Source organism: Saccostrea cucullata, unplaced genomic scaffold (assembly GCF_032062105.1).
Source record: "Saccostrea cucullata isolate Sc308-1 unplaced genomic scaffold, CSIRO_AGI_Scuc_v1 ctg3825, whole genome shotgun sequence".
Taxonomy (NCBI): Eukaryota; Metazoa; Mollusca; class Bivalvia; order Ostreida; family Ostreidae; genus Saccostrea; species Saccostrea cuccullata.
In genome coordinates this window covers 1-144,179 of record NW_026919419.1, presented here as the reverse complement: position 1 = coordinate 144,179, position 144,179 = coordinate 1, and the positions used below count along the sequence as shown (strand labels likewise).

Genomic DNA, 144,179 nt, shown 5'->3' with positions numbered 1-144,179 from the left:
GTGCTAAAGCCTGTCTTATCTTTGTAGACCAGGACTGCCCCCCTACAGCCTCAATATACATCTCTGTATCTACATTATCCCAATAAATCACATATGGCTGTTTTAATATGACTTTGATCCCCTTAACAATAGATAAAGCTTCCTTGTATCGAAGTGTCTTGTAATAATACATGGCTATGTACAGCATGTCAGTAATACAACCAAACTTGGCTGCTAATTTCAGCATGTGACAGGAGATTTTGTCAGCTATGTACATCAATTTGTTTTTATGAGTGTAAGTTTTCATGTGTAATATAAAAGCAGTGTACTGAAGGACAGAAGCTGTAAGTCTCTGTAGCAATAGGACTTGATACTGTGTCAGGAGGGGTGAACCTATTATCTGTTCTATTTTATGTAGATATCTCATACAGCCTTGCATGTACAATTTGTTTAATGTGTTATGACTTAATATTTCATTGTATAGGTATATATCAAACTCAGCCTCAGAAATCAGAGTCTGTTGATCTGTACAGATGGAGAGTCTAGGTTTATGAAGGACATTTATAATATAAGGCCTAATGGAGGGACTGTATAGCAGTAATGCTAAACCCATCTCATACAACTCATACAGTCTTATAAATAGTTGATGTTGTTTGATGCCATGGATTTTGCTCAAAAACATGTTATTATCTGGAATGAAAAAGTTAGGACAGACCCCCTCAAACACCCATTTGAGGATGAGTTTAAAACAGACCCAGAAACCCCCCAGGAGATTTTGTGGACACCAGTGAGGGATTGTATTTTGTTGTATCACCCAGAAAACTGCAGTCTTCATGTAATAGGAGCACAGTAATTTATCATCATCACTAAGTCCATTGTTTATTATTTCTGTTAAAAACAGTTTAAGTAAGCCGTAGGTTAAAAATTGACAGTGGTTCATTGCATACACAAGTTTTTGTTCTGCCAGAGAGAAAGAAACTCTCCATTCAAGGTCTTCATGTCTTCCTAGCTTACAAAAAGCTGCCATAATTTTAATTGAAACCCGACAAGCTTTTATAAAGGCAGAATAGATAAAATACTTGTATGAAAACAAAAGAAGAACAAAATCTCTCCTCGACCTACTTTAGGCCTAAAGATGACCTCATTGACCCCTGCCTATGAGAAGATAATACCCCTTCTGAACAAAGATACTGGGTTCTCTTCATTCACTCTTTGGTAATTTTTTAAATAGGGATATATCTGCAGCAGTTTATTTATCTACTGTCCATTTGTCCAATCTGTAGTATGTTATCCTTTCAAAACACTTCCTGTTGACCATGGGTCTTTTGTTTTGTGTGGGTGCCAGAGTCTACGACATTTATAACTGACATTCTAAACAGTAGATTTTCTCCCAATAGAAATTAAGAACATTTCATAAAATACCGTATAAGTAGAAATTTTAGCGAGGGTTTAATTTTGGCATTATTAGCGAGGGTGCTGAGATCGCTTAAATTTGATATCGCTAAAATTAATTGCGTTTTATTTGTAATAGGTTCTTTAATGAACATTTTAAAATCGCTAAATTTACATCTCGCAAAAAATAAAATACCAGTTTTTAAGGACAAATCGCTAAATTTGTGTTCCGCTAAAATTTCCACTTAAACGGTATATGGATTTTTTTCAATAAATGAAAAAAAAAACCAAAATGTTTACCAAAAGTATAGCAATTCAACAAAGATGAGAGAATACCCCCAAATAAGAGGTGCTTTTAAAACAATGATACCTGTATGGCAGCTAATATTGAGGATTGAAATTTCTCAGTTTCGCCTCTAAGGTCAAGGTCAAAATATCAAACATGTTGATTTTTAAAGAAAGACCTTGGCATAAGGACTACACCTGTGAAATATGAAACTTCCAGGGGTTCACTGTTCAGAAGTTATGGCCAATGTTAAAGTTTTTAAAAATTGAGTTAAACTTCAAGGTCAGTGTTTAAAGGTCAAATTTGTTGGTAACTGTATTCAAACATACTGACAAAAGGAATACACTTGCGAAACATGAAAGCCTAGTGCTAACTGTTCAAAAGTTAGGACTAAGAATTAAGTTTAACATTTTTTTGTATTAGTGGGTAAAATTCCAAGGTCAAGGTTAAGAGATCAAATTTGAGAAAACGGAACAAGTTCTTGTCAGAGTGATTTCACTTGTGAGATATAGTCAAAACCACTCAAAAATTATGGGCAAAGTTATGATTTTTGCCATCAAATAGGCAGGCAGACAGGGCAAAAACTATATAGCCCTAAATCTTGAAGGGGGGGGGGGCATAAAACCCCCAAAACAATAATATAATTAAATCGATGTACACTTCCGCAAAATGCTTTACAATTTGGAGTGTTTGGTTCGAATGCAATGATTTTATTTATTTATTTTAGGTAAGGGAATTCAATGGATTTAAGTATATCATGGAAGAAGCCATCACAGGTGACTTTGCCCTTATCAAGGCACACAAGGCAGATAAAGTGGGAAACCTCACATTTAGGTCAGTAGACCAAGGCACTCAAGGCTCCAAAGTAGGAAACCTCACCTTAGGTCAGTAGATCAAGGCACACAAGACAGACAAAGTAGGAAACCTCACTTTTAGGTCAGTAGATCAAGGCACACAAGACAGACAAAGTAGGAAACCTCACTTTTAGGTCAATAGGTCAAGGCACACAAGGCAGACAAAGTGGGAAACCTCACTTTAAGGTCAGTAAGTCAAGGCATTCAAGGCAATGAAGTTGGAAACCTCACCTTAAAGTCAGTAAGTCATGACACTCAAGGCAGACAAAGTAAGAAACCTCACATTTAGGCTAGTAGATCAAGGCACATAAGACAGACAAAGTAAGAAACCTCACCTTTAGGCTAGTAGATCAAGGCACACAAGGCAGACAAAGTAGGAAACTTCACCTTTAGGTCAGTAGATCAAGGCACTTAAGGCAATGAAGTAGGAAACCTCAGCTTTTAATCAGTAAGTCATGGCACTCAAGGCAACAAATACGGAAACCTCACCTTCAGGTCAGTAGATCAAGGCACTCAAGACAGACAAAGTAGGAAACCTAACCGTAGGTCAGTAGGTCAAGGCACTCAAGACAGACAAAGAAGGAAACCTCACCTTTAGGTCAGTATATCAAGGCACACAAGACAGACAAAGAAGGAAACCTAACCTTTAGGTCAGTAGATTAAGGCACACAAGACAGACAAAGTGGGAAACCTCACATTAAGGTCAGTAAGTCAAGGCATTCAAGGCAATGAAGTTGGAAACCTCACCTTAAAGTCAGTAAGTCATGACACTCAAGGCAGACAAAGTAAGAAACCTCACATTTAGGCTAGTAGATCAAGGCACATAAGACAGACAAAGTAAGAAACCTCACCTTTAGGCTAGTAGATCAAGGCACACAAGGCAGACAAAGTGAAAAACCTCACATTCAGGTCAGTAGATCAAGGCACACCAAGACAGACAAAGTAGGAAACTTCACCTTTAGGTCAGTAGATCAAGGCACTTAAGGCAATGAAGTAGGAAACCTCAGCTTTTAATCAGTAAGTCATGGCACTCAAGACAACAAAGTAGGAAACCTCACCTTCAGGTCAGTAGATCAAGACACACAAGGCAGACAAAGTAGGAAACCTAACCGTAAGTCAGTAGGTGAAGGCACTCAAGGCAGACAAAGTGTGAAACCTCACCTTTAGGTCAGTATATCAAGGCACACAAGACAGACAAAGTAAGAAACCTCACCTTTAGGTTAGTAGATCAAGGCACACAAGGCAGACAAAGTGAAAAACCTCACATTTAGGTCAGTAGATCAAGACACACAAGGCAGACAAAGTAGGAAACCTAACCGTAAGTCAGTAGGTGAAGGCACTCAAGGCAGACAAAGTGTGAAACCTCACCTTTAGGTCAGTATATCAAGGCACACAAGACAGATAAAGAAGGAAACCTAACCGTAGGTCTGTAGGTCAAGGCACACAAGGCAGATAATGTGGGAAACCTCACCTTTAGGTAAGAAGATCAAGGCACATAAGACAGACAAAGTAAGAAACCTCACATTTAGGCTAGTAGATCAAGGCACACAAGGCAGACAAAGTGAAAAACCTCACATTCAGGTCAGTAGATCAAGGCACACCAAGACAGACAAAAAAGGAAACCTCACCTTTAGGTCAGTAGATCAAGGTACTCAAGGCAATGAAGTAGGAAACCTTACCTTTAAATCAGTAAGTCATGGCACTCAAGGCAACAAATACGGAAACCTCACCTTTAGGTCAGTACATCAAGGCACTCAATGCAACAAAGTAGGAAACCTCACCTTTAGGTCAGTACATCAAGGCACTCAATGCAACAAAGTAGGAAACCTCACCTTAGGTCAGTAGATCAAGGCACACAAGGCAGACAAAGAAGGAAACCTAACCGTAAGTCAGTAGGTCAAGGCACACATGGCAGATAAAGTGTGAAACCTCACCTTTATGTCAGTAGATCAAGGTACATAAGACAGACAAAATAGGAAACCTCAACTTCAGATTAGTAGATCAAGGCACATAAGACAGACAAAGTGGGAAACCTCACCTTAAGATTAGTAGATCAAGGCACATAAGACAGACAAAGTGGGAAACCTCACCTTAAGGTAAGAAGATCAAGGCACACAATGCTGACAAAGTGGGAAACATCATCTTTAAGTCAGTAGATCATGGCACACAAGGCAGACAAAGTGGGAAAACTGACTTTTAAGATACTGAGGAAAGGATGACTCAAAGATCTATAAAATAAAAAGGTGGTGTTGCACTCCACCTTAAGTAGATCAAGCCACACAATCACGACAAGGTGGGAATCTTCACTTTTAGGTTAATAGATATAGAGAGAAAACTCCAGTACCTTAAATATTTAGGTCAAGACACTAGACATCAAATCAAGATGCACATAAAGCACCTTTGCATTAAAGATATTACAAGACACTAGATAATTTAAAGTGATATAAATGAACCCTTTTTTGTTGAAATTCTTGTTTTATAAGGCTAAGAAAAGTATTTGAATAAACTATTTTCTGTTTGTAGAAAGACAGCTCGTAACTTTAACCCCCCGATGTGTAAGGCCGGGCGAATCACGATAGCTGAAGTAGAGGAGATCGTGGAAGTTGGAGAAATTCCACCAGAGGACGTCCACGTTCCACATGTATACGTACAGAGAGTCATCAAAGGACCCAGCTACCAAAAGAGGATAGAGGTAAAAATAAACAGTAAAAGAGGATAGAGGTAAAAATAAACAGTAAAATAGGATAGAGGTAAAAATAAACAGTAAAAGAGGATAGAGGTAAAAATAAACAGTAAAAGAGGATAGAGGTAAAAATAAACAGTAAAAGAGGATAGAGGTAAAAATACACAGTAAAAAAGGATAGAGGTAAAAATAAACAGTAAAAGAGGATAGAGGTAAAAATAAACAGTAAAAGAGGATAGAGGTAAAAATAAACAGTAAAAGAGGATAGAGGTAAAAATAAACAGCTAAAAAGAGGATAGAGGTAAAAATAAACAGTAAAAGAGGATAGAGGTAAAAATAAACAGTAGAAGAGGATAGAGATATAAATAAACAGCTAAAAAGTGGATACAGGTAAAATTAAACAGAAAAGGGGGGAAGAGGTCAACATATATCATAAAGGAAAGTTTAATGTAGAAATCCTCTGTCTCTTAATGAATTTTGTTATACCTTTAGAAATTTGTTCCTATACAATTCTATACGAAAAAAAGTCTAACATTTTTAATGTTTTGCTGAGCGGGCATAAAAAAATCGATGTTGGACCGCTGAGTGAGATGTTGGACCGCTCGGAGAGATGTTGGACCGCTTACGTCACAGAATGGGTGGAGCTTAATCTCATTTTCATTCGCTTGTGTTAAACATGGAAAGATTTGATGTTACATCACGGAATAAAGTACAAAATGCATGTAAATAAAAAAAAAAATAAATTAAAATAATATGAAAGGTATAACAAAACATTTATTGACTGAGTTCTCGGGCAAAATGCGTTTTAATTGTCGGACAGTGGAACCAAACTGTCTGCCTTCGGCCAGTTTGGTTCTTGGGTCCGACAAAACGCATGTTACCCTCGAACTCAGTCAATAAATGTATAATCTTCCATACAGAGACTGACAACACGGACAGAAGGTAAAGAGGAACCAGAGACAAATGACAAGGCCGCGGAAATGAGAAACAGAATCATAAAGCGGGCAGCTCTGGAGTTCCATGATGGAATATATGGTAGACAAGTGTTGTTTTTATTTCTTGTGAAATATTTTCAACCACGCAGTACAGTTAAGGTGTGCAATGGAAATATCGACTTATATTTTATATTTAAAAATGTATTCGTAATCAGGATAGCGATCATTTTTAGTACATTATTTATATTGGATAATAACCTTAACTGTGCTGTGCAAATTAAATGCTGTTTATAATTCTGGTCAAATAATTTTCAGCCAATTTGAAAGTTTCTTATTTCTAAGATTTTTTCAGCCAATCTACATGACTTTTTGTTTATATTTCTGGTCAAATAATTTCAGTCAATCTGAAAATTACTGATATTCCTGGTAAAATAAATTCAACCAATCTGAATGTTGCTTGTTTCTGGTCATATAGTTTCAGCCAATCTATATGTTTTTATCTTTGCTCAATATTTTCAGCCAATCTGGGTATTGGAATGCCAATGTTGGCCAGTAATTATATCCCACCAGGAATGACTGTCCATCTACAGAGTGAAAACGGAATCATGGGATTGGTTAGTTTCCCAATTATCTTGATTATTAAAAAATGAATTGCTTTATATGTGCTACTTTATACTGAGATAACTGTGATTTGAGAGAGGTTTTATCCCATTACTCTCACTGTAACATTATAACATTAATATTCTGAAGGAAAAATAACCGTTATATTGTACCCTTACAGGGTCCTTACCCATTACCAAATGAGGTTGACCCAGATCTGATCAACGCGGGCAAACAGACCGTCACCAACATCCAAGGCAGCTCTTTCTTCTCCAGTGATGATTCCTTCGCTATGATTCGAGGGTTTGTTTATTGCTCAAATTAAACTGATATAGCAAATCATAAGCTTTTTAAACCCCTACATTTTATTAAAGAAAACACAGCTCAAACAAACGAATTTTACCTTAAACTTCATTATGCCAGTAAAGGAGCTGACGCGGTTAATATAAGTTATATTTTTAATCTGATAAGGTTCCAGTCTTGTATTCCATCATATTTCAAGTTAAAGGCTACATCCCTGTATTTTGTACAAAAATACATTGACTATTGCCTCCAATCATTTTAATTAAAAAAAGACTTTACAGGGTATGGATATCACATTTGAAACATAATTCATTTTTACAGTTGACATATTAACTAAACATTCTAGGGGCATTACACATTTCTCCATTAATTGTACGAGTGATTGTTTTTACAGAGGTCACATAAACTTGACCATACTAGGGGCATTACAAGTTTCTTGTTTAATTGTATGACTGATATTGTTTTTACAGAGGACATATTAACTTGACCATACTAGGGGCATTACAAGTTTCTCGTTATGGAGATTTGGCCAACTGGATGATTCCGGTAAGCTAAAGAGTGTATGTCAGGAAAATCAGTTTAACTTTGATTATAATTTATAAATAAAAACTTAAGGTACTCTTTGTGAAGAAAATTTTTTTGGTTTCATGTTTCAATTCTGATGGGGAATTTGTGTGTTTATAATTCATTTAATGAACAGATGTTTTGTTTGACTGATCTGTGCTCCATAATTATTTAAGGGTCGATTGGTCAAGGGAATGGGTGGAGCTATGGATCTGGTATCCAGTCACAAAACTAAGGTTATTGTTACCATGGAGCACCAGGACAAGGTTGTATAATATTCTGACTTAGGTTTACTCATTTAAAACCTTATCAGTAAGTTTATAGTTTGATTTATGGTTCAGTATAAGTTTAATGAGTTTATATATTTCAGAAAGGAAACAGTAAGATAGTCAATAGCTGTGATCTGCCGCTGACGGGTAAAAACTGTGTGGATATGATCATCACAGACAAGGTAGGACTAACACTGATGCAGTCAATCTTTATCAGTAAACGGAGCTACTGTGGTAAAAAGTGAGAGATCTTCATCATTAAAATTGTGTGTTTGATTATAATCCTTTATATTTCAGTGTGTGTTTGACGTTGACTCAGAAAAGGGACTAATTTTAACGGAGATCGCAAAAAATGAAGATGTCGCCAGCATTGTTGGTGCCACCAACTGTGAATTTGTGGTACGTGCAAATTAGTTACTCCTTATAATAATAAGCTTTTAGTAATTAAACAGTTCTTGGTATCCATTGATAATTTTCTTGGTTGTAATTGACTGTTTTAACAAAAACGTTTATATGTGCTTCCACTGCCTAGTGTTTTAATAACGCAGGTGTTGAAGTGATAATTGTTATATAAAACAACGGTCATGCCACTCATGGCCTATATGACAACTTAGACTGAAGTTAAATATAGCAATGACGCGGCAATAGAATCCCTAACAATTTGTAACTCAAATCACATATATTAAATTTAAAAACATAAAAATAAGTTATAGAAATAAGAATAAATCAGAAAACATCAAAAAGATTATAGCTGTTGACTTATTTATAGGTATTAATTAAATACATCTATGTCTTAAGCGACATTCTGTTCGTTGATGATATAAGCGACGGTAGTTCAAAATGGTGAAACATGCAATGGAAATAAAATATAAACAAAGATCGTTTTTCATCAGAATTTGATTTTAGAAAGCATGGAAACGGTTTTCTTTCTTTCAATACTTAAGGTATATGTATATTTCTACAACAGGTAGGACTTACGCATATAACTCTCTAAAATTCGATTAACTTTGATGTAATTGGTTACAAAAGGGTAATCAATTGAAATGGATCAGGAAAATGGTCCTCGGCACTGAGAAAGTGACCTGAAAAAAAGGGGGATGAATTTTGTTCCGATGTATTGAGCGCATCCCTACTTTTGAACATTTTTCTGACGAAAAAGAGCGTGCCCAATACTCGGGATTTTACGGGGGTAAGTTATTGAACTAAAAAAAAAATATTGAATGAAGCAAATATGCATAATTTTTATTATTATACCTCATTATAAATATTCTACACAACGCGTTATCTGATTGGTTCTAGATTATCATGTGAGCGGTCATAAAACTACATATTTCCCGGTCATCGCACACTTTTTATCATATTCTACCTCTTTGGAACACCGAGTGTATTTTCCCGCAATATAGTTCTAGTTCGTTGAATGAAAACTCCCGAGAGAAATAGACGTCACAATAGCCTGGTTTACGTCACAAAATTGATGATAATGTGTTGACCTTAGGTTTTTATTGTAACTTTACGTAAAAAATGAATGAATTTGAGAGCAGTGCTGAATGTGAACGTTTATGTTTATTTCAAAGGTTTTGATATATGATATATGATTTTTCTTGGCTGAATAAGTCTTCATATTTCCCTCACTATCATGCAATAAATAATAACAGATATTGCCTTTACGTAGTGTTTTAGGATTCATTTATGAATAAATGATTGATGTGTATACAATTTGCAAAATTAATTGACAAACTGTTCTATGTGTGGAGGTTATTAAATTAAAAAAAATATTTAATGTATATACAATTTGTAAACTTTGCCATATTTGAAATAATGTTGTGATATCCATTTGAGAATCCTCTGTGGAAATACATCTGAGACTGAGATGGATTATTTCTATATCCAGATCCATGTCTTGTGTTGAGCAGTATCATAATTTATAATTCTTTTTAATATGAATCTTATTTCAGGTTGCTCCGGATGTTAAAGTAATGGGACAGATTCAGACATAGATAATGGGGAGACAACTCACTGCTGGTCTTGTCATTGTGTTTGTCTGACGTCTGTGTGATATGTGTAGACTTATAAACAGAGTGGCATGATAAGAGCTATAGACTTAAACACTGGTGTAGAGGTCAAAACACTCAACTCTGTGATCTGAGCCTCATGTTATAATTGTGAGACAAATATCTGTATGTTTCGTTTTGTATTGTAGGGATAAACCTTGCTCATCTACTATATTTTGTTTTGTGTAAGTGATTTTACTCACAGTCTCCTAAAGTCCTGCATCATAAATTAAAATGTTAAAAGTTTTCTGTACTCTTCAGAAACAAATATCTGCTTGAATGGCTTCAATACATTGTTTCATTACTCATTTCTCTGTTTGATTAAGGATGTACAATATGTATGACCTAAATTATATAGTTATAATTATTTCAAAATTAAATTGTAATTGATTTTTTATTCCATGATATATTTGCTTTTTCTGATAGAGTCTTGACAATTTACTTTTTTCCCTCCCAAAAATAAATTGTCCTGGGTCATTGTACTAGTATTAAACATTTTGATATATGAGGTAGGGGAAATTAAAATTTTCTTTATTATATATTTTGGTTTGAGATGTGTACAAATAACACATGTACAATTGAAGATTTATATCTGAGGGCATTTTTAAATAATATAATGTTTTTTATTCATGATTTATGTATGAATTCTGAGATATTTGATTTGTTTCAGAATAAAAGTGATATTTCTGTACAGTTTTTGTGTTTGGTTGTAACACATAGGTTTATAAATTGAATTGGCGGTAGGGGACGTTCAAAGTAGGAATCAACAGCTACAGGAGGCAAAGAAACATCAGTGTGCCGCAAGGAAGGAAAAAATCATCTGATTCTCCATCTTAACTACTATCATTGTAATTGTTGTTATAATCATTGTTATAATGATTACCGATAGTGATTCAGATCGAGGGATAAAATTAGAGAGTGTAGGATATATGGAATTTACAGTGACCACTGAACTACACATACATGTACATTTATGATATCATAAAGAATCATTTAACGTCCATTATACATGTACATGCAATTAAAATATTGGATTTTCAGATAATAAAATGCTTTATGAAAATTTTTATGAAATAAATTTTATTTTCAAACATTTCTTACAAATAAAAACTCTAAGGGCAAAAGACCTTCTTAAAGAATGTTAACAGCGAGATGACAAGATAGGAATGTCGGGAATTTTACCATTTACATCAGTGAACATGTAAACAATAATTGTGTAGTTGTTTATAAGGTCCTTGTAGTAGCCACTACAATACTGTACAGTATAATTGTCAATATAGAGTACTACACAGTTGTTCAATGATACAGTATTAAACAGTTATACAATAATATAGTATTACACAGTTATTACATTATATACTACTATACAGCTGCACAATTATACAGTACTATTCAATTTATACAATTACTGTATAAAGTACCACACAAATATAAAATTATACATTGAGGTAGGACCTAATAGATAGGTCAAATTTTTCAGGTTTATGGATATTGGTGATTACCATACATAATTATGTTGGTTGCAATGTTTTTGTTTAAAGTTTGTTACCTCGCATTAGTCTGAGTGCCTCCTCTGTTAATCTGAAGGTTCAAAATGTTACAAGTGATATTGGCAGTGCATAACAACTTTCTGTTTACGTCATTGTGACTGAAAAAATTTTATTCAACTAATGTGCATGATCAATAACTAAAATCTCTTACATGAAATAAGATTTATTTTTGTTCAAAAATGCACTTTGAATGATGAAATTTGAGCTATTATTATCAGAAAGATTTAAAAAACTAAAACTTAAGATGAAAAACCCATTTGTAACTCAAGTTTTTAACAAACTCTGGTGAATTTGTTGAAGGAAAAAGAAATATATGTTGCTGGTGTTTTGGTAACAATTTATGAAAAAAGTTTGAGGAGTTTGTGAATCAGATGAGTAAATTATCTACAGTAACCCTGGAACACTTCATTTTCTTGAATTCTTAATTACTGAGACTGAATATTTAATAAATGTGGTTATTGCTCTAAGATCCTGGTCATGATCTAAACAAATCAAATATAATTACTATCTGGCAATATGCGATATGCCCAGTTATTGTTTTGCTGTCCCTGAAAAAAGATTTTTTCCTACATTTTTCTAGGTAAAAATTATATTGTCGATTGTGGCCCCAACATACCCCCAGGGGCCATAATTTGAAAAAAACTTTAATCTACAATACCTTAGGATGCCTACATATAAATATGATAATTTCTGGCTTTGCTGTACTCCAGAAGAAGATTTTTAAAGTTTTGTCTTGGTATTCCTTTTTAAAACTTTGATCGTCCCCTGTGAACCCGCCCTGGCCCCTGGGTTCATGATTTGAACAAATCTAAATCTACACTTCCTGAGAATGCTTCCATATAAATATAATTTGAATACAAAGTTGAATCTACACTATCTGAGGATGTTTCCCTATAAATTCCATCTCTCCTGTCACAGTGGTTCTTGAGAAGGAGATGATTAAAAGTCATATTTTAAAGCCCAGATTTGTATACAGAGAACAGATCTCCATAACACCAAAGTCACATTAAACGATGATGTTACATGAATAATAATGATAACCTTTATTTATCCAGGATAACACAATTAGCATCAAGCTAGTTTTCATTGTGGTCCTGCATTAAAATATATTTACAAGCACATAAGGATATACAAAATTAACATTTTAATATAAACGCAAGATATAAAAGTACAACAGATACATATATAAACATGAAGAAACATATCTTTTAAGAAGGTACACTCAAACATTGGAATAAAATACATTTAAGTATTGAGTCTGTCAAAATACTCAGTGAGAAACACAGATTTAAAAACATCCACTAACCTAGAATTTCGAATATTTTGTGACAGTATGTTCCATAAAAATGCAGATAAATATATAAATGAACGTTTGTAATTTTCTGTTTTGGCTCGTGGTAAATACAACATGTTTGATATAAAATCAACACAACATTTCATGTTTGTGGATCAGAATTTGTTTCTTTACATGGGGACACAATTTCATGGAAATAAAGATGGGATAAATACATCTAAAAATCTGCTAAAGAACAGCATGGCTAATGTGACTCGGTGACTCGGGTGAGCATTAACGTCCATGGACCACTTACAGGGGTATTTTAAAATAAAAAATCATTCAGAGACTGTGAAGTGAGAAATACATTTTCTATCAGCCAATCTTTCATAAATATTTGGCATTTATTTTACTGATTAAAAAATCTTATGGAAAGGAAACCTCATTGCTCCATTCTCATAAGTGTAGCTGTTTGTATATTGTTGAATGGCTCTTGTCTGAGAGATTGTTGGTATGAGTATAGAGCAGCCTGGAGGTTCCCTGTCACCTGTTGACAGATCCCCAGAATCTGCCACGATATGTCTCTGAGATAAGAAGGTATAAGCTGATCCTGATCATAGTGAACTAGGGTCTGTAGATCATCTAGAGCTGTTTGTACTCTCATTGTGTCCACATGTCTGTAGCATAAGATCTCTAGCATGTAAAACAGTATAAAGGGTGGAAAATCTAATGCAGACTCCTCATTCTGAAGAGCAGACTGTTGTTCTGGTATCAATTCACTGATATAATGTATTTTATTTTGAAGTTTGATTTCCCATGCTACAGCCTGTCTCATCTTAGTAGACCAGGACTGTCCCCCTAAAACCTCAGTATAAGATAAGATAAGATAAGATAAGATAAGATAAGATAAGATAAGATAAGATTTATTAATACCAATTTGGGGCCCATCAGGGCATACAAGTAATAAGGAAAAAAAAAACATACAAGCAGAAATTCAAAATTGATAGCAGTAACTAACAAAAGATAAATGATGTTACAGCAGTTGGGGATTACAACATACATAATCAATATACTGTAATTAAAAGTTTGTTTAAAGTATTTCTATATATTACTCTTTTGTATTTATTTGTTTCTTTGTTTAACATTGCATAATTTGCTATTTCTTATTTTAAAGATATTGATTAAAAAATTACCCAGCTTGATAAGCAACATGTCATCTTCATTAGACATAATCCATAAAAATTTTTCTTTATTTGTTAAAGTATAGAAATTTTTATTACTTTTAGCAATAATATTAAAAAAGTCATCTCTATCATGCTTATATAATGGACATTCAATCAGTGAGTGTATCTCATCTTCCACACAGTTCATGTCGCACATTCTACAAATTCTTTCATTTCTTGCAAGGGTGGTTTGCTCTCCAGCAGAGTTTAGTTTTTTTTCGTACCTTCCACTTTCTATTCTGAGGTTATGTGAACTCACTCTAAATTTGCATATAATTTTTCTTTGTTCAAAATTTTTTAATAATAAATACTTTTCAATTTCAAAATTTCTTTTTATATAGAAATATGTTGTAAGTTTACCCGATAGACAACCATCATCTCTTTGTTTAAACCAATATTGAAGGAAATCTTCTCTAATAATTTTTTTCAGATGTTTCTTTAAAGTTATTAGTTTCATTGATTTACATCTTGACAAATCTATGCCCATTCTGTTACAGAAATATGTTACATTTGAAAACCAACTATTTACATTACAACTGTCCAAGATAATGCTTTCTTTGTATGCACTGTATAACAAAGAGTTTTCAGGCATGTTTTCCAGTCTGTGCCAGTAAGATATAATTGCTATAATAATAGAATAAAATATTGGTTGTCTACCCAGTTCAGAGAGAACTGCAATATTGGTACTTCTTTTCCCAGACCCTATGATAAATTTGCAAAATTTCATATGAAGATTTTCAATCTCCCAATCTTTAAATATATCAAATAAACATTTTTCTTTTCTTTGCATTGATGATGACAATACACCCCATATTTCGGATCCATAGGTAGCTATTGGCTTGATCATGTGATCAAATAGATGAAGTAAAGTTTTAATGGGTGGATCTGTTGATTTTATATCTTTGTATATTTTAAATGATGACTTTAAAGCTTTGTTATATAAATTACACCTTGCTTCTTTGAAAGAACCAGAATTTGAGAGTATTATACCTAGGTATTTATACGTTTTTACACATTCTATATTAATACCATTAATTGAAAATGTTTCTTTTAATAAATGCCCACTTCTGTTGAAAATAATTACTTTTGTTTTGTTAACATTGATTTCCAAACACCATTCTTTACAATATTTGTATAACATATCAAGTTTTTGTTGCAGGGCTAGCTGGTTGTCAGATAATAATACTAAATCGTCTGCATATAATAAAGCTCCTATTTGCTTTTTGAAAAGTGAGACTGAGTTAACAACATCTTCATTTAGTAAATTTGCGAGATCATTTAAGAATATTTTGAATATATTCGGGCTTAAGACATCACCTTGTCTTACTCCTAGTTCAGGTGAGAAAGGTTGGGTTAATTTATTATCAATTTTAATCGAGATATAACTGTATTTGTACATACTGCATATTATTTTGTAGAATAGTCCATTTATATTCAATTGAAGAAGTTTAAGTTTTATGCCTTCGTGTATTATTGTATCAAATGCTTTATGGAAGTCAACGAAGCAAGCATACAAACGTTTATTACCTTTGTTGGTGTATTTGTCGATCAGACATTTCATTACAAATAAATGATCCGAAGTTCTAGCTTTTTTTGAAAATCCTATTTGGCTTTCGTGAATGATGTTATTTTCCGATAAAAAATTATCTAATCTATTGTTAAGTATTATATTGAAAAGTTTGCCAATACTGTTGGTAATGGTTATGCCTCTATAATTTTGGGGTAATCGGGGATTTTCTGATTTAAAAATAGGTGTTATATAACCTTCTACCCATTTTCTGGGATAAATTCCGGAAGTGAAGACATTGTTAAACAATTTTAGAATACAAGGATTCATGTAAATTTGTGCTACTCTCAACATTTCGTTGGTAATATTATCCAGGCCAGGGCTTTTATCAGATTTTATACTAGACAAAGATTTTTGTAATTCCTTTAAAGAGATTTTAAAGTCTAGTTTACTAAACGATATAAAGTTTGGTCCATTTTCAAGTTCCTTAATTTTATTTTGAATAATTTGTAGTCTCTCTGAATGCTTATTAGGCAGTTTAAACAGGGTACTAAAGTAGTTATGCCACATATCTGGTTCAATACATTTCTCAGTTTTTTCCTTATTCCCCTCTTTGGCTTCTCTGATTGATGCGACTAAATTCCAGTATTCTTTAGGATTATTTTCCTTTAGTTGATCTAACTTGTCGAAAATATTTTGAACAAACTGTCGTTTTTTGTATTTATTTAATTTAGCATACACTTTTTTAGCTTTAAAATAAGACCCTCGTATGAAAGGGTTGTTAGGAAATTTAGATATTAAGATAGCCTTTTCACTAAGTTGTTTCTTCATTTTCCAAAGATCTGAATCAAACCATTTTTTGTTAACTTGTTTATTTTTATGAACCTTCTTATTTAGTGATAATTTTGCTACTTTTTCAAAAATGTTATGGATATCATTTGTAGCTTCATTAATTTCCTTTTCATTCATTTGTATATCTTTATTTAAAAAGGTTTGTATGTCTTGTTGGATAATAGGGTGTGTAAAAAAGTTCTGGTAGTGGCTTATTAGTGAACTGTTCCATTTGTAACGAATAGGCATTTCTTGAAGATTATTGTTATTTATCTCCCTTGTAAAAGATGATAGTATTTTTAGTGAAATTTTACAATGACAATCAGAGAATGGTAAAAAATCATATACATGAAAGTACATAATATCGTCAAGTAATTTCTCTGTTACAATAAAGTAATCGACAACACTTGAACCTGCATAGTTATGGCAAGTAAATTTTCCATATGAATCACCAAAAATTCTACCGTTAACTATTCTACCGTTAACTATTATAACTGTTAACTAAGTATACATTTCTTTATCTATATTATACCTATACATCAAATATGGCTGTGCTAACTTGACCTTGATCATCTCTATAATAGATAAAGCTTCCATGTATCTAAGTGTCTTGTAATAATACATGGCTATGTATATCATGTCAGTTATACAACCAAATTTGGCTGCTATTTTCAGCATGCGACAGGAGATTTTGTCAGCTCTATACCTCAGCTTGTTTTTATGTGTGTATGTTTTCATGTATAATATAAATGCAGTTTTCTGAAGGACAGAAGCTGTATGTTTCTGTAGCACTATGATTTGATACTGTGTCAGGAGGAGTGAACCTATCATCTGTTCTATTGTATAAAGATGTATCACACATCTTTGTAGGTCTAATTCGTTTAATGTGTCATATCTTCTTACTTCAAGAAATAGGTTTACATCAAACTCAGCCTCAGAACTCAGAGTAAGATCATCTGTACAGATGGAGAGTCTTGGGCTATGGAGGACATTAATAATATAAGACCTAATGGAGGGACTGTGTAGCAGGAATGCTAAACCCTTCTCATACAACCCATACAGTCTCATAAATATTTGATGTTTGACACCGTGAATTTTACTCAGAAACATGTTGTTATCAGGAATGAAAAAGTTAGGACAGACCCCCTCATACACCCATTTGAGGATGAGTTTGAAACAGACCCAGAAACACACCAAGAGATTTTGTGGACACCAGTGAGATATTGTATTTTGTTGAATCACCCAGAAAACTGTTGTCTTCATGTGATAGGAACACAGTAATTTATCATATTCATTCAGTCCATTGTTAATTATTTCCGCTAAGAACAATTTAAGCAAGCCATAAGTTAAGAATTGACAGTGGTTCATTGAATTCACTAGTTTTTGTTCAGCCAGAGAAGAAGAAATTCTCCATTCATGATCTTCATGATTTCCTAGCTTATGTCCAATTGCTACAAAGTGACATCCATTTTTTACTATATCATCAACAATATGAGGTTGGGGCCATGAGTGACATCTGTCTATCCATGAAGAGGCAGTTGGAGGCCAAAAGTCACAAACAAAACAGTAGGCATAATCATATTCTAGTGTTAAATATGTTCCACTGGCACAGGGTCCATGTTGAGTTGTCTTACTTATTGATGCAGAACATATTTTGATCTTTCTATATATAGAACTAGATATATAAAGTTTGTTATTCATTCTAACACATGCTCTCTGAATGTCTCTGTCCATGCTTGGTGACAGTAAATATAACAAAGTGAATCCTGGTGGACTATCCGAAAAGTCACAGAGGATCAGTGTTTGTCTGTGTGTGTTGTAAAACTGAGACTGAGATAATTTCCAGATCACACGGTGATTATTTGGCCAGATCATGTAGTCTTCATCTGATCCTTTCAGTCTGAATCCTTCTCTTTGACTTCCACTCACCATTACACTGGATTCTTCACTTGTCACTTGATTTTGCACCATAAACTTGATGTCCATCATATCTCTCCTCATGGCCACCTGTTGTGATGTCCCCACTTTACGACACAGTCCGACAAACACTGACTCTGATATGCGTTCTATGGCTGTCTTACTGGTAAAATGTAAAAGGATAATATATATATATATATATATATATATATATATATATATATATATATATATATATATATATATATATATATATATATATATATATAGCATATATGTCACTTTAGTAAACCAATATACAATGCAATCATAAAAAAAACCATTACTTTGTAATCTGAAAATTTTGTAAGCTTAAACATGCATTTGAAAAGCACCTGGATCATCAAGTATTACAGCAATGCATAACAATTCAAATATATTATTTTTTTTTACATTTGCTGCTATTCCAATATTTTATTATTTTATTTTAAGAAAGCTTTAAACACTTATGAAACATTCCTTTTTGACATTATAAAAGTATTTCATAAACAGATGCACATATCAAGCATATCTAGATTATTTTCAACATAGCTATAGGGTAACTGCCTTATTTTTTCAGGAAAAAATGTTCACAGACAATGAACTAAATCAAAAATGAAAATAGCCATTGTTTACTTACATTTGGATAATTAATGGAATAATGTTTTCTTATGCAAGTTTTTTGTAAAATACAATTTTACTAGATAATATATTTAATTTGATGTTTGAGGCAGTTTATAGCAAGAATGATTAAATCTTTTTATGTTGTCATAATATGATGACACAAAACAAAATGCTTTGTGACGTATGTTTCATAAACTCAAGGACAACAAAATTAAATGTGTTAACATCAAAGTACATGTAAATCCATGATATGTTTTATTTTATACCTGCACTACACTAAAAACTCTCATCTCCAGAATAATACAAATTAATGTGAAACATATAGCCATGTTGATGATTGAAATACCGGGTATATCTTCATTGTAATTGTAATTAGTTAAATCACAATGCCTAGGTCTATGATTGGATTAAAATTAAATCAAACTTAATTTTACAGGGAAAAAAATTTATCACAATAAGAGATCTTAATTTGCTAGGAAGAGTGTTGTGGCCCATAAGCCTTTATCTAATTTTAAAAAATGCTTCACATGTATCAATCGTTCATTGATTAATTAATTTTTCAAAAACTTTAAAGAGACCGATTAAGATAATGTAAGCATTTTTTATACATAATTATATTTTTTCATTTAAAAACTTACATTTGTGAACTTCTACTGGTGTCCATGTTGAAAGGTAAGAACTGAAAAGTTCCATGCGCTATATATAGTAAAGAAAAATCCATCTACTTTCATTTTGATATATATATGACCCTGTTGTGTCATTCAAGATATAAATCATGGCATTGCAATTATGAGTGCCAAGTTTAAAGAAAAAATCAATTTATAAAAGAATTGTTTGAAATACATGTAATAATTTGGTTGTGGTCTAGAACAAACTCTCAAAATGTTCATTTTAATCTCTCATGCTTTGAATTACACACAATAGGTAAATTAATATATGAATTGAAAACAAAAGAAATGTTTAAGTATAGTATTTACATTTTACGGCTTTTAAACTTTACAGGATTATTCCTTGTGGCAAGACCTTTCTTTGGATACCAACACTTTTATCCTATTGGCCTTGACTTTTGAGTTTGACTTACTTTTGAAAAACTTAAATTTATGCCATAGAATTTGAACAGTTTGTGCTATGGCTTTTTGATTTTGCATGTGTATTTCTTTTGACAAGGTCTTTTCTTGTATACCGTTAATTAACTCTTTGACCTTGAAGTTTTGACCAATTCTTAGAAAACATTAACCTTTCTCTTTTCTTTCTTTGTTTCAATTTCTGTAGAGAGCAATATCCATAAATCCAAGGCTTCCGGTCTCATCAAAGGTAAATATGTATGATTAAAAATGTGCAAATGTCGTTGAAAATTATATCTGTTAATTGTCAAGGTTTGGGGGACATCAACAAACGTAGAGACGTGTTTCATTATTTAAGAAATATGAACTATAATATATACTGTCTTCAAGACACACATTTCACACCAGAGGCAGAAAATGATATTAGGAACCTATGGGGCTATGAATGTTACTTTAGTTTAGTTCATACTCCTCTAACTCCAGAGGCATAGCAATCTTATTTAAAACAATTTTGATTTTTCTGTTTCTGTTTCTAAGCAGAAGGGTAATAGTGACGGTAATTACCTTTTATTAGAATTTACCACAGATGAAAAAAAGTTACTACTGTTTTGTGTTTATGGGCCAAACAATGATAACCCAGCTTTCTATTCTAAACTTCAAGAATATATTGAGGATTTTCAATCTGAGAACATTATAATATGCGGTGATTTTAATCTAGTTTTGAAACCTGAATTAGATTGTTTTAATTATAAAAACGTGAATAACCCAAATGCAAGACAAAAGATTATTGAACTCATTGAAGATAATAACTATGTAGATGTATATAGAGAATTTCATCCGGATACCTTAAGATATACTTGGAGGAAGAAATCTCCATTGAAACAAAGTAGATTAGATTTCTTTCTTATATCAGGAAACTTATTATCCAGTGTCAGAGCAAGCTCCATAGAACCTAGTTATAGGTCTGACCATTCAATGATTAGTCTGAATTTAATTTTTGATGACTTCAAGAAAGGCAAAGGGTTATGGAAGTTCAACAATTCCCTTTTGTATGACGATGAGTTTTTAAAAACAATAAAAACTGTTATAGAAAATGTTAAAAAAAAAAACAATATGCAGCGCCTATTTACAATTTTGAAAATTTTAATCTAATTGACGAAAAAAAAAATACTTTTACAATAAATGATCAATTATTTTTGGAGACTCTCCTTATGGAAATTAGGGGTAAATGTATTTCTTACTAATCCTTTAAAAAAAATCTAGAATAAGAAAAGAAGAATCTTGAGAGATGTGAACCAACTGCATTAGATGTAGATGCACTTGATATTAAAAAGAAAGAATTAGAAAATATAAGAAAACAAAAAATGGCTAGTGTTTATATTCTATCTAGTGCAAGATGGGTTGAAGAAGGTGAAAAACCAACACAATATTTTTGCAGTTTAGAATCCAGAAATTTCCTCAATAAAATTATCCCAAGAGTAGAATTGGATAATGGAGACATTATTTATAATCAGTTTGATATTTTGAAAGAGACAAAACACTTTTATCAAAAGTTATATCGAAATATCGATGACTGTATACAAAATGTCAATTTGAAGGAGGAAGTTAAATTGACATTGTTAAACTCTCTAAATCTATAGAGGGTCATATCACATTAGAAGAAGCAGGGGAAACATTGTATAAAATGAAGTCTAATAAATCACCACGCTCAGATGGGTTCACATCAGAATTTTAAAAAATGTTTTGGAAACTTTTAGGTACTTTTGTGGTAAGGTCAATTAATTATGGTTATTTAATTAATAATACATTATAACACAACGGCATGGTATCATTACAAGTCTACCAAAGGGAGACAAACCAAAACAGTTTCTAAAAATCTGGAGACCAATCTCTTTATTGAATACAGTATATAAAATATAAAAGAATTAAAAAACATTTAGACAAAATAATTCATTCTGATCAAACAGGTTTTATAAAAGGTAGAAATATATCAGAAAATATTCGAACCATTTATGATATTATGCAATATACAGAAGAGGAAAATATCCCAGGGCTGCTTCTTCTAATTGACTTTGAGAAGGCTTTCGATTCAATATCCTGGTCATTCATCCAAAAGTCACTTCAATTTCTTAAATTTGGTAACTCTATTCAGAAGTGAGTAAAATTATTTTACACAAATATTACAGCAGCAGTTAATCAAGGTGGTCATATTTCTGAAACATTCTTCCTACACCGTGGGTGTCGCAAAGGTGATCCACTATCCCCCTATCTATTTTTGATTTGTGCTGAAATATTAGCAATTTTAATTAGGAATAATAAAAATATAAAAGGAATCGAGGTATTAGATAAAGAATATAAGATAACTATGTTAGCAGACGATACGTCTCTTATATTGGATGGTAGTGCACAGTGTCTACAATTAAGTTTAAAAACTTTGAAGTATTTTGCTAAAATATCAGGACTTCACATCAATTACAGTAAAACACAAGTCATATGGATAGGAAGTATGAAACATAGCAATCACATTTTGGAGGTAGGTGTAGATTTAGAATGGGGAAAAAGCGCTTTAATACTACTTGGTATTGATTTTGATGTTGATTTACAGAAAATTGGTGATTTAAACTTTAAACAAAAGTTTGAAAAAATAAAAAAAAACTATGTTAAACTGGAATCGCAGAAATCTCACCCCACTAGGGCGTTTAACAGTGTTCAAAACCCTTCTTCTACCACAATTAAACCACATTTTTGCTTCACTTCCAAATCCTTCTAAAGCTCAGTTAAAGGAATTAGAAAACACTTTTTTTACCTTTGTTATGGGAAAAAATATTTACAGAGTGAAAAAATTAATATACATAAAAATTACAAAGATAGTGGTATAAAAATGGTTAGCATCAAGGAATTTATTATGTCTTTAAAACTAATGTGGGTGAAGAAACTTTTGATGCAAAAGAGCAGTATACATTCACTTTTAGACTTAGAGATAAAAAAATTAACATTATATGGTACAGAATATGTAAAAGGAAAACTGAAATTTATTAAAAATTTGATTTGGAAAGATGTGTTGGAATCTGGAGCATATCATATCATGGGCAGAAAAATTTGATGAGGCCTGGAAGTATTGGAAGAATTTATTTAATTGATATCTCTCTCTTTCTCCCTCCCTTCCTCCCCCCCCCTCTCTCTCTTTTTTTCTCTCTCTCTCTCTCTCTCTATCTCATTTTGCTTTTTGTAAAACCATAAAAAAACAATAAAAAAAAAACTTGATCATTTGTTTTGAATGGTTGGTTCTTGAGCTTTCATATTTACCAGCTATATACACTGATACATGTCCTTTTTTGTATAACAATATTTTTATCTCTTGACCTTGGAGTTTGACTTGCACTTGAGAAACTTCATACTTCTCCATGAACTACCTTACGGGGCATCAGTATTTCACAAACACATCTTTAACTCAAAAGATCTAAAATGCCAAGGATTCAAATTGCTGGAAATTCTTTTTAATAGGGATATCTGCAGACGTTTATTTAGATCCTGTCCTTTTGTCTATATAACTGTTCATTTGTCTCATCTGTTTGTAATCCTTTCAAAACATTGCCCGTTGTCCATGGGCCTCTTGTTTTGTATGGGAGCCAGAGTCTACAATATTTATGACTGACATTCGAAAAGGATGATTCTCTCGCAATAAAATGTTTTGAACATTTCATAAAATATATTGTTGATTTTAATAAATGAGATAAAGCATGCTCATGTTTACCAAAAGATAAACACCAAAATTAAGAAAATACCCACCCACCCACCCCCCAAAAAACCCCAATATTTAATATTATAAAATAATGTACACATCCTCTCCTCATCCTAATTTTAGAATGCTTGGAGTGTTTGGTTTGAGTACAATGATTTTATTTCTTTATTTCAGGTAAGGGAATTCAATGGATTTAAGTACATCATGGAGGAAGCCATCACTAGTGACTTTGCCCTGATCAAGGCACACAAGGTCAACAAAGTAGAAAATCTCACCTTTAGGTCAGTAGATCAAGGCACACAAGGTTAGTAGATCAAGGCACACAATCAAGGTACACAAAGTAGACAAAGTGGAAATCCTTACTTTTAGGTTAATAGATATAGAAAGAAAACTCCAGTATCTTAAATATTTAGGTCAAGACACTAAATAGTAATTCAAGATACACAAAAAGCAACTTCTCATTAAAGGTATGGCAAGGCACTAGATAATTTAAAGTGATATAAATGAGCCTTTTTTGTTGAAAGTTCTTGTTTTATAAGGCTGAGGAATGCATTTGAGTAAACTGTTTTCTGTTTGTAGAAAGAAAGCTCGTAACTTTAACCCCCCGATGTGTAAGGCCGGGCGTATCACGAAAGCAGAAGTAGAGGAGATTGTGGAAGTCGGAGAAATTCCACCAGAGGACGTCCACGTTCCACATGTGTACGTACAGAGATTCATCAAAGGACCCAGCTACGAAAAGAGGATAGAAGTAAAAATAAACAGTAAAAGAGGATAGAAATATAAATAAACAGTTGAATAGTAAATAGAGGTAAAAATATATAATACAGGAAAGTTTATTGTAGAAATCCTCTGTCCTTTAACTGTTTTATCTTCCTTACAGAGACTGACAACAAGGACAGAGGGTAAAGAAGAACCAGAGACAAATGACAAGGCCGCGGAAATGAGAAACAGAATCATAAAGAGGGCAGCTCTGGAGTTCCATGATGGAATATATGGTAGAAAAGTGTTGTTTTAAATTATTGTCAAATAGTTTCAACCAATGTAAATGCTGTTTATATTTCTGATCAAATAATTTCAACCAATCTGAAAGTTATTGATATTCCTGGTAAAATAAATCAACCAATCTGAATGTTGTTTGTTTCTTGTCATATAATTTCAGCCAATCTGGGAATTGGAATGCCAATGTTGGCCAGTAATTATATCCCACCAGGAATGACTGTCCATCTACAGAGTGAAAACGGAATCATGGGATTGGTTAGTTTCCCAATTATCTTGGTTATAAAAGAATGAATTGCTTTATATGTGCTACTTTATACTGAGATAACTGTGATTTGAGATAGGTTTTATCCCATTACTCTCACTGTAACATTATAACATTAATATTCTGAAGGAAAAATAATTTTTTATTGTAACCTTACAGGGTCCGTACCCATTACCCAGTGAGGTTGACCCAGATCTGATCAACGCGGGCAAACAGACTGTCACCAATATCCCAGGGAGCTCTTTCTTTTCCAGTGACGATTCCTTCGCTATGATTCGAGGGTTTGTTTATTACTCAAATTAAATTGATATAGCAAATCATAAGCTTTTTAAATCCCTACATTTTACTGAAGAAAACACAGCTCAGACAATCGAATTTTTCCTTAAACTTCATTAATTTATGCCAATAAAGGAGCTGACACGGTTAATATAAGTGATATACTTAATCACCAAAGGGTCCAGTCTTGTATTCCATCATATTTCAAGTTAAAGACTATACATCCCTGTATTTTGTACAAAAATACATTGACTATTGCCTCCAAACATTTTAATTACAAAAAGACTTTACAGGGCATGGATATCATATTTGAAACATAATTCATTTTTACAGTTGACATATTAACTAAACATTCCAGGGGCATTACAAGTTTCTTGTTTAATTGTATGACTGATATTGTTTTTACAGAGGACATATTAACTTGACCATACTAGGGGCATTACAAGTTTCTCGTTATGGAGATTTGGCCAACTGGATGATTCCGGTAAGCTAAAGAGTTTACGTCAGGAAATTAAGTTTAACTTTGATCATAATTTATAAATAAAAACTTAAGGTACTCTGTGTGAAGAAAATTTTTTTGGTTTCATGTTTCAATTCTGATGGATAATATGTGTGTGTCTAACTTATTTAATGAACAGATTTCTTGTTTTACCGATCTGTGCTCCATAATTATTTCAGGGTCGATTGGTCAAGGGAATGGGTGGAGCTATGGACTTAGTGTCCAGTCACAAAACTAAGGTTATTGTTACCATGGAACACCAGGACAAGGTTGTATAATATTCTGACTTAGGTTTACACATTTAAAACCTTATAAATAAGTTTGTAGTTTGATTTATGGTTCAATATAAGTTTAATGAGTGTTGATATATTTCAGAAAGGAAACAGTAAGATAGTGAACAGCTGTGATCTGCCCCTGACGGGTAAAAACTGTGTGGATATGATCATCACGGACAAGGTAGAACGAACACTGATGTAGTCAATCTTAGTCAGTAAATGGAGCTAATGTGGTAAAAAGTGAGAGATCTTCATCATTCAAATTATGTGTTTGATTATAATCCTTTATATTTCAGTGTGTGTTTGACGTGGACTCAGAGAAGGGACTTATTTTAACGGAGATCGCAGAAAACGAAGATGTCGCCAGCATTGTTGGTGCCACCAGCTGTGAATTTGTGGTATGTGCAAATTAGCTACTCCTGATAATAACTGAGTTTACAGTAACATGTATGTGAATTTCCTTAAAAGAAATTCAAATTATTTAAAAAATTAAACGTTAAACTATTCCATGTGTGCAAGTTATTGAATTAAAAAAAAATATTGAATGAAGCAAATATACATAATTTTTATTATTATACCTCATTATAAATATTATACACAACGCGTTATCTGATTGGTTCTAGATTATCACGTGAGCGGTCATAAAACTTCATATTTCCCGGTCATCGGCACACTTTTCATCATATTCCACCTCTTTGGAACACCTAGTGTATTTTCCCGCAATATAGTTCTAGTTTGTTGAACGAAAACTCCCGAGAGTAATAGACGTCACAATAGCCTGGTTTACGTCAAAAAATTGATGATGATATGTTGACCTAAGGTTTTTATTGTAACTTTACGTAAAAAATGAATGAATTTGAGAGCAGTGCTGAATGTGAATGTTTATGTTTATTTCAAAGGTTTTGATATATGATATATGATTTTTCTTGGCTGAATAAGTCTTCATATTTCCCTCACTATCATGCAATAAATAATAACAGATATTGCCTTCACGTAGTGTTTTATGATTCATTTATGAATAAATGATTGATGTGTATACAATTTGCAAATTTAATTGACAAACTATTCTATGTGTGTAGGTCATGAAATTAAAAAAAAATATTTAATGTATATACAATTTGTTAACTTTGCCTGATCTGAAATAATCTTGTAATAACCATTTAAGAATTCTCTGTAGGACTGCACCAGAGACTGAGATGGATTATTTTTATATCCAGATACATGTCTTGGTTGAGCAGTTCTAAACAATTCTTTTTAACATTTATCTTATTTCAGGTTGCCCCAGATGTTAAAGTAATGGGACAGATTCAAACATAGATAATGGGGAGACAACTCACTGCTGGTCTTGTCAATGTGTTTGTCTGACTTCTTTGTGATGTGTGTAGACTTATAAACAGAGTGTCATAATGAGAGCTATAGACCCAAGCATTGGTGTAGAGGTCAAAACACTCAACTCTGTGATCTGAGCCTCATGTTATAATTATTTATATGACAAACATCTGTATTTTTCCTTATGTATTGTAGGAATAAACCTTGCAGATCTAATACATGTATATTTTGTTTTGTATAAGTGATTTTACTCACAGTCTCCTAAAGCCCTGCATCATAAATGATTTTTTTAAGCTTTCTGTGCTCTTCAGAAACAAATATCTGCTTGAACAGCTTCAAAACATTGTTTCATTTTTTATATCTCTGTTTAATAAATGATGCACAATGTGTATGACATACAAACATAAATAGAGGACATTCAATGTTTTGTAGTTGAATATGGAATTTATTTCACGAGTGGGACAGGATTTTTGATATTTTCACGAGTGCGAAGCACGAGTGAAAATATTAAAAAATCCTGTCTCACGAGTGAAATAAATTCCATATTCAACTATAAAACATTGAATTTTCTGTTTATTACATTTTTTAACAAAATCTTTGATTTTCCCTTTGCCTCTGTCTTTTTGTAATACAGTCATAGGCTCATGACGTCATAGTTGAGCAGTTGAAACGTCATAGCTATGTTAGGTAAAAACACTGTAAACATGGATTTAGCAACATATTTTGGCAATTTTGACAGTTTTATTTGCTGTCAGGACAGTTTATTTATTTCTATCTAGTTTATATTAGGCCAAGAAAGATTTTTATTACAACAATCTTCGTTATGGGAAGGGAAATCGAGAGTTTTCCCGCACTTCTGATATTCGTCACACTGTGACAGGATATCATTTTGATATCCTTTCACACTGTGACAGGATATCATTTTTATTCAATGAATAAATTACAGTATTTCACGGGTAAAAATGTAATAATCTGTCGCAATTAAATAAAAGTAAAGGTCAATTTGAACACTTTTTACAACTTTTTCTCCCACAAATTAGATTGTAATTGATTTTTTATTCCATGATATATTTCTTTTTTCTGATAGAGTCTTGACATTTTACCTTTTATTTTTTCCTCCCAAAAATAAATTGTCCTTGGTCTTTATACTTGTATTAAACATTTTGACACCTTTTTACATGAAGGTTTGAAATGTGTACAAATAATACATGTACAATGAATATTTATATCTGAGGGCATTTTTAATCATATAATGTTTTTTCATTGATGATGTATGTAAACATTCTGATATATGTTTCATTTCAGAATAAAAGTGATATTTCTGTACTATTTTCTGTTTTTGTTTGTAACACATAAAAAATAGAACTAGCAGTGGATGACGTACAGAGTGGGAATCAACAGTTAGAGGACGCAAAGAAACATCAGTGTGTCAGGAGGAAGAAAAAAAAATCATCTGTTTCTCCGTCTTGATTACTGTCATTGTAATTGTCGTTATAATCATTGTTGTGTCTTTGACCAATAGTGATTCAGAGTAATAGAGTTAAAGTAGGATTGTGTAGGATAGAGGGAATTAACAGTGACCACTGAACTACACATACATGTATATTTATGATATCATTAAGAATCGTTTAGCATCCATTATACATGTACATGCATTTAAAATATTGGATTTTCAGATGATAAAATGCTACTTGAAAATTTTTATGAAATAAATTTTATTTCCAAAAAAATCATTACAAATAAAATCCCTGATGACAAGGATCTGTGAAAAAATGTGTACAGCAAGATGACAAGATAGGAATGTCGGGATTTTTACCAATTTACATCAGTGTACATGGAAACAATAACTGTGTAGTTGTTGATGATGTCCTTGTAGTAGCCACTAAATACTTCACAGTTTAATTGTCAATATGAAGTACTACACAGTTGTACAATGATTCATTATTAAACAGTTTAAGATAATAATATTGTACTACATAGTTATTAGATTTCATACTACTACACAGTTATACAATTATACAGTACTATACAGTTTATACAATTACTGTATAAAGTACCACACAGCTATAAAATTATGCAGTAATTACTAAAAACTTTAACAATTAAAAAGGATACATAGAAATATGATGCAATTTTGTATCAATAAGCAAGGGTCATTCTTCCAGAATTGTGAATTTCAAGCCCCAGCTTGGACAAGGATACCATATGATAGGGGAAAGGCAGGAGGGGTGGCTCTAATGATTAAAATTGAAAATGAATTATTGCTTTGAAATCTGCTCCTTGGTATTAATCAAACATTTATGATGAGTAAGGATGCCTTTTCCAAAATTATGAAATGTATGGATCCAGGGTCAAGGGTTTCGTGGGGTTTGGTGTTATATACATGCGTATAAATTCATATTTTTGATAAAGACAATTTGTTAGTTTCTAAGATGTACTTATGATTTAGGTATTGTTTAAATATTATAATTGATGTACTGGGAATTTGTAATTGAAAATTGTTTTATTTGATCTTCAGAAAGAGCACTGCTGCACGTGTTTGTAATTTCTCAAACTTGACATCTCTCTCTCCATCCCACGGTATCGATGCTATTAGCTCATAATTGTTATCAGGTTTATGGTCAGATCTTAGACTGGTGTTTCTTTGAATTTGTTATGCTTACTCAAATTGTTTCCTGTGTTATAAATTAATGTAATTGAGCTTTCCCCAAACTTTTCTACTGTCTTTTAACTTGTTTCATTGGTTCATTTATGAAATGTGGGAGGAGTTGTCAAAGATGAGACGTGCCTGAGTTTGTTTGTAATTCACTCTCACTTTAGGAATTTTTGTGTAAAAATGTGAATTTTGATTTTGTACTTTTGGACTTGAATAAATTCTAAACTTTAACCAGGAATTATCATTTCAAAACAATATAATTATTACATGGTGGAGAATCTAAAATTTCATTAGTGACTTTGGATTAAACTTTGGATCTATTGTATTCACCTTTTCTTTTTATTCGGACTACATAAACTGACAAAAATGTATAGACCAGAAAATTATGTGTCTCCAGCACCAACAGATTTGAACATGGATGATTGGGAGGAAACACCAATCTTTCGGCCACGTCTGAATCAAACCTATGGGAGATGTAACACACAAATTCCCCTGCCAATTTCGGACAAAGTTTTTATACGCAAGTTTTCGGGATTTGCCAGTGAGAATGGCCAAAACTTTCTATCTGAATTTGAATCCTTTTGTATTTTTCAAAACCTGAGGGATGACAGCCGAAGGATTGCTGCCTTTCATCTACACCTAAAAGGCCCTGCCCTAATTTGGTTTAACTCTTTGGATGATACGTCAAAGGGCACATGGACATCTGTGAGACACGCTTTCGTATGTCAGTACGCCAAAACTGATATGCTGGATCCAAATATGGTTGCAGAGAGTGCTATATTTGAGAGTCTTTCTCTCAGTCCCACACAGCCCATTGAGGACTTTCATAGCAAAATTCTAGAAAAAGGGACTAAACTACAAAAACCAGAGAGAGACCTTATAACCAAATTTGTCAATGAACTACCACAACTGTTAGCGTTCTTTGTACGGACCGCATCCGTCACAAATTTTACGGATGCTTTACAACAAGCCAAACTTGGTGAGGCGTATGGATACAGGACGAGCCCCCCTAACACTGTAGCTGCAGTCCGTATCGAGGAGAAGCCTAGCCGTGGTCGAGATGAACAACTCTTCCAGATGATGAAGTCCATTACTGACAGGCTGGACAGTCGCGACCGTCCAAGAGGGATGCAGAATTACAATCAAGACCGCGCGAATGTCCGTACGTGCCACAGTTGTTCTGGTGAAGGACACATTCAACGAGTGTGCAATTGGAACGGTAATGGTGGAAAGAAGCCCAATGCGAAATGTCAATTATGCCACCAACAAGGACATATCGCGACCGACTGTCAACAGCACAAGTCTGCATTGCCCAAGAATCGCGCCCCTGATGCAAAAAACGGACAACGCCCGGGATAAATGCGGCATCTGTCTTGGGCTCCGAAAATCAAACGAGAAATGGTGCCGGGAAATGTGACATTTTTCAGCAAGGAAAACTTATATATTTGCCAGTATATCTGGGTTCCGTCTCGGTCTCTGCATTGCTGGATTCGGGTAGTACAGTCAATATAATTTCTTCAAAATTCTATCAGAGTTTAGGCTCGAAAACAAAAAGTGATCTCATGCCTTCTAAAAATCCTGAAGTGCAATTTGCAAATGGTCAACATGTTAAAATTTTAGGTACTGCTAGAATCCAGATGCAGTTGTCCGACAGGGAATCCCATGTGTTTATTCCAGTATTTGTGATTCAGGAATTGTCTCACCCAATTATTCTTGGCACCCAGTTTTTAATGTCATTAGGAGTTGTGTTAGATTTTCGATCAATGTCTGTATGTATGGATTTTAATTCACAAATTAAGGTAAGGAATGCATCTTATGTTACTTTACCTCCACATTCAAGTATGATTGTCAAAGCAAAGGTGCCGAATCATGTTCATATTGGTTTAACAGGTGTATGTTTACCAAATGATGTTATGATGGATAGAGGTTTGATTGTAGCTAAATCAATTGCTTCTGTAGACATAGGGCATACGGTGCCAGTCAAAATGTTGAATGTTTCAGACAAACATGTAAATATTGGTAGAAACAATGTCATTGCTTATTTTGAGCCATTGCATGATCATGTTATCTCAACAATGAATGATAATGATGATTTACGTATGTGTGCAAATGTTTCTGTAAATAGTAGTGGTAGGGAAAATGATGTAGGTGGCGAGTCGTTGGAAAATTTCATGACAAATTTCACCCTTAATACTGAATTAGACACTCACGAGATGACAGCATTGCAAAATGCACTATGGGCCAACAAAGACTGTTTTGTTACGAGTGACAATCCCGATATTGGTGTCACTAAGGTTGTGCAACATACCATTCATCTAAAGCCAGGCGCAATTTCAAAACACCACAAACCATACAGACTTCCGCCTGAAAAACGGGAAGTGTTGCGGCATCAGTTAGATGAACTGTTACGTCAAGGCATTATTGTACCTGTGGACGAGAAGGAAGACCTGCCTATTACGAGTCCTATTGTGTTGATTTCTAAGCGAAATAAACCCGCCGAAAAACCGGACAACATTACAAAGGAGTACAGCATGACCTCGTACCGTTTTTGTTGTGATTTCCGATATCTTAATTCACAGAGTCAAGATTTCAGATACAACATTCCGAACTTACAAGAACTTACGGAATCCTTTTCTGAGCGAACTCCGCACTACATCAGCAGTATAGATTTGAGTTCAGGATTTTTTCAAATGTGTATATCCCCTGAATCGACAAAATACACTGCATTTAATACTTGTTTCGGAACATACAAATTCAAGCGCTTGCCCATGGGTTTGAAAACCAGCCCAAACTCCTTTCAAATGTTGATGGACAAAGTTTTTAGCGGCATGACATTCCGTTCAGTTTTGTGTTACATTGATGATGCAATAGTTGCTTCGTCTACATTCGATGAACATATCAAAGATCTTGAAGAAGTTTTTGCTCGCCTTAGAAATGCAGGACTTAAGATCAACCCCAAAAAGTGTGCATTTGCTCAATCTTCATGCACATTTCTGGGGCATGTGATATCCAAACATGGAATAAGTCCCCCATCTGATAAACTACAAGCTATTGAAACGTTACCAGCACCAAAGAATGCTAATGAATTGCGACGTGAACCTTTTTTAACTGGTTTCGGAAGTTTATACCAAATTATTCCGCAGTGGCTAACCCCCTGAATAAACTCCTCAAATCCAACGCAAGATACATTTGGACAGACGAACAAGAATCAGCGTTTCAGGAATTAAAACGTCTTTTACTACAGAGCCCCGTGCTGGCTTTTCCGCGCTTTGACCTTGAATTTAGACTTGCAGTAGACACGTCTAGCAAAGGAATTGGATACATGTTATACCAAAAACACCCTGATGGAACCCCTCGTGTGGTAAGATTTGGGTCTAAAGGTCTAACAAAGTGGCAGAGTTCATATGGACCAACTAAATTAGAACTACTTGGAATGGTTACCGCTATTCTTGACTGTTCGACATATTTAAGTGGGAAACGTTTTACTGTGGAGTGTGACCATCAGGCCTTAAAACCGCTGTTTCAAAAACAACTTCGGGGAGCTATCTATGAACGATGGTTAGCTCTTTTACAACGTTATGATTTCTCAATAGAATATAAACCTGCAGCTCAGATGGTAGTTCCTGATTCAAAATTATCGAGAAATCCTGAATTTCCAACAATTTTGGATGCAAGCCCGGACGAGGACGATCCATTTTTCCCCTATGTAAATGACCCACCAACATCAATCACTTTACCAAATGGACAGTCCCTGAAAACGCTATTAGCGCAAGATCACATGCGTTGCAATTTTGTGAATATTGAAAATGTTTATGACGCTGATACTGAGGACAACATCGATATACCTCGCTATAATGCAAAAATGCCTCTTCTTGCCAATGACACACGTGACTTGCCTAAATTCTCTCGCACGCAAATTGACAAAACAAATTTGGATGAGGAACGGTCTAGACAGACAAACACTCAGCCAACAGAAACCAGTGATTCAATTACTACCCACTGTGAGAAATTTAGTGTTAATGAGCAAAACAAATCTGATAAACACCCTGACCAACATTCTCCTCCTCAAGAGGTCACTTCGGGCCACGCTAGTTGTAGTGAATCAGAATTAGACATACCAGTACAGCCACGTCCAGACATAATTAAAGAAATTGGCGTGACCCACGATTACATCACTCAATCACAAAGAAATGATGCCTCTCTATTGCCACTTATCTTGTATCTCACAAGTGACCAATTACCATCATCACAAAAGGCAGCCCGTGAAATAATGCTGAAGCATACCGACTTTGCAATATTTGATGGCATTCTATATCATTCAAAGATAATAAAATCCAAGAGATCGAAGACTTTGAATCCATACCAGATGGTATTATCGCAGGATCTCGTATTAAAAGTGCTAGAGGTTTACCACGATTCACCAATGGGCGGACATGGAGGAATTCAAGACACATTGGATAAAATCAAAGAAAACTTTTACTGTCCGAAACTAGCAACACTTGTTTATGATTATGTAAAATCTTGTGATTTCTGTCAAAAACGAAAGATGACGCAAACTACAACAAAGTCAAAGATCACCGCATATCAAATGCCTTCATCACCCTTTGAAGTCTGGGAGATTGATTTATATGGACGTTTACCGCCAACACCGGACGGTGATAGTTACATTTTCACAGCTGTTGATATGTTTTCAAAATATTTGTTTGCAATCCCTATTAAAAACAAAGATGCTTTAACAGTATCTAATGCGCTTTTTCAATTATTTACATTATTTGGTGTGTGTAATACCCTTATTAGTGACCAGGGCAGTGAATTTGTGGCAGAAGTTACCAGAGAACTGTGTAAAAGTCTTCACATCACGCAGGAATTCACGCCTAGTTTTGTACATCATTGTCTCGGAGCATGTGAACGGACACATTCTACCTTAGCCGAGAAATTGACGCCATATATTTCAAACGACAGGAAATCCTGGAAGAAATTCCTACCGGCCGTCGTCTTTGCGATGAACACGTCTGTAAATACAACTTTAGGATTTTCACCATATGAGATTTTATATGGCCAACGACCTAAATTTCCTCTTACAAACGTTATACTGAACTTTGAAACTTTACACAAAGGTATACAATCATATATGAAGGAACACGCTGAAAAATTCGTCGTTATTCGGAGCATTGATGGATTTCACAAAATTAAACGGGTATTAGGAAAACGACATTCCAAATATTTAGTACAAATTGTGGGTGAACCAGCCGAAAATGCAATTTGGGTTCCATTGTCGGCTTTAAATGCTAAAGCCAAACGTGCTATCGACACGCGACCGCCACCTAACTTATGACGTCTTTATACAATGTATTAAAATGATTATGAACACTTGAAAAAAAAAAAAATGTAAAAACAGAAAATCATTGAAAAAAAATGCATGTTACATTTGTGTATACTGTTGATATATTTTATTTTTTTGTTTGCATAATATGTTTGTTTGATACTTTTGATCTGTATTAATTTACAGTGTGTCATATGTATGTTTATGTAATTACGGATGTTTTATTCCACAAGTATTACAGCTTATACATATTGTTGAAAACGGTAGAAATTGAGAAGGTAGGAATTACTAGTATGCGATATTTGTGGCATACAGCGTGTGATATGAAAATTTTGTATTGGTTTGATATTGAAATTGCTTTTCTAACCAAGGATGTTTTATTCCGACAGGGTTATACCTTATGCAATTCTATATAGTAGTAGTATGCAGTATTTGTGACATACATCGTAAAAATTTTGTGTTGGTTTGATATATTAGTTGCTTTTGCTAACCAAGGATGTTTTATTCCAACAGGGTTATACCTTATGCAATTCTGTAATTGAATATTGTATTATCTTTATTTGAAAGTGGTATGATTTATTCTAACCGAGGATGTGTTATTCCATACAGGTTATACTTTGAACAACCATATTCGAGAATTTGTTGTTTACATTTTTTTACTATGCATTGCAGCGCAAGTTATGAGTTCTTATGATGCACTCTGATTTGAATATTATGTTCGTATAAATGTGCGAGTGTTTGATGGTACCAATGAATGGTGAATACATGCTTCAAAAACATTTTATTCACTTCTGATTTCATTACTAGGATGTATTTTTCTTCTTGTACATGTATTATATTTTCTTCATTATCATTTTGTATAGCATTTCTTTTGTGTGCGTATTTTATAATTGTCTTTATTGTTTAATGTTTAAAATTGTATGCCAATTTTTTTTTAGGGGGCGGATGTTATATACATGCGTATAAATTCATATTTTTAATAAAGACAATTTGTTAGTTTCTAAGATGTACTTATGATTTAGGTATTGTTTAAAGATTATAATTGATGTACTGGGAATTTGTAATTGAAAATTAATTGTTTTATTTGATCTTCAGAAAGAGCACTGCTGCACGTGTTTGTAATTTCTCAAACTTGACATCTCTCTCTCCATCCCACGGTATCGATGCTATTAGCTCATAATTGTTATCAGGTTTATGGTCAGATCTTAGACTGGTGTTTCTTTGAATTTGTTATGCTTACTCAAATTGTTTCCTGTGTTATAAATTAATGTAATTGAGCTTTCCCCAAACTTTTCTACTGTCTTTTAACTTGTTTCATTGGTTCATTTATGAAATGTGGGAGGAGTTGTCAAAGATGAGACGTGCCTGAGTTTGTTTGTAATTCACTCTCACTTTAGGAATTTTTGTGTAAAAATGTGAATTTTGATTTTGTACTTTTGGACTTGAATAAATTCTAAACTTTAACCAGGAATTATCATTTCAAAACAATATAATTATTACATTGGGGCACTATACTAATTATTACTGATTAGTCGTAATGCATTTTTTTGTTCTCCTTTCCTGCCTATTGGTATCAAGTTAGCAAACTAAGTATACTAAATGTGATTTATGCCCTCCTTTGAAGAGAGGAAAGCATACTTCTTTAATTTGCTGCTGTCTATCAGTATGCCTGTTTGCCCTTACAGGTACTGTATCCACTATGTGGTGGATTGTGAGAGTTTGATTCCATCTTAGTTTAGTTGCCTTTGCAGGTTTATGGATATTGGTGATTACCATATGTGTTTTGGTATTAATTTTTTTTTGTTTAAAGTTTGTTACCTGGCATTAGGATGAGTGTCCCCTTGATTAATCTGAAGGCTCAAAATGTTACAAGTGATATTGGCTTTCTACGCATGTCAATCGACTGAGAAATTTTTATTCAGCTAATGTGCACGATCAATAACTAAAATCTGTTACATGAAATCAGATTGATTTTTGTTTTTAAAAAAATGCACTTTGAATGATGAAATTTGAATCATTATTATCTGAATGATTGAAAAAGACTTTCTTTACTAAAACGAAAGATGAAAAAAAAAACGTTTGCAACAATTATTTTGAACAAACTCTGATTAATTTTGTCGGAGGAAAAAGAGATACTAGTATATGTTGCTGGTGTTTTGGTGACAATTTATGAAAAAAGTTTGATGATTTTATGAATCAGATGAGTAAATCATCTAAAGTAACCCCAGGTCACTTCATTTTCATCATTTCTTTATTAGTGAAACAGAATATTTACAAATTATTGTTCTTGCTCTAAATCATCTTTAGAAATATAAATATATGTACATGTATATCCAAGAATGAAATTTTCACAAGCAGGTCAGTTGTCTTCAGTTATTACATGAAAATAAAGTTCTCGTGAATAAATAGTGATTTACAGTATATAGTTTATGGAATAAGTTTAGATATCGGGCAACAAATTAATTTCCTATAAGCAGAACATGGCTTATGAGATAGAAATTACACCTTAGTTTGGTTCACATGTGATTCCCTGACTTATGTAAAATTAGTGAAAGAAAGGTATAGAAGGCATAGAGTGAGGATTTACAAGGTCACAGACATCTGACCTTTACTGTCCTGTTCTAGCTATTTGAACACTTCTGTTTTTATTAGCTCACCTACGCTTAAAACTCACATTTTGTCCGTAGCTCATCTGTCTGTAAACTTTTTACAGATCTACTGGGCCAATTTTAACTACACTTCCACAAAGCATCCTTAGTGAAAATTATTAGCTTATTTCCTAAAGCAAATTCTCTATAAAGTTAATTTTGAAATTCATTTAATAAAAAAATCAAAGACTCATTTATTTCCAAGTTATATTCATGAGGATTAAAGTTGGACATAATTTTGAGTGATATTTTAAAACCCAGATTTGTATGCAGAGAAAAGACCTCCATAACATCAAAGCCACATTATACGATGATGTTACACCGGGGCTATCCTCATGTTTTGTGGATCAAAATTGGTTTCTATACATGGGGACATAATTTCATGGGAATAAAGATGGGTTAAATACCCCTAAAAATTAGCTGAAGAACAGCAGGCATATGTGACTGGGGTTAGCATTACTGCCAATGGACCACTTATTCTAAAATAAAGAATCATTCAGAGACTTTGAAATGAGAAATACAAGGATCTAATTTCTATCAGCTAATCTTTCATAAATGTATGGCATTGTGACAACGCACTTTGAAAAAATTTTTCAAAGTGCGTTAAAATTTGGACAAAATCAACGCACTTTGAAAAATTTTTCAAAGTGCGTTAATTTTGGGACCAACTCAACGCACTTTGAAAAAATTTTTCAAAGTGCGTTAAGAGCCTACATCAATATATTTTACAATGGAGACACTTAACGCACTTTGAAAAAAAATCATATTTTAGTCATGGAAAGATTTAATTTGTTATTTATGTTTTAAAAAACTAAGTCTAACCCTAACCTAAAAAATGAATTGATTTTACTCCCGTCAAAAAGAGAAGACAGGTATAAGATCTCTATGTCCAAATCTTTATCTTTCCAATACATAAGTGTCGGTAACAAACGGGGAAGGGGAGCAATAAACCTAAAAAGGGTACGCTGCATTTTCAATGCTTATACGATTTATATATATTTCCAAAATAAGTGAGGGGGTTAGCCCCTCCCATGACCCTTTGCCCAGTCTCGATGTCTATAATTATGTATTTACATGTACCTAACTGGTATGACGTTGAAAACCTTCAATAATAAATAATTAAATTAAAACAGAAATTTTTAAGTACAGTAAAACGTATGAGAGAGAAAGAATTTTCATAGTTTTGAACAATCAAATTGGCCCCTTTTTATTATGATAAATGCTGAGTTGCTTGAAGCTGTCCTCTTTTTGTGCCCCCTATACACCTTTACATCTACTTATTAAAGATTAGAATTTAAACAAAAAAGGAGAAGAAACGAATTAATGAACTTAAACAATCGTCACTCTTTAAAGACCCTTTAATTTTCCTTTTTATTTTATCAAAACCTTAAATATTAAAAACGTCAATGTCTCAGGTCCTACAGTGACTTTATCATAAAAAAGTTATTAAACCAGGATCTGTTATTTATCAAACCGATTATTTGAAGTAATATTGATCAATTTTTACATTTTTTTTCAAAGTGCGTTCATATGGTCGATATTAACGCACTTTGAAAAAAAAAATTATTTTTTTCAAAGTGCGTTAGCTTGGTCCCAAATTTTAACACACTTTGAAAAATTTTTTCAAAGTGCGTAATTTTTCAAAGTGCGTTGTAACATGGCATTTATTTTACTAATAAAGTAATCTTACGGAAAGAAATCTCATTGCTCCATTTTCCTAAGTGTAGCTGTTTGTATGTTGTATTATGGTATTTGTCTGAGAGATTGTTGGTATGAGTATAGAGCTGCCTGGAGGTTCCCTGTCACCTGTTGACAGATCCCCAGATATGCCACGATATGTTTCTGAGACGTGAATCTATAAGCTGTCCCTGACCATAATGAACTATGGTCTGTAGGACATCTAGAGCTGTTTGTGCTCTCATTGTGTCTACGTGTCTGTAGCACAAGATCTCTACCATGTATAACAGTATTAAGGGTGGAATGTAAAATACAGGCCAGTCATTCTGTAGAGCAGACTGTTGTTCTGGTATCAGTTCACTGATGTAATGGATATCATTGTAAAGTGTGATATCCCATGCTACAGCTTGTCTCATCTTTGTAGACCAGGACTGTCCTCCTACAGCCTTAGTATACATCTCTGTATCTACATTATACCCAAGCACCACATATGGCTGTACTAACTTGACCTTGATCATCTCTATAATAGATAAAGCTTCCATGTATCTAACTGTCTTGCAATTATACATGGCTATGTACAGCATGTCAGTAATACAACCAAACTTGGCTGCTAATTTCATCATGTGACAGGAGATTTTGTCAGCTCTATACCTCAGTTTGTTTTTATGTATGTAAGTTTCCATGTATAATATAAAAGCAGTTCGCTGAAGGACATTAGCTGTAAATTTCTGAAGCTTTATGACTTGATACTGTGTCAGGAGGGGTGAACCTATCATCTGTTCTATTGAATGTAGATATGTCATATTGCTTTGTATGTTCAATTCGTTTAATGTTTCATGGTTGCGAATTTCAGGAAAAAGGTTTTCATGAAGAAGGATATGGAAATAACGAACAGTATTCAATCTCAACGTCCATTAAACAAATATACAAAATAAGAGCAGAGCAAACACGGACCTCCGAAACATCAGAGGTGGGATCAGGTGCCATGGAGGAGTGAGCATCCCCTGCCGACCGGTCACACCCGCCGTGTGCTCGTTGTCATAATAAGGATATAATGGAAAAAATCCGTGGTCAATTCAGTGTATAAATAATGGACTAACAATTGGTATGAAAAACGTCAGTCATCATTTCATTCAATGATAAATTGTATTTGCTGACAATGTCATTGTATCGACCATAGAATTTACAAAATGATGACTTTAAACGAGACTGTTGATATTCTTGTTTCATCAACTTGCTTGTCAATAATTTACTTTGTTTAAGAAATTGTTCATACGTAGAGCATGCTGTTGTGTATCGAATCAACTGAGATATAAATACTCCGTATGAAGGTGATGAAGGTATATTGCTGCATAAGTAAGGGAAGTTGACGATAGAAAAGTTAAAGTCATCACGTTTATCATATAGCTTGGTTGTTAGATTACCATTAGTGTCTTTTTCAAGTAAAATATCCAAGTATGAAGCAGAAGTGTCGGACTCTGTGGTATCTTTTATCTCAAGCTCACCAGGATATATCGTGTCGACGTAGGAATGGAAATTATCATTATTAATTGACAATACGTCGTCGATATATCTAAATGTCGAGTTGAAGGCCACAGCAAGTGTTTTCTTCTTTTCACGTAAAAGATTTTGCATAAATTCTGCTTCATATGAATATAAAAACAAGTCTGCTAATAACGGAGCGCAATTTGTACCCATGGGAATTCCAATACATTGTTGGAATACATGGTCTCCAAAAACCACATAGATATTGTCAATCAGAAACTCAAGCATCTTCTTGATGTCAACTTCAGAGTACTTATGCAATCAGAATCTGTTTTAACAAAATAATTTTTCAAATGACCAATGACGAGGTAAGTAAACTTACGAGTTCCATTTTTGTTAAAGAAGCAGCTGTCAATGATATCAAAAAGCCTGGATTTTAATTTGTCGTGGGGAATTGTTGTGTATAAAGTTGAAAAGTCGTAAGTTTTAATGCTGTTGATTTTTGTAAAGTCTTGTGACTTCAAATTGTCTAAAAGTTCTTTAGAATTTTTAAGTATCCACATCTGATTTACACCACTTCTTGAATATATAGTTGTACAGTACTCTTGAAGTTTTTCCTTCACTAATGTCAGTATTTTAGTGAGAAGTAACGAAAGAGGCTTGGTTGAACATTTACTGGAACCTGCAATGTTAACAATTTTAATTTCCTTTCCTATGAGATACGATATATCCTAGTGAGCTTCAGATAATTGACAGCACAGAGTCCGACACTTCTGCTTCATACTTGGATATTTTACTTGAAAAAGACACTAATGGTAATCTAACAACCAAGCTATATGATAAACGTGATGACTTCAACTTTTCTATCGTCAACTTCCCTTACTTATGCAGCAATATACCTTCATCACCTGCATACGGAGTATTTATATCTCAGTTGATTCGATATGCAAGAGCATGCTCTACATATGAACAATTTCTTAAACGAGGTAAATTATTGACAAGCAAGTTGATGGAACAAAAATATCAACAGTCTCGTTTAAAGTCATCATTTCGTAAATTCTATGGTCGATACAATGACCTTGTCAGTAAATACAATTTATCATTGAATGAAATGCTGACTGGCGTTTTTCATACCAATTGTGAGTCCATTATTTATACACTGAATTGACCACGGATTTTTTCCGTTATATCCTGATTATGACAACGAGCACACGGCCGGTGTGACCGGTCGGCAGGGGATGCTCACTCCTCCATGGCACCTGATCCCACCTCTGATGTCTCGGAGGTCCGTGTTTGCTCTGCTCTTATTTTGTATATTTGTTTAATGGACGTTGATATTGAATACTGTTCGTTATTTCCATATCCTTCATCAAACTTAGTTTTCCAGGGAAAAATGTCACAATAGGAGGTCGTAATTTGCTAGGAAGACTGTTGTCAACTTGTGGCCCGTAACCTTTATTTCGTTTTAAAAATTGCTTCACAGGTATCAATCGTTCAGAGGTTTTCATTAATTTTTCAAAAACTTAAATTTTGATTTAATAAGATAATGAAGGCATTTTAATACATAATTATATTTCTTCATGAAACCTTACATTTGCGAACTTCTACTGGTGTCAAAGTTGAAAGGTAAGAAATGAAAAGTTTCAGGTGCTATATATATTTAGTAAAGAAAAATCCGCTAACTTTCATTTTGATATAAATGACCTTTATAAGTTATTCAAGATATAAATCATACCATTGCGTTTATGAGTGCCAAGTTTTAAGACAAAAAAAATCAACTAATAAAAGAAAGTATGAAATGCATGTAATAGTTTGCTTGTGGTCTAGAACAAACAGTCAACATTTTCTTATTTAAAACTCTGAAGCTTTGAATAAGGCATAATTGGCTAATAAATTGATGAATTGAAAAAGAAAGAAATGTTGACCCAGTGAGTGAAGTATCCAAGGTTTATGGTCTGACGAAGCAGAAGTGTCGGACTCTGTGGTATCTTTTATCTCAAGCTCACCAGGATATATCGTGTCGACGTAGGAATGGAAATTATCATTATTAATTGACAATACGTCGTCGATATATCTAAATGTCGAGTTGAAGGCCACAGCAAGTGTTTTCTTCTTTTCACGTAAAAGATTTTGCATAAATTCTGCTTCATATGAATATAAAAACAAGTCTGCTAATAACGGAGCGCAATTTGTACCCATGGGAATTCCAATACATTGTTGGAATACATGGTCTCCAAAAACCACATAGATATTGTCAATCAGAAACTCAAGCATCTTCTTGATGTCAACTTCAGAGTACTTATGCAATCAGAATCTGTTTTAACAAAATAATTTTTCAAATGACCAATGACGAGGTAAGTAAACTTACGAGTTCCATTTTTGTTAAAGAAGCAGCTGTCAATGATATCAAAAAGCCTGGATTTTAATTTGTCGTGGGGAATTGTTGTGTATAAAGTTGAAAAGTCGTAAGTTTTAATGCTGTTGATTTTTGTAAAGTCTTGTGACTTCAAATTGTCTAAAAGTTCTTTAGAATTTTTAAGTATCCACATCTGATTTACACCACTTCTTGAATATATAGTTGTACAGTACTCTTGAAGTTTTTCCTTCACTAATGTCAGTATTTTAGTGAGAAGTAACGAAAGAGGCTTGGTTGAACATTTACTGGAACCTGCAATGTTAACAATTTTAATTTCCTTTCCTATGAGATACGATATATCCTAGTGAGCTTCAGATAATTGACAGCACAGAGTCCGACACTTCTGCTTCATACTTGGATATTTTACTTGAAAAAGACACTAATGGTAATCTAACAACCAAGCTATATGATAAACGTGATGACTTTAACTTTTCTATCGTCAACTTCCCTTACTTATGCAGCAATATACCTTCATCACCTTCATACGGAGTATTTATATCTCAGTTGATTCGATATGCAAGAGCATGCTCTACATATGAACAATTTCTTAAACGAGGTAAATTATTGACAAGCAAGTTGATGGAACAAGAATATCAACAGTCTCGTTTAAAGTCATCATTTCGTAAATTCTATGGTCGATACAATGACCTTGTCAGCAAATACAATTTATCATTGAATGAAATGCTGACTGGCGTTTTTCATACCAATTGTGAGTCCATTATTTATACACTGAATTGACCACGGATTTTTTCCGTTATATCCTGATTATGACAACGAGCACACGGCCGGTGTAACCGGTCGGCAGGGGATGCTCACTCCTCCATGGCACCTGATCCCACCTCTGATGTCTCGGAGGTCCGTGTTTGCTCTGCTCTTATTTTGTATATTTGTTTAATGGACGTTGATATTGAATACTGTTCGTTATTTCCATATCCTTCATCAAACTTAGTTTTCCAGGGAAAAATGTCACAATAGGAGGTCGTAATTTGCTAGGAAGACTGTTGTCAACTTGTGGCCCGTAACCTTTATTTCGTTTTAAAAATTGCTTCACAGGTATCAATCGTTCAGAGGTTTTCATTAATTTTTCAAAAACTTAAATTTTGATTTAATAAGATAATGAAGGCATTTTAATACATAATTATATTTCTTCATGAAACCTTACATTTGCGAACTTCTACTGGTGTCAAAGTTGAAAGGTAAGAAATGAAAAGTTTCAGGTGCTATATATATTTAGTAAAGAAAAATCCGCTAACTTTCATTTTGATATAAATGACCTTTATAAGTTATTCAAGATATAAATCATACCATTGCGTTTATGAGTGCCAAGTTTTAAGACAAAAAAAAATCAACTAATAAAAGAAAGTATGAAATGCATGTAATAGTTTGCTTGTGGTCTAGAACAAACAGTCAACATTTTCTTATTTAAAACTCTGAAGCTTTGAATAAGGCATAATTGGCTAATAAATTGATGAATTGAAAAAGAAAGAAATGTTGACCCAGTGAGTGAAGTATCCAAGGTTTATGGTCTGACGAAGCAGAAGTGTCGGACTCTGTGGTATCTTTTATCTCAAGCTCACCAGGATATATCGTGTCGACGTAGGAATGGAAATTATCATTATTAATTGACAATACGTCGTCGATATATCTAAATGTCGAGTTGAAGGCCACAGCAAGTGTTTTCTTCTTTTCACGTAAAAGATTTTGCATAAATTCTGCTTCATATGAATATAAAAACAAGTCTGCTAATAACGGAGCGCAATTTGTACCCATGGGAATTCCAATACATTGTTGGAATACATGGTCTCCAAAAACCACATAGATATTGTCAATCAGAAACTCAAGCATCTTCTTGATGTCAACTTCAGAGTACTTATGTGTGCAATCAGAATCTGTTTTAACAAAATAATTTTTCAAATGACCAATGACGAGGTAAGTAAACTTACGAGTTCCATTTTTGTTAAAGAAGCAGCTGTCAATGATATCAAAAAGCCTGGATTTTAATTTGTCGTGGGGAATTGTTGTGTATAAAGTTGAAAAGTCGTAAGTTTTAATGCTGTTGATTTTTGTAAAGTCTTGTGACTTCAAATTGTCTAAAAGTTCTTTAGAATTTTTAAGTATCCACATCTGATTTACACCACTTCTTGAATATATAGTTGTACAGTACTCTTGAAGTTTTTCCTTCACTAATGTCAGTATTTTAGTGAGAAGTAACGAAAGAGGCTTGGTTGAACATTTACTGGAACCTGCAATGTTAACAATTTTAATTTCCTTTCCTATGAGATACGATATATCCTAGTGAGCTTCAGATAATTGACAGCACAGAGTCCGACACTTCTGCTTCATACTTGGATATTTTACTTGAAAAAGACACTAATGGTAATCTAACAACCAAGCTATATGATAAACGTGATGACTTTAACTTTTCTATCGTCAACTTCCCTTACTTATGCAGCAATATACCTTCATCACCTGCATACGGAGTATTTATATCTCAGTTGATTCGATATGCAAGAGCATGCTCTACATATGAACAATTTCTTAAACGAGGTAAATTATTGACAAGCAAGTTGATGGAACAAGAATATCAACAGTCTCGTTTAAAGTCATCATTTCGTAAATTCTATGGTCGATACAATGACCTTGTCAGCAAATACAATTTATCATTGAATGAAATGCTGACTGGCGTTTTTCATACCAATTGTGTGTCCATTATTTATACACTGAATTGACCACGGATTTTTTCCGTTATATCCTGATTATGACAACGAGCACACGGCCGGTGTGACCGGTCGGCAGGGGATGCTCACTCCTCCATGGCACCTGATCCCACCTCTGATGTCTCGGAGGTCCGTGTTTGCTCTGCTCTTATTTTGTATATTTGTTTAATGGACGTTGATATTGAATACTGTTCGTTATTTCCATATCCTTCATCAAACTTAGTTTTCCAGGGAAAAATGTCACAATAGGAGGTCGTAATTTGCTAGGAAGACTGTTGTCAACTTGTGGCCCGTAACCTTTATTTCGTTTTAAAAATTGCTTCACAGGTATCAATCGTTCAGAGGTTTTCATTAATTTTTCAAAAACTTAAATTTTGATTTAATAAGATAATGAAGGCATTTTAATACATAATTATATTTCTTCATGAAACCTTACATTTGCGAACTTCTACTGGTGTCAATGTTGAAAGGTAAGAAATGAAAAGTTTCAGGTGCTATATATATTTAGTAAAGAAAAATCCGCTAACTTTCATTTTGATATAAATGACCTTTATAAGTTATTCAAGATATAAATCATACCATTGCATTTATGAGTGCCAAGTTTTAAGACAAAAAAAATCAACTAATAAAAGAAAGTATGAAATGCATGTAATAGTTTGCTTGTGGTCTAGAACAAACAGTCAACATTTTCTTATTTAAAACTCTGAAGCTTTGAATAAGGCATAATTGGCTAATAAATTGATGAATTGAAAAAGAAAGAAATGTTTACCCAGTGAGTGAAGTATCCAAGGTTTATGGTCGTAGATTTAGAATGTTTATTTGGTAAAGGAATTTATTCAATGATGGATTTTCATATTTCACATGTGAAACCTAAATTATTTAGGTTAAATATTTTTTACCTTTACCTCAGAATTTTACCCACTTGTTAAAAACTTTAACCTTAGTAATAACTTATGTACAGTTAGTACTAGGACTTTTAAATTTTACAAGTATATTTCTTGTGACAAGACCTTCCTTGGGATACCAACAGTTTTGACCTATTGATCTTGACTTTTGAGTTTGACTTACTTTTAAAATACTTTAATCCTTGCTATAACATTTGAACAGTTTGTGCTAGGACTTGGACTTTTATATTTTGCATGCGTATTTCTTATGACAAGCTCTTCTATTGCATATCATTAATTAACTCTTTGACCTTGGAGTTTGACCAACTCTTAGAAAACATTAACCTCACCCAGAAGTTTTAAATGGTTAATTTTTGTGCTTTCGTATTTACCAGAAGATTCTCTAGTCATAAAATATATTGTTTATTTCAATATATGAGATAAAACATGATTATGCTAACCAAAAGCTTAATATCAAAAAAGGTAAGAAAATACAACCACCAAAACTCAAATGATATTATCATTAAAACAATGTATGCCTCCTCATCGTACTTAAGAATACTTGAGGTTGGTTTGATTATAATAATTTATTCGTTTATTTCAGGTAAGGGTATTCAATGGATTTAAGTACATCATGGAGAAAGCCATCATAGGTGACTTTGCCCTGATTAAGGCACACAAGGCCGACAAAGTAGGAAACCTCACCCTTAGGTAATACATCAAGGCACACAAGACAGAAAAAGTAGGACACCTCACCTTTAGGTTAGTAGATCAAGGCACACAGGGCTAACAAAGTAGGAAAACTCACTTTAGGTCAGTAGATCAAGGTACAAAAGGCAGAAAAAGTGGGAAACCTCATCTTTAGGTCAGTAGATCAAGGTACAAAAGGCAGAAAAAGTGGGAAACCTCACCTTTAGGTCAGTAGCTCAAGGCACACAAGGCAGATTAAGTAAGAAACCTCACCCTTTAGGTTAGTAGATCAAGGTACACAAGGCTTACAAAGTGGAAAACCTTTAGGTAAGTAGATGAAGGTACACAGGACTGAAAAAGTCGGAAACCTGAGGTCAGTAGATCAAGGCACATAAGGCTGACAAAGTAGGAAATCTCACTTTAGGTCAGTAGATCAAGGTACACAAGGCTGTCAAAGTAGGAATCCTCACCTTCTGGTTAGTAAATCAAGGCACACAAGGCTGTCAAAGTAGGAAACCTCACCTTCTGGTTAGTAAATGAAGGCACATAAGACAGAAAAAGTGGGAACCCTCACCTTTAGGTCAGTAGATCAAGGCACACAAGGCCAAAAAATTAGGAAACTTCAGCTTTAGGTTAGTAGAAATACTAATAGAATGGAACCCGTAAAATTACTTACCTCGTCATTGGTCATTTGTAAAATTATTTTGTTAAAACAGATTCTGATTGCACACATAAGTACATGTACTCTGAATTAGACATCAAGAAAATGCTTGAGTTTCTGATTGACAATATCTATGTGGTTTTTGGAGACCATGTATTCCAACAATGTATTGGAATTCCCATGGGTACAAATTACGCTCCGTTATTAGCAGACTTATTTTTATAGTCATATGAAGCAGAATTTTATGCGAAATCTTATGCGTGAAAAGAAGAAAACACTTGCTGTGGCCTTCAACATTTAGATTGTCAATTAATAATTTTAATTTCCTTTCCTACGAGATACGATAAATCCTGGTGAGCTTGAGATAAATGACATCATAGAGTCCGACACTTCTGCTTCATAATTGGATATTTTACTTGAAAAAGACACTAATGGTAATCTAACAACAAAGCTCTATGATAAACGTGATGACTTTAATTTTTCTATCGTGAACTTTCCTTACTTATGCAGCAATATACCTTCATCACCTGTATACAGAGTATATATATATATATATATATATATATATATATATATATATATATATATATATATATATATATATATATATATATATATATATATATATATATATATATATATATATATCAGTTGATTCGATGCGCAAGAGCATGCTCTACGTATGAATAATTTCTAAAACGAGGTAAATTATTGACAATCAAGTTGACGAAACAAGAATATCAGCAGTCTCGTTTAAAGTCATCATTTCGTAAGTTCTATGGTTGATACAATGACCTTGTCAGCAAATACAGTTTATCACTGAGTCAAATGCTGACGTTTTTCATACCAATTGTTGGTCCATTATTTATACACTGAATTGACGATTTTTTCCGTTATTTCCTGATCATGACAAGGAGCACACGGCGGGTGTGACCGGTCGGCAGGGGATACTCACTCCTCCTTGACACCTGATCCAACCTCTGATGTTTGGGGGGTCCGTGTTTGCTCTGCACTTATTTTGTATTGTTTTATGGACTTTGATATTGAACATTGTTTGTTATCTCCATATCCTTCATACAAAGAAAACGCATCTTAAACACGTTTAATATACAAGTCAAGACCTTAGACAGTATGACAATATACACAAAAGTTAACTCCAACTTAAAGATTACACTTGAAAGTATATACATGTAGTGTGATATAAATGATCCTTTGGTGAAGGTTCTTGTTTTGTAAAACAGAGCATTGTGTAAAGTAAGCTATTTTTGTTTGTAGAAAGACAGCTAGTAACTTTAACCCCCGATGTGTAAGGCTGGACGGATCACGATATCGGAAGTGGAGGAGATCGTGGAAGTCGGAGAAATTCCACCAGAGGACGTCCACGTTCCACATGTGTATGTACAGAGAGTCATCAAAGGACCCAGCTACGAAAAGAGGATAGAGGTAAAAGTAAACAGTAAAAAGTGGGCAGAGGTCAAAATATATAAAATAGGAAAGTTTAATGTAGAAATTCTCTGTCTTTTACCTGAAATATCTTACAGAGGTTGACGACACAGACAGAAGGTAAAGAGGAACCAGAGACAAATGACAAGGCCGCGGAAATGAGAAACAGAATCATAAAGCAGGCAGCTCTGGAATTCCATGATGGCATATATGGTAGACAAGTGTTATTTTTATTTCTTGTCAAATACTTTCAACCAATGTAAATGCTGTTTATATTTCTAATCAAATAATTTCAATCAATCTGAAAATTATTGATATTCCTGGTTAAATAAATTCAACCAATCTGAATGTTGCTAATTTCTAGTCAAACATTTTCAGCCAATCTACATGGTTATATTTCTGGTCAATATTTTCAGCCAATCTGGGTTTTGGAATGCCAATGTTGGCCAGCAATTTTATCCCGCCAGGAATGACTGTCCATCTACAGAGTGAAAATGGAAGCATGGAATTGGTTCGTTTCCTCATTAACTTTTTTATGAAAGAATAAATAGCTTTATATGTAATAATTCAGGCTGAGATAATGTGATTTGAGTTTCATTTTATTTCCCATTTCTCTTACCATAACAATATTTTTTCTGAAGGAGAAAAAACTTTTTGTTATAACATTACAGGGTCCATACCCATTACCCAATGAGGTTGACCCAGATCTGATCAACGCAGGCAAACAGACCGTCACTAACATCCCCGGGAGCTCTTTCTTCTCCAGTGACGATTCCTTCGCTATGATTCGAGGGTTTGTTTATTACTCAAATCAAATTGATACAAGAAAACATTGATGTAACCATCAATTGTCGCACGGGAAATATATGAAGTAAACAATGAAAATGAGTCTTGGTCAACAAACCACTTCGATATGTGTAAAAAGGCATGCGTCTAATTGATGTAGACGATAGTCGAAAATTTTTTAAAAACTTGTAGTCGGATAAAAATCAATCAAAAACGATACCATTTTAAACTTGATCAAACTATTCCTCAAGTAAATGTTGACTGCATAAAATATAAATTGAAGTTAGACACACGAATCATTTATATTCAAAAATGTACATTGTATTAATTTTCAATTTTAGAATATAAATCACGAACTGTGCAGATCACGTTTTTATCCGAGAAGTAAAATTCGATGTTCTAAAAAAAAAAAGGGACCTGTCGTTATGTATAGTAAATGATAAGGAACTTTATATTTTAAATATGAAAAACATATATATTTTTACAGATTCACTTTATGGAAGTAAATATATTATGTATCTCGTAATTTAAAAACGGAAAGAACATTCTGATTAACAATCTTTTCAATGTTTTAGAAGACCTTTAATTCTACATAACTACTCCCACCCCAATCCCCATATACCAACAATTAAACTTATATGTATAGAGCAGCCCGGTCCTCCGGGCTGCAATAACAAATCGTAAACTTCTTAAACCCCCACATTAAATGCAGCTAAAACAATCCATTTTTTCCTTAATTTTAGTATGCTACCAAAGGAATTGACGCAGTGAATATAAATAATATTTTTAACCATAAAAGGGTCCAGTCTTATTTTAAATACTTCATCATATTTAAAGTTCAAGACTAGACATTGTAATTCCTACTAAAATACATCAACTATTGCTTCCAAACTTTTTAATTAGAAGAAAAGTTTTCAGGGCATGGATATGAAATATCTTAAATATAATCCATTTTTACAGAATACATATTTAATAATAGACCGTACAAGGGGCGTTACACATTGCAATTTAATTGTATGACTTGTTTTTACAGAGGACACATAAACTTGACCATACTAGGGGCATTGCAAGTTTCTCGTTATGGAGATCTGACCAATTGGATGATTCCGGAAAGGTAAAGGGTGTATATCAATAAATTAAGTTTAACTTTGATCATAATTTATAAAGAAAAACTTAGGTACTCTGTGTAAAGAAAATTTTTTGGTTTCATGTTTCAATTCTGATGGGTAATTTGTGTGTTTCTTACTTATTTAATGAACAGATTTCTTGTTTTACCAATCTGTGCTCCATAATTATTTCAGGGTCGGTTGGTCAAGGGAATGGGTGGAGCTATGGATCTGGTGTCCAGTCACAAAACTAAAGTTATTGTTACCATGGAACACTAGGACAAGGTTGTATAATATTCTGACTAATGTTTGCTCATTTAAAACCTTATCAATAAGTTTATAGCTTGATTATGGTTCAGTTTAAGTTTATTAAATTTTGATATATTTCAGAAAGGAAACAGTAAGATAGTCAACAGCTGTGATCTACCCCTGACGGGTAAAAACTGTGTGGATATGACCATCACTGACAAGGTAGGACAATCACTGATGTAGTCAATCTTAATCAGTAAACGGAGCTACTGTGGTAAAAAGTGAGAGATCTTCATCATTCAAGTTGTGTGTTTGATTATAATCCTTTATATTTCAGTGTGTGTTTGACGTGGACTCAGAAAAGGGATTAATTTTAACGGAGATCGCAGAAAACGAAGATGTCGCCAGCATTGTTGGTGCCACCAACTGTGAATTTGTGGTAGGTGCAAATTAACTACTCCTGATAATAATTGAGTTTACAGTTACATGTTTGTGAATTTCCTTAAAAAAATTCAAATTATTTAAAAAATTAAACATTAAACTATTCCATGTGTGTAGGTAATTAAATTTAAAGAAAAATATTGAATGAATCAAATATACATAGTTTTAATAACAGATATTGCCTTTAAGTAGTGTTTATAATTCATTTATGAATAAATGATTGATGTGTATACAATTTGCAAAATTAATTAACTATTCTATGTTTGGAGGTAATTAAATTGAAAGAAAAAAGAATATTTAATGTATATACAATTTGTATACTTTGCCATATTTGAAATAATCTTGTGATATCCATTTTAGAATTCTCTGTAGGACTGCACCACAGACTGAAATGAATTATTTCTATATCCATATCCATGTCAGGTCTAGAGCAGTACCATATAGTTCTTTTTAAAATCAATCTTATTTCAGGTTGCTCCAGATGTTAAAGTAATGGGACAGATTCAGATAGACAATGGGGAGACAACTCACTGCTGATCTTGTCAATGTGTCTGACTTCTATGTGATATGTAGACTTATAAACAGATCTAGAGTGGCATGATGAGAACTATAGACTCAAGAACTGGTGTAGAGGTCAGAGGTCAAAACACTCATCTCTTTGTGATCTGAGCCTCATGTTATAATTGTGAGACAAACATCTGTATGTTTTGTTATGTATTATATGGATAAACCTTGCTCTCATATACTTGGCAAAAGTGATATTTCACAGAAAACGATATTTTGTTCTGTATAAGTGATTTAACTTAGTCTCCTGTAGTTCTGCATAATAAATTAAAATTTTCTGAGTTTTCTGTGCTCTTCACAAACAAATATCTGCTTGAATGGCTTCAAATATTGTTTCATTAGTCATTTCTCTGTTTAATTAAAGATGTACAATGTGTAGGACCTACAAACATAATCTGTCCCAATAAAATAAAATTAAATTTAAGGTCATTTTGAACACTTTTTTACAAGTTTCTTCCCCATAAATTATATAGCTTAAAAATTATTACAGAATATTATATAACTTTGTGAAATCCGGTAATCTGATTGGTCAATACGAAGTACTTATTTTTTAATAACGACCGCTGAAAGCGAATAATGACTCGCACGAGCTGCCTCGTTTTCACTTTCGCTTTAGACAAACATGGAAGTTCGCAAGTTCTAGGTGAGGAAGATTTAAAACATATAGTTAAGAACTCTGAGACTGATAATACATAACAATTACTAGGATATTTGTGAATATTTTTCGGGAATAATTAGCACATATCATTTCATGATTGAGTTCGACCTTTCCACTCAGCCAGCAGAGTTTTGACGCTGTTTACGCGATTACGGAGACTAAAGAAAATATAGACAAGCATGCCATGTAAGATTGTATAATTATGTTCTTAGAAGACATAGGTATTTCTATTTTGTATGTGCATTTCGTCTCCAAGTGTAAACGAGAGCGATTCTCAATCTGGGGGAGGGGTTATTCTGTGTTATTCGGAGATAGATATCTTGCGTCATTATTATCATATGGGAAATTTATTGCCGAAACAATTTCCTCTGAGTAATATTCAATGAATTCTGAAACATTTACATTCAAGTTATTTATGGTTAATACTATCTCTGTAAATAATTGGATGATATACATTGCTGCACTAATAAATTTCGGAAAATATTATTTATATAATATAATAAATATGGACTCAATGCACGGTCAATATGCATTTATAATGACCCAGGATGACAGATATTGACCTCAGATACATGAAGTATATCGACCTCGGGCTAGCGCCCTCGGTCGATATACTACATGTATCTTCGGTCAATATCTGTCATCCTGGGTCATTATAAATGCATATTGACCTACATTGAGTCCATATTTGTATAATAAGATTGTTATTGATTTTTTATTCCATGATATATTTCCTTTTTTCTGATAGAGTTTTGGCAATGTACTTTTTTTTTTACTTCAAACAATAAATCGTTATTGGTCTTTATACTAGTATTAAACATTTTGATACACGAGGTAGGGGAAATTAAAATTTTCTTCATATGTTTTGGTTTGAGATATGTACAAATAACAAATGCACAATTTAATATTTATATCTGAGGGCATTTTTCAATCATATAATGTTTTTATTGATGATGTATGTATGAATTCTGAGATATCTGAATTGTTTCAGAATAAAAGTGATATTTCTGTACAGTTTTTGTTTTTGCTTGTAACATATAGGTTTATAAATTAAACAAGCGATATACGACGTACAGAGTGGGAATCAACAGTTAGAAGAGGCAAAGAAACTTCAGTGTGCCATGAGGAAGAAAAACATCATCTGTTTCTCCGTTTTAATTACTGTCATTGTAATTGTCGTTATAATCATTTGACGATGACCAATACTGATTCAGAGTCATAAAGTTAGAGAGTGTTGGATAGCTGGAATTTACAGTGAGCACTGAACTTCACATACATGTATATTAATGATATCATAAGGAATCATTTAACGCCCATTATACATGTGCACGCATTACAAATATTGGATTTTCAGATGATAAAATGATACATTAAAATCTTCATGAAATAAATTTTATTTCCAAAAACTTTGTTACAAATAATGAAAGGCAAAATTCAGGTGTAAAGAATGTTTACAGCTAAATGACAAGATATGCATGTCGGAGATTTACATCTGTTTACATCATAACAATAACTGTGTAGTTGTTTATAATGTCATTGTAGTAATAGAGTACAGTATAATTGTCAATATAGAGTGCAACACAGGTGTACAATAATACAGTACTAAACAGTTATTAAGGATTAAGTACTACAAAGTTAAATAATTAAGGTCTTTCGTTTCCAACGGAAGACCTTCTACTGATTCTGATGATTAAGATTATTCTTATTATTCTTTTTTTTTTCTTTTCCTAGACGCCAACTTTGAGGCCTCATATTTCACTCATCTCTGAATGGATTTTGCTCAAATTTTTATAGTTTGTAGACGTTACTAAACCCTATCAGACTACTATCTAAAATTTCAAAAAGTCACTTCCGGTTTTGAGTTATTTCCCTTTAAACGAAAATTTATAGGCTTTCGTTTCCAGACAAAGGCTCAAAGACGGCTAAAGCTGGAGCAGAAATTCTACTGATTTTAGATAATAGAAGGATTGAAGTTGTGCATAGCGGTTTTTGTTTTTCAATTTCTCTATTCAAAATGGCGCTATATAGGGGTCAAAAATTAGAACGCCTAAAAGAGTGAAAATTTACATATATTTTGCTTTTTATCTTCTAAACTAAAAATATTTTGTTAAAACATATAGAACAAAATTTGTGCAGAATTTCAAGATCTTTCAAATGATATCTCAAAAAAGGGCTGACCCCTAGATTAAGGGATCTAGAGGGGCCAAAAGTTTTTTCCAGATATCTCAAAAAGTATTGAGAATTTGTAATACATCCGAGAAGCAAAGTTGTTCAAAATGTCAAGCTTAATCTATTGAAGTCGTCAAAATTCGTCCGGTGACGTCACTTCCGGTCTAACAGGAAGTAGTCAGAAAATGCATATTTTTGCCGTTCTTGACAAGTTTTGGGGTAACAAATATCACTGGAAGCATTAAACTTAATTTTCCGTCCGTCGACATCACATCCGGTCAAACCGGAAGTAGCCAAAAATATCTTATTTTTTTAAGATTTTGATGCAAAATTGAAATTATAAAGTGACTTGAGACGACTAATCTCATTGCTTTCTTTTGTTGACGTCACTTCCGGTCAAAACAGGACGGAAGACCTACTCGTTGCTTTGCAACGAGCTTTGCTCTAGTTATTTATAATCTAATTTTACTTGTAACACGTCATTTGATTGGATAAAAGATTTTATCCATTTTGTATAACAAAACTTGCCTACATCACAATGAATTACGTCAAAAAAAGGATATTAATCTGCTTGCCATTATTATTAAAATTTTATCAATGTGAAGCCTCATTCTGGGGGAAAATGCCTCATTGTCTGCACTGAAATTAAATTATAAGGAATGAAGCTTATTTCGCGGTTTATAGAAAAGCGTAAACTGTCCCAAATTATGTTATATCGTATATTATTAGTTGAAATTAGCTTCATTCCTTAAATATAGTACTACCAGGTATATAGTTACTTAATTTTACAATACGACACAATTATACAATTTCTGTATACAGTACCATACAGTTATAAAACTATACATCTACAAGAATTTATACAATTATAAAGTACACATAGATATATGATACAATTTTTCTAACAGTTCTGTTGATTTTGTTTTTATTTGTCTTAATTGGTTCTATCTACTTGTGCCATTCTATCAGTACAGGAAAACACTCTTATAATGAAATTAAGACCAGGAACCAACAGTTTTGTTTCATTATAAATGTAATTCGTTATGTATGTTAATGTTCAATAGAATTATTTTAAAGTGAATGGGGAGTGAAAACACTAAAGGTATTAAATAATTGTAATTGTGATTGCTATAAGCATGTTTCACTGTGTAACTTGTCTCTACACATAACAGCATTATCATAACTCGAAACAAGATGTAATAACATAGGTACAATGTGTTAATTCTTTAAGAGTAAAAAAATGTTTCTTTAGATCTGACTGTTGTACATAAACTTAATAACTTAATAATAAGCTTTAAATAAGCATTAAGTTCTTTATTAGAATTGGTAAATTTTTTTACCCCAGGGTCATGGGTTTTAGTGTGAGGGCAGGGTTATTTTATACCCGATAGATTTCTTTGAAAATCTTCTCTGCCCTGGGTTTTAAACAATCTTCATGTAAAGTTAAATTTTCCTTCTTTGTTCCTGTGGATTAAGCAGATGAACTATACCTATATTAAGTTATAACGAGAAGGGTCCTTCCAGAATTGTGAATTTCAAGCCCCTGGTTCAAGGGTACTTTCTAGAGGGGGAAAGGGGCTTTTATACTTATATTAAAACAATAAAATGCTTTCTTTGTTTGTTATTACTGGAATTGACGGAAGCAGCTGTTGCAGAAGAAATACATAACCTGCGTTATTATGTAAATTTTTTTCGGCAATAGCTGCGTAAGTGGGTTATGTAAATTTTTTTTTGCAATAGCTGCGATCGTTAATTCCAGTAATAACAAACAAAGAAAGACATTTTATTGTTTATATTTATATCTGTTTAAATAATCATTTTAAGTATGATTAAAAGATTAATTATTGTATTAATGATGCGAACGTCTTTATACGTTTCATTGATGGAACAGCCACAGATCAAGAAATCTGTACAGGCGACATGCCTAATGTAGTTCATGCAGTGATTAAAGCAAAGGAGTAAATATTAAGTGGATGTAAATATACTGAATATGAATTAATGCTTTGAAATCTCTTCCTTGGCTTAATCAAAAAATTATGATGAGCAAGGGTGACTATTCTAAAGTTGTGATTGTGGGCCCAGAATCAGGTGTTCTTATGGGGGGAGGGGCACTACTGAGTTTTGCCATAATACTGAAACATGTAAGTTTAAATGCATTTTTTGTTCCCCTACTCTGCGTATTAGTATTTAATAACCACACGTAGCATGTTAAGTGTATAGTTAAGATGAGCAATGGTGCTTTTTCAAAAATAGTGAATGTCTTGCTCTCAATTTAAAATAAGAACAAAATTCACTTGTTGGAAAGTTTTTGTATGATGCTCAGGTGACATAGAAGGCCCATAGGCCTCTTATTTGTCAATTGTTACCATCTTACCTTTGTATCCTTATACACGAGTATATGCTGCATATGCTAATTCTTACAGTTACTGTATAATTTTGTGGTGGTTTGTGAGAGTTTGTTACCAGCTTAGTTTTGTTTTTGTTGCCTTGGCAGGTTTATGGATTTTGTTCTTTACCATACATGTGTTGGTTTTAACGTTTTAAGTTTATTACCTTGCACCAATCTGAGTGCCCCCTCTGTTAATATGAAGGCCCAAGATGTTACAAGTGATATTGGCAGTGAATAACAGCTTTCTGTGCATGTCAATTGATTGAGAAAGTTTTATTAAAATCTTGCGTGGCGCAGTGGTTAGAGCACTCTGGTTAGAACGTCTGCTCTAGAGTCGCGAAGTAATGTATTTACCATTCTAGTTTCTCCTGTGAGCGCTGTGGCCCCTGGGTCTCATGTTAGATTAAAGAATTCATCAGAGACTTTGAAATCACAAATTTTTGTGGGGGTTTAATTTTTGTTGTTTCGAGGTATGAAAAGACCCACGAATTCAAGTCCACCACGAAATAAAAATGTTTCATACATATGTACTCATTAATTCTTGATCCACGAAATCAAATCCCCACGAACCAAGAGATATTCCTAAAACCACAAAAATTTGACACCACAAATATATGTGATTTTACAGTATTAAATAAGAAATACAGGGATATAAAACCCAGCTATCAGGTAATCTTTTATAAATCTGGCATTTTTTGCTAATAAAGTAATCTTATTGAAGATACTCTCCCTGCGCCATTCTTATTTCTGTGGCTGTGTGTATTTTGTGGTATGGCTCTTGACTAAGGGATTGTTGGTATGAGTATAGAGCAGCCTGGAGGTTTCCTGTTACCTGTTGACAGATCCCCAGAATCTGCCATGATATGTCTCTGCAGTGTAAACATATAAGCTGTCCCTGATCATAGTGAACTAAGGTCTGTAGATCATCAAGAACTGTTTGTACTCTTCTTGTGTCTACATGTCTGTAACACAAGATTTCTAGCATGTATAACAATACCAGGGGTGGGACATATGCTATACGGCATTTATTCTGTAGAGCAGACTGTTGTTCTGGTATCAATTCATTGATGTAATGAATTGTATTGTTAAGTCTGATATTCCGTGCTACAGACTCTCTCATCCTTGTAGACCAGGACAGTCTCTCTACAATGTCAGTATACCTCTCTGTTTCTACATAATTGTTATACATCACACATGGCTGTGCTAACTTGACCTTGATCATCTCTATAATAGATAAAGCTTTCATGTATCTAAGTGTTTTGTAATAATACATGGCTGTGTACATCATGTCAGTAATACAACCAAACTTGGCAGCTAATTTTAGCATGTGACAGGAGATTTTGTCAGCTGTATACCTTGGTTTGTTTTTATGCGTGTTAAGTTGTAATATAAAAGCAGTGTACTGAAGGACAGAAGTTGTAAGACTCTGAAGTATTAAGTTTTGATACTGTGTCAGGAGGGGTAAACCTATCAAATTTTCGATTGTTTGTTGATATCTCATACAGCTTTGTATGTTTGATTTCTGTGATGCGTCATAGCTGTGTATTTCATGAGAAAGGATTATATCAAACTCAGCCTCAGAAATCAGAGTATGTTCATCTGTACAGATGGAGAGTTTGGGGTTATGGAGGACATTTATAATACAATATCTAACGGAGGGACTGTGTAGCAGGAATCCCAAACCTTTCTCATACAACCCATACAGTCTAATAAATAATTGGTGTTGTTTGTCACCATGAATTTTACTCAGAAACATGTTGTTTTCTGGAATGAAAAAGTTAGGACAGACCCCCTTATACACCCATTTCAACAGCAGTTTAAAACAGACCCAGAAACATTCCAGAACATTTTGTGGATACCAATGAGGTATTGTATTTTGTTGAATCACCCAGAAAACTGCTGTCTTCAGGTGATAGGAACACAGTAATTTATCATCATCACCTACTCCATTGTTAATTATTTCTGTTAAGATCAATTTGAGTAAGCCATAAGTTAAGAATTGACAGTGGTTCATTGCATACACTAGTATCTGTTCTGCCAGAGAGAAAGAAATTCTCCATTCGTGGTCTTCATGTCTTCCCAGCTTATGTCCGATTGGTACAAAGTGACATCCATTTTTTACTATTTCATCAACAACATGAGGCTGGGGCCACGAGTGACATCTGTCTATCCATGAGGAGGCAGATGAAGGCCAAAAGTCACTAACAAAACAGTGGGCAGAATCGTATTGTTTTGTTCCAATTGTTCCACTGGCACAGGGCCCATGTTGACTTGGGTTTAGTGATGATAGAGAAAACATGATCTGTCTGTATTTAGAACTAGATATATAATGTCTGTTATTCATTCTAACACAAGCTTTATGGAAATCACTATACATGCTTGGTGACAGTAAATATAACAGAGTAAATCCTGGTGGGCTTTCAGAACAGTCACAGAGTATCAGTGTTTGTCTATGTGTGTTGTAATATTGAGACTGAAATAATTCCCAGATCACACGATGATCGTTCAGCCAGAGCATCATGTCTACATCTGAACCTTTCAGTTTGAATCCTTCTTTCTGACTTCCACTCAACATTATACTGTACACATCTAATGTATTGACTTGATTTCTCGTCTTATCAAAAATATCCACCAAATCTCTTCTCATGGCCACCAGTTGTGAAGTCCCCACTTTAAGACACAGTCCCACAAACACTGACTCTGATATGTGTTGTATGACTGTTTTACTGATAAAAATTAAAAGGATGACTAATGTACTTTTAAATATAATATTTTCAACATCATAAGAAACACTTGTCTTTCTTCCAAAAAAAAATCAATTTATGCCTGCAAATTTTAAGAATGTTTTCAAATATCAACATCTTTTCTACTCTAAATTTTCTGGATTATATTTTAATTTTTTTTTCATAAATACACAATAAACACATTCCATAAGCATGTGTAAAGTATTAAGGATAAAGTTAAAATTTTTGAATGTGATAAGATTTCTATTCTATTTTCGTATGAAATGAAATACAACATATTAGTCAATAATTTATAACAAAGAAAACTAGGGAAAATAAAAAAAACCTCATCTCCAAAAAAGCATAACAAAGTCATAGCATAATCATGTTGATGCTTAATTATATGGGATAAAAATAAAACCAAAATTTTTCAGGGGAAAATATTACCACAACAGCAGCTCCAAATTTGGAATTATCTTTTAAAAATTTCACATGTTTAAATTGTTTGAAGGTTATATTAATCTATCGAAATCTTAAAAGAAACTGATTGAAATAATGTAAGCATTTTTATATGTCATACATTTCGTCAATAAAACTTACATTAAAGAATTTTGTGAGCCTCTGATGGAGTCCATGTTGAAAAGTAAGATCTGAAAACTTCCAGGTGCTATATATAATACAGAAAAACCCATCTACTTTCGTTTTCATTTATAATACCTTTATAGAACAGAAGGTGTTCTCTGAATAGATTTTTTTAAATCACTGAAAATAAATACATGTAGTACATTTGCCAAAACCTGAACATTTAAACTGAGATAAGAAAATACAAAAAATAAAATTCTTTGTGAAGCAATGACACCCCTATATGGCATCTGGCATCAACCCTGAATTGGAGTACGGAATGTTCTATCAACTTGATATACTCCAGTATACAGTGGACCTTCAGATATCCGGACCCCAGATATCCGGATGTTTCAGTATCTGGACGACTTTTCATTTGTAAATGTAATTTTTTCTTGTTTAACTGATGATTCAGGTATCCGGATGATTCACATATGCGGATAAATTGACTGGGTACCAAAACGTCCGGATAAATGAGGCTCCACTGTACATAGGATCACAGTGACCAGTCAACAAGGGATGCTTACTCCTCCTAAGCACCTGACCTCACTTCTTCCAGGGGTCCATTTGTTATGCTCTCTTCACATGTTTGCTTTGTTTATAGGTTTTTGAAATTGATTATTGTTTATTATCTTAACCCTTTTTATCAAATTACTAGTAAGCAGAAAACGGCTAGTTTCATTTCATTTCATATTATTCAGGTAAAAATATCACATAATGACAAGATTCACATTTATGACATTACAAATTGGCCTACATGTACTTACAGAAAAAAACACATTATCTCAGCACTCTTTGTGCATAAAAATAGCATTGTCATCTGCATATAGAATTAATTTACTGTCATCAACAATACTGACAGCTAAATCGTTGACATATATTAAAATTAAAAGAGATCCTTGAGGAACTCCAAAATTTATAGAATTAAAATCTGATGAAGAATTGTTGACATGAACATGTTGTTGTCTACAAGACAGATAAAATTAAAACACACAGTGGATAAAACTCCTACAACTTCTAATTTATCACATACATTTGCATGGTCGACAGTGTCAAAAGCTTTTTGTAAATCCAACATAATCATACCTTTAAAAGCCCTTTGGATATATTACTTTTGATAAAATCTAACATATGTATTAAACAATTATCTGTTGAAAATTTGTTTCTAAAACCTGATTGGTATGAATACAACAAGTGATTATCGTTTTAAACATCTAAAACTTAACATGGACACATTTTTGAAAAATCTTTGAAACTTCACATAGTATACTAACTGGCCTATAATTTCCAACTTCAAGGGGAATTTCCTTTCTTGAATAGAGGTTTGGCTCTTGCCATTTTAAAATCTTCTGGTACAGTACCAGTTTATGAAACAGAAATTATGCCCTAATCAACTGGTACACATTTTGAGTCTTATTTATCTAACAGTAGTGCATGATGAAAGGTATAGAAGGCTGCCCATACTTATGGTTGACAAGATATTGTTAGTCATAGACTCCTGACATTGATAACCTGTTTTGATTATTTGACCGACTCTGTTCTTAATAACAATATTTCTTGTCTCATTCATTCTCCTTCGCAGTTATGATAAGGCTGTCCAAAGGCTTAATTAAATTGCCTTAAAATATACATTTCATTTTAAGCTAGATTTTAATTTCAATATGTGATCCTTGTTTGATATTGCTGTCAACTTGAGATAATAGTTTAATCAGGTATTATAATAAAGAATTTCTGTGATGTCATATGACTGTGTTGATCACGTGACGGACATTTATGATATTCTTAAATGTTGCACAAAAATCGCTTCGGCACAAGTTCAAAACAAAATTATTGTGCAAAGTTTGTTACATAGATTAATTCATCGTGATCTCTGGTACATAAAAAGTGCTGGGAACAGGTTTAATTTTTACTTCTTAAGAAATTGTTTTACGAAAAATTCAACTTACCAACATAAGAAGGGTTTTTCCACTCCTTATCGCAATTCATACTAAAATGGATAAACTACATACGATCCCCCAGCAAAATTCGGCTAAGGGACATAATTCTCTATTAGATTCACGCAGAATATCTTCAATTTATCTTTGTCTTTCACTTGTGCCAGTCAAATATAAACACTATTAAAAATTCTAACTCTTTCTACGGACTGCAAGGGGAACGTTTCGCATATAATTTTTCGCTATTGTTTGAATATGTGCATATTGGATAAGCGAAAGGAAAAGGTTATCTATATTTAAATGTTCAACACCATAACAATACATGGAGCATAAAACAATCCCAGCACTTTAATTAAACAACACAGCCCCCCAAAATATACATGCCATGTGTAAAAAATATGACACTTTTCCCGTTATGTAAGCTCAAGTATGCAGTGACTTGACGTCATATTCTATTATGATGTTTATCTAGGTGGTTCACAGAAGTAACTTCAGTTTGAACAGTTTGATATTTTACGGACAGCCTTATCCTGGCCACGTTACTTTTTCATCATCTAAAATTTTACTTAAATTATCTGCCCTGCTGACTGATGCAAAAGGTGAAATTAGTGAAAAATTATTCGCTCTTTTCTAAACAGACTCTTCTTATTACTAAGTAATTCTTGAAAGTGACATTGACATTCATTCATAAAAATAATAAATTCATTCATTTACGAATTATAGGCAGTAGAATTGCAGTTGAACATAAATATTGGTCAAATTTTAAAGCCAAGATTAGTTTACAGGGAAAAAATCAAAATATCTCCATAATACACTAAAACCACATTAAACAATGATATTAAAGCAACTCCATATGAGACAACCCATTTTCATTGGAATAACGATGGGATTAATGCTTCTACAAATCTGCTTAAAAACAGCAGGGCCAAGGTGACTCGGGTGAGCACTGATACCAATAGACCTCTTATTTTATATTAAAGAATCATTCAGAGAAGAATATGGAGATAACGAACAGTATTCAATCTCAAAGTCCATAAAGCAATACAAAATAGGAGCAGGGCAAACACGGACCTCCGAAACACCGAACGTGGGATCAGGTGCTATGGAAGAGTGAGCAACCCCTGCTGACCGGTCACATTCGCCGTGTGCTCCTTGTCATGATCATAACTGAAATAACGGAAAAAATCCGTCGTCAATTTAGTGTATAAATAATAGACTAATAATTAGTATAAAAACATCAGTCAGTATTTGACTCAATGATAAATTGTATTTGCTGACAAGGTAATTGTATCGATCATAAAACTTTCGAAATGATAACTTTAAACGAGAAGAGATAAAGGAATGTTAGCCCTAACAGATAATCTTTTTAGCTCACCTGAACTGAAGGCCAATTTCAACCATATTGGCCACAAAGAATCACTGATTCAAGTTTGTTTCAATGAAGGGCAATGTCCTCTTCCAAGGGGAGATAATTATGAATTAGCGAAAAATTAATGGCATCTTTCAAAAAACTTCATCCCAAGAACAACTTGGTAAGAAAAGATGAAACTCATGCACCCACAGGTAGTGCAGATTCAAATTTGTTCAAACCATCATCCACGGGGGTAGGGCGGGGCCATTATGGCTGATCAAAGTTTGACATATTGGAATATAGAGGGAAAATCTTGAAAAATCTCAAAAACTTCAAAGCCATGATTCGTGAAATTTGTATGGAAGTTTCTTCAGATAGTGTAGATCAAGTTTTTTTCAAAACATGACTTCCAGTGTAGGGTGGGGCCACAATGGATTGATTGATTAATTGATTGTATGTTGTTTTAAGTCCCTCTTGAGAATTTTTCACTCATATGGAGACGTCACCGTATGCCGGTGAAGGGCTTCAAATTTAGACCTATACTCGGCACTCAGGGCCTTTGAGCAGTGAGAGTTCTTTATCGTGCCAGCGCCTACCGTGACACGGGACCTAAGTTTTTAAGGTCATATCCGAAACACCCGTGACTTTTACTTCTAGTGCCGAGCGCTTGGCGAAGGAACAGTCACTACCTTTGTTTACGTCTCAGGTATGACGCGGCGCCGCGAACGAGAATCGAACCCGGGCCTCCCGATCACGAAGCAAACGCTCTACCACTAGGCTACCGTGACCGGTAGGCCACAATGGACAATCAAAGTATAACAAAGAAAAATATAGCTAAAATCTTTAAAAGTCCAAATGAGATGAAGTTCAAGGTCACGTAATCATAGAAGTTTGTGTCTTTTCATAGTTCAGACGCGAGTGATGTTAACCGTCATTCTTTTCGGATTTTATTAATCATTTTATTTAAAATTCCACTGGTTTTGTAGCCAGTGGTTTGTAGCAATATTGCTAGTACAGAACACATGTTCTTTGCATTTTCCCATGTGGGAATCTGTTGCATAGCGTTGCATTTCTTTCAACATGTGTTGATCAAGACGTGCAGCATTTGATTCAGTGACGTCACTGATGCAGGGGCTGTAGCCCCGTACGCCATTTTGCTTTTACACGCCATGTGGTGTGGAGTTTAAGCGTTGAGAGAATCTTGAATCTCATTGCATTCTTTCTTGGCGGCATGGCTAATGAGCCGGGACCATCATCGCAAATGCGAGAATCCAGCAGCTATGATCTAGTAGATCAAGTTGACGAGGATGCCGTTCGTGACGATTACAGGATGCATTCGAAGTCGAAGCAGCAAACTGAAAATATGAGTGGTATGTTTGATATTTCATGCGTAAATTTGCAGATATGTCTAAGACCATGACTTCAGTTCAAAAGGAACTTATTGCTTTGAAGTCTGACCGGTCTTCAACGAATACAATTCCGGACGTTTCGAGGAAACGCGGACAGAATAAGAGTAGTTCGCCACCTCGCAAGAAAACGAAAACGAAAACGTCTCAAGCATGCATTCGTCCTTCTCACGAACTTAGTGATGATGACTCTGATGTAGAAAATTCAGACAAATCGGATGCCGATGAAGCACTTAATTCCCTTATTGAGGGAGACGATAGTATTCATGATTCGTCAGATGATGATGAGGTTTCTGCTCTTAATGAAGACAAGAAGAGCGAACCGTTAAGTTCTGAACTGGCAAAGATTATGGAGAAAATGTTCATGACGAAAACTAACTCGGAGAAAATTAAAGAAATCTCCAACAAGTATGATAGGCCGAAAAACATTAACAATGTTTCTGCGCCAAAAGTCAACAAAGTTATTTGGGAAAACATGTCATCCAAAAACAGAGCAAGCGATATTAAATTGCAGACTACCCAGAATCTCATAGGAAAAGCCATGATTCCGACATTGAGACTTTTTGACATGCTGATTAATTGCAACTCGAAAAAAGGATTGGTTGATGTAAAGAAGGCAAAACAGTTGTGTGGTGACATCCTGAAGTTTCAGAAATGTGTTTTCCACAACTTGTCCTACAAGAGGCGGGAACAAATTATCTAGCCAGAGAAAAACAAACAATTTGTAAGTTTGTGTTCTGCAGAGAGCTCTTCAGAAAATTTATTTGGAGACGACTTGGGCAGTCAAGTTAAGAATGTGCTAGAGGCAAAGAAACTGGCTCAAAAGATAGGAAATAAAGATTTTGGTGGAAAATACAGAATTCCAAAAGTGTCCCATAGCTACGGGAAGAAGCCAAGGTACGGGACCGGAAAAGGCAATTCTTTTTTTGGCCAAACAGTTCAGCTTCAACAAGAAAAAGAAGAAAGGAGAGTCAAATCAGTAGATACACATGATGTAAGTATGTCTAATATTTGTACAATTGTAGATCAATTTGTATTGAAAAACACGCCTGAAAATTTTACTGCAGGCAAAATTAACAATTTTTTACATAATTGGTGTACATTAACTCATGATAGTTGGATTCTTGATGCTGTTAAAGGTTACGAGATAGAATTCAAATATGAACCTTTTCAATTTCAAATACCAAATTCGCTAAAAATTTTCTGAAATTGAATATGAAGCAGCTCAAAGAGAAGTAGAAAAATTTTTAAAGAAGGGAATTGCAGAGAGTGTTCATGAAAATGAGAATTTATGTGAAAGCTCTTTTTATTCAAATATTTTTCTGCGTCCCAAAAAAGATGGGTCTTTTAGAATTATTCTGAATTTAAAGAATTTAAATAAGTTTGTTGACAATCATCATTTCAAGATGGAGACATTGAGGTCAGTATTATCTTTAATAAAACCAAATTGTTGGTTTAGCTCACTTGATATCAAAGATGCTTATTATTCTGTGAAAATTCATGAATGTAGTAGACAATTTTTAAGATTCAGGTGGGAAAATAAAAACATATCAGTTCACCTGTCTACCTATGGGATTAGCCAGTGCCCCACGTATTTTTACTAAAATCATGAAGCCTGTTTTTGCTGAACGTAGGAAATTTGGTCATTTGAATGTTATTTACATAGATGATGTTTTGTTATTGGGCAATACAAAAGATGAGTGTGAAGTTAATTTAAGAGACACTGTTAGGTCTTTAGATAGTCTTGGATTTACTATTCACCCTGATAAAACTCAGTTTTATGCAAGCCAGAAGGTTGTCTTTCTGGGATTTTTATTAGATTCGGTTACAATGACAGTTAGACTTACACAAGAGAAAGCTCAATCTATTAAAGAATTTTGTGATATGGTTTTGAATCAAAATGAAGTGACAATTAAACAGGTTGCACAGCTTGTACGCATGTTTGTAGCCTCTGAACCAGGGGTGGAATATGCTAGACTTTAGTATAAGACCTTAGAAATTGAAAAAGACTTGGCTCTAAAGCTTAATCGAGGTAATTTTGAAGCTCATATGACAATTTCTCATCAGAGTAGGATATTGCTAAACTGGTGGTCTCTTAATGTGTGTAAATCCTTTAACCCATTAACTAGAACCCCCCCCCCACCCCCAAATTCATTTTCAAAAGTGATAGTTCAAAGTTTGGATGGGGTGGAGTGAATGAAGATTCAGGTGAAGCAATAAGTGGATTATGGGACAAAAATATTTGTGAGGCACACATTAACTATTTAGAGCTTTTAGCTGGGTTTTAATTTACACATTGAAAGGATTAGGAGAAAATATTTCAGACTCCCATGTTAGATTATGTATGGACAATTCAGTAGCTGTGTCATATGTTAATAAGCAAGGGGGCAAGATTTCAACATTGAATGAACTAGCTCGTGAATTATGGACTTGGTGCATAGATAGGAATATCTGGCTGAGTGCAGAACATGTCCAGGGTGCAACAAACATTATAGCCGATTCCTTATCTCGCAAAAATGTAGATATCGAATGGAAGTTAGATGAAGTGGTTTCTGATAAACTGACAAATTTGTGTGGAAAATGTGATATAGATTTATTTGCATCAAATGATAATCATCAGTTAAATAAATATTATTCATATACACCAGACCCAAATGCATTAGGAGTTGATGCCTTTGCACATTATTGGAAAAATATTGACTGTTATTTATTTCCTCCCTTTAGCGTCATAAGCAGTGTCTTGAAAAAGATCGAGGAGGAGGAAGTGCAGTTTGCTCTGTTGATAGCTCCAGTGTGGAAGACGCAGCCGTGGTTTCCGAGCTGATGCATCAAGTTGCAGGTCCGTGTTACCTTCTTCCGAAAACAGAGATTCTCTTGAAATTGCCAAAAGATCCAAAGCGACGACATCCCTTGACAAAAATGAAGATGGCTGCGTTCAGTTTGTCCGGCAATTCTTGTACAGTAGAGAATTATCAGAAGAAACTGTCGATATTATCTGCAGATCATGGCGGGAATCCAAAAAAAAACAATATCGGGGTTATCAGCAAAAATGGTTGCAGTTTTGTTGTGAAAAACAGAGTGATCCATTTAAAACAGATGTTAATTTAGTTTTAGAATTTCTTTCAAATTTGTATAAGAAAAATCTTGGTTACAGTGCTTTGAACACGGCAAAAAGCTCGTTAAGTTCATTTTTGTCTCTTTCTGATCACTCGAGTGAGAAAATAGGTGATCATATATTAGTTAAACGTTTTATGTAGGGTGTATTTTTGTCAAGACCAACTTTACCCAAATATCATTTTACATGGGATGTAAATAAGGTTTTAGGATATCTTAAAACATTGTCTCCTGTGCAGGATTTGTCTTTGTTTCAGTTGTCAATGAAATTGGCAATGCTGTTAGCTTTATTATGTGGATAGCGAAAACAAGGTTTACATCTTCTAGATGTTAGAAATGTTTCTGTGAGAGATAATATGTTAATCATTAAATATTGTGATTTGTTAAAGCAAACAAGACCAGGGCATCATTTAGATGAAATTTCTATTGCTGCTTATCCAAATGATATAGATTTATGTATTGTACATGTATATAGGGAGTATATTCATAGAACTAAAAAATTGAGGGGCTCAGAATGTAAATTGTTTATAAGTACCCAAAATCCTTATAATCCAATTCCTGTGGATACCATTGGTCGCTGGATCAAATCTGTTATGACAAATGCTGGAATAGACATGAACTGTTTTTCACTGCATAGTACGTGATCAGCAGCAACTAGTGCTGCAGCTAAAGCTAAGGTGTTTGTTGCCACAATTCTGAGAACAGCAGGTTGGACTACTGACAATACCTTTAGAAAATTTTATAACAAACCAGTTAAACTGTCTAGTGAATTCAGCAATGCTTTGTTGGACAGTTTTCAAAATGACAACTTGTAGCATATTATATACAGAAATATGTTCATCAATCTGAGTTGCAGTTAATAAAGTTAGTTAAAACTTGTTTGCACTTTTTTGATGATGAAGTTTGTGATCTATTTTATTGGGTCATCAACTCTGAAGTCTCATTTGAGACTGAGGCTCTCAATGGGGAAAAATTATAAAGTTAAACGAGACTTACCTGGAAGGTGAAGTTTGACTGTAATTTTTCCTCCATTGAGAGACGTAGGGATCAAATGCCCAACCCTATGAATTTTCCGATTCCCACCATATTATTTTGTGTTTAACTTGATGCCCCAATATTTACTACTACTCCTCTGAATTATGATTACGTGACCTTGAACTTCATCTCTTTTGATCCCTACGTCTCTCAATGGAGGAAAAATTACAGTCAAACTTCACCTTCCAGGTAAGTCTCGTTTAACTTTATAATTTATATGGAAGCATCTGCAGGTAATTTTGATTCAAGTTTGTATAAATCATACCCCCGGGAAAGGGGTGAAGCCACCATGGACGATCAAAGTTTTACATTGGATATATAGGAAAAATCTTTAAAAATCTTCTGCGTGAAAAGAAAAAAGAAACACTTGCTGTGGCCTTCAACTCGACATTTAGATATATCGACGACGTATTGTCAATTAATAATGATAATTTCCATTCCTACGTCGACACGATATATCCTGGTGAGCTTGAGATAAAAGATACCACAGAGTCCGACACTTCTGCTTCATACTTGGATATTTTACTTGAAAAAGATACTAATGGTAATCTAACAACCAAGCTATATGATAAACGTGATGACTTTAACTTTTCTATCGTCAACTTCCCTTACTTATGCAGCAATATACCTTCATCACCTGCATACGGAGTATATATATCTCAGTTGATTCGATACGCAAGAGCATGCTCTACGTATGAACAATTTCTTAAACGAGGTAAATTATTGACAAGCAAGTTGATGAAACAAGAATATCAACAGTCTCGTTTAAAGTCATCATTTCGTAAATTCTATGGTCGATACAATGACCTTGTCAGCAAATACAATTTATCATTGAATGAAATGCTGATTGCCGTTTCTCATACCAATTGTTAGTCCATTATTTATACACTGAAATGACGACGGATTTTTTCCGTTATTTCCTGATTATGACAACGAGCACACGGCGGGTGTGACCGGTCGGCAGGGGATGCTCACTCCTCCATGGCACCTGATCCCACCTCTGATGTTTCGGAGGTCCGTGTTTGCTCTGCTCTTATTTTGTATATTGTTTAATGAACGTTGAGATTGAATACTGTTCGTTATTTCCATATCCTTCTTCTCAAGAACTTCAAAGCAATGGTTGTCAGTTGATCATATTTATATTAAAGCATCGTCAAGTGGGGTAGATTAAAGTTTGTTCGAAACATGACCCCTGGAAATGAGCAGAGTCACAATGGCTGATCAAAGTTTAACATAGGAATTTATAAGAAAAGTCTTTTCAAATCTTCTCAAGAACATCAAAGCCATGCATGGTTGGTCATATTTATATTGAAATATCCTTAGGTGGTGTAGATTCAATTCGTTCAAATTATGACCCCCCCCCCCCCCCCGGTTGGGTGGAGCCACAAGAGACGATGAAAGTTTAGCATGGAAGAATATATCAGGGTTCTCCATCATTTCAAATTTATCTGTGGCGCAAAAACTGCGCAAAGTACTAATATTCGCAGTCATTTCACGACCAATTTGAAAAGGAATTCCTAATTAAATTTAAAAAACACACGGCACTGTCTTATGAATCAATATTCAATTACAAATAGGCATTAATTATTTGGCAAAATGTTGGATGAATGTAAGGATAATAATGAAAAAAAAATTATATCGATTTAACAAGTTGTATAACAAAAATTAAATTATTTCCACAATGCAAACTGTGAAAAAGACCCCCACTTTCCCAAACACACATTAAAACTACATAAATAAATATTTGCTACTGGCATCTGAAAAGAGTATGAATAATAACAGTTATGGAGCATTGAACTCTATTCAATAAAATATTGTTTTCGAAAGGTAAATATACGCATGAAGTGTACATAAAAGATTGACAGAGAAAATTCTGGTGGATCACATAAGACACATACAATATTTTTACTCGCAGTGCAAGTGTAATGTTAGAGACATAGTTAACTGTAGAACTATTTAAGCATGAACTAATTGATATTTAAAATGTTCTTTGTAATTATCGTGAAGTGTGGAAAAAATGGCTTCATGTGTCCAGCAAGGTCTAGAAGATGATTGTGCAAGCCAAACAATGGGCCCTAATTAGAGTAAATTAACAGTTTAGCATTAGAAACTGAAAAGTGAAAACGGTACATTATTTTAAAATTTAGAAGTTTATTTTGATTTTTTTTTAAATACTGGTATATGTATTTATGGTACTGACAACAATCTTACTGTGGCGCTAATATTTTAATAGTGGCGAAACTATGGAGCTAATTTTTAACTGTGGCGGGATGTAACGACGTAAAGTGACCCCCGTAGAATATTGACCATGGGGTCATTTTTTTACGTAGAAAAATGACCCAGGGTTAATATTCTACGACAAGTGCATGGGGTCATTTTTCGACTGTAGAAAACCATTGCAGACCAGTAATTCTACGACTACACACACGTTGAAAAATGACCCCCATAGAAATTTGACCCCCTCCAATTTTATATGAAAAAAAACATTATATCTGTGTCTCCTGATTCTTTATTTTTTACATTTTCAAACTTTCAACATATATCAACAAATATCAACATATTTGATAGCATAATTTAAAAATGGTAACGTAATCGATGTTCCTGGCATGGAGGGGTTTTTTGCTTGCAGAATCCCAATGAATAATACTAGTAATTTATTGAGGAGCATAAATTTATGACTATATTTTGCGTGTTTTTCTCATTCAAAGATTTTGTTCCGAAACTGGTATGATGCGTATGTTTCTGATAACCATAAGCTTGTATGGAAGCCTCCGGAACTAGCACTTTTAATCATTTGAATTCATTTTTGAAAATGTTTACAAAACCAAAAAAGATCGCATAGAAGTTAGAAAAGAAATGTAATTTCACTTTATGAATTCAATTCCCTTAGCTCTCACATTTAACTTACTTATGACTAAATGCATTCTGCTTTAAAATACATACTCTTTAACTATATACAGGAAACCGAGATATCGAGAACGTTCTGATAATGAAACAAGTATAAAAAAAAATCCCCCCAAACGGGCAAATATTTACATCTGATTAAATAATAGTTCAACTTTCACAGATATCTATAGATTCCTTAAAAAACTCCTTTTTTCAACATTTTTAGCCCATAAACACCTGACAATTGGTTGTTGTAACCCCCTCTCTCTTCTGAGATTTTTCAGACACTAACTTCGCAAATAAAAATGACCTCTTGGTCTATCATGCCATTACTTCGATATCTAATGTCATTTTCCATTTCTGTTACATGTAATTTGTTAAGTTTCAAAAATTATCTTTTTACGGTTGATAAAAAAAATACCAATATACAAATTCTTGTTAATGCACATAGTGTCTTATTTCGAGAAAGATATTTCATTCGAATACAGAATTAGCAATTATGCAAAAGACAGATCAGTAAGATTGTTGTTTTAGAAGCCTCTTATAAATTACGGTACACCCATTCATGAGAATTTGCTACAGCTTGATCGGAAGGTCATGGTTTCGAGTCCCGGTTGCGACTTATGTCGATAAAAACTACATAGCAACTTCATCTTCAGTGTTTAGCTTTGCACTTTGAAGTGATGTTTTTGGTAGTGGTGGTGGGGTGGGGTTCTTTGGATGAGACGTTATGACCTAGGTCACGTGTCACGGCACTGAGGTCTTGGCATGATAGATATTTTACTGCTCAATGAGCCTGTGTGCCGAGTAGAGCACAGGCACTTGGGGGCTGGACCCCACTCATCCCATTTTCATTTTGTTTAAAATCTGGGTTAGACACACTTTTCCCTATTTTGGTAGTCTAATATACACTACTTGGTGTGGATAATGTAACTCTAATTATGTCATTTAAGCTGTTTTGAAATATATCGTTTTCGACTGATTCATTTAAAGAGAGTATATGCAAGTAGTGCGTATTAGAATACCGAAATAGGAAAAAGGTGTGGCGACCCAAAAGAAAAGACTTTGAAAAGAAAAAAATTAAAAGGGGAGGTCAATTCCCCAAGTGCCTGTGGATGAAATACCAATAAAAGACATATCTTTGCAAGTTAATTTCAAACAACATATCTCAGAGTTCATTATACTTCTAAAACTTCAACAGCCAAAATTGAACATAAAGAAGTGTGATATATATTTTATTATGCAATGCACCAAATCACATCATTTTCATATTAAAATATTCATGTTAAAACTTATGAAAATCAATGAAACACATGGAGATAAGGAACCATATTCAAGATCAAAAGTCCATAAAATAATACAAAACAGGAGCAAAGCTAACAAGGACCTCCAAAACATCCGAGATAGGATCAGGTGCCATGGAAGTGTGTGCATCCCCTGCTTACCGGTCACACCCGCCGTGTGTCCCTTGTCATGAATGGAAAATAACAGCAAAATCCGATGTCATTTAAGTGTATGAATAATGGACTAACGATTAGTATGAAAAAGGTCAGTCAGCATTTGACATGTTAAATTGTATTTGCTGACAAGGTCTTTGTATCGATCATAGAATTAACGAATTGATGACTTAAAACGAGACTGCTGATATTCTTGTTTCATCAACTTGTTTGTCAATTTTTTTTACCCCGTTTTAGAAATTGTTTGTACATATAGAGCATGTTCTTGTATTCATTCATTTGCCAAGAGGATATTTGAAATCTCGTTTGAAAAACATTAACAAAGTGATGTTGGATCTGTCCACGTCTTTCAGAAAAAAAATCAAAATATTTTTTTAAAATTCTAAAAATCTAAACTGTTTATATGCCATTTTAAAAAAAACTATAAAGAGTAATATCTGAAGTTAACAAAAACACATACTTTATTATGGGTGACCAGATAAATTAAACAAACCAGCCTTTTGAAAACGTATACACCCCCATTCTTGGAATTTTTTTTTTCAATTAGTCTTTGCAAACTTTAAAAAAACCCTAAAATTTAAAAAGATGATAAAGCCTTAAAATTGATAAAAATAAATCTCAAGTTGGTTTCTTTAAAAAAAGATAAAAAAGCTTTGGGTCCATAAAGGCAATTAAGAACTTTGTGTCTGTGTATGTACTAAACGACAGGGCATTAATAATATAAGTTCTAATGGAGGGACTGTGTAGCAGGAATGCTAAACCTTTCTCATAGAATCCATACAGTCTAGTAAATAATTGATGTTGTTTGTCACCACAAATTAAATATGTTGTTATCTGGAATGGAAAAGTTAGGACAAACCCTCTCATACACCCATTTAAGGATAGATTTAAAACAGACCCAGAAACATCACAGGAGATTTTGTAGACACCAGTGAGGTATTGCATCTTTTTTTTAATCACCCAGAAACCTGCTGTCTTCATGTGATTGGAACACAGTAATTTATCATCACCTACTCCATTGTTGACTGTTTCTGTTTAGAACAGTTTTAGTAGGTCGTATGTTAAGAACTCACAGTGGTTCATTGCATACACAAGTTTTTGCTCTGCCAGAGAGAAAGATATATTCTTATGTTCCTATTGTTCCACTGGCAAAGGGTCCATGTTCAGATGACTTTATTAATGATGCAGAACACATGATCTCTCTGAATATAGAAATAGATATATAATGCCTGTTACATGTATACATTCTAACAAAAGCTCTCTGGATTTCTCTCTCCATGCTTGGTGACAGAAAACATTACAAAGTGAGTCCTGGTGGACTATCAAAATAGTCACAGAGGATCAATATTTGTCTGTGTATATTATAAAACTGAGACTCAGATACTTCCCAGATCACACGGTGATCGTTTGGCCAGCCCATTAAGTCTAAATTTGACCCTTTCAAGCTGAATCCTTCTCTTTCACTTCAACCTACCATTACACTTTCCTCATGACTTGTTTTCAGTTGATTCCTCACCATATCACAGATTCATCACATCTCTCCTCATGGCCACCTCTTGTGAGGTCCCCACTTTACTCATCACTTATCATTTGATTATTCATCATATCCTTGAGGTCCATTATATCTCACTGCATGGCCACCAGTTGTGAGATCCCCAATTTACGACACAGTCTCACAAACACTGACTTTGATATATGTTGTAGGGCTGTCTTACTGGTAAACATTGAAATAAATAATTTATATACATGTATATGGTATGTAAAAAATTAATTATGAAAATCAATGTAGTAACTATCAGAAAAACACTTATCTTTAACCCCCCCCCCCCCCAAAAAAAATAAGCCTATACCTGCAGATTTTAAGAATGTTTAGAAATATCCACATCCTTTCTACTCTAAAATTTCTAGATTACAGTTTTTATATTTTTTCATAAATGCACTATAAAATAGACTTTCCCGAAGTATTCACATAAAGTTAGAATTAAAACACGTTCAGAAATTCAAATTTTGAGTAAATCATAGTTTAGTATGACATGTTTTTAGCAACATATAAGTCATGAAATTATACAGAAAATTTGAGAACATATGAACAAAAAAATTCTCATCTCCATAAAAGCATAACATATAGTCATAACATAGTCATATTGATATCGGAATGTATCTCCATGTATAGCTAACTTAAATTCAATGAATCATATTGCCTAGGTCTGAAATGAGGAGAAATATGGAATCAAACTTTTTCAGGTAAAAATAAATGTCACAGTAGCAGGTCCAAATTGTCTAATAGGTCAGTGTTGTGTCATAGGTCCATTATTTACCTGATAAAATGCTTCACAGCTTTCAATCGTTCTAAGGTTATTATTAATTTATCAAAACCTTAAAAGAAACTGATTCACATAATATAAGCATTTTATTCGTCATACATTTCTTCATTAATTTATTAGTTCTGTGAGCCTTTAATGGAGTGCATGTTGAAAAGTAAAATGGAAAAGTTCCAGGTGCTATATTAAGTATTGTAATGCTATTATTGCATTGAATCAAACGTTTTGATGACCATATTTTCCTGGTAGAATGGAATGACCTGACACCCCTTACAAATAGAACACCTTATGTGTATAAAAACTCAGGATGTTGTGAATCTCTGTCTTTCTTGTTATAGTGATCGGAGAGCATAGAAGCGGGATTGTAAGTATAAGGATTAATAAAGGGTTCTAAGTGTTAGGAAAGATAAGTAGACAATTAATTCAGTGGCCCGAGCCGAAGCTGCTTTGATCGTCTGCCTATCTTATTTTTATCCTGAATAGTGGCCCGAATAGATTGATTGATTGATTGTATATTGTTTAACGTCCCTCTCGAGAAATTCTCACTCATATGGAGACGCCACCACTTGCCGGTGGAGGGCTATGTCCTATGCTCGGCACTCAGGGCCTTTGAGCAGTGAGGGATCTTTTTCGTGCCAGCACCTACTGCGACACGGGGCCTCGGTTTATACGGTCTCATCCGAAGGACCGGTCTCCACGTCCCACAGTGGGATTCGAACCCGCGACGTAAGGATTGACTCCTTACTTCGCGACTCTAGAGCAGACGTTCTAACCACTGCGCCACGCTCGAATAGAGCCGACCTGTCTCTAGTACTAGTCTATATAATTAGGAAACGTAGTCTTCCATTTATTTTTGATTCACTTCTTGATTTAACCCAAGGTAGGGAATTCAAATATATAATATAAATCTATTAGTGATTGAGGAAAAGTATTATTTAGTTAGGCAATGAGGTTCTTACGAACTCATTTGATAGATTGACGGCAATATAGTGCCGTTACTGTATAAAAAAACTCATCTACTTACAATTTCATTTCTAATACCTTTTTATGTCATTGATAAAAGCTAAAAATCAAGGAATTTATGACAGCTTATTTTCTAAAAGATAGACTTCAGAGAACAAATTAGAGGTACTGTGAGCAATGAACTCACTAAATGATATTCCCGCCTCCGATATGAATACAATGGCAATGTCCGTGTTTTGCTCTGGAAAATCCAAAATATATGTCAGATCAAAAAGTAAATAGGAGGTCACAATGGCAATATGTAATATCCTGTAAAAATTTCATTAAATTTCCTTCAGTTGTATGAGAGGAGTTGCGGATAAGAGATGGGTACCCCAAAGCTTAACTGACAGACGGACGGACGGACGTAGAGACGGACATACTAATTTCTATATACCCTCCTGCTTTTTAGCGAGGGAAATAAAAATGTGTAAGAAATGCATGTTTATGCTATAGTTTGTTTGTGGTCTACAAAAAGCTGTCATAATTTTGATTCAAACCTGTCAAAATTTGATAAAAGTAAAATAGATTGAATACTTAAATTAACACAAGAGAAGAAGACAAGTTTTTTTTCTTGCCCTCCACAAGAGCATACCTACTTTAAGCCTAAAGGCACCTCCAAAACCCCTGCTTGTGAGAAAATCCCCCAATCCGAACAAAATTCCTGGTTCTCTTTATTCACGATTTGGATGCAGACTACACACTACCTATAGAGGGAATGCCAACTCTAACATGGCACCTGATCTCATCTCTGATGTTTAAGTGGTCCGTATTTGCTCTGCTCCCATTTTTCATGTTTTATTGACCTTTAAGCTCATTTTTCGACATCAATATATTAGTACATTTACCTAAAAAATATCAATTTGATACAAATTATGTCCAAATTTAAAAAAGGGTATTTATATAAAATGTAACTCTATAGGATGCCGATGATTCGAGTTGCTGGTAAAATTTTTGTAGTAATTTCTTGCAGAAAGAACTATATGCGGTATGTTGCATACAATTGCCCCATCAAAAGTCAAATTTTGAAAATTCCTGAAATGTGCTGAATTCAATAAATTGTATGAGAAATATAAATTAACAGAAAATATCATAGTGTCAAAGCAGTTTAATCACAATTTTTGTTTTTATGACGTCACAAACTGGTCCGATTTTATATCCTTTTTCAGAAAGAGGACAAAATGGACAAAATTTCAACAATTTTAGCTTTAAAATTTATAGAGCGCATTTTTGTTCAGGAACAATATTGACATATTTCATTTATATTATCATTCTACACATTATATCAAAATATTTATCCTGAACACACATGCGCTCGGTGACTTTTACTCAAAATATCGACGAAATATGTACATTTTTCTGTAAAATTCATAAAAAACTGAAATTTACGTCATGTTTGTGACGTCATTACGTACATATGGCGTCATTACTTATGAAAATATTCAGTGCTTTGAAGTCAGCATATACTCCCCTGTTTGAGAACTTAATTAAATATATCTCCATCAAAGTTTGATTTGGGGGGCAAATATTGGTTATTATCGAATAAAGTTCTTTATGTACTGTCCCCCTGCCTTCTGTTCATTGGTGTTTTCTGTATGTTATCTTTATAAAACACTGCCTGTGGCCCATAAGCCTCATGTTTTGTGTGGGTGACAGAGTCTATGATATACTCTGAACAGAAGATTTTCTTCCAAAAGAAATTTTGAACATTTTATAAAATATATGTCTTTTTTCAATGAATGAAAAAAACCCAATATTTTACCAAAAGCTTAACATTTAAACGAAGATAAGAGAATACAACCCCAAAAGAGACGTGTTTTTAAAACAAATATACCCCTATATGACAACTAATATTGAGAGTTGAAGTTTCTCAAGTAAGTCTCCAAGGTCAAGGTCAAACTATCAAACATGTTTGTTTTCAAAGAAAGGTCTTGGCACAATGACCACATCAGTAAAATTCCAAGAGTTTACTATTCAAAAGTTTAAAGTTTTTAAAAAGTGGGTCAAACTTTTAGGTCAATGTCAAAAGGTCAAAATTCTTGGTATCCAAAGAAAGATTTTGACAAAAGGCATACACATGTGAAACATTAAAGCACAGTGTTAACTCTTCAAATGTTAGGGCCAAGGATAAAGTTTGATTTTTTTGTATTAGCAATTAGATGGATAGAGGAGGGGGAGAAAAATTCAATTTTTTTTTTAAATTTAGAAAAACACAATCAATCATCAAACGTAATTAAAGAAATAAAAACAAGAGAAGGAAATAAAATCAGTAAAACCAATTATATTAGGTGAAATGTATACTTTTTATAGAGAACTATATACGAGTAAAGAAATTTCAAACGAAAAAATAGACAAATATTTATCTGAAATAGACGATATCCCTAAATTTAGTGAAGAAGATAAGATATTGTTAGAAAAATTTCCAACATATGAAGAGTGCAAGGAAGCTGTTGATAGTATGAAAAAAGAAAAATCACTTGGACTAGATGGCCTTCCTAGTGAATTTTATCAATGTTTTTGGGATAAAATATCAATGAAGCGAACTCTGGATAAATTACAAGAATTCTGTGAACATGCAGGATCAAAAGTAAACATGCATAAGACAGAATGCATTTTACTATAGGAACTAAAAAATTTATATGATGAACTCTACGGTAAAAAAAATTACGAATAAAGCAGTAAGATGTTTGGGAATATTCAAAGGGCATGATAAGGAAGAATGTTACACTAAAAACTGGATGAAAATTTATCACGATATTGAAAAACTTTTTGAATCTTAAAAAAGAAGAAAACTAAAGTTATTTGGTAAATCATGTATAGTTAAGACACTTGCTATATCTAAACTTACATACGTTGCCTCAATACTTAGTCTTCCTGATAATGTTTACATTTAAAAAATACAACGTCTAATTTATAACTTCATTTGGGATAAAAATGAACGAATTAAAAGAAACACGCTTATAGGTAGAGTTTCAAAAGGTGGCCTCTCAATCGTTGATATTGAATGTAAATTAAAAGCTTTAAAAGCAGCTTGGGTACCTAGATTGTTAAAAAGCAAAGGTATTTTGTACAACATTTTTGATGGCTATTGTAAAAAATCAAATTTTGATGTTCTCTATGTGTTAGATTTTTCTGACAGAAAAATAGAAAATATGGAAAAATTAGAGAAACTACCTATATTTTATGAACAAATGTTATGTTGCTTAAATGAATGTAAGCCCTGTTTTTTTTAACAAAATGTCTTCCGATAATGTTCTTCGACAGACGATATGGAACAATTGTAACTTTGTTTATAGGGGAAATACATTATTTTTTAAAAATTGGATAGGCAGTGGGATTTTGCATGTTAAAGACTTATTTGACGATGATGGTAATTTTAATTTTTCTAATTGTATAAAAAAAAAAACAAGTCAAACTGGTTGTGTGAATTTAAAATTCTTCCTTCTGTTTTCAAACCTTTGCTACTAAAGTATGATTTTTCAAATTGTTAGTTTCTTTACATAAGATACAAAAATTATTTTCTTTTCTACACAGGATATGTTAATATCATAGATCAAAGATATAACTTTTTCTATGACAATCTTGTACACAGAAAATTTTGTAAACCATGTTATCAAATAGTTTTAAGCAAAGAATTCAGCGTTGAACCCTCAGAATCGAAAAATATATATCAATGTAAATTATATGACATACCCGATAAACTACTTACAGAATTCAACTATAAACTTTTAAACAATATTCTTTGTAATAACTTCTATCTCAGTAAATGGAAAAAAGAAACGAGTGGTCATTGCAAATTATGCCACGTGAATGAAACTTCAAAACATCTCATTTTTGAATGTAGAAATATTGCTGTAATATGGAACAGATTAAGTTTGTACCTGAAAATAGATATCAAATAGAAACATGTAATAATTAGATTTAGCTCTGAGCGCAATAGAAAAATTGTATCACTTAACACACTCATCTCTTATGTTGCCTGTAGAATTTACAAATATAAGATGTACTGTCGAATACTGTAAACGTATTACATTTAGCGGTGTATTCTATTTAGCGATTTTGGCGGAAAGCAGAGTCCGATAATTCAAGTACATCGCTAAATGTCTTGAATATTAACTCTTATAACCAGCAAATTCAGACAGCGCTAAATCAAATCCACGCTAACTTGTTGAAAATTGAATTTCCGCCAAATATCGTACACGCCAAATATAATACATTTACAGTAAATTCCTTAGATGAAATTAGTTATAACATCTTCAATCACGTAAAATTTTCAATTTTTTTCTATACTTCCATTCTGAAAAATTTGAAATCACATGACTACAAACTTTTTAAAAATTTTGCATAAATTGTTTGAAGGTAATATTGTTATATTGTTTGTAATGTAATTTGCCTGTTATATATATTTCACTGTTTGTTTGTATGAAGAATTGAAAATAAATTTAAAAAAAAAGAAAAAAAAAATTTAGCAGGTCAAATTCCATGGTCAAGGTTAGGAAATCAAATTTGATGAAACGGAAGAAAGGTCTTGTCACAAGGAATTGACTTGCGAAATATAAATTCCATATTCTCACCCACTCAAAAGTTGGGCAATGTTAAGTTTTTTGCTAACAAACATGTAGATAAACGGACAGGGCAAAAAAACTATATACCTCTGAATCATTGATGAAGGGGGATAAGAAAAATCCAAATGATATCATTATATAAAAGCACACTTCCACTTCTCTTACAATACTTGTGTTTGGATTGAAAACAATGATTTATTTGTTTATTTCGGGTAAGAGAATTCAAAGTATTCAAGTACATAATGGAGGAAGCTATCACTGGTGACTTTGCACTGATCAAGGCACACAAGGCAGATAAAGTGGGAAACCTCATCTTTAGGTCAGTAGATCAAGGCAAACAAGACAGACAAAGTAGGAAACCTCACCTTCAGGTCAGTAGATCAAAACACACAAGGCAGAGAGAGTAGGAAACATCACCTTTAGGTCAGTAGATCAAGGCAAACAAGACAGACAAAGTAGGAAACCTCACCTTCAGGTCAGTAGATCAAAGCACACAAGGCAGACAGAGTAGGAAACCTCACCTTTAGGTCAGTAGATCATGGCACACAAGGCAAAAAAGTAGAAAACCTCACCTTTAGGTCTGTAGATCAAGTCACACAAGGCAGACAAAATGGGAAACCTCACCTTTAGCTCAGTAGATCAAGGTACACAAGACAGACAAAGTGGGAAACCTCACCTTTAGGTTAGTAGATCAAGGCACACAAGGCAGATAAAGTGGGAAACCTCACCTTCAGGTCAGTAGATCAAAGCACACACAAGGCAGATAAAGTGGGAAACCTCACCTTTGCATAGGAAGATCAAGGCACATAAGCAGAAAAAGTGCAAAACCTCACCTTTAGGTTAGTAGATCAAAGCACACAAGGTTAGTAGATCAAGGAACACAAGGCAGACAAAGTGGGAATCCTCACCTTTAGGTCAGTAGATCAAAGCACACAAGACAGATAAAGTTGGAAACCTCACCTTTAGGTTAGTAGATCAAAGCACACAAGTTTAGTAGATCAAGGAACACAAGGCTGACAAAGTGAGAAACCTCACCTTTAGGTAAGTAGATCAAAGCACAGAAGACAGATAAAGTGGGAAAACTCACTTTTAGGTCAGTATGTCTACAAAGGCAACTCCAGTACCTTAAATATGTAGGTCAAGACACTAGACAGTATGTCAAGATGCACAGCTTGGTTTATAAGGCTGAGGAAAGTATTTGAGTAAGCTATTTTTTCTTTCTGTAGAAAGACAAGTCGTTACTTTAACCCCCAAATGTGTAAGGCTTTTGTTTTTACTGTACATTAATGATCTTCCACTTTATATAAAAAATTCAAACAAAGATTTGTTTGCCGATGATGCCACTGTACATTCCCCGACAAAGATTCCCAATCTATAGTATATTAATTATCAATGGATATTACTTGTATAGAAAAATGGTGCACTCAAAATCAAATGATACTTAATGTCTCAAAAACTAAAAGCATGTTAATAGGGACACATCAGAAGAGATCAAAATACTAGTAGTTAGACCATGATTTTCCTTTATACGTTTCGAACCAGAAATTAGACAGTGTAACATATGAAAAAAAATCTTTGGGTATATTTAGATAATTCTTTACAATACAATGTACATATCGACCATGTTTGTAAAACTCTGTCACGTAAAATTTCTGCACTCTATAAAATTTAAAAATGTCTTCCCCTTCAAACACGCAAGTTGTTTTATAATGCATACATCATGCCTACCATTGATTACTGCCTTACAATTTGGGGAAATATTTCCAAGTCAAATTTTGACAGAGTTCATAAACTTCAAAATCGTGCTGCAAGGAATATTTGAGAAGGCCTCCCCCGCCCCTGATGACCCCATATGTATGTATGTGTATAATTATGTATATTTATATTGTAAATTGTCAGAAGGTCCTGGGGAAGAATAGTGGTTACACTAATCAGGTTACCTTCTTTAAATAAAGTATTATTATTATTATTATTATTAAGGCTGGGCGGATTATGATTGCAGAAGTGGAGGAGATCGTGGAAGTCGGAGAAATTCCACCAGAGGATGTCCACGTTCCACATGTGTACGTACAGAGATTCATCAAAGGTCCCAGCTACGAAAAGAGGATAGAGGTAAAACATAAACAGAAAAAGAGGATAGAGGTAAAAAAAAAAACGGTAACATATATCAGGAAATTAAGTTTTACTTTGATCATAATTTATAAATAAAAATTTCAGGTATTCCGTGTGAAGAAAAACAATTTTTTGGTTTCATATTTCAATTCTGGCGGGTAATTTGTGTGTTTCTTATTTAATGAACAGATTTCTTGTTTTACCAATCTGTGCTCCATAATTATTTCAGGGTCGGTTGGTCAAGGGAATGGGTGGAGCTATGGATCTGGTGTCCAGTCACAAAACTAAAGTTATTGTTACCATGGAACACTAGGACAAGGTTGTATAATATTTTGACTTACGTTTGCTTATTTAAAACCTTATCAATAAGTTTATAGCTTGTTTATGGTTCAGTTTAAGTTTATTAAATTTTGATATATTTCAGAAAGGAAACAGTAAGATAGTCAACAGCTGTGATCTGCCCCTGACGGGTAAAAACTGTGTGGATATGACCATCACTGACAAGGTAGGACAATCACTGATGTAGTCAATCTTAATCAGTAAACGGAGCTACTGTGGTAAAAAGTGAGAGATCTTCATCATTCAAGTTGTGTGTTTGATTATAATCCTTTATATTTCAGTGTGTGTTTGACGTGGACTCAGAAAAGGGACTAATTTTAACGGAGATCGCAGAAAACGAAGATGTCGCCAGCATTGTTGGTGCCACCAACTGTGAATTTGTGGTATGTGCAAATTAGCTACTACTTATGATAACTGAGTTTACAGTTACATGTATGTGAATTTCCTAAACAAAATTCAAATTATTAATAAAATTAAACGTTAAACTATTCCATGTGTGTAAGTTACTGAATTGAAAAAAAATATTGAATGAATCAAATATACATAATTTTTAATAACAGATATTGCCTTTAAGTAGTGTTTTATGCTTCATTTATGAATAAATGATTTATGTGAATACAATTTGCAAAATTAATTGACAAACTATTCTATGTGTGGAGGTAATTAAATTTAAAAAAAAAATTAATGTAATTTGTAAACTTTGCCATATTTGAAATAATCCTGTGATATCCATTTGAGATTTTTCTGAAGAACTGCACAAGAGACTGAAATGAATTATTTTTATATGCAGATCCATGTCTTGTGTTGAGTAGTACCATACAATTCTATTTAATCTTAATCTGATTTCAGGTTGCTCCAGATGTTAAAGTAATGGGACAGATTCAGACATAGATAATGGGGAGACAACTCACTGCTGGTCTTGTCAATGTGTGTGTCTGATATGTGATATGTAGACTTATAAACAGAGTGGCATGATGAGAACTGTAGACCCAAGGACTGGTGTAGATGTCAAAACACTTAACTCTGTGATCTGAGCCTCATGCTATAATTGTGAGACAAACATGTTTATGTTTCGTTATGTATTGTGGGGATAAATCTTGCTCATCTACTTCGCAAAAACGATATTTCACAGAATAAGTCAAAATTTTGTTTTGTATAAGTGATTTTACTCATGGTCTTCTAAAGTCGTGCATAATAAATTTAAATTTTCTTAGTCCTCTGTGCTCTTCACAAACAAATACCTGCTTGAATGGCTTCAAAACATTGTTACATTTGTCATTTCTCTGTTTGATTAAGGATGTACAATGTGTATGACCTACAGACATAATCTGTCAAAATAAAATAAAATTAAGGATCATTTTGAACTTTTAATTTTTTACAAGTTTTTTCCCATAAATTATATAGTTAAAAAAATAATTATGATTGTTATTCATTTTTTTTTATTCCATGATATATTTCCTTTTTTCTGATAGATCTAGAGTCTTGACAATTTACCTTTTTTCCTCCAAAAAATGAATTGCCCTTGGCCTCTATACTAGTACTAAACATGTTGATACACAAGGTAGGAGAAATTAAATTTTTCTTTACATATTTTGGTTTCAAATGTGTACAAATAACAAATATACAATTTAATGTTTATATATGAGGGCATTTTTCAATCATATAATGTTTTTTTATTGATGATGTACGTATGAATTCTGAGATATCTGAGTTGTTTCAGAATAAAAGTGATATTTCTGTACTATTTCTGTTTTTGTTTGTAACACATAGGTTTATAATAAATAGAACTAGTGGTTGAGGACGTACAGAGTGGGAATCAGCAGTTACATGTACAGGAGGCAATAAAACAAAAGTGTTCCACGAGGAAGAAAAAAATCATCTGTTTTTCCATCTTAATTACTGTCGTTGTAAATGTCGTTTTGATCATTATTGTGACCATGACAAACAGTGATTCAGAGTGATAAAGTTAGAGAGTGTAGAATAGCTAGGATTTACAGTGACCACTAAACTACACAAACATGTACATTTATGATGTCATAAAGAATCATTTAACGTCCATTATTCATGTACATGCATTTAAAATATCGGGTTTTCAGATGATAAAATGCTACATGAAAGAACTGGGTACGGTATGTATAACGAGGCGGCCCTGTCTCTAAATCTGATGGAAGTTTTTTAAAAACATGCCAACGATGTGTCCTCCCAAAATCATTTTATTTTTTGGAATTATCTCTTACCGTTTTTCTGCGAGAGGTTTGGGAAAATGGTGCATTTTCTTCTATAATTACAACTTTTGACGTAACGACGTCATCATGACGTTACTGATTTTAACGTTATGTTAAATGAAATCTGTAAATTCTTTTAACCGAGAACTATTTACTTAATCCTGCAAATATTCCAGTAATCCATTTTGAACTATCTTTCAATTTATCATACATCGTTGATAGTTTGAAATGGTTAAATAATTTTAGAAATATTATAATTTTTTAACAAACGATTGTACCAAATACGTTAGTCTACGAAACTTTATTCATTCAGATGAACGTACAGTTTATGAAATATTGAAATGTTATGTATATGATTTACATAGTTTATCCACCTCAGCTATAGAAGAAGTCGGTGCGTTTTGTTTTCTAAGCAATGCGCAGTCACTTGCACTGATGTCGGCTGTAAACGATCGACCAACGGTCAATAAGTCGAGAGGAGATCAACAGAAAATAGGAAAGGACTGTCTCTTGTTTGAAATTAAATTCTTGATATAAACTTGTTCATTGGTAGTCATGATTGTACATCTTGATAATCAGTACCCCCCCTTCTATATATTTTTTTTTTCTATTAAAATGAAGCAAAATACAAATAATCGAAATGCAGAATAACAAAACTATCAAAACTTAGTTCAAGTCCCTTTTCTTATTTAACCTTTTTATAAGATACATATTGAGACACTTTTGCAGTTACAGGTATGTTATTAATATACGGAAACTAATGTTATTTTGTGTCGCGTGTGCACCGTCACTACGGCGTGCATTTTTTTTTTACAGAGTTAGGTTTGTCGTTCCCGAATTACCATTGTTCTTGAAGTAACGATAAAGTACTTTCATATTTTTTCGGAACGAATATTCATCGCAGACGGAAGTTGACATCTTTAAAATTCTGGGGCTCGTTTCTCAAAAAGTCGTAGATTTGAGCCTAAGTTAGTCCGACTAAGAAAGTTACGCCATATTTTAGTCGGGCCTAAATCGCGTTTCAGAAAGCGGCGTAAGACTGGGTATAAGACTAAGACCTTTCCGCTAGGTACTAAGCATGCGCAGATAGTAATTTATTTGGTTTAGAGGCTACAATAATATGTGGCGGATCATACTATACTTGAACCTGATTACAAAAAATAAAGCACAAGAAGCATGAACCGCTCGCATGTTTTCCCAGACTTTTCAGCGTCTTTCAAACAGATATAATACACGAATCTATCTGTATTTTCAAGGTCAAAGCATTTACATACAAGCTAGTAGTAGCGGATTCATAAATCTTGACAATGGGGCAGATTGGGGTCGGGTTTGGGGCCCACAGTCACACAAAAAAAGGCACATAGCATTGAATTTGAAAGGGGGGGGCAGCCACAGAAATTTTTTTTTACTTACCAGAAAAAGTTGAGATGCAAAAAAAAAAAGGAAAATTGCACAAAGTCGTTAGCTTACAATACTATACTTCCTTCATATTACTTTACTTTAGTATAAAGTGGGGGAGTCAACCAGCCTTTCAATGAACATTTTCAATAGTAAAAGTAATGTTGGCAAAAAAAGTGGGGGACCAGCCCCCCCCCCCCCCCTTGCTACCTCCCTGAAAAATGATTGAGCAAATCTTTTGTTATTATTTTGGACACACACCCCTCCCCCTCTACATTCACAAGTGTTATATTAAATAGAAATAGTTATATATGTATTTTGGTATGCTCAGATAAATTTTAAAAGTATATATATATATACTTTAGAAAAATATAAAACGTGTATACCCGGTATTATACGTGCTTGCGAAAATTTGGAATAAAAATAATTTTTTTTCTATGAGTAAAAGCCATATATGGCATGGGACTGGGGCTCGTAGCAATATATTTGAAAGTCGAACGTGGAAAGGGGGGAGGGACAAGCAGTATCTCAGGTAAGTTTTTTTTCTAGATAGAATACTTTACGCAGAGAGAGAGTGAAGGACCGGAGCCCCCGACCCATCGGCATACTGTGAAAATTTAACCATTTTAAAATCATATAATAATGATAATTATTAAAACATGGATAAGAGAATTTTGAAGAAAAATATCAAATGTCTTAAATTTTTAATATCAATCCATTTCTTCAATGCGAATTAGATATAGTGGCATTTCAGTTGATGACTTGCAAAAGGTAAATTAGTTTTAAATCTATAATTCTTGTGAACCATATTACAGACAACAAATCTATTAATTTTTATAAATGTCTCCATTTCAATTTTCCATTTCAATATTTTCGAATCAGATTCATTTAGAGATCGGGAAAGGTATTAATTTCAACATCGCCATCTTTTCCTTTAGTATATCCATTCCTTTTCAATTTCTATTGACGATATGTTTATAGAATTGTTTTTTTATAGATGAAGAATGTTTTTTAAAATGTAATCTAGACTTAAAGATATTAAAAAGTCGCGATTTACATTTACAATAAAAATATTTTACAACTCTTTATTGTTGTCATTATTATATGTGTAGTTTTGTTTCAAATATAAATTATTTTTCTGTTGAAAAATCTATCCAAAAAAAATCTTTTTAGGCAAACTTCGTCCAAGAAACGTGAAAGATTGTCAAGTAATCAAAAGCATCTTTACGAAAAAATAATAGACTCATCTACACATCTCACCTCCCGATAGTGACTCCAGTGAATAGGAATGAGAAGTCTTACGGATAGAATACTTTAATAATAACACTGGAACATTTTACAAATTTAATATTTTATGCTCTATTAATATAATATTTAATTACATACAATTAAAGCGGAGAATCAAAGATACATTATCTTAGTTAAGTTAAAGAACAATTAATATTAACTTGGTTGATGACATACAATGTACATGTAGTTACCGAATATTTCTCATTATCTAAAATACTTAGTATGAAAAATGGATATTGTTTGAGGATTTCATTGTAACATTATCCATTTCAAACAATAAAAAAATTATCCAAGACCTACAGCATGTAGCATCGTTTGTAAAAAGTTGATGGGGAAGGGAATAGGGTGGTGGTGGTAAGTACAGTTAAATGAGTGATCAAAATATTCAGCCAAGAAGAGAAATGCAGAAAGTGGAAGTCAGTCCATAAATTATACAGCTTTATTTAACAGAAGAACTGCAATAAAAATTGTAGGGTTGACCCCCCCCCCTCTACGAAGAAATTCTAGCACCTCTTTAAAAAATCTTACCAAACTTGTATTCAAAATTCTTAGTTAAAAATGTCTAGTTCATTCCACCTTTTGCGGAAAAAGTCTGCATCTTCGGTGGATTTAACTACCTTTCTAATTTCCTTCATAATACAGCATGCACATATAATAATTTTCACGATTTTTGGCATATCATAAAATTATGTACATGTATATGAATAGGTATTATATCGTAAATACGTATAAAATAATCAGTCTTTTAAATATTTTATTATTAAAATACGTGTCTTTTTTCCAATGTGTGTACAGACTAAGCACTTACGCCTACTCACGAGCAGGCCTAGATTTAAACCCAAATTTAGTCTCGACTAAGTCTCCGCCTTTTTGTGAAACGCGTCTTAGTCCGATTCTCGGGTTTAGTCACTGATTTAGTCCGGACTAAGCTTACGACTGGCCGTAGGCCTTTTTGAGAAACGAGCCCCTGATCTGATGTGTACCATTTTCACTAAGGTGATATGGACTGGACACCACTCCCCACCTTCCCAGCCCTTATGAATGTCATTTGTATCAATATTGATATCCTATGACATATTTAATGTATTATTTTATGGATAATTTGGTTGAAATTCTTTTAAATCCTAACAATATTTTGTCTGATACATTCGTTTTAACACAGATAATTTTTGAAAAGCAATTTAATGTCTAATAAATGACTTAATTAATTCTGAAAAAGTCGTGATCGAGCTAAATATATCGATTGTATGCAGCGGAAGGAGAAAAGCATGTCTCTTGTCAAAAAATTATGCATGATTTTGCTTGTTTTTATTTCTTAAATATACAGCGGATTCACATATGTTAAAATTGCCTTCACTTGTCTGTGTAAAGAAAAATGTTAATTGCTATTGGGAACTGTTAATCTATATTCAGACACAAAAAATAGTTGATTTTTCATAATGTTTCTTTTTTAGAAAATTACATAGAAATTGCCGAAAACACTCACAACTGTAGCAATACAAAATTTGTCAAAATAATATTATTTCATTATCTAAACTCGATCCTTATAGATTGCGGGTTCAGGAATTTAATAACGAGGGAGGGGGATGTATTGAGGGCAGGTTGTCTGAAGCAGCGTTGAAGCCTCATGGGGGTTGGGGCACATTCTTGGCAAGGTCCGGGGATCTATAGATACTATAGTATACTATAATATGTGCCCCCCCCCTTTGATTTAGAAAACCAATCGTCACCTTGCTGGAATTTTAGAATACATTGTCATGGCGGTAAAATAATATTTCGGAATATCTCATACCATACGTGTAGATCTACTTATCAATTTGTGTTTAATGCTGGTAACAAAAAAAACAAAAAAAATTAACCACATGCTTGTTTTACAAAATACAAGTAGATTTTTAAAAATCAAACGGCGGATTGGGGGGGGGGGGGCGCGAGACGCAACGGCCCTAGATCCGCCTTTGAATTGCATGTTTAATTTAAACCTGCATGTCTTGAAAACACTGATGTCAACATTCACCATGAAAAATCTAAATCATATTTTCAAAAAGCTGCATAATAATTTTCAATAAAACGTTAAAAAATCTCTTCTTGAATATAAAGTCAATATCACGTCCAATATGAAGGAGACGCTCGTTTTAATAAGAGGTACATGTATAAATGTAAACTTATGTCGTTTGACTGTTTTTCACTGTATATATTGATTGAAAATTCATCATATTATTATTTTATTAGGGAAGACTGAAGAATTTGATTATTCAACATATGCCAGCTCATTGTGACGTCATGTTTTTAATGTATTGCGTCATTGATTTCCATGCAATGTCCCTTGATAAATTTTACGAAGAAAAGTTTAGGTGGTTTTCATAACATTTAGATACAGATTTAAACAATAAATTTCTGTAAAAGTATAGGTTAGATGATTACACATTCGGATTCAGACTTCAACATTGAATTTCTTTAAAAGTATTTTATTTTAATGAGGAGGAAAAGTCACATCTATCCAAAAACGAAGTAATTTCAACTACAGTTTTTCTTAAAAACGGACGTGGCCGCACTTTTGTACAGTTATTTTTTCTCTTGCATATTAATTAACATAAAAAAAATTTACAATTTAAAGTATACATAGAAATATGATACAGTTATTGTTTCAATAACCAAGGGTCCTTTTTCCAGAATTGTGAATTTCAAGCCCCAGCTGGGTCAAGGATACCATACCATAGAGGGGAAAGGCAGGAGGGGTGGCTCTAATGGTTAATACTGAAAATGATTTACTGCTTTAAAATCTCCTCTTTGGTAATTATCAAACATTTATGATGAGCAAGGAGGCCTTTCCCAAAATTATGAAAGGTTTGGATCCTGGGTCCGGTGTTCCTGTGGGGTTTGGGGCACTATACTGATTATTACTGATTAGTTGAAATGCATTTTTTGTTCTGCCTATTGGTATTAAGTAAGCAAACTAAGTATGCTAAGTTTATTGTTATGTCCTTCTTCGAAGAAGGGAGGAACATTGCTTTAATTTGCTGCTGTCTGTCAGTCTGTTGGTTTTTCTTACATTTACTGTATCATTATGTGGTGGCTTTTGAAAGTTTGTTACCATCTTAAGTTTTGTTGCCTTGGCAGATGTCTGTGCATTGTTGATAACCATATGTGTGTTGGTTTTATTTTTTTGATTAAAGTTTGTTACCTGGCATTAGTCTGTGTGCCTTCTTTGTTAATCCAAAGGCTCAGATGTTACAAGTGATTTTTTACTGAGAATAACAACTTTCTGTGGACGTCATGTGACTGAAAAATTTTTATTCAGCTAATGAGCACGATCAATAACTTAAATCTGTTACATAAAATCAGATTGATTTTTGTTCAAAAAAGCACTTTGAATGATAAAATTTGAACTATTATTATCAGAAAGATTTAAAAGACTTTCTTTACTAAATCTAAAAATGGAAAAAAAAAAAACCATTTGTAACCATTATTTTTAACAAACTTTGTTGACTTTGTCGGAGGAAAAAGAGATACATGTTGCTGGTGTTTTGGTGTCAGTTAATGAAAAAAAATTGATGAGTTTATAAATCAGATGATAAAATCATCTACAGTAACTCTAGATCACTTCATTTTCATGATCTCTTTATAACTGAGTCTCATTATTCACAAATAATTGTTTTTGCTCTATATTATCTTTAGAAATATGAATATACCTAAGAATGGAATTTTCACAAGCAGGCCAGCTGTCTTGGGTAATTACATGAAAATAAAGTTTGCGTAAATGAAAAGTTATTTACAGTATATATTACATGGAATAAGTATAGATATCAGGCATCAGAATAATTTCCTATGAAAGCAGAACATGGCTTATACCTTAGTTTGGTCCACATGTGAGTCCCTGACTTATGCAACAGTAAAAAAGAAAAGTATAGAAGGCAAATAGTAAGTGATTACAAGGTCACATACATCTGACATTGACTGACCTGTTCTAGCTATTTGAACACTTCTGTTTTTATTAGCTCACCTGAGCTGAAGTCTCAAGTGAGCTTTTCTTAACACAGTTTGTCTGTAGTTCATATGTCCGTCTGTAAACTTTTTACATTTTCGACTGGAGTTCAGATCCTCTGGGCCAATTTTAACCACACTTGCCACAAAACATCCTTGGGTGAAGGGTGTTCAGTTTTGTTCAAAGGAAGGGCCACAGCCTCATTGGAGAAGAGATAGTTAAGAAATACTGAAAATTTGGTGACATGTTTAATAAATCTCTCTCTAAAACCCCTGACAGTAAGATGAAACTTATATGGAAACATCCTGTGATAGTGTAGATTCAACTTTGTATTCAACTTATATTTATATGGAAGCATCCTCAGGAAGTGTAGATTCAAATTTGTTCAAACCATGACCCCTGGGGACAGGGCGGTTCCACAAGGTACGATCAAAGTTTTACATAGGAATACCTAGAATTTTTTTTAAAATCTTCTTTAGAAGAACAACAAAGCCAGATATGATCATATTTATGTGTAGGCATCCTCAGGTATTGTAGATGCAAATTTATTCAAATTACGACCCCTTGGGATATGTTGGGGTCACTATTGATAATATAATTTTTTACCTAGAAATATGTACGAAAAAAATTGTTGAAATTCATTTAATAAACAAATCATAGATTCATTTATTTCCAAGTTATATTTAATGTGGTTAAAGTTAGACATAATTTTGAGTCATATTTTAAAGCCCAGATTTGTATGCAGAGAAAAGATTTCCATAACATCAAAGCCACTTTAAACGATGATGTTACACCGGAGCTGTCTTCATGTTTTGTGGATCAAAATTGAATTCTTTACATGGGGACACAATTTCATGGGAATAAAGATGGGATAAATACCTCTAAAAATCTGCTGAAGAACAGTAGGGCTAATGTGACTTACTCTGGTGCGCATTAATGCGCATGGCCCACTTATTTTAAAATAAAGAATGATTCAGAGACTTTGAGATGAGAAATACAAGGATCTAAATATTCTAATTTCTATCAGCTATTTTTTCATAAATGTTTGGTATTTATTTTACTATTTAAGTAATCTTACGGAAGGAAACCTTATTGCTCCATTCTTATATGTGTAGCTGCTTGTATATTGTTGTATTGTACTTGTCTGAGAGATTGTTGGTATGAGTATAGAGCGGCCTGGAGGTTCCCTGTCACCTGTTGACAGATCCCCAAAATCTGCCGCGATAATTTTTTGAGATGTAAAGGTATAAGCTGACCCTCATCATAGTGAACTAGGGACTGTTGATCATTTAGAGCTGTTTGTACTCTCATTGTGTTTACATGTCTATAGCACAAGATCTCTAACATGTATAACAGTATCAATGGTGGAACAAATTATACATTTTCCTTCTTCTGTAGAGCAGACTGTTGTTTTGGTATTCATTGATGTACTGGATATCATTGTCAAGTGTGACATTCAATGCTACAGCCTTTCTCATCTTAATAAACCAGGACTGTCCCCCAACAGCCTCATTATACATCACTTTATCTAAATTATACCCATACAGCACATATGGCTGTGCTAACTTGACCTTGATTATTCCTATAATAGATAAAGCTTCCATGTATCTAAGTGTCTTGTAATAAAACATGGCTATGTACGTCATGTCAGTAATACAACCAAACTTTGATGCTAATTTCAACATGTGACAAGAGATTTTATCAGCTCTATACATCAGTTTGTTTTTACGAGTGTAAGTTTCCACGAGTAATATAAGAGCAGTTCGCTGAAGGACATTAGCTGTAAGTCTCTGTAGCATAATGACTTGATACTGTGTCAGGAGGGATGAATCTATCATCTGTTCTATTGTATGTAGATCTCTCAAACTGCTTTGTATATTCAATTAGTTTAATATGTCATATCTGCGAATTTCAAGAAATAGGTTAACATCAAACTTAGCCTCAGAAATCAGAGTATATACATCTGTACAGATGGAGGGTTTGGGGTTATGAAGAACGTTCATAATACAATTTCTAATGGAGGGGCTGTGTAGCAAGAATGCTAGACCCTTCTCATACATCCAAATACAGCTTAGTAAATAGTTGATGTTGCTTGTCACCATGAAATTTACTAAAAAACATGTTGTTATCTGAAAAGAAAAAGTTAGGACAAATCCCCTCATACACCCATTTGAGGATGAGTTTAAAACAGACCCAGAAACCCTCCAGGAGATTTTGTGGACACCAGTGAGGTATTTTAATTTGTTGAATCACCCAGAAAACTGCTGTCTTCATGTGATAGTAACACAGTAATTTATCATCTACATCCAGTCCACAGTTAATTATGTCTGTTAAGAACAATCTAAGCGATCCATAAGTTAAGAATTGACATTGAACTCGCTAGTTTTTGTTCAGCTAGAGAAAAAGAAATTCTCTATTCATGATCTTCATGCCTCCCTAGCTTATGTCTGATTGCTACAAAGTGACATCCATTATTTACAATATCATTAATAACATGAGGTTGGGGCCATGAGTGACATCTGTCTATCCAAGAGGAGGCAGATGGAGACAAAAAGTCACAAACAAAACTGTAAGCATGATTATTTATCACAATCAATATTTAATTATAATTGTATTTACCGGTACTTAACGGTTATGGTTTTTGTTCTATTTACCCTTTACTGGACCTCTATATTTTTGTTACCTTATTGAACCTCAAGTTAAGTTTTGCAGGCATTGGTTAGTTAAGACCTATTGTGTTAGGAGATATTTAAATCGCTGCATAGCTGACCAAGTAGCCGGGGTCCACGTTTGCATAGATTTTTACATGCAATGCTTGAGGTACTACAATCCAAGATGTGTAGATAAGTAGATTTTCAATGGTAACCATTTCTCCATAAGGGGTAAGTTTGTTTTTTTATATATAAGTTTTGAGTACTACATTTAAGACGTAAAGCTATGTACGAATTTGAGTTAAGTAATGTTTTTGTCACTGTTTACGTATACAGGTTTTGCTGGGTAGAGTTACTCATGCGTGTATACTTCTATTTTTGTGCAATGTACTAAGTTATGTACGCACGTAGGCTATTTTGTTTTGCCGCTTATACGTCGGTGTTGTGGGTTTAATAGTTAAAAACCACTTTTGTTAAGATGTTGTGTATTCTTAACGTTTCCTTATTATAATAGTGTTCGGTTAGAATTACCGGTACTGTTTTGTATGGTGTGCCATAAGTGCAACTGTAGTCAATGTTGACGTGTTATTTTTAGTCTACGTAACTTGCGACTTAAAATATTATTTAATTTAAAGGTTCCAGAGATATTCCAAACACACGCCAGTCCTATTACAGCTATGTTCCAGCCATTTTGTTTGAACACGTGTTACCAGCGTCACCTGGACTTGAAACCCACTGGGAGCCAGTTGACAGGAGTCTGTCGTAAAACGGGGAGTGTCAGGACGAGGTCGCGTGGTACACTTGAACGGATATGGACATATAAAGACTTTAAGTGATATTTATTGTAGATAATTTTTGTAAAATATTTTGTAAATATTTTTTTTTATTGATTTTATTTATGGATAAAAAAATGTAAATATAAAAAAAATCTTGTTATATCTGACTGAACAGAGCACGACGGCTGTCGTGACATCATATTCTAATGTTCCTTGTGTTCCACTGGCACATGGTCCATGTGGAGCGGAGTTACAATGTGTAAGTAGTGATACAGAACACATGAATTGCCTGTGTTTAGAACTACTTATATGATTGCGCCCATGACAAAAGGGCCCTTATGGCATTTTTGCTACAACAGAGAAATAACGCCATAAAGACGTGACGTTGCAGACTGACGGTGAACTTCGACGCAGATTTTTTTTAACCACGTGTTTTGACGTTTGGCGCATCCAGAGTTTTTTATCGCTGTTTCCAACATGCGGAATTTATTTTCATTTATAAATTAATTTAATTGTCAATATCTGAATCTCCTAATCCACCGATTTTGATAGATATAAATAAAAAACATTAAGAACTGGTTTCTTAACAAACAATTATTTAAAACGTCTCTATAATATCAATTAATAGTTTTCCTACATGCGTAAATGTATAGAAGCTGTAGACAAGGTGCTTTCTGTTAGGATAATGAACCTTTATACTCTAGATAAATTTTATTTACATATTTATACCATTTTTAGAATACATCTTAGACAGGATATATCGTAAAAAATATTGCAAAGGAAAATTGTTTTCCTACTTCGTTGAGATCCGCTCCACCAATCTCAAATATACATCGCGATTGCGTCGATCACATGTAAACATTGATTCAACGGTGCATACTGCTTAAACTGTTGTTAAATTGTTTGTACAAATGTTGAAACTAAACATACATCTTCCACGTTTTTTACAAATCTAGCAAGAATGTGTAAGAACGATAGTCAAGATTTGTATTTTCTATTTATAAAAATAGGAGAGATAACTCTGATGTCAACAATCGATGTGACAGGGGTACCAGACAGGGACATTCATTTTAATTGCGTACTTTTTCACATTTCAGCTGCATGTTCGCATGAATTTGCTCCCGGATTATAAAAGAGATATTTTATGACCAAATAAAAACACTTTTAACCGTCAGCATAATTATGAATATTTGAATTAAAGATATTGATGTACCTTGGGAATAAGGTGAATGTAGAAAAAGGAAAAAAAAAAAGGAAAACTGCAAAATTGAACAGACTTTAATTTTTTTTTTTCAAATCTCTTATCTATAGCTTTTTTTTGGCATGAAATAATTCCATTTTTTAAAAAATAATAAACATGTAAAGCGTCTACCTTATAATCATGATTAAATAAATTAAACTTTAAAATGTTGTTTTGTCTTATATTCTTGTTGCACAAAGACACTTCAATTTTGAGAAATTAAAAAAATATGTTCTTAATGTTCTAACATAAATAGAGCTGGTCAAGTAAATCTGATGAGAGAGAGAGAGAGAGAGAGAGAGAGAGAGAGAGAGAGAGAGAGAGAGAGAGAGAGAGAGAGAGAGAGAGGATGGAGGGTAGATAAATATATTTATATTGAATTTTTTTTTTATCTAGTATTGAGAAATGTGAAACTGTATTGAAAAAGACGAGTTTTCAAAACAAATGAAATAAAAAATGAAAGAAAATATAATTTTTGTTCTCTAAACTATATATACATATATAGCTATTTACTTTCAAGATCTCCAAATTTGATATACATGTAACTCTTTGCAATTGGTACTTACGTGTTATTGTTTTTTTTTTTCATACGAAGTTCATTAGTTTTTAAGCATTATCTGCAAATTAATTCCTTAAGCCATGACGAACTTTATCTTCCATATAAAATCTCGATCAGCATTGAATGTCTCTTAACAGATCAATTATCATGCGAAAAACTCAATCATCACTGAACTTATAATCTCATTGCAGTTATAAGTGTGGAATAATATATTGTTCAACCTGCCATCAAATTATGGATAAATAATATTAAATATGCTCAAATATGATTTTATTTGATTTGGTTGATAAAAAAATCCTTACAAGTTCAGGGTCGGGTTTTATTTCTACATGTAAATGCTAACAGAAAATAAAATTCAATGCTAAAATACGTGACATAAAACCGCAACAAAATGCTTGTATTTTCTTTTATTTTGGCCACAGTGCAGGGGATGGGGGTGGGGTGTCCTTATATATTTCCGTAACATGTAGGCTTTACAAGGCTTAGCATATCCAAGCTTCTGGCACCAGACACGTAGCATCGTTTTTGAAATTGGGGGGCCGGCCAAAGGTTTGTTTTTTTTTACTTCCCTGAAAAAGTTGACAAGCAAAAAAAGGGGGTAAATGTTGCACAAAGTCGAAAATTCCTATTTTGTGGGGAGGGGGGGGGGTGGAAGAGGCCAACTTTTTTTAATGTCAACTACTCTCAGTACCGATTTTTATACGTTTTCTGTACATCACTAAAAGTGGGGGGCCAACCAGACTTTTAATTTTCAATTCCTATAGTATAAGTAAGGTTGGGGAAAAAAGTGAAGGGCCAGGCCCCCCTGCCCCCCCCCCCCCCCCTGCTGCTACGTCCCTGGGCACGGGACCAGAATGGAATTCATACTATTTAAAACTCACTTTATAGAATAAAATTAGAAAACAACATTAAAATGAAGGGGATCTTTTTTATAATTAAGTCATAAATAATATGATGATTTTCTAAGATGTTTACATCCCTACAAAAATCTTGACATTTCAAAGCTCAGCCAGTTCACAGACAATTGTCAAGAAATATATTATACAAAACAGTCATATTCAACTGACTGTATATTTAGACATAAACAATTACATGTTATTAATCTTTAACCAACCCCTACCCCCAACAAAAGCTATACATATAAACCGTAAATGGCATCTTTAATTTAATTCTATGGGTGTGCTTCTCAAACCATCCATTTCATAAAATAAAACCAGACTTTTTAATTCTAGGGTATCTTTATATACACGATTAACAATACTGAATTCAAAGCAATTCAGTTCCAGGCTCACAGTGTTTATGATCGCTGTGTGATTTTGAAAATTACAATGCTCAGAATTCAAGGTACAAATTTAAAATGAAGAATAATAGGCAGCATTATGTCAAACCTAAATAAAAAAGTGAATCTGCAAGTTGTAGGGTTAATGGTACTGGGTGCACCTAAAACTTTTGAAGTTAATTTTTTTTTTAATTTTAACTCGTGCTCACAAGAATTGTAAGTTTCTGCCATTTAGATTTTTACCCCCCTCCCCCTCACCAACATACACATAATCCTACAGATGTTAATCCCGGGTTTATCTATTGTGTAAATGATTGTGGATTATACTGTAAATCACTTAATTTTCGCGACACCTTATTTTGCGAGATAGTCATTAAATCTTTATTAGCGAGACAAAATTTTCACGAATTGTGGACATTGTTCTATATAATCTTAAGGAATACTATTTAACGCGAGAATAAAATTTTCGCGAGCATATTGTCTCGCGTAATTACGCGAAAATAAAGTTCTCGCGAATAAATAGTGATTTACAGTAACTCATTCATTTGTTTGTAAAATTTCCACCTTTTGATTGGTTAATATTAAAAATTTTTTACTGCTAGACTGAAAAATATGTCTGTATCCTTTATATTTTCAAAAAAGCAGTGTCATTATTGACCCAATGCAGACAGACAACCTTATAGATGCAGTGATTCAACCGAATTTCCTTTTTATTTACTGTCTATTGTGTATCGTAATCCCATGTACAACACACTTCACAATTTTTCTATCTTTATATAAAATTTAGAAAGAGAGAACAATCAAGTAAATTTTCACTTCGCAGTAGCATTTAGGTAGCGTAATGTTGTTCCAATTTTCACATATATCGTAACTAAAGATATATCGTTTATGCTGAAATCTTGACCTATCGAGAGCAATGTTTAAACTGGCTTATCAAACGACTCTTCCATGGATTACCAGTAAATATTTTGTTTAAGAAAATAATTGTTTAAAAACAAAAATGAATGGATGTTGCCCGCTGTTCAGGTCTCCTCCTGGTGTCATAGAAAAGTGAAATGTAAAACAAACACTCATTCATAATACTATACACCACTGATGAATCCAGAATATATATAACTATGAAATAATTATTAATAATTAAAAGAGACATTGTGATAAAAATAATGTGCATGGAAAAATATTATACAACTATTTATCACCGTAGTAAAATTACAGAAGAAAATCATTTAACGTTCATTCTGAAAACGTTTGACGTTGTTGAAAAACATGACGTCATTATTAACCCGTTAAAGTATATTTGATAAAAATGAAGAAAAAACCTACTTAGAGTAGAGGTAGGACCATAAAAATTCATATTTGACAACTTCTAACCATACTCTATCAGAATCCGTGAAAAACTCAAAATACATAAAAAATGCCATAAGGACCCTTTTCACATGGGCGCAATCATATAATATCTGTTATACATTCTAACACAAGCTCTCTGCAATCCTCTGTCCATGCTTGGTGACAGTAAAATAACAAAGTGAATCCTGGTGGACTATCAGAACAGTCACAGAGATAATTCCCAGATCACACGGTGATTAATGATCAATGTAAAGGTGATGGAGAGCTGCTGATGCGAAATTTCACTACAATACACCACAACAGGGCTAACGTATCATATGCATTAAGGACAGTCCATGTACCGAAAGTCCAAGGGTGGCTATACTGCTGTACGTTAGAGAAAATTCGACCTAATCATCTGAAAAACGGGCATTTATAAATGCCAAAGAATAATTTCTTCGCTCAGATCTCGATATTAATGAACCTGTTGTATCGTAAGAAATTAATGCAATTGTTGTTTAGGGCAGTCTTGAACGTTTTACTTGAATGGCTGGGAGGGGGTGTTTTAACAGTCATATTTTACTTATTTAAGATAAACATTTTACATTTTTATCAAATCTCTGATGTTCTGAAAAGTGAGTTTAGGCTTACTTTAGTCGCTTTTGAAAATCATAAGATAAAAAAATCAAACATTTGTAGATAACTGCTTGTTGCGCTTCTTTTGCGTGTCAGTATATGTCACTTTTGTAAAATACAATGTAATCATAAGAAACACACTACTTTTTATTTTGGAAATTTTTATAAACTTATCTGAAAAGCGCATGTATCATCAGGTATTGCAGTAATGCAAAAAACATTAATTTCAATAAAAAAATTGAATATATATATATATATATATATATATATATATATATATATATATATATATATATATATATATATATATATATATATATATATATATATATATATATATATATATATATATATATATATATATATAAAGCACAAAGAAATTCACTTTTACATAGATACCCACTTCCGCCCCAGCACGGGGTTGAACTCTCGACCTTCGGAATCTGTCTCCTAGCTGTGCAGGAACAGCGCGCTAGACCGCTCAGCTATCTAGGCAAGTCAAAAAACTTGCTTTCGATGCCGATGGAATTTAACGCTTCCCTACACTACACGGTCATTGAGAATAGAAGTGTAGAAACTTGTAGCTTATTTTTCTTCAACTGCTGTTTATGTTTTGAAGAGTGTACGTTTTTCTAAAACCTGAAAATTTATTGCAAATACTGATATAAAGAACTGAATGTCTCTAACTGAAAAATATTTTTATAGTGTAAAGTTCACAACATTTAGATTTTCATAACAGGCTTGGCCGGATTGAAATTAGATAAGCTCTTTTCAATCTTATTCGTATAAATATTGTATATATTTATTTAAAAACAGTATTTTACCTTTGTAATTAGTATTTTAAATCCCAAACGTTCGTCCATAGTACTATATATAGCAGGTTTAAACTCACTGGACGGGTTAGGTTTTTAAATAGCTCGTGCTGGTCAGTTTGGGCGTAGCAGGCACCGTAGAAGGACACGTTGTTCGTTTGCCAGATTAAACCACGTCTTACATTGTTATTTATGTTCATATGTACCAGAAATCCTACTCACTTCTGAGGTAAGAGTATTTCAGTTTAATGTTTATTTTAAGTAACAGTATATCTGCAAATTCTGCCAAGTTACTTCGCCTTAGTACATTTTGTGGTAAAGTTGTTTGAAGTAAACATATTGTTGAATTGTGTATATAATATACTTATATTCAGTAGTAATGATGCGTCGTAAGCATTGTAGTAAGTAAGTAGTAATATTGTACTCGAAGTGTGTTCAAAGTAGTAACAATGCGTCAGTGGCATTGTACATGTAATATGTGTTTGTACAGTAATAAGTTGAACGCTTGCAATATATATTCTTCGTAAAATAGACATGTCTAAAGTATAAATATATGTTGAGTACAAAGTACGAGTAAAAATATGTATAGGAAAATATGCATATTAAGTATTGTATATGAAGTATATGTACATAATTTAACAAACAATTACAATATGTCTTTATTTTAAACATTCAATAGATCCTAGTAGTCCTAGTAATTGTAATAGTTAAAAGGAGGGATCCAAGTGTAGTCCAGTCAGCAACGACCAGACGAGGCAGTGCCGCCATCACAGGCCACAGCGCCATCCTACGGAAGTGCCGCCATTATGGACAACAGCGCCATCCTTAGCAGCACACAGTGAAATAACATGGACTTTTAACTTTTATTATATCAAACAAAATAAAGGAAAAAATATTGATGTAAAAATGTAATAAATATTGTAAATATATTTCAAACATCTTATTTCTGACAAAAGATCTGTGACAGAAATACATATGAAATTTTATGTGTTTTCTATTTTTTGTCATCTCTCACGAGAGATGACACATTAAGTTTGATTTCCGGATGTGAAGTCCCAGTATAAGCTGTCATTTATCTATCGGCAATCCTCGGCTGACTCCACTGCGCTCACTACAAAAATTGCGAGGCCACCCGAGGTTTACCGACTCAGTTTGATGATGATGCGATGTTCTAAATATAGATCGAGATTTAAACAATGAGCGATCTACCTTATTTGATTAAGAAAGAAAACAAGCTGCACAGAAATCATAGAGAGTCAGACACACATCGCCTGGTTGGTGGGGGTTCTTCAAAATATACATGTGCAATGTAAGTTCTCATGTATAAACTTCTTGGCTATTACGTTAATGATGGTCAGAACTCGATAGAATTTTCTAACTAGGTCAGCGCCTGTGTAAAGATCCTCTTCGGCCGACGCATGGATCCAAGAATTCACAGATAAAGAGCATCAAATTTAAAACATACATACAAGTAATCGCATTAACGATATATATTTTTTGTGAAAACTTTATTTTTTGGTTCTTTAGTCATTCTATAAACTTGCTGTCATTTTTTTTAAATAACACAAGTCTGATTAAGCGATCGAATGTATAAAGAGTAAATCAAGAAACTTCAGAAATTAAAAGCACGTTATAAGTGTATACATTAATGTCCATAAGAAACTACAGACATTGGAAGATTAAAGATTACAAAGAATCATTATGAGTATTTTTTTTTGCATGTCTAATCTATTCTTTTTAAGGAGTTTTCAAGTTTATAAGTAAAGACGTTGCGACCATTTTCTTTATGCAGTTTCAATTGCATTAATGGCAAAAAAGACATTAAATCACTTCTCCTTTATTATTGAAATGAGGCCAAAATTATAATAATACAGAATTGTTTAAGTTTAGTGTGCAGAAAAAGTTTACTAAAGCACAAAAATATATATACTCGTATATACGCAATGCACGCGAATTTGGAGGATCTCTTATGACACAATACTGTAAATTCCGAAAACAGTTGTAAGTTCGGGGTTTCCAAATGAGGTCTTTTTCCTGATAATTTGTAAATACCGGTACTTAATTTTAGTAGACAGCATTTAAATATTATTACTTACCTAATTTTAAAAGCATGTGTGCTTCATTTCTTTGGATAAGCTAAGTATGTAAAAGTATAGGTTTCATACTTTAAAACTTATGTGCTTTGCAAGTTCAAAATTACGTTGATCATGTTAATGGGTATTCTCTTCAGAGAAGTGGACAGGCTTTCGTCTACATGGGCGAAAGCCTGTCCACTTCTCTAATGAGAATAGTTGATGGTAGTTTTCACTCTCCTATGCTTTATTTTGACAGTACCGTGTGCATGTGCTTATATTTTATGAAGCGTTTATTAACAAAGGTGGATCCAGAAGTCCTGAAAAGGGTAGTGGCTCACCGTCACATCAAAAAATGAATTATTAAATCTTATGGATATTTTGGACATAAAATCGGGGAGTCTGGGCTCCATCTAATTCCGCCATTGCTGTTCAAGGTTCATTTTGAATAGCAAACCTTTTGATGTAAGTTTAGTTTATTTTCCCTTTATACCCCAAGGGGTTCGATGGCCATGTCACTCAAAGGAGTGAGTTAAGGAAAATGTTTGGAAAGGGTCAGAATTCTTTAAGTTAGCGCTTTTGTCAGCTGCCAGAGCAAGAAGCCGTGAAAGACATGTTTGTAAGGTAAAAAGGAATGCTAAGCTTTTACCCAACTAAATCTTTTTTTTTTTTAACAAATTTTACGGATACTGCTAAGTGGGACATTAGCATTTTCTTTTACATTAAAAAAAAATCACTCTCATGATTATCCAAAGGAAATATGAAGTAATTTAAATTAAAAAAATTATAGCATGGCTTGTGGGCCAAAATCAGGCACAAAAGATTCTTCTTCAACTCGACAAATTTATAAAGGGATAATTGACACTCTTGTCATTAAGAGTTTTCTTTCTTATTCGAGTAGCGATGTACCTTAAGTATTATAGATTATGTTTATTTTGTGAACGTGCGAGTTATATGTCAATGAAACGTGTCCAAAACATGGTAGTTTTGATAATTTCTGGATAGAAGAGTTTAAAAAAATTAGTATATTTCAGTGTGAAATGCTTTTAGCAACATATGAATCATGATATTATTAAGGTAATTTAAGAAAATTGGATCTACAAATTTGTGCCCTAGCTCTTTTAACCTTGCAATGTTGTACTTTTTCATTGCAAGCCTCCTTAAATTATCCACACTGTTAGTTGAAGTATGGTCATGTACTCCCAAAATAAAGTTAAAATATTTCCTTCCTATCCACAACATAGGATTTTGGAGTTTGATCATTACTCTTTTTTCCTAACCTAAAATTGTTCAGGTAAACTGCCACTCCCCTTCCGTAGAGGAATAGAAAAATCTGTTATAGCATAGAAAAAACGTTACACTTCACTGTTTATTCTGTGACATTACTGAAGCCAAAGAGATGACATTTCAGGCTTTCTTGAAAGCCAAACTTGTTAAAAATGTAATTTTGTTTCTATTCTCGCCTCATTGGTTGATTTTCTGGTTTGGTGTGGGGACACACTCCCTTGACAACCAACTGAATCATCTTTATCCATGCAATCCCCTCATTTCCAGTCCTCGGGATCCATCGGAAAATTACAGATTTAACAAATGTACCTTTAACATCAAACATTTTTCTGATCTTACCCCATGTAAACAAGCATCATGTCTGCAAGATCTATATATCAGTTATTACCTCCCCTCGCTCTTCATCACTTCCGTTACTACGGTTGTATTATTGCGTGGTAAATCTGAACTCATAAAAAAGCAACAAAATTTTTCATCCACAGTTGTTTTATTTAAAATTGAATGATAAGGAATGACTCTAAATATTGGCTAAATTATCGAGTATAATCTGGTTTGCATGAGTTTAAGGTTTTTTTTTATAATCCGTGAAGCGTAAACTGACCCAAACCACGCAGGTACGATAAGGTTTCCAAGAAAATATTGTAGTTTACTCTCTGCATGCACTTCTCTGAACTACAAATGTATGACGTCATAATTGAAAATGACGTCAAGTCACTGCATACTTGAGCTGTAATAATGGGGAGAGTGTCATAAACTTTACACCTAATTTCAATCTGCATATAAAGTTTCAGAATGCTAGTTTTAAATAAACGTGTTTTTATCATTTTTTTCAAAAGTCTAATACATGTATATCCGAATGATTTAGATAACTTGTTTAAGAGTCAGTGTCTTCAAACAGAGACAACTACGTACGAAAATATACGTTTGGCATTTACCCTCTTTTATACCCGTGGACAGAGGCAGAATTCATAATATGTGTCCTAATATGTGTATAAAAGAGCCTGGCGCAGGTTGTTAATGAGGATTTATTTAATATTTTTTTTGTGGAAATATGTAAAAGGAGTTTCCCCTCTAACCGAATCCTGCTTGGGAAAAATGTATGATGGCTTTGTTTTAAAACAGATGACGATATTCAGCGGAAAATACCCTCAGATTTGTCTGTAAGTTGAAGTTGATATGAAATAAATTGTTCCAAAGAAATAGTATAACTTTTCCCAAGCATATTTCGGTTTCACAAGGATGCAACCAGTTTATTTATGTGACAAAAAGTTAATAACAATTGTGTTAATAACCTGCGCCGAAGCGATTTATGTGAAACACTTCAAAAAAAGAAGAAATGACCGTCACGTGACCAACAAGGTCATGTGACATCGTAACAAATATGTTTATATATAGCCTAGAGGAATATCTGTATGAATTTGGCGTACTGAAGTACATGACTTAAAAATAAAACTCAAAATTATCTTTGCAATGCAGTATTACGTTTTAAATACATTTTAAGCTCCGGGAAGCCTCAACAGTACTGCGCAGATTTTACTCGATAATTTGGCCACGAATAAGAGTCATACCTTAAATATTGAACACTTTTACATTTAAAACACAAGTACATATACAGGTTTTACTTTGCTAAAAAAGACAAGCAACGCAAACGTGTACGTGTTATTCTAACTTGGAGTTTACAAGTACAAGTACACATACAAGTGAGCTTGCTAAACCTATCTAATACACTCAAAACTGAAATTTTTGCAAGCGTGCTGTCTCGCGTTATTAGGTAAAATAAAGTTTCCAAAACTAAAAAAGTTTACACAATATAGTTCATGGAATAGGTATAGATACCGAGCATTAAATTAATTTTAATAATTAAAATTTAATAGCATTGGTTCTTTCCATAACCCATCATTGTAATTGAAATTAAATTATCTGCCTTGCTTACACGTGTTACCGATGGAAAAGATAAAATTTATTTGAAAATTATTCCCTTCATCAAATTCATCCTAAAAGTGACATTGACCTTCATTCATGAAAATAATTGCTTTTTATTTTTCCCAAATTATAGACAACATGAAAATTGGGCATGAATTTATATCGAACTTTAAAAAGCAGATTTGTATACAAGCGGAAAATTCTTCTCCGTAGCACCAAAGCCATGTTAAACAGATGCAGATATATTAAAGCATCTCGATGTGGAATGCTATAATATACTCACCGTCAGTAGAAACGCAACACCCTAATTTAAGGGTGAAAATTATATACTATAAATTATATAGTGTACATTTGTATCTGCAGCTCTTTTTTTTTCTTGATTTTGAGAATTTCCAGCATTAGCAATGAAAACCTGTCATTTTGAGGAAATATAGGCATCACATCCGGTAAAGAAAGAAAGATTTTTTCCCGGCCTTTTAATACAATACTTATGATTAACAGTTTCAAAACTTTGGAAACCCAAAATATTGTTAAAATTTTATTAAAAATGGAAGATTTTGAGTTCTGTTAAGAGGCCTAAAAAGCAACTTCCGGTAATGGTAAGAAATTCATTCCACCGTAAAATAACTGATTTGGCAAAGTAAAAGATGTCATAACTTTTTTGGTACACAGTTATAACCTGTTTTTAATTTTCACCCTAAGATTAGGGTGTTGCGTTTCTATTGACGGTGAGTATAGATCAAAATTGGTTATAAAGGTGGGGAAATAAGATAGAATCATCTATTTTCATTGGAATAAAGAGCAATAATGCCCATGGAGTCAGTCAGACTATGAAATGAGAAATACTAGGATGTAAACTCTATTAGGTTTACAATTATGGGGAATAAACTTTCTTGATTAAGTCACCTCACAGAATAACCCCTTTCTTTCTAAATTCTGAAGCTGTTTGTATTCCATTGAATGGTTCTTGGCTTAGAGATTGATGGTAGGAATATAGAGCAGCCTGGTTGTTCCCTGTCACCTGTTGACAGATCCCCAGAATCTGCCACGATATGTCTCTTAATTCTAAAGGTATAAGCTGTCCCTGATCATAGTGAACTAGGGTCTGTAGATCATCTAGAGCTTTTTGTACTCTCATTGTGTCTACATATCTGTAGCAAAAGATCTCTAACATATGTAAAATTATAAAGTGTGGGACATGTAATATAGGTTTATAGAAATCACCCTGTAGAGCAAACTGTTGTTCTGGTACCAATTCAGTGATGTAGTGTATTTTACAACATAGCCTGATTTCCCATGCTAAAGCCTGTCTCATCTTTCTTGACCAGGTCTGTCCACCTACACTCTCATTATACATCTCTCTATATACATTATAATTATGCATCACATATGGCTGTGCTAACTTGACCTTGATCATTTCTATAATAGATAAAGCTTCCATGTACCTAAGCGTCTTGTAATAATACATGGCTTTGTAAAGCATATCAGTTATACAACCGAACTTGGCTGATACATTCAGCATGTGACAGGACATTTTGTCAGCTCTATACTTGGTTCTGTTTTTAAGTGTGTGAGTTTCCATGTGTAATATAAAAGCAGTTTCACGAAGGACTGAAGCTGTAAGTCTCTGTAGCATTAGGATTTGATATTGTTTAAGAAGAGGTAAACCTATAATATTTTCTATTGCATGTTGACATCTTACACAGCTTTGCATGTCCCAAGTCTTTAATGCATCATGGCATTTTGTTTCATCAAAGAGAATTGCATCAAGCTCAATCTCAGAAAACAAAGTGTATTCATTTGTACAGATGGAGAGTCTTGGGTTATGAAGGACATTTATAATATCAGATCTAATAGAGGGACACTGTAGCAGGAATGTTAAACCCTTCTCATATAACCCATATAGTTTAAAAAATAATTGTTGTTGTTTGTAACCATGAATTTTACCCAGAAACATGTTGTTTTCTGGAATGAAAAAGTTAGGACAGACCCCTTCATACACCCATTTGAGGATGAGTTTAAAACAGACCCAGAAACACCCCAGGAGATTTTGTGGGTACCAATGAGGTATTGTATTTTGTTCAATCCCCCAGAAAACTGCTGTCTTCATGAAATAGGAACAAAGTAATTTATCATCATCACCTAGGCCATTGTTAATTATTTCTGTTAAGAACAATTTAAGTAGGCCGTAAGTTAAAAATTGGCAGTGGTTCATAACATACACAAGTTTTCGTTCTGCCAGAGAGAAGGAAATTCTCCATTCATAATCTTTTTGACATCCTAGCTTATGTCCTATTGCTACAAAGTGACATCCATTTTTCACTATATCATTAACAACACGAGGTGCTGGCCATGAGTGACATCTGCCTATCCATGAGAAGGCAGATGGAGGCCAAAAGTCACCGATAAAACATTCGGCAGAATCAATTTGTAACTGTCCTACTGTTTTACTAGCACATGGTCCATGTGGAGTGGAATTAATTGTTCTAAAACACATGTTTTCTCTGCATCTAGAACTCGATACATAAAGTCTGTTATTCATGCTAACACAAAATCTCTGGAATTCTCTGTCCGGGCCTGGTGACAGTAAATATAACAAAGTAAATCCTGGTGGACTATCAGAACAGTCGCAGAGGATCAGTGTTTGTCTGTGTATGTTATAATGCTTAGACTGAGATAATTTCCAGATCACATGTTTATCATTTGGCCAGTGCATCAAGTCTAGATCTGATCCTTTTAGTCTGAATCCTTCTCTGTGACTTCCACTCAACATTATACTAAGCTGATGACTTGTTCTTGTTTGATTTTCCACCTTATCCCAGATGTCCATCACATCTCGCCTATCGGCTACCAGTTGTGAAGTCCCAATTTTAAGACACAGTCCCACAAACACTGACTCTGATATGTGTTGTAAGGATGTTTCACTGATAAATTAGAAATTAAAAGATAATTTTATATATATTTTGTATAATATTTCACATATATTAACCTGTTTACTAATCATCACGGATAAAATTATTTATATTCTGAAAAAAGCTTATTCATGCATATTGAAAGAATGTCTAACAAGTATTCATAAGCTATAGTTAATGCATCTCGTATCACTTGAGACACGTTTATCAAAAAGAAGGTGACCGTGACCTCCTTTTCGAAATTTTCAGCTATTTTTGCTCAAATTGTTTCCGAGACATACGTTGGACACATTGAAGTCTTTGATCATAAAACCTTGTCATTTAATGCATCCTAAGACATCAGAGTGTGTCAACCAAAAAAGTCACGATGACCATCTTCTGGAATTTTTTGCCTTATTTAGATATTTCAAAACCTAATTGGTTTAGAATGATAAAACTTTGTCAGGTAGTGCATTTTGAGTTTTCGGAGTGTGTCAAGCAAAAAAGAGGTCCATATGACCTGTTTAGAATACTAAGTATAAAGGCAATATCTACATAATTCCAAAATTAAGAGGCTTAATTTGATAAAACTTCGTTTCAATTTATATGTGGTTAATTTTCAGCATTTATCAACACTGTAAAAATCTTTATTTTCTTCTTGTAATTTTGCATGACTCTTGGCGAAATTTTATTCTTCGATAAAATACTAAGCTCAAAATTTGTATTTGCATAGAAGAATAACCAAAATGAAAATAACCACAATTCGTGAAAATGTGTGTTTCTCTTATAAATACCAAACACCTTTCTCGTAAAAAAAAAAACGGTCATGAAATTAAAGTGATTTTTAGTACATGGAAAACATTTAAATGAAAGGATATGGAGATAACGAACAGTATTCAATCTCAAAGACCATAAAACAATACAAAATGAGAGCAGATCAAACACTGATCCCCGAAACATAAGAGTTGGAATCAGGTGCCATGGAGGATTGAGCATCCCCTGCCGAGCGGTCACACCCGCCGTGTGCTCCTTGTCATGATCAGGAAAAAACGGAAAAAGTCCGTCGTCAATTCAGTGTCTAAATAATGGAAAACAATTGGTATGAAAAACGTCAGTCAGCATGTGACTCAATGATAAATTGTTTTTGCTGACAAGGTCATTGTATCGACCATAGAACTTACGAAATAATGACTTTAAACGAGACTGCTGATATTCTTGTTTCATCAACTTGCTTGTCAATAATTTACCCCGTTTTTGAAATTGTTCATACGTAGAGCATGCTCTTGCGTATCGAATCAACTAAAATATATATACTCCGTATGCAGGTGATGATATTTCTGCATAAGTAAGGGAAGTTGACGATAGAAAAGTAAAAGTCATCACGTTTATCATATAGTTTGGTTGTTAGATTACCATTAGTGTCTTTTTCAAGCAAAATATCCAGATATGAAGCAGAAGATAAAATTTATGGCTCACAGCATCGACACAGTTTTAGGACATGGTATCTATAGAACTCAAGGTATTAGTCCAAAATATTTAGTTTGAAAGTACCAGGAAGTGTGAAAATATTTGCGTTGTCTCTTTTCATCCATCTAATTGTACAGTACATGCCAAAAAATGAACCCTAATTAGGGTTAATTCAAGATTGACTGTATATGATACATGTATGTTATCATTCCCTTTTAATGAATATAAATGTCTTTCCAGAAAACACAACAGAGACTGACACATCTTTTGCTTACTTTAATGCTTTACGGACTACAGACGACAACTTACAAGGAAGGGCCTACTCACAATTAATTTTCAGAAAATTTCTTTTTCATTGTCAAATTTCTTATTTATTCAATAATATTTTGTTATCATCTATATATGGTGTTTATGTCTTCCAACTTATTTTATACTCAAAACATTCTCCGAGTATTCTAAATTTTTAAACCGACTAGGCTACTGATAGATATGTTGATGTCAAGAGATTTCAACAAACCTGTTTAAAGTCGGTTTGTGTTAATTCTATAGATGTTAATTTGACCTTTTTGTCAAAATAATTGACCTTTTATTTAGGTGTGTTTTTGCTGACTTGTTTCACACCAATTGCTATGCTTTTTTTCTTCTGAATTTGACTATGGAATGTTCCATCTACATGATCAATACATAGGGTTCACGAGGGTGTGTCCGTTTTTGAGGCGGGTGTGACCGGTCTAAAGGGGATGCTCACTCCTCCATGGCACCTAATCTCACCTCTGATGTTTCGGAGTTCCGTGTTTGGTCTGCTCCTGTTCCTGTTTTGCTCTGCTCCCGTATTGTTTTAAGGACTTTGATACATGTATTCAGGATTCTTTAGCGCCACAGTTAAAAAATCAGCGCCACAGTTCCGTCACAGTAAAAATATTAGCGCCACAGTAAGATTTTCGTCGTCAACACGATAAAGAATATACAAATTTATAAAGTTATTCAAATGAACAAACTTCTAAATTATTGTACCGTTTTTCAGTTTCTTGTAATTTACTGTTAACATGGCTAATTTACTATTAGGTCCAATTGTTTTGTCTGCACAATCAATTATCTTCTCTAGACCTCACAGGACACATAAATGAAAAGAGACAAGCCATTTTATCACACTATCACGATGGTGAAAATTTTAAATGTCAATTAATTTATGCTTTGATCTATTAATACAGTAGTTCTAAAAATGCTTATTAATAAGATAACCTCGTCTCTAGAATTGCATTGACACTGCGGGAAAAATATCGTATGTGTATTGTATGTATAATTTTGTTTTGTTTTAAAATTAGCAATATGTCAACGAAAATATTATTTCTCTAAACTGAATGTAAAAAGTGTTTGAAAACTACGAATTTAAAGATGCTTTTGCCTTCAGACCATTCATTGAAATGTATAGAATTTTAGCGTGTTGTGTGACCTACCAGAATTTCCTCTGTGCTTCAATAAACACGGAAGAGTTAAATGCTTAAAACGTGATACTATTGGTACTGTTAATCTTATCTTCTATAAGCAAATATTTATTTCATCATAAGTCCCTATGTGTTTGGGTGTTTTTGTTGTTTTTGTATTATGTGTCTTTTTTTCACAATAAACATATGTAAATGTATTTTGGAAACATACTAATTTATGTTTTGCAGAATATTTATTCTATATCAATTTATTTATTTTTCAGTTATTATTGAAATGAGTATTTGCCGTGTACATGTTATAAACGTCATTTTTGTTTAGAACTACTGAATCAAGGGGTCTGTGTTTTTGAAACTCATTTCGTGGCTCCTTCGCAAATTCAATCGCAAATTGACCTCGAATATTAGCATTTTGCGTTAATTTTGCCCCACAGTTAAATCTGAAATGATGGAGAACCCTGGTATTAAATATTGTTTGTTATCTCCATGTCCTTCCTTACGTACCTTATCCCACCTCTTGAATTTTCTTAGATCCATGTTTTATGCCTTCTTCACATATTTGTATCGTTTATTGATTTTTTTTTAGATCGATCACTCTTTGATATTTTCTCTTTTTTAACTGGTGAAAATTGATAAACTGTGTTCAATTCTGTTTTACCTTGACCTTTCCAATGACTTTTTCGCATTACTATTGATTGTGTATAAAATGCAACATTATTTCATCAAATGTCATTAACCTTATACAAATTTTCATGCTTCATTTCTTATAAGCAATTCATATCCTTTTGACATATTTCTAGTTTAGAGTTTGATTTGAATACTTTATACAGGGACATGTTTGCCCCCGTTTTATTTTCGATCTTTTCGCGTTAACCTCGGTTGGGAGAATTTCAAACGGGGTGGACTTAAAGAAAACAGTATATTTTTTATACAAATTTGTGACTGGACGAATCTAAGACAGGTCAAAATTATTTGCAAGATTAAATTGGTGAAAATTAAGCGAATGAAGAAATTAACCCTGTATACAGTATTTACATTTATATTCCTGATTAACGATGACCTTTATATTTTGGTGAAATAATTTTCTGTGGTGGTATTGTTGCATTGATTTTTGTATACTGTGCCACCACTTTAAATTACCCACGGAGAACCTTGCTGAAGTAATCGTGAAAATGTGGTGGGGTCATTTTCAAAATCCACTTCTCTAAAGTTAATGCACCAGAAAAAAAGAAACTTGAGTCCAGGGCCCATATTGCCAGATTTGAATTACTATACCATTACTTAGTTACATCTCTATATGAGGAAAAAAATTCAAATTGTTGTAATTTTACTTTATTTAAAATGAAGGCACCACATAGCCGTTTCACGAATGCTTTTATTTAGGCTTTGTACATACAATAGGACAAGCAAGCTCAGACTTAATTCAGATGACAAAGGCATGGCAAAAAAAATTACAAGAATGAATAAAATATCTGAACTTTCCCAGCATAAATTTGCAAGGTTAGCAAACAAGTATGGTCTATAATTGGAACACATCAGATCCAATAAACAGTATACCCGGTATATCATTACATATTCTTTTAAGATTATAATTTACAAAATTACACATATTATATGCCTAATTAGCAAAATCTAATTAAATTAACAAGAGTTTGATGAAAAAATAATTTCAATTAGAGGTTCAAGCACCACAACATCTTTACCACAACCTCTTTTGGATATTTAGGATATTTCAAACGTTCTGGAGTTTACGCTCCACCATGCCATTACTCTGTAGGTAATGCGGCGCTACATTGTTTGCTTTAATCAATATTCCGCAGCAAAAATCCGGAATTCGTCAATGACGAGATTCGGGGCATTGTCACTTATCTATTCCTTTGGTATCTGGGGGCAAGCAAATATTGGTTTTAGTTCGTTTATGATGCTGGAACTATTTGTGCTCTGCAGGTCACATATTTCAAAGAATTTTGAAAAATAATTTACCAGAGTGAGAAACTATTTTTTTTTAGCTCAAACAGGTCGAGTCCAATTTTCTGCCATGGTCTAAGTGGTATCGGGTAATGTTTCAGCGGTTGTTTGGTTTGTCTATCTTGTATTTGTTGCACACTCTGCACGTGCAACCTTCTAGTCTATGTCTGAATTAATTCCTATCCAGAACACAACTTCTCTGGCTCGACGACTGCATTTCTCGGCACCTATATCTCCATAATTCAGTTGATTTAGGATGTCACTTCTTATTCAAAAGAGTTTGACAAGTCTTCGACCTTTTTTGACAATTCCATTGTAAACAATAATCTCTTAAATTCAAGTATTTCTATAAGAAATAGTTGCATTCTGTAATATCGATCATCTGGTCAGCCTTCAATAATTACTTTCTTTAAAGTGTTCATCATGTTCATTTCATTATCTTTCGTCAATACTGCTGCCAAATCCTTTACCTTTTTGTCCAATATTGGCAAGTAGCAATCAAGTAGCGAACAGCAATCATTTCGAATTTATCCTTATCACTATGATCTGATTCTAATTCTCCACTTGCTTGGCTTAAGGTATCCACAATGTACAGATATTTTCCAGGTTTGTATTTGACATTTATTTACATTTATTTACAGATCGTATGGCTGTTCCTTAATCATCATAGGCTGAATGCACGGTGGCGCCGATGATAACTTTTTCTTGAACAACTTCTCAAGGGCCGGGTTTGTGGTCACTCTCTACTTTACTGCCATACAGCCCAACGCACTTTTTAAACCCACATTGTTTTTCGCACAAATTAAAGTAACATTTTTCTTGCAATGAAACTTAAAGTTGTCGAGATTCAGTACGAAACATAAGACTTATATTATTTAGTATTTTATGTTAAAGGTGCATATTCCCTAAAATCATTATCTTAAGTTTTAAAAGTCAAATGTTCTAAAAGGGAATTTGTTTATAAATTGTATGATGTTAAATGTTAATGATTCTATTATAGGTATTTACAAAATAATTAAACGATCTTTCTGTGATACTATTTGGTTGAAATATGCAAATTGACTTCTTACAGATGAGTGTTTTTCTAGGTACTTTTTACACACTTGTACATTTGCACATTTTCCATACTTGTCTTGGTTTTGTCGAAATGCAGCGCCGGAAAGTGACAAAACTGCATAAAGAAATCATGTGAGAGGAAAGGATAATAAATTATTGTTTAGCTTTTAACATAGTAAATTGTAAACATTGAAGAGAATTTTTTTTTTACATTTATGGTCTACAACTCTGAAATTTTGCATTGGAAGGTATCTCTCACGATGCTAGATTTTAGGAAGTGAACCTGAAAAAATGCTTTTTTAAAACATGGATAGCAGTTGAACAGATGCGAAATACTTCTATCACCATGCGCTTTAATGTCATATTAATGTATAGAGAATACCGAATTAAGTTACAGGAGCTGCACTGTTTCTTTATTAAGGCAATCCAGAAGTAGGCTTTAAAATGAATGGATACAAAGACGGTTGCATTTGACCAAAAGCCATTACCATTAGGAAACTCACATAATAAATATATCATGCAAGAGCACACAAAAATACGACCAATTATTATGTGTGGATTTTGTTTAAAGTATTGGAATATGATCAAAATTAAATTGTAAATCATTTTATAAATATATTTAGTTGTCAAGTTACATAATATTGCATTATAACAATGTGACCTTAATTTGTGCGAAAAAGCATGTGAGTTTACAAATGCGTTGAGCTATATATGCATTGATGAAATTTCTTGTAAGCAAACACAATCGCTAGCAGTTCTTTTTCTATCTGTTCACAATTACGACTCGATATGTTTAATGATCTAGAAGCGTAGGTAATTGGTTGTCCATTTTGTAAGATGTTGGTTCCTGTTCTTGTTGATGATGCGTCTACAAAAAGTGTTATTTCTTCGTAGTTAATTACTGGAGTACTGAAGAGTATATTCTACAAAATGGATAAAATTATTTACCCAATCAAATGATATGTTACAACAAAAAATAAATTATTGTGAAATCACATCCCTCAATTTTTTTCAAAGATTTCAGACATACTCTTTTGGAGTATCTCTATCGTTTGTAATGATACCTCCTAAACGGCGTATTAAAGGTCGGTAGCTTCGAACTTTCCTATCAAGTACAATACCCCAAAATCCAGACGATGCATCCAAAGTACTGAATGAAGGATACGAAAATGACGAATAGCATTCAATATCAAAGTCCATGAAACAATATAAAATAGGAGCAGAGCAAACTCAGATCTCCAAAACATCAGAGATGGGATAAGAAGCCATGGAGGAGTGAGCATCCCATGCCTACCGGTCACACCCGCCATGTACTCCTTGTCATGATCGGGAAATGACGGAAAAATCCATCGTCAATTCATTCAGTGTATAAATAATTTCTAGCAATTGGTATGAAAAACGTCAGCCAGCATTTGACTCAATGACAAATTGTATTTGCTGACAAGGTCTTGGTATCGACCACAGAAATTACGAAATGATGTTTTTAAGCGAGACTGCTTATATTCTTGTTTCATCAACTTGCTTGTCAATGATTTACCTCGTGTTAGAAAGTGTTCATACGTAGAGCATACTCTAGCGTATCGAATCAACTGAGATATGTAAACTCCATATGCAGGTGATGATGATATATTGCTGCATAGGTAAGGGGAGTTGACGATAGAAAAGTAAAAGTCATCACGTTTATCATAGAATTGGTTGTTAGATTACGATTAGTGTCTTTTTCAAGTAAAATATCCAAGTATGAAACAGATGTGTTAGACTCTGTGGTATCTTTTATCTCAAGCTTACGAAGATATATCTTATCGACATACGAATGGAAATTACCATTGTTAAATGACAGTATGTCGCCGATATAGCTAAATGTCGAGTTGAAGGCCACAGCAAATGTTTTCTTCTTTTCACGCATAAGATTTTTCATAAATTCTGCTTTATATGATTACAAAATAAGTCTGCTAATAACGAAGCGCAATTGGTACCCATGGGAATTTTTTAGCCCCTGCAACCTGTTGTGTGATATCGACAACGGCTTTCATTGGGTAATGTTCTCTTTTAATTGCATTGTTGAGATCAGGAGATCCAGAGAGATTCTTAACCTTTTCGGTTTTTTATACCATGACCAGTGAGTTAACCAATTCTGGTGGTTCATTTACCTTTTCTGTAACATTTAAGGACTCCATTCTGTCCAGTTCCTCTGTTAATCTTTTGCGCATTTTGTAGGATACTTTTCTCAATGCATGAACAACTTGCGGGACAATTTTATGAGAACTCAGCTGAGATCTCTCGGATAAATCTCGGATAATTTCTTCTGCAGTCCTAGATTCGTTTACTGTCTCAGTTTCAGGATGTTTATTTCCCAACTCAATGCAATCCTAGTATGGGGTCTACTTTTCCTGATACAACGTGAAACTGCAGCGCATAATATTTATTTTTGTGCTGTACTGAGCACAGAATTTCTCCAGACATTTTTAATTTGTGACCGGTGTATGACACAAGGTTTGCTTTCGATTGCTGTAATTTCCGTATTCCCAATTTATAGCACATGTTCTTTGGAATAATGTTAAACTGAACATCTGTGTCAATTTTGAGAATTACATTTGAGATTTCTACTTTTAGAGTCGTCTGGTTCACTTTTTTCACGTGTCGTGTGTATCTTCCACATTCTCTATCCCAAATTCACTGTCGCAATAAAATTCTGGGTCACCACAATCAATTTCCTTATTTCTTGTCTTCTTAGATCAGCACTTTTTTGCGTTATGATTCGGGTTTTAACATTTGTGACATTTTTCTCCGTAAGGTGGCCTTTTTTTCAATAACTGTGATTTTCCACATTTTTGTTTTACAATTCTGGATTTGTTTTATTTCTGTTTTTATTGTCCGAATTTCTAGATTTATTTGAAGGCACTATATAGCCGTTCTTTGAATGCTTTTATTTTCATTATTTACATACAGTAAGACAAGCAAGATCAAACTTAATTCAGATGGCTAAGGCATGGCATTTAAAAATTACAAGAATGAATGAAATACTCAGTATCAGAACTTTCCCAGTATAAAACTACAAGGTCAGCAAGTACGTGTGTTGTATAATGGAAACACTTTAACAGTATATATCATTACCATTACATCTAACATGGAATTTATCTATTAACCAATCAAAGAGGGACTTGATTTGTCAGTTTAATACACGAAATTTCGTAAGTGCTTTCTACGAATGCAGTTGCGTCAGATTGAACTTACGAATTTAATAATATCAATCTCCCTTCATAGTAATAATTTCATTATGGTTAATCATTTTTTTATTTATAACATTAAATGAATTACTGTTTCTTTTGTCTTATGTAAAAGAACAAACACTTCCTCTTCCTTTTTAGCTTTATTCTACAATGAAAACCTTTCTTCTCGAGAATAGCAAGCCGTTTAAGTAATGCGGATATTGAAATATATCCTCATGTCTTATTGATTTATAAGTTGGTTAAATCATAATTCCTTTGGTCTAAGATGGGATTAATAGAGAGTCAAATTTTTTCAGTAGGAAAAAAAAATTAAATCGTCATTTATCAATAGTAGACCCAAAGTGGATACGATGAGTGTTGTGACCCATGGGCCTCTTATTTATTTTTATTAAAAAGCTTTATAGGCATCATTTGCTCTCAGGTTATCATTAATTTTTCAAGACCTAAAAAACCGATTCAGAAAGTGTTATTCAGAAAAATTTTTAAACATATATTTGTCTCCTTAAAACTTACATTTGTGATGTTCTGATGGAGTCCATGTCGAAAGGTAAGATCTGAAAAATTTCAGGTACTCAGTACTATACTTAATATAGACAAACCCATCTACTTCGTTTTAATTCATAATTACATTTCTATGATAGTCATTTTAGTTATCTATCACAGTAAGACATTTATAAAAGACAATTTTTATGAGATGAATTTCAATGAAAATCTTAAAGAAATGCATGTAATATTTTGTTTATGGACTGAAAATAAAAAGTTGAAAAATAATTATTTTAAAATCTTGAAAGCTTTGATAAAGGTATAAAAGATCAAATACCTGATGATTTTAAAACAAATTAAACATCAAAGTAGAATACCAGTATCCTGGGTTATCCTTTAGATTAAGACTTTTTATTTGATAAGTACAGAGACTGTACTCACTGATAAATTTTGAAAGGGGTGCTCCAATGTTTTTTTCCTTCAGAAGATGAAGTTACCTGTATAAATGTAAATGGTAAAATTATCATGATAAAATATGTCAAAACGACGAACAGTGATCATTCTCAAAAATTTATTAAAACAATACAATTAATGAGCAGAGCCTACAAAGGAGGTGGGAATAGGTCAAAGAACACAAAGACAACTATTGCCCCTGCTAATTAACAATGGTAATTTCCATTCATACATCGATACGATATATCCTGGTGAGCTTAAGATAAAAGATACCACAGAGTCTGACACATCTGTTTCATACTTGGATATTTTACTTGAAACAGACGTTAATGGTAATCTAACAACCAAGCCATTTGATATAAAAGTGATGGCTTTAAAATTAATTTTCTATCGTCAACTTCCCTTACTTATGCAGCAATATACCTTCATCACCTGCACGATTATACGGTGCGTATATATCTCAGTGAATTCGATTCGCAAAAGCATGCTCTATATATGTACAATTTCTAAAACGAGGTAAATTTTTGACAAGCAAGTTGATGAAACAAGAACATCAGCAGTGTCGTTTAAAGTCATCATTCGTACGTTCTATACAATAACCTTAGCAGCAAATACAATTTATTAAATGATCAGGAATTTTGGTGCTCTCTGATTGGTCTAGACGCCTTTTTCTGAGATGTATCTCAGAATGAGTTCACCTCATATGACGTTCTGGGAGGTTCATTCGTATTTTCCCTCATGACCAACCATAGATTTGCTTACAGTTTTTTCGACCAATCAGATTGCGTAAACACGTCAGACGCCAGTACCAAGGAGATTAAACGCTGTTGAAAGTAAATGGTTGAGTATTTATTGTTTAATATTTTTTTTCAATTTGTAACTACTAGCTGATAATTAGATAGGTCGGGTGTTTTAATTTGATGGAGACAAGATTTAAAGTGTCAGAAGTACGTGTTGTAAAATTCCTGATCACATAATAAAACGGCTATTGACTTTTGAATTCGGTCTACTCGTGACTATGCAGACCTGGTCAGGTATTGGTTAACCTCGGCCTCCGACCTCGGTCAACCAATACCTGACCAGGTCTGTATAGTCACGAGTAGACCTCAGTAAAAGTCAATAATTGTATATTATCATTGAGTCAAACGTTGACTGACGTTTTTCATCTTAATTGTAAGTCCATTATTTATCCACTGAATTGACAACGGATTTTTCCGTTATTTCCGGATCATGACAAGGAGCACACGGCGGGTGTGACCGATCAGCAGGGGATGCTCACTTCTCCATGGCACCTGATCCCAGCTCTAATATTTTGGAGGTCCGTGTTTGCTCTGCTCCTATTTTGTATTGTTTTATTGACTTTGATATTGAATACTGTTCGTTATCTCCATATCCTTCTTCCTGTTTAACAGAGAAATTAATACTTACCGTAAATTAAAGCAAAATAGACTCATGCGAATTAAACTAATGCAAATTTAATTGTGTTGGAGTCGAATGACAAAACACTCCAGGACTTTCCTTCGGGGAAATACTCTGGTAAGTCACCCTCGAAGCGGTGCGACATATGTGTATTTATGATTTCATAAACAAGATATTTAAATTTAAAAAAATAGGCAGCTTTTATTTCTATCAGTAGCACACAATCCAAATGAACAACCATAGAAGATGGAAGATGCTAAAATATGAATTCCCATTGAAGATAGTTTTTTGTTGATTAACGATCTTCAAAAGAATTTTTAAAGCATGTGGAAAGGTCACCATTTGCCGGTGTACTACAAATTCTGACATATGCTCGGCACTTATGGTCATTGAGCAGTGAGGGATCTTTTTCGTGCTTGCACCTACTGCGACACGGGACCTCAGTTTATACGGTCTCTTACGAAGAACCATTCTCGACGTCCCACAGTGGGATTCGATCATGCGACGTAAGGATTAAATCTTTACCCCGCGACTCTAGAGCAGAAGCTCTTACCACTGCGCCACACAAACAACTCATTGAAATTAGTAAATATAAGTGAAAAAATTTAGGAACTTTTATAGTTGGGTAAATTTTTCAAACTCTTCTAAAGTTTAACAAGATGCATAGGTATCGTAGACATGCTTTAATTTAAATATTTTTTTTTCAAATCATTTATTCAATAATGTACAACATAACAGTGAGACAAAACTTCCGCAGAAGCCCTCTGGTAATACTTCACCAGGGATGCCAGGAGCTCCCTGGATCGGTATAGTATTATATAATGTATTTCCAATATTTGAACAGAATATTTAGGGCCAGGTCACCCTAAAATACTGGTCTCTTTATGTTTTACATCTTAAAAACAGAATCAATATGCTGAATTTTGTGATAATAAAATTAGATTATAAAAACACATCAGAATGAATAAATTTTACTAATACATGAATATTTTTTCCTCACATAGATAGTTTGAATCATATTTTAAACATAAAGTTTCCAGTTACATGAAAAATAGCATAGCAAACAAAAACTAGTATGTCTTATAGTGGATTTAAAATGTGAATACATGTATATATAGTTTATCGGCAGCATATACTACCAATACTATAACTAGTATTAGAATCACAAGGAATTTTGAAATACATGATTAATTTTCTCTTTGAAATTTGTCAATTCATGTGATTGTAATAGTGAAAAATTCGATTTCATTTCATTTTTGAATGCATTTTTAATACTGAAGTCAGTTATTTTTAAATTCTCATATTTAATTTTATTTCTTGTTTTCCATGTGATCCATTTATAAACACATATTAAAATGTTAACAACGTTTCTTTGGGTTTGCGGTTCCTTCAAGTAGCCTAATGTTATTGTTTGTTCGTCAATTTTTAAAGTTCCATTTAGTTGCAGCACATTTTCAATTATATCTTCTAGTAATTTGAGTGTTGTTTTCACTTTTGTGCAATGGAAAAAGAGGTGTTGTTGATTTTATTTATGATTTTTACATAGGTTGCATAAACCATTGGATAGTCCTATTTTACATAATTTATCTTCAGTATACAATATATTTTGCACGCATTTCCATTGGAATTCTTGAATTTTATTTTTAACTTTCATTTTTAAAATACTGTCCCAAACTAAGTTCCACTGTATGTTATTTTGATAAATATTTTCCCATTTTTCTTGACATTTTGGAATTATTGCCTTGTTTAATATTTTTTCTATGTTCTTTAACTTGATATATTCAAAGGTTACCACTTTATTAGTATCTCTTTTTATGAGTAAATTATTATTCAATTTATAAGGGAGTTTTGTTTCGCTATTTGATACTGAGCTGTTTCTTTTCAGTATTGGATAAAACAGTTTAGGAATGGCTGATTTTATTTTACTATATTCAAATATCCAACATCTTTTGTCTACTAATTTATTAAAAATGGTGTCGTTAAATTTAAAACAATTTTCCGCATCATTCCAAATGTCTTTAATTCTTAATAAACCGCTTTTAATAAATGAGTCCACATATAGGCTTTTCCCTTGGAATTGTATAAGTTTATTGCCAATTTGCCAAATTTTGACTGAAATTCGCTGTATGCGATGAGTGCTTTTTTATAAAAACTAGATATGTTATTTAAGGAAATTGGAGATAAATCTGAACAAGTGCATAAAAAATATTCTTGACTTGAATGCATATCTTTACTCTGTAACCAGTTAAAGTTAAATATTCACCATCAAGAAAACGTATTCTGAACAATAGACAAAATATCTACTTTTTTATACTTTTGTTCAAAGAAGGAAACTCAGGAAATGAAAACAAGGGAATTTTTACCATGACTAATTTTGCCCTTTTTAAAATAACTGGTAGCTATTGATATAAATGACCTTTGTACGATAAAGATCCTCAATTTGTCATTCAGTGGAGATGTTCTATAAATAAGATATTTTCTGTTTGTAGAAAGACAGCTCGTAACTTTAATCCCCCGATGTGTAAGGTCGGGCGGATCACGATAGCGGAAATAGAGGAATTAGTGGAAGTCAGAGAAATTTCAACAGAGGACGTCCACATACCACATGTGTACGTACAGAGAGTCATCAACAGACCCAGCTACGAATAGAGGATAGAGGTAAAAATCAACAGTAAAAAGAGGATAGAAGTAAAATAAATCATAGAAAGATGATAGAGGTATAAATAAACAGTAAAAAGAGGATACAGATAAAATAAATCATAAAAAGAGGATAGGGATATTAATAAACAGCAAAAAGAGGATAGAGTTACAAATTATCAGTAAAAGAAGACAGAGGTATAAATAAACAGTAAAAAGTGAAAGAAGTAAACATAAACAGTAAAAATGATTTTCATTCCTTGTAGTTGATAAATATATTACAAACGAATTATATAAAAAGATAACAACTAATCAAATCTTCATTCTAAACACTTTACTATAAGAGAGTTTAACCATGAATTCGAATCAAAACAAAGGCAGATACAGATCATACACGTACAAATTTAAAATATTGGCCAAACTTACTTGAAGGGATTAACTCACAACAGTGTATAATCTTGACAGTAGAGAATCTGATGAATAATCTTCTGTCTTTCAACTGAATTCTCTTCCTTACAGAGACTGAAAACGCGGACGGAAGGAAAAGAGGAACCAGAGACAAATGACAAGGCCGCGGAAATGAGAAACAGAATCATAAAGCGGGCAGCTCTGGAATTCCATGATGGCATATATGGTAGACAATTGTTGTTTAAGTTTCTTGTCAAATACTTTCAACCAATGTAAATGCTGTTTATATCTCTGGTCAAATAATTTCAGCCAATCTAAAAGTTTTCGATATTCCTGGTTATATAAATTCAGTCAATGTGAATGTTGCTTATTTTTAATCATTTTAGTGTGTTGTATTATAATCCTTTATATTTCAGTGTGTGTTGTATTATAATCCTTTACATTTCAGTGTGTTTGATTATAATCCTTTATATTTCAGTGTGTTTGATTATAATCCTTTATATTTCATCGTGTGTTGTATTATAATCCTTTACATTTCAGTGTGTTTGATTATAATCCTTTATATTTCAGTGTGTGTTGTATTATAATCCTTTATATTTCAGTGTGTGTTGTATTATAATCCTTTACATTTCAGTGTGTTTGATTATAATCCTTTATATTTCAGTGTGTGTTGTACTATAATCCTTTATATTTCAGTGTGTGTTGTATTATATTCCTTTACATTTCAGTGTGTTTGATTATAATACTTTATATATGAGTGTGTGTTTGATTATATTCCTTTATTTTTCAGTGTGTGTGATTATAATCCTTAATATTTCAGTTTGTGTTTAATTATAATCCTTTATATTTCTGTTTGTGTTTGATTATAATCCTTTATATTTCAGTGTGTGTTTGATTATAATCCTTTATATTTCAGTGTGTGTGAGTATAATTCTTTATATTTCACTATGTTTGATCATAATCCTTTATATTTCACTATGTTTGATTATAATCCTTTCTATTTCAGTGTGTGTTTGATTGTATCCTTTATATTTCAGTGTGTGTTTTATGATAATCCTTTATATTCACTATGTTTGATTATAATCCTTTATATTTCACTATGTTTGATTATAATCCTCTATATTTCAGTGTGTATTTGATTATAATTCTTTATATTTAAGTGTGTGTTTGATTATAATCCTTTTTATTTCAGTGTGTGTGATTGTAATCCTTCATATTTCAGTGTTTGTTTGATTATAATCCTTTATATTTCAGTATGTGTTTTATCATAATCCTTTATATTTCAGTGTGTGTGATTATAATCCTTTATATTTCAGTGTGTATTTGATTATAATCCTTTATATTTCACTGTGTATTTGATTATAATCCTTTATATTTCAGTGTGTGTGTGATTATAATCCTTTATATTTCAGTGTGTGTGTGATTATAATCCTTTATATTTCAGTGTGTGTGTGATTATAATCCTTTATATTTCAGTGTGTGTGATTATAATCCTTTATATTTCAGTGTGTATTTGATTATAATCCTTTATATTTCAGTGTGTGTGATTATAATCTTTTATATTTCAGTGTGTGTGATTATAATCCTTTATATTTCAGTGTGTGTTGTATTATAATCCTTCATATTTCAGTGTGTGTGATTATAATGTTTTATATTTCAGTGTGTGCTAGATTATAATCCTTTATATTTCAGTGTGTGCTAGATTATAATCCTTTATATTTCAGTGTGTGCTAGATTATAATCTTTTATATTTCAGTGTGTGCTAGATTATAATCCTTTATATTTCAGAGTGTGTGTGATTATAATCCTTTATATTTCAGTGTGTGTGTGATTATAATCCTTTATATTTCAGAGTGTGTGTGATTATAATCCTTTATATTTCAGTGTGTGTGTGATTATAATCCTTTATATTTCAGTGTGTGTTGGATTATATTCCTTTATATTTCAGTGTGTGTTGTATTATATCCCTTTATATTTCAGTGTGTGTTGTATTATAATCCTTTATATTTCAGTGTGTCTGTTTGATTATAATCCTTTATATATCAGTCTGTGTTGTATCATAATCCTTTACATTTCAGTTTGTTTTAGATTATAATCCTTTATATTTCAGTGTGTGTGATTATAATTCTTTATATTCAGTTTGTGTTTGATTATAATCCTTTATATTTCAGTGTGTGTGATTATAATCCTTTATATTTCAGAGTGTGTGTGATTATAATCCTTTATATTTCAGTGTGTGTGTGATTATTATCCTTTATATTTGAGTGTGTGTGTGATTATAATCCTTTATATTTCAGTGTGTGTTGGATTATATTCCTTTATATTTCAGTGTGTATTTGACGTGGACTCAGAGAAGGGACTTTAATTTTAAAGGAGATTGCAGAAAACGAAGATGTCGCCAGCATTGTTGGTGCCACCAACTGTGAATTTGTGGTAGGTGTAAATTAGCTAATCCTTATAATAACTGAGTTTACAGTTGTGTGAATTTCTTTTTAAAAAGTTAAATTAATGAAATATTAAACAACGAACTATGCCATGTGTGTAGGATATTAAATTAGAAAAAAAATATTGAATGAATCAAATTTACATAATTTTTAGTAACAGATATTGCCTTTAAATAGTGTTGTATGATTTATTTATTAATAAATGAATTTTGTGTATACTGTTTGTGCAATTTGCCATATTTTGAAAGAATCTTGTGATATTTATTTTAGACTTCTTTGCTGGACTGCACCTGGCCTTGGGGCCATAAAAGTTATATGAGCTCACTTTTGATATCTGTCTCACTTTTTCACAATATATTCCTTTGATAAAGGTTAGATTGAGATCAAAAGTGAGCTTGTCTAAGTTATGGCCCCCAGACCAGAGACTAAAATAGATTATTTTGGTATCGAGATCCATGTCATGTGTTGAGCAGTACCAAATAATTCTTTTTATTTCTTATATCAGGTTGCTCCAGATGTTAAAGTAATGGGACAGATTCAGACATAGATAAGGAGGAGACAACTCAATGCTGGTCTTGTCAATGTGTGTGTCTGTCTTCTATGTGATATGTAGACTTATAAACAAAGTGTCATGATGAGAACTATAGCCCAAGCACCGGTGTAGAGGTCAGAGGTCAAAACACTCAATTTAATCGGTGATCTGAGCCTCATGTTATAATTGTGAGACAAATATGTTTATGTTTCGTTATGTATTGTAGGGATAGATTAACATGCTCTCATCTACTTTTGGCAAAAATGATATTTCACAGAAGAAGACAATATTTTGTTTTGTATACATGATTTTACTCATAGTCTCATAAAGTTCTGCATAATAATTAAAATTTTCTGAGTTTTCTGTGCTATTCACAAACAAATATTTGCCTAAACAGCTTTAAAAAAACATTGTTTCATTAGTCATGATTTCTCTGTTTAATTAATGATGTACAATGTGTATGACCTTCAAACATGATTATAAATTATATAGCTATAAAAATTATTTCTGAATTAGATTGTAATTGATTTTTTTTTCCATGATACATTTTCTTTTTTTTTTTGATAGAGTCTTGACAATTTACCTTTTTCCTCCAAATAATAACTTGTCCTTGGTCTTTATACTAGTATTAAACATTTTGATACATATGTACAATTGAATATTTATATCTGAGGGCATTTTTAAATGATATAAGCTTTTTTAATTGATGATGAATGTATGTATTCTGAGATATTTGTTTAATTTTAGAATAAAAGTGATATTTCTGGGGTTTTTTTTGTATTACACATAGGTTTATAAATTGAACAGCCAAGGAAACATCAGTATGCTGCGAGGAAGAATCATCTGTTTCTCCATCTTAATTACTGTCGTCATTAAGTGTCCATTATACATTTTCATGCATTAAAAATATCGGATTTTCAGATAATGAAATGCTACATGAAAATTTTTATGAAATAAATTTTATTTCTAAAAACTTCATTACAAAGAAAAACCCTGAGGGCAAAAGACCTGTGTAAAGAATGTTTACATTGAGATATCAAGATAGCAATGTCAGTATTTTATCAATTTACATCAGTGTACATGAAAGCAATAACTGTGTAGTTGTTTATAATGTCCTTGTAGTAGCCACTAAATACTGAACAGTTCAATTGTCAATACTACACAGTTGTACAATGACACAGTATTAAACAGTTATACAATAATATAGTACTACACAGTTATTAGAGTATATACTACTACACAGTTATAAAATTATACAGTACTATACAATTTATACAATTACTGCATACAGTACCACACAGTTATAAAATTATACATTAATTAGTACTAGAACATTTTACAATTAAAAAGTATACATAGAAATATGATACAATTAGTATATCAATAAGCAACAGTCCTTCTTCCAGAATTGTGAATTTTAAGCTCCCAGCTGGGTCAAGGATACCATATGATGGAAGGGAAAGAAGGGAGAAGATGGGCTGATGATTACTACTGAAAATAAATAATTACTGCTTTGAAATCTGCTCCTTGGTATTAATTAAACATTAATGATGAGTAAGGATGCCTTTTCCAAAATTGTGAAATGGATAGATCAAGGGTCAGGGGTTCCTTTGGGATTTGGGGCACTATACTGATTATAACTGATTAGTTGAAATGCATTTTGTTGTTTCCCTATTCTGCCTAATATTGGTATTAAGAAATTAAACTAAGTATGCTAAGTGTTTTGTTATGCCCTCCTTCGAAGAATGGAGGGTATATTGCTTTTATTTTCTGCTGTCTGACAGTTGGTCTGTTTGTTCTTACAGGTACTGTATCACTATGTGGTGGCTTGTGGGAGTTTGTTACCATCTTAAGTTTTGTTGCCCTGGCAGGTTTATTGATATTGAAGATAACCTTACGTGTGTTAGTTTTAATATTTTTGTTAAGTTTGTCACCTGGCATTAGTCTGAATGTCCCCTTTGTTATTCTGAAGGCTCAAGGTGTTACACAAGTGATTATTGACTGTGAAAATAACAACTTTCTGTGCACGTCATGTGACTGAGAAATTTTTATTCAACTCATGTGCACGATCAATAACTTAAATCTGTTACATGAATTAAGATTGATTTTTGTTCAAAAATAACTTTGAATGATGAAATTTGAACTATTATTATCAGAAAAATTTAAAAGACTTTCTTACTAAAACTAAAGGTGGAAAACCCGTTTGTAACAATTATTTTAAACAAATTCTAATGAATTTTGTTGGATAAAAAAAGATATATGTTGCTGGTGTTTTGGTAACAATTTATGAAAAAAGTTTGATGAGTTTATGAATCAGATAAGTAAATCATCTACAGTAACCCTAGATCACTTCATTTTCATTACCTCGATCTTTATGAGTAAAACAGAATATTTACAAATTGTTTATTGCTCTATATTATCTTTAGAAGTATAAATATATTCAAGAATGAAATTTTCACAAGCAGACCAGCTGTCTTGGGTAAATATGTGAAAATAAAGTTCTCGTGCATATATAGTGATTTACAGTATATAGTTCATGGAATAAGTATAGATATCAGGCTTCAGAATAATTTCATATGAAAGCAGAACATGGCTTATTAAATAGAAATTGCACCTTAGTTTGGTCCACATGTGAGTCCCTGACTTATGTAACAGTGAAAAAGAAAGGTATAGAAGGCATATAGTGAGGGTTTACAAGATCACAGACATCAGACCTTGACTGACCTGTTCTAGCTAAATGAACACTTCTGTTTTTATTAGCTCACCTGAGCTGAAATCTCAAGTGAGCTTTTCTGATCACATTTTGTCTGTAGTTCATCTGTCCGTATGTAAACTTTTTTTTTTAACATTTTCGACTTCTTCAGATCTACAGGGTAATTTTAACCACTCTTGCCACAAAAATCCTTGGATGAAAGGTATTCAAGTTTGTTAAAATGAAGGGCCACATTCAAAAAGTGATAATTCAGAAATAATAAAAAACCACAGTGTAAGATGAATGTTTTTTGGAGGAATAAAAAGATAAATGATGTGTTTTGGTGACAATTTATTAGAAGGTTTGATCAGTTTATGAATCATATAGAAAATAATCTGTATAGTTCAACAAATAAGTATAGATATCGTGCATTAAATTAAGTACGCATAAAAGAAGAAAATGGCTTAAAAAATAGATATTGTTCCTCATTTTCTCTCTAACTTATCTATCTTACAGCAGTGCATACTGGTATCAGGTAAACCTTTATAAATGATTATAATTTTTTAAACTAATTAAGTCATATTATGCAAGGAATTCTATTTGCACCATTCTCATTTGCGTAGCTGTTTGTATGATGTTGTATGGTACTTGTCTAAGAGATTGTTGGTAGGAGTATAGAGCAGCCTGGAGGTTGCCTGTCACCTGTTGACAGATCCCCAGAATCTGCCACGATATGTCTCTGTATAATGTAGGTATAAGGTGTCCCTGATCATAGTGAACTAGGGTCTGTAGATCATTTAGAGCTGTTTGTACTCTCATTGTATTTACATATCTGTAGCACAAAATCTCTAACATGGTTAGCAATATCATGGGTGGGATATACAATGCAGGGAAACCATTCTTTAGAGAAAACTGTTGTTCTGGTATCAATTCACTGATGTAATGGATTCTATTTAGAAGTCTGATATTCCCTGCTACAGCCTGGTTTATCTTTGTAGACCAGGACTGTCCCCCTACAGCCTCAGTGTACATTTCTGTATCTACATTATACTCATACATCACATAAGGCTGTGCTAACGTGACCTTGGTCATCTCTATAATAGATAAAGCTTCCATGTATCTTAGTGTTTTGTAATAATACACGGCTGTGTACAACATGTCAGAAATACAACCAAACTTGGCTGCTAATTTCAGCATGAAACAAGAGATTTTGTCAGCTCTATACCTAAGTTTGTTTTTGTGTGTATAAGTTTCCGTGTACAATATAAAGGCAGAGTTCTGAAGGACAGAAGCTGTAAGTTTCTGTAGCATTAAGATTTGATACTGTGTCACGATGGGTGAAACTATCATCTCATTTATCGTTTTTAAACTATTCATACATTGTTGTATGTTAAAATTGTTTAATGCATCAAAGTGATGTATTTCACGATTTAGTTCTCTATCAAACTCTATCTCAGAAATCAGAGTTTGTTCCTCTGTACATATGGTGAGTTCTGGGTTATTTAGGACATTTATAATATAAGACCTAATGGAGGAACTGTGTAGCAGGAATGCTAAACCCATCTTATACAACCCATATAGTCTAATAAATAGTTGATGTTGTTTGTCGCCTTGAATTTTACTCAGAAACATGTTGTTGTCTGGAATGAAAAAGTTAGGACAGATGCCCTCATACACCCATTTAAGAATAAGTTTAAAACAGACCCAGAAACCCTTTAGGAGATTTTGTGGACACCAGTGAGGTATTGTATTTTGTTGAATCACCCAGAAGACTGCTGTTTTCATGTGATAGGAACACAGTAATTTATCACCTACTTCATTGTTAATTATTTCTGTTATGAAAAATTTAAGCAAGCCATAAGTTAAGAATTGACAGTGGTTCATTGCATTCATTAGTTTTTGTTCTGCCAGAGAGAAAGAAATTCTCCATTCATGGTCCTCATAATCTCCTAATTTATGCCCAATTGCTACAAAATGACACCCATTCTGTACTATATCATCAACAACATGAGGCTGGGGCCAGGAGTGACATCTTTCTATCCACGAGAAGGCAGATGGAGGCCAAAAGTCGCAAATAAAACAGTGGGCATGATCATATTCTACTTGTCTGTGAAATGATCCACTAACACAGGGTCCATTTGAAACAGACTTTGTTTTTGATAAAGAACATATGTTTTCTCTGTATATAGAACTAGATATATAATGTCTGTTATTCATTTTAACACTTGGTGACAGTAAATATAACAAAGTGTATCCTGGTGGACTATCAGTACAGTCACAGAGGATCAGTGTTTGTCTGTGTGTGTTGTAATATTGAGACTGAGATAATTCCCAGATCACACGGTGATTATTTGGCCAGAACATCACGTCTACATCTGATCCTTCCAGTCTCAATCCTTCTCTTTTACTTCCACTCACCATTACACTGATCTCATCACTTGGTTTTACTTGATTTAACACTTTATCCCAGGTGTCCACCATATCTCTCCTCATGGCCACCACTTGTGATGTCCCCACTTTACGACATAGTCCCACATACACCGACTCTGATATACGTTGTACGGCTGTCTCACTGACAAGGATTAAAAATTATATATTAGTTTTGAAAATCAATAAAGTTATCATCAGAAAAAACACTTATCTATAATTTGGTAAAAAATAATTTTAGGCAATAATAATATCAAGTGAAATCAAAAGCAATCATTATATATAGCATGGTTGTGTATCCCAAAGGGAAAACAGTTCTAGTATCACAACATTTAAAAAAAAATAAAATATATCATTCTTTATTAACATTGGTTGCGATTACAATATGCATTCTTATTTTTTTAATTTTAAGGAAGCTTTAAACACTAGTGAAACATTCCTTTTGGACATCCAAAAAAAACAAAAGATAAAAAAGGTGTACATATTATTAAAGCGTATCATTTTCATCATAGCATTAAAGTACATGCCACCTTTTTTTTTATTGGCTTTCGCAAGTACAAAAAGCAAATATATATATATATATATATATATATATATATATATATATATATATATATATATATATATATATATATATATATATATATATATATATATATATATATATATATATATATATATATATATATATATATATATATATATATATATATATATATATATATATATATATATATATATATATATATATATATATATATATATATATATATATTCGTTCTTACACAACAGTACAGAATTGTAACTTGTAACCGTGAAAGTTACTTCATTTAAAAAAAAAAAAGGGGGGGTGTCAGCAGTAATAAGAAAAAAAGAATTCATGTATTTACAATCAAATAATGCAATCCTTGGAATAACCATTAAATGTTTCATTAAATTTCATCATAAAAATAGATAATTTTTTCAAAATTCATCACAGATTGTTTTGTCAGTGCCTTTCATATTCCATATACTAGTATCTACAACTTTGTTAAGCAAAACTTTTTCTAAAATTCTGTCTATAAATCCCCTTTAGTAGAATATCAATATTTAATTTTGGAATACTTTTATATTTACAAGCAAAAATAATACAATAAAAATAATACAATAAGGATTATCAAGTTTTGTAATTTACACTTATTCTTGTTCTAATATTTACCAAAACGTATAGCTAGTTTGTGAAAACTATAATGATTCTAAAATTTTCCAAAATATTGTATCTATAAGTCTTACCTAGCCTAGGAATTAAGGACCTGTTACCAAAAATTGTTTGTTAATTTCTTTGTTAAATTTAGAATGTTATCTGACCCCGTATCCACAAGCTTTCAATGTCTGTTTTTAGTTCTGCATTAAACAACTTTTACCCATTTTGCATATGAGTGGATGAGTCTTCTAACCCAACTTGATTTATGTGCAGAAATGAATTCTGTGTAACTTTCATTTTCAATCCTCCCTATTTATAGTCCTGAATTATAACATTGTTCTTTATCTTACGTATTTTATATTTCATAAAAAGTGGAACAACTCTGTCGTAGACATTTTTAGAAATTCCGATTTAGGATTTGGTAGTGTAAAAATTAGATGATTTAGTTTAGGTATAATAAGAGTTTTAATTACTGCTAATGTGCCAGTTGGGGTAAGTTTCCTCATGTTCCAACTGCATAGGAGTTTTTTTAAAAATTGATATCGTTTTTTTTTCTAGGAATTTAATTTAAGCATCCCCTCCATATTAACTGAAAATTTTATTCCCAGCAGATCAAAATTGGAATTATCCCAATCAAGTTTCTACCGAGAATGGTGAAAAACTTCCTTTGAAAATATCTTACTTCCAATCCAAACCATTTATGTCTTTAAGAAGTTAATTTTTAACCCTGACAGTTTTGCAAAATTATTTAGTTTCTCGTAGAATATCATCCATAGACGTAGGTGAATCGTCTGAAATAAGAGATGTATCATCAGCATATTGTAAAAGTTTATATTCTTCGCCCTCAATTATTATGCCTTTAATGTCTTTATTATTTTAAATTAGAATTCCGAGTATTTCTGCATATAGCAAAAAGAGGTATGGTGAAACTGAATTGCGTTGTCTACTACCTCTTTGAAGAAAATATATAGTCTAAAATAACACCATTTTGAATTACACATGAATTACACATGTAGAAAGTTTCAATCCATTTCTAATGAAGGATCCAAAGTTGAAAAAGTCCAATGTTTGATATATATATTTTCATGAGATTGTATCAAATTTCAAAGTCTATATGCATTAGTAAACCAGGTATTTGATTTAATTCTGTATAATGCATCAAATCATATATTAATCTAATATTATCCCCCATAAATCTGCCTTTTATAAATCCAATTCGGTCTCTGATATTTAATTTATCTAATTTTGTTTTCATTTGTTCAGAAATACAGCCTGAAGCTATTTAATAAACTACATATAAAAGACTAATGGTCTTTAGTTCACCTGAGCCGAAGGTTCAAGTGAGCTTTTCTGATCACATTTTGTCTGGCGTCCGTCTGTCTGTCCGTCTGTCTGTCTGTAAACTTTTCACATTTTCGACTTCTTCTCAAGAACCGCTGGGCGAATTTCAACCAAACTTGCCACAAAGCATTCTTGGGTGTAGGGGATTCAAGTTTATTCAACTGAAGGGCCACGTTTCAAAGGAAGATAATTGGGAATTAATGAAAATTTGGTGGCATATATTAAAAATCGTCTTCTCAAGAACCACTGTGCCAGAAAGATGAAACTTATGGGGAAACATCTTCAGGTAGTGTAGATTCAAGTTTGTTTAAATCATGACCCCCGGGGGTAGGGTGGGGCCAAAATGGCCGACCAAATTTTACACAGAAATATATAGGAAAATTCTTTAAAAATTTTCTTCTCAAGAAAGACAAATCCATAATTCATTATATTTAAATGGAAGCATCCTTAGGTAGTATAGATTAAAGTTTGTCCAAATCATGACCCTGGGGGGCAGGGCGGGGCCAAAATAGCTGACCAAAGTTTTACACAGAAATATATAGGAAAATTCTTTAAAAAATTTCTTCTCAAGAAAGACAAAGCCATAATTCATCATATTGAAATGGAAGCATCCTTAGGTAGTATAGATTAAAGTTTGTTCAAATCATGGCCCTTGGGGGCAGGGCGGGGCCAAAATGGCTGACCAAAGTTTTAAATAGAAATATATAGGAAAAATTCTTTAAAAATCTTCATATCAAGAATGATGAAGCAATAACTGATCGTATTTATATGGGAGCATCCTCATGTAGTGTAGATTCAATTTTGTTCTAATCATGACCCCCGGGGGTAGGGCGGGGCCAAAATGTCCGACCAAAGTTTTACATAGAAATATTTCTTTAAAAATCTTCTAAAGAATAGCAAAGCCATAATTCATCATATTTAAATGGAAGCATCCTCAGGTAGTGTAGATTCAAGTTTGTTCAAATCGTGACCCCCGGGGCTAGGGCGGGGTCAAAATGGACGACCAAAGATTTGCATAGAAATATCTTGGAAAATTCTTTAAAAATCTTCTTCTCAAGAAAAGCAAAGCCATAATTCATCATATTTAAATGGAAGCATCCTCAGGTAGTGTAGATTCAAGTTTGTTCATATCATGACCCCCGGGGGTAGGGTGGGACCACAATGGCCGACCAAAGTTTTACATAGAAATATCTAGGAAAATTCTTTAAAAATCTTCTTCTCAAGAATAGCACATCCATGATTGGTCATGGGATTACTTTTGGATGTAAACTTTACAATAATAAACCAATTTCTACTTTTTCCTAGCCACAGTGCTCAGGTGAGCAATGTGGCCCATGGGCCTCTTGTTTAAAGATTGTTTTGGTTTTCCTGATTTTGTAATACAAGATATAATTCCAAGTTTATTAGACCCGATAAAATTTGAAAGATCATATGAATTGTTTATTGCTCTTGTAATAAAAGAACCCGTATCTTTCAAGAAAAACAAAACAAAACTCACAAGTAAATCAATCAGGGCCTGTACTTTAATCATTTTCATTTGTTTGAGAAATTTAGTACTTTAGAATTTGTTACTGGTCCTTCAAAGCTGCTTGATTCTTCTATTTAAATTTGGAATATGTTTATAATTTTTCAATTTTTCATGAATATTTTCTGATTCTACATTTTTTCTTTTTTATACATACTTTCATAAAAAGCCTTTGTTTCCTCTAAATAAATCTTTTTGAGTAGAAGCAAATGATCCATCATCTCTTTCTATTTTTGATATTTGCTTACTTAAATAGTTTCTTAATTCTAAACTAAAACAATATTTTGATGGTTTCTGTCCTTCTTCAATCCACATTACCCTTTGAACCTTACTTTTCTTATTTCTTCTATTTCTGTTTATTTTTCTGCAAGTTTATTTATTGGCTGTATTGTTAGATTTTGTTCTAATTCAAATATTTCTTTTTCTATTTGTTTTTCTCTTTCAATTGTTTCCTTCCTTTTGTAAGTGGAATAAGAGATTAACTTTCCTCTTATTTCCATTAATAGAATATCAAGAAAAAATTTATAGTATGAATAATGGCATAGAAAACACTGGTAAAAAATAAATCACAACTTGACTTTTTTGTATCAATTAAATATTGTATATTTCTTTGATACTATGTGCATATATATCCCCAAGAAGATTGCCTTGATTACTATCACTTCATTTGAAATTTCACCATTTAACAGGTTTTTTTTTGGTAAAAAATCCTCCCTATGCCAAAAATGTGTGTCTAACATGTTGGGCATGCGCATTTTTTGTCAATCCTTTTGGACATCGATAAAAAAGGTGTACATATTATTTAAGCGTATCATTTTTAACACAGCTATAGGGTATCATTCTCCTGAAAAAAGTGTCTAAAGACCATGGACTACTAGAAAATAAAAAACAGAATTCACTGTTGTTAACTCGAATCGAATTTGAAAAATTAAGTGAATAATGTATTCTAATGCAACCTTCTTGTAAAATGTATTTTTATCGGATAATACATTGATACAATGACCTTGTCAGCAAATACAATTTTTCATAGAGTCAAATGCTGACTGACGTTTTACCAATTGTTAGTCATTTATTTATACACTGAATTGACGACGGATTTTTTCCGTTATTTCCCGATCAAGACAAGGAGCACACGGCGGGTGTGACCGGTTGGCAGGGGATGCTCACTCATCGATGACACCCCTGATCAAACCTCTATTGTTTCGGAGGTCCGTGTTTGTTCTGCTCCTATTTTGTATTGTTTAATGGACTTTGAGATTGAATACTGTTTGTTATCTCCATATCCTTCATAAATCACAATGCCTAGGTTTAGAATTAGATTAATTAATATTAATAAAACTTTCCAGGGGGAAAATTGTCACAATTTGAGGTCAAAATTTGCTAGGAAGAGTGTTGTGGCCTATAGACCTTTATTTAGTTTTAAAAATGTTTCACAGGCATCAATTATTCAAAGGTTTTCATTGATTTTTCAAAAAAATTAAAGAGACTGTTTAAGATTAAGTGAATTTTATACATAATTTTATTTCTTCATTAAAACTTACATTTGTGAACTTCTACTGGTGTCCATGTTGAAAGGTAAGAAATGAAAAGTTTCGGGTGCTATATTTAGCAAAGAAAAATCCACTTACTTTCATTTTGATTTATATGACCTTTTTGTGTCATTCAAGGTATAAATCATAGCATGGCATTTATTTAGTGCCAAGTTTTAAGAAAAAAAGAACTATTTTCATTTAAATCTCTCAAGCTTAGATCAAGACATAATAGGTCAATTAATTTATGAATTGAAAACAAAAGTATTATTAAGTGAAGTATCTACGGTGTATGGTTGAAGGATAAAGAGATTTTATAACTGTAATTTTACCCAGAGGTGTTATATGTCTTTTTTCCCAGTGGCTCATTTCTTTGTTTATATCATTAATTCTGTTAATAAAATTTATCTCTTCTATACTGTCAAGACTGGCATTAAATGTTATTCCCAGTATTGTAAAGTTCTCATATGTCCACTCTAAACTATATTCATTGCATTAACTGTCATTACAATTATTTTTTGAACCAATCCATTTTGTCTTAGATAGATTAGGCTTTAAACCCGAAAATTAAGCAAACTGGAAAAGAAGATCTAGTGCACTCTTCAAACATTTTCAGACCCATCCAAAAATATAACAGTATTGTCTGCATATTGTAATAAGCAGACTGTTTCTTTACCAATTTTTATAACCTTTATATTTTTATTTTGTCTTATAAGATGGCCCATTATCTCAACACAAAGATTGAAAATATATGGTGAGACAGGTCTCCTTGACGACACCCTCTACCTATGCAAAAGAATCTGGAAAAAAATACCATTCTGCAAAACACATAATGTGGCATTTTTATATAAAACTGAAATCCATCTGATAAAATCACAACCAAAGTTAAAATATTCAAAAGTCTTGTACATGAATCTCCAGGAAATAATGTCAAAAGCTTTCTCAAAATCTATAAGTAACATCATCCCTTGGATTTGTTTTTCTTTTGTGATATGTAGAACATCATAACCTTAGTCATAACTTATAAACAGTTCGTACTAGGACGCCCAAATTTAACATGTTTATTTCTCGTGACAAGACCTTCCTTGGGATGCCAACAATTTTGACCTATTGACCCTGACTTTTTAGTTTGACCTAATTTTGAAGAACTTTAATCTTTGCCATAGCAATTAAACAGTTATTATTGACCTTGACTTTTTAGTTTGACCTAATTTCGAAGAACTTTAATCTTTGCCATAGCAATTAAACAGTTTTTGCTAGGGCTTTTATATTTTGCATGTGTATTTCTTATGACAAGGTCTTCTCTTGCATACCGTTATTCAACTCTTTGACCGTTGAGTTTGACTCTTAAAATACGTTAACCTTGACCATAAACTTTGAATGGTTGGTTATTGGACTTTCATATATACCAGCTATATCCATTGACACATGTCCTTTCTTTGTATAACATTTTTTTTATTCGACTTTGGAGTTTGACTTGCATTTGAGAAACTTCATACTTCGCCATGAGCTGCCATACGGGGCATCAGTATGTAACGACTAATGTCAAGTTCTTTTTATGGTTCTTTCTTTTTAATTAAACATCAAATTCGCAATGAGCACCAAAATATGGCTATGCCACACCCGGTCACTCATACATGAGATATTTTACACTGCATGTGTGGTCTCGTAACACGCATCACTCTCAAACTCTATCTCGAACACGTTCAGTTCATAACAGGGGCGTCAGCATGGTGAGTATAAATAGATAACTTGACGAACAAGTTTAAATCTCAGAGATTTACTCAACAGAATAATAATTTTATAAATTCAAACCACTGCACTGAAAACTAGTTTTAAAAAATAGAAAACAACTAGATTAGTATTCAATTAGAATTTTTATAGAGGTTTAAATAATATGATCTTTAATTAAAATTAAATGCATGGTGCAATGACAGAAACTCTATAAAAAGACTGTCAGTTAATTAAGTGCAGTGTGCAAAATCAACCGTTACTAGTATTTCACAAACACATCTTGAAATCGAAAGATCAAAGATGCTTATGTAGCAAACTGCTGGTAAAATAGTTCTAGTAGGGATATCTGCAGTTTATTCATCCACTGTCTATCTGTCTATCTATCTGTCCATTTGTCTTTTATAATATCCTTTAAAAACGCTCATACGGCCCATGTGCCTCTTGTTTTGTGTGGGTGACAGAGTCTGCGATATTTGTGACTGACATTCCAAACAGAAGATTCTCTCGCAATAAAATATTTTAAACATTTCAAAATATATTGTTTATTTCAATAAATGAGATAAATTATGATTTTGTTCACCAAAAGCTAGATATAAGAATTAAGAAAAGAAAATACAAACAACAAATGATATTATCATTAAAACAAAGTACACTTCCTACTTTGCAAGGCTTTCAGTGTTTGGTTTGAATACAATGATTTTATTTGTTTACGCGGGTATGGTAAGGAAGCATATAAATCATTTCTCGGGAAATTAAGACTTTTTAAAGAAAATTAAGTTTGATAATTTACCCAAACCACTGATAAATGTTAACAATAATTAACTATTGCATAAAGATAAAAAAAAGTGTCTAACGCAAAGACGTGCACCAGCACCACTGCATCACGTGACTTCTATTTATAGCGAAATGTTCCTTAATAATAAAAAAAAAGCTAACAGAACTACAATACCCCGAAGTTTCATAAATTCTTTGAGTAAATAATATAGTCGAAAAACATCTATTTTGCATAAAAAGTGCTGCTAGAATCCCACTGTCCTGTCAGTAAAATAATTATTCCACACATTCGCACGAAACCGATATTTTGAATTTTATACATATGAACCGAAATTTTTCGTACAACCCTGCTTAACTCGGGATTCTAGCAGCACCTTCCAAGTATTTTAGAAGGCGAACTTTCCATATGTACAAATCTTATGTTTTGAAATATCAAGCTTATTGTTGTTCTACTGCATTATTTTTGTCAGGAATGACAGAGGAAAAACCAACCAGGATACTTTATAACTGACTGTATTCAAAAGAGAAAATAATCGATAAAATAAATTAGCATACCTGTTTAATTAACTGAACTCCACATGAATTTCACATAATATTCACGGTATTTGCTTTTAAACTCCATTTTACGTACCTCTGTACATGCCGTTCTCCGCCAAATTCTCTTTACACGACAAGATTAATACCCAAGTTACTTGATGTACACATATGACGTCATTGATGGTATATTTTAATCAAAATGACAGATACAGCAAAACAAAATAAAAACGTTTTATTTTTGTTAATGTTTAGACGTTTCTATTCATTTCCTAGAGTGAAATTACATCTCTAAATACCACTATTACGAAAACTTGTGTTGTAAAATTGACGTCATCTCGCCTACTATGACGTCATAATGTATCACTGACTTAGTCAAGGTAGAATATTCTGTATGCTTCCTCATCACCCCAGTGTATTTCAGGTAAGATGATTCAATGAATTTAAGTACATAATGGACGAAGCCATCACATGTGACTTTGCCTCGATCAAGGCACATAAGGCAGACAAAGTGGGAAACCTCACCTTTAGGTCAGTAGATCACGGCACATAAGGCAGAAAAAGTAGGAAACCTCACCTTTGGGTAAGTAGATCAAGGCACACAAAACCAAAAAAGTAGGAAACCTCAATTTCAGGTTAGTAGATCAAGGCACATAAGGCAAACAAAGTGGAAAATCTCATCTTTAGGTTGGTAGATTAAGGTACACAAGGTAGAAAAAGTAGGAAACTTCACATTTAGGGCAGAGGTTAAAATGTATAAAACAGGAAAATTTAGAGTCGAAATCCCCTGTCTTTTAACTGAATTCTCTTCCTTACAGAGATTTACAACAAGGACAGAGGTAAAGAGGAACCAAAGACAAATGACAAGGCCGCGGAAATGAGAAACAGAATCATAAAGCGGGCAGCGCCGGAGTTCCATGATGGAATATATGGTAGACAAGTGTTGTTTTTATTTCGTGTCAAATACTTTCAAACGAGGTAAATGCTGTTAATATTTCTGGTCAAATAATTTCAGCCAATCTGAAAGTTATTGATATTCAAGGTAAAATAAATTCAACCAATCTGAATGTTGCTTGTTTATGGTCATATAATTTCAGCAAATCTAAATGGTAATATTTCAGGTCAATACTTTCAGCCAATCTAGGTATTGGAATGCCGATGTTGGCCAGTAATTATATCCCACCAGGAATGACCGTCCATCTACAGAGTGAAAACGGAATTATGGGATTGGTTAGTCTCCTAATTATCTTGCATTATGTGTAGTAATTTAGCCTGAGATAATTGTGATTTGATATTAATTTTATGTCCCATTATTATTCTAAAGAAAAATATTTATTGTAATATTAAAGGGTCCGTACCCATTACCCAGTGAGGTTGACCCAGATCTGATCAACGCAGGCAAACAGACTGTCACCAACATC

General features: G+C 33.1%; 6 protein-coding genes and 2 pseudogenes across 14 annotated transcripts in view; 4 read left to right on the top strand and 4 right to left on the bottom strand.

Annotated features, from left to right (window-relative positions):
* LOC134231147 (uncharacterized) overlaps positions 1-973 on the bottom strand; it is a 1,372-nt gene extending 399 nt beyond the window's left edge. The window contains exon 1 of the mRNA XM_062713067.1: positions 1-973. This exon is cut by the window's left edge and continues 399 nt beyond it. Within this exon, the coding sequence (XP_062569051.1) occupies positions 1-919 (919 nt within the window). The 5' untranslated portion in view covers positions 920-973.
* Positions 1-53,396, top strand: part of LOC134231195 (succinyl-CoA:3-ketoacid coenzyme A transferase 1, mitochondrial-like) — a 67,318-nt gene extending 13,922 nt beyond the window's left edge. Inside the window, exons 6-15 of one of the 7 annotated variants that reach the window (XM_062713126.1) lie at positions 23,840-23,946; positions 24,245-24,413; positions 24,546-24,660; positions 24,825-24,919; positions 25,086-25,207; positions 25,611-25,686; positions 25,881-25,970; positions 52,188-52,268; positions 52,384-52,485; positions 52,959-53,396. In XM_062713126.1, coding sequence (XP_062569110.1) covers positions 23,840-23,946; positions 24,245-24,413; positions 24,546-24,660; positions 24,825-24,919; positions 25,086-25,207; positions 25,611-25,686; positions 25,881-25,970; positions 52,188-52,268; positions 52,384-52,485; positions 52,959-53,024 — 1,023 coding nt within the window. In that variant the 3' untranslated portion in view covers positions 53,025-53,396. Of the gene's footprint in view, positions 1-2,384; positions 2,492-5,034; positions 5,204-6,114; positions 6,230-6,648; positions 6,744-6,910; positions 7,033-7,502; positions 7,579-7,772; positions 7,863-7,966; positions 8,048-8,162; positions 8,265-9,820; positions 10,615-23,839; positions 23,947-24,244; positions 24,414-24,545; positions 24,661-24,824; positions 24,920-25,085; positions 25,208-25,610; positions 25,687-25,880; positions 25,971-26,076; positions 26,158-26,272; positions 26,375-27,251; positions 27,707-51,992; positions 52,083-52,187; positions 52,269-52,383; positions 52,486-52,958 lie in introns of those variants that run through there. The other 6 variants (XM_062713118.1, XM_062713143.1, XM_062713159.1 and 3 more) reach the window with 6 other exon arrangements.
* On the bottom strand, positions 13,179-19,529 carry LOC134231184 (uncharacterized). The gene is given in 3 exon segments (XM_062713109.1): positions 13,179-13,604; positions 16,796-18,380; positions 19,498-19,529. Coding segments are annotated over 3 exon segments (2,034 nt in total). The 5' UTR covers positions 19,524-19,529; the 3' UTR covers positions 13,179-13,181.
* Positions 53,397-58,979: 5,583 nt separating the features above from the next.
* On the bottom strand, positions 58,980-61,625 carry LOC134231173 (uncharacterized). Its single transcript, XM_062713100.1, has 2 exons — positions 61,591-61,625; positions 58,980-61,023 (listed from the first exon to the last, which is right to left on the bottom strand). The coding sequence occupies exons 1-2, from the start codon at positions 61,623-61,625 to the stop codon at positions 58,980-58,982; spliced, it is 2,079 nt and encodes a 692-aa protein (XP_062569084.1).
* Positions 61,626-65,823: 4,198 nt separating this feature from the next.
* Positions 65,824-67,285, top strand: LOC134231136 (uncharacterized; annotated as a pseudogene).
* An 11,815-nt stretch (positions 67,286-79,100) lies between these two features.
* On the top strand, positions 79,101-144,176 carry LOC134231162 (succinyl-CoA:3-ketoacid coenzyme A transferase 1, mitochondrial-like; annotated as a pseudogene).
* Positions 85,019-129,253, top strand: LOC134231236 (succinyl-CoA:3-ketoacid coenzyme A transferase 1, mitochondrial-like). 3 transcript variants are annotated; one of them, XR_009984521.1, is made up of 5 exons: positions 85,025-85,083; positions 85,219-85,299; positions 85,415-85,516; positions 85,983-86,140; positions 129,154-129,253. XR_009984521.1 is itself a non-coding variant. In XM_062713177.1 (4 exons), exons 1-4 carry the CDS (start codon positions 85,042-85,044, stop codon positions 86,022-86,024), a joined length of 267 nt encoding a protein of 88 aa, XP_062569161.1. In that variant the 5' UTR covers positions 85,025-85,041; the 3' UTR covers positions 86,025-86,982. The 3 variants fall into 3 exon arrangements, 1 of the variants encoding a protein (XP_062569161.1); XR_009984522.1 differs by lacking the exon at positions 129,154-129,253 and having other exon boundaries at positions 85,019-85,113; positions 85,983-86,975; XM_062713177.1 differs by lacking the exon at positions 129,154-129,253 and having other exon boundaries at positions 85,983-86,982.
* Positions 132,294-134,203, bottom strand: LOC134231123 (uncharacterized). Its single transcript, XM_062713048.1, has one exon. It carries the CDS (start codon positions 134,190-134,192, stop codon positions 132,294-132,296), a length of 1,899 nt encoding a protein of 632 aa, XP_062569032.1. The 5' UTR covers positions 134,193-134,203.
* Positions 144,177-144,179: the final 3 nt, after the last annotated feature.

Excerpts from the sequence above, each read along its gene's own strand:
- LOC134231236 (XM_062713177.1), top strand. The coding sequence starts at position 85,042 with ATGGGTGGAGCTATGGATCTGGTGTCCAGTCACAAAACTAAA. Across the intron at positions 85,300-85,414 it reads ATATGACCATCACTGACAAG|TGTGTGTTTGACGTGGACTC; the intron begins GTAGGACAATCA and ends TTTATATTTCAG. Across the intron at positions 85,517-85,982 it reads CCACCAACTGTGAATTTGTG|GTTGCTCCAGATGTTAAAGT; the intron begins GTATGTGCAAAT and ends ATCTGATTTCAG.
- LOC134231123 (XM_062713048.1), bottom strand. The coding sequence starts at position 134,192 with ATGGTGGACACCTGGGATAAAGTGTTAAATCAAGTAAAACCAAGTGAT.
- LOC134231173 (XM_062713100.1), bottom strand. The coding sequence starts at position 61,625 with ATGGACTCCATCAGAGGCTCACAAAATTCTTTAAT. Across the intron at positions 61,024-61,590 it reads GGCTCACAAAATTCTTTAAT|TACATTAGTCATCCTTTTAA; the intron begins GTAAGTTTTATT and ends TATATTTAAAAG.